General features: G+C 37.2%; 3 protein-coding genes across 8 annotated transcripts; 2 read left to right on the top strand and 1 right to left on the bottom strand.

Annotated features, from left to right (window-relative positions):
- Positions 1-15738: 15738 nt before the first annotated feature.
- On the top strand, positions 15739-17825 carry LOC129779549 (dolichyl-diphosphooligosaccharide--protein glycosyltransferase subunit 1). The gene is made up of 2 exons (XM_055787091.1): positions 15739-16463; positions 16730-17825. Exons 1-2 carry the CDS (start codon positions 15893-15895, stop codon positions 17527-17529), a joined length of 1371 nt encoding a protein of 456 aa, XP_055643066.1. The 5' UTR covers positions 15739-15892; the 3' UTR covers positions 17530-17825.
- A 27287-nt stretch (positions 17826-45112) lies between these two features.
- Positions 45113-109931, bottom strand: LOC129775032 (adenylyl cyclase-associated protein 1). 6 transcript variants are annotated; one of them, XM_055779194.1, is made up of 10 exons: positions 109434-109931; positions 100946-101668; positions 85122-85863; positions 77010-77188; positions 59458-60139; positions 59198-59393; positions 46768-47125; positions 46323-46699; positions 46105-46251; positions 45113-46042 (listed from the first exon to the last, which is right to left on the bottom strand). In XM_055779194.1, the coding sequence occupies exons 2-10, from the start codon at positions 101520-101522 to the stop codon at positions 45959-45961; spliced, it is 3342 nt and encodes a 1113-aa protein (XP_055635169.1). In that variant the 5' UTR covers positions 101523-101668; positions 109434-109931; the 3' UTR covers positions 45113-45958. The 6 variants fall into 6 exon arrangements, with proteins under 6 accessions (XP_055635169.1, XP_055635171.1, XP_055635170.1 ...); XM_055779196.1 differs by having other exon boundaries at positions 100946-101649; positions 109434-109925; XM_055779195.1 differs by having other exon boundaries at positions 109487-109925.
- LOC129775033 (protein GVQW3-like) lies at positions 53976-55735 on the top strand. The gene is made up of 2 exons (XM_055779201.1): positions 53976-54659; positions 55003-55735. The coding sequence occupies exons 1-2, from the start codon at positions 54201-54203 to the stop codon at positions 55006-55008; spliced, it is 465 nt and encodes a 154-aa protein (XP_055635176.1). The 5' UTR covers positions 53976-54200; the 3' UTR covers positions 55009-55735.
- Positions 109932-126693: the final 16762 nt, after the last annotated feature.

Below are 126693 nucleotides of genomic sequence, written 5' to 3'. Positions count from 1 at the left end.
CTGCTTCAAATACCTTCGACGAAATCAAATGTAACCATATCAACGTAAGTAATAACATAAACAAATCCAAACTTTTCGTCTTGCCATTCCTCATACGTCTTTTCTAAATAGTGTAAATTACGAGCCACCTGTTAACTCCACCATCTTGGTCCTAACCTTAACTTAACCTATTTCCCCTGAATTTTCAGATATTCCTACTAAAATGTATTATTATAATATAACGTCAATTTCAGACATAATTTTTGTATGGGATTTTCTCACCACTTGCAGAAAAAAAGTGATTTGTATTCACATAGAATACCAATTTGATTCGTAAAAGTTAATTTTCATTCATAATTTACACTTTTGAATTCGGTTTTTCTTCTCAAAAATACATCATAATACTCGTTTCACAAATACAGACTGTTCCTTTCAGTTTCAGAGATGCCAAATTATTTTAGCTTGCGAAAATATATACAAGTTATTTTATCTGCAAGCAAATGTTTTTATTCCATAAATGAGACTATGACAGTAGAACCCCGATTATTCGCGAGCGGGTGATCCGCCCTGCGGATTATTCGTGACTGCGAGTTCCATAGTAAATCAATAGGCATTTCCGGAATTTGTTAGTGAGTGGTAGGCCCATGCTCTTTTGTTGTGGTCATGGCTTTTACATTATTTAGCCACTGGTGTACACGACCTTATAGATGGATAGTTGATTGATTTCTGTATTGATAGAACATAGTTTTTATGTTGAAACATCTCTTCGTGTTTGCATTTTTTTTGTATTTTAATGGGTCATCCGCGATTTTAGCTAATCGCGATGAGTTTTGAGACTATTCCGCGGATAATCGGGATTCTACTGTAGCTTGAATCATGTGTTAGATGCTTTTTCATCTGTTATTTTCCCAGATCTTCTCATTCTCCAAATTTTATAGCGGAGTGTGAAGAAGCACACAACCCGCTCACTAGCGCAAAGAATGACCGAGTTCAACGTTAAAAAAATCCTAAAACGTTGTTAAGTTTCATCCACTCTCTCACCATCACATTCGGCCTTATTCTGCGTGGCGTGTGAGGTGAGATGACAATTGTCACTTATGTCACGCGATTCCACCAGGCGTATGCCGTGAGAAATCTCACTTGAATGAACTCTCACTTTATTCCCGCTCTCAAATATACGTGACGATTGTCACATGAACTGGGATTTCTAGGTGACAATCGTCGACATGTCTTGAGGTGTCGACAGTGCATGAAAACAAATGAAAAATTGAAGAAGAATAATAAGTGTTTTTTGGGTCGTATAGAATCGATAGTAATGGTATTATATGTATCAATAAATTCAATTTATCTTCAATTTTCACAGTACGAAAGACAAATTGCAAGTAGTTTTTTTTTTGTGAAAGCGGTAGTGAGTCTGTTATTCATCAATTGGACGAATAAGCACACCGAAATTATTTTCATTTCATGAAATCTATTTATTTTCTCTAAAATATATCTATCATATGGGTCTTGTGTTTCATCTATCTATCCGCGAGTCATCGTCACCGAACTGCATATCCATTTCAGAAGCCGTGGTATATGCCCGAGCCGGAGCCAGAGCAACAATTTAACACTGAGAGTGCAGAGAGCAGCAGCAACTACGACCAAAACAAACAAAAATGCTAAACTTTACAGGATGCAATCAACTGTTTCACCAAATCTAAATCAAATACCTGCAAATTCGGCAGAATGTCCTGATACACTAACAACAGGCCAGGTTAAATCAGATCTATAGATACGGTACTGACTGCAGCAAAACAAATATCTGACCTCTCTGAGCGAAACAAATAAAATTCTGGGATGCCAGATGTTTTTTCTTAAATATATGCGATAAAAATCTGAAATATTTGTAAATATGTGCTAATGTCTGACATACTGACCAGCTTCGTTTATCATATGGAATCAATAATGTTTTGTCACTATTTTAAATAGCCTGCAGCAGGAATAAAAGGTTATGATAAAAGTTAAATGTCTACAAATTCGTGAACACATGTGCGAATGTGGCATCTCTGATCAGATTTGGCAACCAGCAGAATGAACGCCTTGTCACTTGCTGTTCATCCTCTCACATACATCAAATGAACCTCTCACGGCATCCGAAACGACTGTAGGAATAGAGTGAGGAGAGTTGCGTGATGGTGATGTGACAATTGTCATCTCACCTCACACGCCGCGTAGAATCAGGCCGATTGTCAGTTTACTTTGAAGTTTTGATTTGTATCGTGAAAAGTATCGTATTTTGCTATTCAAAGTATCGGTTTTCCAAACCAAAAGCTTCCATTTATGATTCCTACAATTTCAGTAGTTTATAAATTTTAATTACAATCGCAAAAAAGACTAACAAAAATTAAATGTGCGCTTGCATATCTGGCAACTCAGTCTGGAAGTCCGTGAGGTAAAACGTCAACATCATGCATCCATATGAAATGTCACGATATTGATGCTCGAAAATCAGAAAATCCGGATATCTGCGTCAAGACGGGTCTATGGTACTAGGTGAGGCCGTTTCGTCACTAAGTTGGTTAGGGGAGCGGTATATGAAAACAGAACGGAAGAAAGCAGAGGGGGAATTATTTGCTTGTAGCGTGAAAGAGATCGACTGATCACGAGCGAGCTTCGGCCCTAGCGTATTGTGTTTTGTTTACAAACAAAACACAGTAGACTTCCAAGATGGCTGAAGAGTGGTTTTAGGAAGTTGGCCCACCTTAGGATATACTTCTAGGCGCCTTGATCTGCGTCGTCGGCCATGTTCAGCTCAAGGCGCCTAGAAGTATATCCTAAAGGCCCATTTATACGTTGCTAGTAGCTGACTTCACAATGAGCAGCTACTGACCCGGTGAACTCGCTTGACAAATGGTTGACTCGCCTTGTCCGTTCACACAATGTGAGCTGCTGACAAGAAACCAGATACCACGACACGGGTTTACCAGAGATGCCAGGCGATTTTTCAAATGTCCATCAAATAGTCAGAAACAGCAATCAGGTCCGAATTTGTCAGATGATTGATCCGAAATCGGCTTCTTTATTGGCAGTTTTCATCTTAGGTTTTCAGTTGAATTTATCATTACACAATTTTATAGCGAAACACACGCTGGCCGTGTTTAAAAATACTTTGTGCTGAATTTATTTTATACTGAAGGTACTATCCGAAAAAAGCAGAAAGAAAAAAGGATTCGGGCCAGGAATTGGATGCAAAGAAAAGAAGCAACAAATACAATATTGAAGTAACTCTACAATGATGATCTCCGAGAGTACAGAGCAGTGTTGAGAATAACACCTGAAAAAGTGAGAAAACTGTTGGATTTAATTGCTCCACAAATATAACGCCAAGATACACTCATGAAGGATGCTAAACCTACAAGAGTGAAACTAGAAATGATGTGCCTTTCTTCTGGAATATCGTTCAGATTATTGTCGAAATTTTTTAAAATCTCGAAAGCATCCATAGCTAAAATAATTCCGAAAGTATGTGGTGCTCCAAATGGCAGTCTAAAAGATTTTTCAAAATTTGATTTATTTCGCCTTGACAGCAGCTTCGTGTACCAATTTGTGAAATAAAAATGTTAGTAGATTTGCAGGAGCAATTAATACGCCTCAAAAACTAAAATAATGAATGAAAATCTACTTTTTCTAAATCGAATATGTATTCTGTTTCTTAGAACAATACTTTTTTGCAAGTTTTGAGTGAATTTTGAATTAAAATCGTGCCCGATAATGATTTTATATTTAGATCCCCAAGAAAACTATTTTTAAAAAACGTGCCCCGTCAGCGTGCAAAACTAAATAATAACGATTCCGTTTAGAAACTATGAGGGTTTAATTTGTTCTTCCAATAATTTTCAAGTCTATAAATATCTTCGCATATTTTCAAATATCTTAAAAATAGAGAAATGTAAAGACAATGTCAAGATTTGGCATCCCTGATTCGAGCGCTAAAATCTGTTTTTGACGTTTTGAGGGATGCGAGTGCGAGTAAATTCAAAAAACTTTGAAGTAGCTCGCACACCGAATCACACATGACACTAGCTGGCATGATGTGTTCACACGGTGTGAGTAGCTGCACTGCAGTAACTGACTAGACCGACTCGTATGTTTACTCGCACCGTCTGAACCCGGCTTAAGGTGGGCCAACTTGCTAAAACCACTCTTCAGCCATCTTGGAAGTCTACTGTGTTTTGTTTGTAAACAAAACACAATACGCTAGTGCCGAAGCTCGCTCGTGATCAGTCTGTCTCTTTCACGCTACAAGCAAATAATTCCCCCTCTGCTTTCTTCCGTTCTGTTTTCATATACCGCTCCCCTAACCAACTTAGTGACGAAACGGCCTCACCTAGTACCATAGACCCGTCTTGGTTCAGCTGTCATTATGCTCTCAAATGTCATCATATTGTCAATAAAGTTGACCGTGTAAGGTCCGCTTAAAGACAGATTATTATTGTCATTACTCGTTGAATTGCACTGACATAGATAACAACACATGAAAGAAACAAAAACTCAAAACGACCGAAGTACGACTTCGTGTTGTTTTGATTGCTTTGTTACTTCGGACGTTTCGAGCGTCGGAGGAAAGAGGCGTCTGAAGTAACAGCCGAGTGCTTAAAATCCGAATCTGTACATTGGATATTTTTTGCATCGGCGATTAAAAGATGAAGAAGATAGATACGTGAACGATTATTTTTGTAATGCATTCAATGATTGAAAACTAATAGCGTGCATCCATTAACTCGATTTGTTTACATTTGTTACATAGGACTAGAGATGGGCAAACCGTTCATGAACTGATCAAAAGAACTAGTTCATCAAAAAGAGTGAACGAACTGCCGTTCTTTTTTGCAGGGCAACAGTTCAGAACGAACTGACCGCTGACTGAACTGTGTATACAGTTCAGAACGAACTGTATATACAGTTCAGAACGAACTGTGTGCAATGACCGCCGAATGAACTGTGTATGCAGTTCAGTACGAACTGACCGCTGGTTGAACTGTGCATGCAGTTCAGAACGAACTGTGTACGGTAAGCGGTGCATAAGAGGAAAGAAAACGAACGAGTGATAGATGAATGGTGCTGCAAGGTAAATAGTTCTTAAAATAACGAATAGAAACAAACGATAGCCCCATGAAATAACAAAAATAATATGTCTGTATTTTTTTTTCCCAAAATATATTTTTTATTAAGGCACATGTGGCGTTAGCCTGACGGGGCCGGGAGTCCAATATTTTGACAATTTTTGTCTTACAACTATATTAGTAATATGTAACCGATTACTCGCGGTTGGCTCGAGGTTAGTATTACAAGTGTTCTCATAATTGGTATGTTGCAGTCTTCGATGCTCTGTACGTGTGCCGACACGGGATACTTCCTATTGGGATGCAGCTGACCATTAATCAGCAACACCCCCCTAGTCTGTACCCCATATCTAGCGTGGCGCGTCTTTCTCGACTCGAGGAATCCAGGATAGAATGGTCACTAGCCGGCGCAATTATCAGCTCGTGTAGAGTTGTCATGAGCGGTACAACCTTTGGCTCTTGTTGAATGATCAGTGGACTGCATAACCTTCGGCCCGTGCAACTGTAAAGAGTGTGTGTATGTATTGCCGCGACTAAGTAAAAGTTTATCGATCGGATAGGAGGGATATGAAACGGGGACACAACGAAGGAATCATCATTAAACGTTGACATCGGCGTTTCTGAGGAACTGGTATAGATGAAGCAGAAGATCAGGATCCCGGCTACCTAAGATATCCCGGACGGGGATATCCGATTGTCTGCCTTTTGCTCTCAGTGCTCTAGAGAGCTGAGAGCGAGCAGCATGGAACCGGATACACGACCAGACAACATGCTCGATGTCGTGGTAGCCATCGCCACAATCACAAAGATTGTTTGCTGCGAGCCCAATGCGATAGAGATGCGCGTTTAGGTTGTAGTGATTGGACATAAGCCGAGATATCACGCGAATGAAATCACGACCTACATTCAATCCCTTGAACCATGCACTCGTCGAAACCTTAGGGATAATCGTGTGTAACCAACGACCGAACTCATCTTCACTCCACATGCGCAGCCAACTAACGAGTGTGTCCTGACGAGGAATGTGAAAAAATTCATTATAAGCAATTTGCCTTTCAAAAAGTGTGCCTTCTAAAGCGCCCACCTTAGCTAGCGAGTCCGCTTTCTCATTCCCCGGAATCGAGCAATGAGAGGGAACCCATGCTAAGGTAATCTTGAATAATTTTTCGACCAAAACACTCAATAGATGTCTTATTCTTGTTAGGAAATAAGATGAGCGTTTATCAACTTTCATTGAGCGGATTGCCTCTATTGAGCTGAGACTGTCTGAAAATATAAAATAATGGTCGATGGGCAGTGTTTCAATGATCCCTAGAGCATAGTATATCGCACCCATTTCTGCGACATACACGGAACAAGGATCTTTGAGTTTGAAAGAGGCACTGGAATATTCATTGAAGATGCCGAAGCCAGTGGACCCGAATTGCACAAATTGTATTGTCGCTCTCATAAAAAACGCAAAATTTCAGGATACGATGGTTTTAAATTGGATTGTTAAATTTTAAATTATTTATCGAATAAAATTTTAATTTCATATTTTGGAGTTCACGGTAAATATTTCAGCAAGTTGATATGCAAATCTACCTCACTTAGAAAATATAGTTGAAAGCGGAAAGATTCAAACAGTCTTGTTTTATATTATATCATATAGTGCTCGATAATTTTGAGATGGACGTTCGCGGTTTGGGTACAGTTTTGCTATAGCATTTATTGCAATACATCGTAAGTAAAGCAGCACATTGCTAGTTTATGCTGAAAATAATGAATAACGACTTAAACAAAATCAAAATTTCGAAATCAAAGTTTGATTTTCTATTGTGCTAACTTTTTTTAACCAATATCGGACGAATAATAATAAAAACGGCATTTTATGAATGAACAGTCTTACATAACATCCCACACTTTTTATACTTGCATATCCCTCCACTGTACAAAAGAGTGAGTGAACTGCTCAAAAGAACTAGTTCACATAAGTGAACGGTTGGTCACTGAACGGTTAATTAAAGTGAACCGTTTTGCCCACCTCTACATAGGACCTTTTCAAAAGTTACGCGAGAAATCAGTTTTTTGACGTAGGACTACATCATTCATTTCTATACCGGGGTGTAAAATCAAAGTTTCGAAAACGAAAGTGTTACGCCGGAGACCGAGATTTTGAGCGTTAATAGCTCCTAAACAACTGAACGAAATGGTATGATAAACATTTCATTCGAAAGATAAAATGCCTACGCGTTAAATACTTGTTACTTTTTGATCCAAAAACTTGTTTCAATAGTCTTAAAATTGCTTTCAAAACAGGCTATTGAAATCATCAATCGGTATATAAGCGAGCGCCGCTCGGAAGTCCACTCAGATATAATCGAACAACGATTGGAGCATGTTGTCGCTATTGTGGTGAAACTCTTCGTTTATCATGAAAGCGCGGATGAACGGTGTCACCAAGAGCCTGTTTGTACACCTTAGGACAGAAGAGAATCCATCAGGAGGAGAGTGATGCCACAAACGGTTCCCCGGGAAGAGATCGGAGCAGCCGCCACACACACACATACACGCGCGGAATTCTTCGTTTGGATGCCATTTAGCATCGAGAAAATTCCGGAAAGATCCAATCGTTACTGAAAAATACATTCATGCGAAAGTGTTCATTTTAATGTTTTCTATCCATGTAACACTGCGACTAAATATTTTTCAATCAAGTGCTATGAACAGGTGGTTATCCAGTTAGCATTAACCACTGGTGGGCTTCGAGTATCGAGGAAAATCTGGAAAAATCTAATCGTTGCTGAAAAATAATCTACCAGTTCTCCTGGGAACTGAAAAATACATTCATGTGGAAGAGTTTATTTTAATGTTTTCTAACCATATAGAACAGCGACCAAATATTTTTCAATCGAGTGCTATTAACAGGTGGTTATCGAGTTAGCATTAACCACTGGTGGGCTTCGAGTATCGCGGAAAATCTGGAAAAATCTAATCGTTTCTGAATATTAATCTGCCAGTTCCATGGGAATTGAAAAATACATTCATGCGAAAGAGTTTATTTTAATGTTTTCTAACCATATAACACAGCGACCAAATACATTTGATTTTGTAATTTTTCAATCAAGTGTAATTAGCAGGAGAGCTTCTGAAAATTATTTTTCCCCATCAGAAGAAATTTTTCGTATCCAATATCGTATGCGCGCGCAACGGAAAATGTTTCGCATCGCGAAAATTATATAATTTTCAATCGATCATTGCTCAGTCGCCGAAAGTTTCAAACTCAGACAGAGTTATAGAACTTTTTGATTGTTTCGAACTCTGTTCCCTCAAACTAGTACGCTACAGAAGACGATTCTGTTATGAAAATTTGAAACGAAAATTTATTACGGGATATTGTTGTAAAACATTTAAATTATGTGATTTAAATAACATTTTGGAAGGAAGTTAGCGTCTCACATTATCATGCCGGGTGTTCGGGTTTGATTCCCGTTCTGGCCGGGGAATTTTTCGTCAGAGAAATTTCCATCGACTTGCACTGTGGTCACGCGTATTCTGGAGCTTGCCCTCGGAATACATTCAAGGCGTGTTATTTGGCTTAAGAAATCTCAACTAAGTATTAATAAATGACGCTAGTTAATGCATACGTTGAGACGGCAATAGTTCCACAGGGAACGTTAACGCCATTCAAGAAGAAGGAAGTGAAAAACTTCATAGTTAGTAATTTTTAATGTGTTATTATTAATTTTATCCTAACAATTCATATTGAACTTAGTTGTTTCTATCAATTAAATTAAAGCTTTCTAACCGCTCTACAATTTGTTTTTTGATAACCAATTTCTGTCTATCTTAATTTCGCTGCAATATCGATATTAACAATTCCTGGTGAAAATTCAAGAAAAATCTTCAAAAATCACGGTTTTGTCCCCACTGGACATATAAAAGCCACTTAAATTTCACCTTAACGTTGAAAGGTAATATTTTTTCGCGAAATAAGCCATATTTGTATATAATCGAGTCCAAAAGTGTATGTAATCGAATCACATATAATCGAGTCTGTATATAATCGGGTCCGACCTGCACCACGTTGGTAACTTTCTTCGGCGAAAACTCGCAAACAAGCAGCAAGTTTGTCTTCTAATGATAGTTCACCGTGCTTTTGAGCGAAACATTCATCTTTGATTTTCTGAACTACTCACATATATATATAATTAGGGTATATGTTAAACCAAAGTTGAACCAACCGCTTATAGTGGATCATACTGGCCGGTTTGACATTTGTTTATCATTGTTATTGTGTAATATGTACGAATAATTCGTAATGCAAAAATTTACTAATCATTGGTAATATTTACCAAAAAAAATCGTTATATATACCAATTTTGTGGGTCAGTGTAGCAATTCCACACGAGTAATGGATTTATTTTTTATAATGGTAAGTGTTAAATGAAAGAATAATGTTCTGCAGAGCTAATTAGGTTAAAATAAAGAAATTAGCATCGTTAGAACACCTTTTTTACTGTAGAAAATGCGGCGGTAGAAAAAAAGTCACAGGAGGGTTGTGTCCGAGACACTACCGCATAGTTGACGTAGGATTCTGTTAGGCTATCTGTTGATTTTGGATATGTTTGAAGTATTACATCGTTAAACTCTTTGATAATGATTTGGTGGCCCTGAAAAGGCCCATTTTATTTAGTTGTTGGGTATTGTTTGTTCACTCCACCAGTGTTTACCGAGTGATGATGACAGAAGGATAATAAACAGTCGTTGGATGGTGCGTATCAGATAAAAGATACCGAAGTGGAACGAGATATAATGAAAACCGCCCTCTGTGATCCTAGACGAGATACCTCCTGTGATATGTATGGATGAAATAAAAAAAAACTCATCACTGTAATATAAAATAATTACCAATACCGAACACAACTATCAATTTTTCTTATCAGTAAAAACATGTTACTTTAATATAGAGAAACCATATTCGAAATGGAAAAGGTAATTTTCTTTTATAATTTATATTTTCTGAGTGTTTATTCAACCCAATGCGAATTTTAATAATACTATATGTAGAGTATATGGGAAATCATTTTCCTAATACTTCTTCACTTTTCTAACTTTTCTCGCCGTATAAACTTTCCTTGGGTGAAAATGAACACAACAAAACAGATAGCTTAAACCAAACGACCCGTTCTCGAGCGGGTTTTTATTGATGAAAATTTAAATAAATCGTTTCATATATCAAGTCATTTTTAACACAACTACTACCATATACAATTTTACCCTTACACTTACACGCATTTTTCTAATACACGATCGGTATTTGATATGAAATTTTACGAAGCAACCAACATTAAAGTTAACAATTTAAATTTTATTTGCTAGAATTAATCGTATCACTCACCTTACTTACATTATAAAAATGCTCCCGATTTGCATCTTGGTTTTAATGCCTCAGTAAGGGAACACATTTCGGCCCGAACAACAGTTCCCCCTACTTTCATGTATTTAAAATGGCGATTTCCCCCAGGCAGCTTGGTTTTGATGTCTCTGTTAGGGACCCGCCGCATGTGTCGCCAATTTCGACCAATCATAAGTGGCTATTTCCGTTAGGATAGGGGTTTAGATTTTTCAATTGTTCGATAGCTAGTTTCATGACATATATTAATTTCTTCAATATAAAAAATTGTTATGGAGTACCGAAATCGATTGATCCATCATGAAATGACTGAGCAATATGCGTTTGAAATTGGTCAATTTTCACGATGTGCTCGATTTTCGATTTTCAATTTGTACCCCCAATATGTTTCCGAAAGACGTAATCCTACGTCAAAACACATCTTCAGATTCGAATATTTCAGACGCGATTGATTGTCAACGGCTCAATCTCCATCTAAAGCCATTGGAGATATGTATTAGGTTTCACCCGTTTTCGATTTTACAATTTACCGTTTTCGAAAGTTTACAGTATTCCTGGCCAATATGTTTTTTATTTATAAACAGGGACGACGTTACGAATCGAGCGAAAGCTAGGTTCAGCTCTATGCTCATGTTTTGACGTAGGACTACGTCTTACATTAAGTGTGCCAAATCAGTCACGTTTTTATGAAATAAAGTTGACGTGGATAACTATTTTTGCTGTGAACGGATTTTAACCCATTTCCCCATACATTTGTTCTGTCCATTTGTGTGCTTTCCTGAACAGAGCTGTCAATAACGGGTAACTTATGCAGCCGCTAGAATAGAAATAAAGAAGGGAGATAGCTAAAAGAGAATATTTGCGAAGTAAACTTCACCCTTGCATAGTATGTAAGCTGTCGCTAGCGTATGAGTATTGCATCTGCTTCTCTGATCCTCTGGGGAAAATTCTCAGAATCTTTCAGTGCCCGAAACAATGGAGGCTAACATGTGAATAGCACACCCTGGATACTTTTAGTCGCCATTCGTATCTGCTCTCGTGCGCATCGGCTCTGTTCTGATGCAACAAGCTCCTAGCTTTGTTGACGGATTTGACCGAGAGTCGAGAAAGATTTTTCATAAACGGTTATTCTCGCGATGTTTGATTTTGATCGCTGCAACTGTGAAATCGTTTCTTCTCGAAATGATTCTATAAAACCATGCAAGCCATTAAACCTTTTCAGGGTCCCCGGAACTTTTTACTGAAGAGTTATTTATGAAATTTCGACGAATTCGCAAATCATATCCGAAATAATAAGCCAACAAATTAAAAAAGAAGATGCTGCATGCATATCTTGAAGAGGGTACACCTTTTTGATTTTGTATTGTGTATCAGAGAATAAAACAATCATTTGTTAAATTCTATTCTACTACAACGTATTCGTTTGTTTCATAAACTGCAATAGAATTCATGAAAACAGTACACAGTACAGTTGAAAACCCCACGATTTGTTTACGTTCGCATCATACAACCATAAAATCCAACATGGCGACACCGTACCTTCTCCGTCCCGAACAGTTTCAAGTTCTTTCTCGGACATGCGTCTATAGAGAGCCGTCACTCGCAGGCGGAGTTTTCTCATTCCACATTCTTCGTGAGTGAGAAAAGAATAGCAACGAAGATGTTTAAAAGAAATACTACAGAAATGTCAAAATTCGAGTTAGAAGGAAAAAAACAGGATTGAGGTTAGGTTTGATGCAGTGATTTATAACCAGAAACCGTGTCACCAAGCACCTCAATTAATCACATTGTCGAGCAAAAAGTACGAGATTTTCCAAGCTTTATTCAAATAAAACCGTATTTTCTAGAGGTTCTAGAGATCCTCAAGTATTGTTTTACAGTAATGTCCGAGTGGTGCGAAACGTTATTTTGATCTGCTCGAATGGTTAATTAATGGTTTATTACGATATTTTATGAACTACATGTAGATATTGCACGAAGCTTCGAAGTAAATTTTACTTCTCAAGCCGAACTTCTTGAAATAAAACGATTTTTCAGGATCCAGTTTATTAAGGGGCAATCTTCCAGTTTTTTGAAAAATATTGTTGGCAACTGTGCTCCTGATCGTCAAACACATCAAAAAATGCTTTTACCACTGAATTATTAACGAAAAAAGAATGTTGATGAAGAGAATCGATCAATGCAGATAGATTTTTCGCAAAAGTTATTCGAATTATATTTTTTAATCGAATTGAGTGTAAAGAAAGTGGTATGAGTAGGTTTATAGTGCGTATTTGAGGCATACACAAGGTTTTAACCCCTTCCCGTATTATTTAATACGTCACACATCTGATACGAATTTATATCCGAGCTAGCATGTGCAAAAGTTATACGATTTTATGTTTTCTGGGTAGGTTCTGTTATGAACGTAACAGATAGAAACCTGCCACCAGTACCACAAATTATCAAAATTTATTCACGAATGAAGGAATTAGATTTTTCCCAGTATCGGATGAATTCTCTTCTGTTGAAACTCAACACCATATCTGTCATAATGAGTATAACACAAGAGTCGAGACGCGTGAACTTTGTCTGGTATATTGATCGAAAACAGCCTGCACTCTCATTACTGTCAATAATTCCAGGTGATTATCACGAACGTTAAGTTGATCTTTATCGCTTGCAGTGAATTTTTATTGAAAACGTGTCACCCATCGCACATACAAATGGTGTTGTATACCATTTCCGGGCAATCGTGAGTAGATTCATAAAACGTAGCAAGAGTTATCCTATACATTCCATTGCCGTAGTCGCCAAAAACAAAAATTTTGTGTGATGAATTGCTATCCTTTACCATGCATCGATTTCACTCTCAATTGGTGACGTTGAATTTTATGCTTTGATTTTCACTTACACGTACTGATCTTAATTTAGGACCTTACGAATACCATGACGATAAGGAAGATGCAAATGAAAAATGAACTTCATGGCAAGCTGATGTTCGTGTTCATTCCACTGGGGTTCCTTGATAGTGTTGTTTCATATTTAACAACTCGCTTGAGCAGTAAGTTATCAATACAAGGAAGGCAGAAATTCGCCGAATTTGAATGTCGTGAACGTGAATATTTTCAGCACTGTCTGCCACTACCCATTTTGGTGCCAGAAAATGGTATCGAAGTTAATTTTTACGACCTTTTCTCATTTGCAGAAAATTTGAGAATAATGTTCTGCCATCGAGCGGAGTTGAGAGACATGACCAGAATTTAGTATAAAAAAAATTATAGGAGGTTGTGTCCAAGATACGACCGCATTGTTGACGTAGAACTACGCTGTTATTCTATATAAGTCGCTTATTCATACCTTCGGATATTATTCTATAATGCTGTGAAATTTTAGAAACAACTGCTTAGTAGAATAATCTCTGAAATGGTTTTTTCATTGTAGAATTTGTTGACTATAATTCATTGATGATTCATTCTTGCCCTCGCAAAACAATACACTAGCTGATCGTGAGTCGCAATTTATTTCATGTCAATGCAATGAAAATTTACCTCGAACGCTTTTCTTTTTTTTTGGCCTTTTTAGCAATTGACATAGACTCGGCTAGACTCGATTATATACATGTTGCACCAGCACCATTATTCCACATCTCATAACTACATCAATATATCTTTGGCACCGCATGGAAACAACAACAATAACAACACTTGCAAGTATCAAATATCATGCTATATGTTATTTAGTATTGCCTTATAGGAATCGCACCTCTAGTCATCGTTCGTACAACGTAAACCAAGCGCCAAACAAGCGTTCGCCATAGCATGCATACAGAGCCATACATTGGTGGCTTGAAACTACTAGGAATATAAAACACTTCTCATCATTTTGCGCTATTCTCAAAAGAAACGCTTCTGTTAATATTACTGGCCTCGAAAAAAGTTGTATTTCTTTCTCATGCTCGAGAGAAGCGCAGCTATCACCCTTAGTGGAGGAAGTTTTGCTACTGGCAAGCGAAACCACAGACAAAATTCCAGAACGACATTTACTTTCTCGGTGACTAGACAAGCGAACTAAACTCTTTTTGTTAATAACAACCTCGAAAACAGTAGCAATGCTTCATAGCGCTAATGTAATCCTATCTGAAGGTAGTTTTGCAACTGGCACGCGAACCCAAATAACTTATAACATTCCAGTAAGACATTCAAGATGCTTGGTATTCCCCAAATATTTTTTTGACGCACAACCTTATGATGACGGAAAACAAACAATGTTAATTGCTTGGAAAAAGACTGAATTATGCCACATAGCTTGTACTCTGCTGTAAAACCCATCGATGCGAATTCGCTGATGAGTTTGTCAAGAGCGACCGCCTTCACCACCAGCGGGGGGAGCTTGATTTTGGTTGCTGCTGTCTACTTCGCTGTTGTTCGATGCGATGTCACGAGCGCTTTTCACTGCACCAACATCGCGTGCTTCACGAGATGACGCTTGCCTCGAAATTTGATTGCCCCTGGCAATGCGTTCGCTTTTTGCAGTGCTCGAGCCAGCCTTCCTCTTCTTCTTGCTCATCACACACTGCAGGAAGCGTCCAATTTATGACGCGGAAAGAAAAACACACGATACGAATAACGCCAAAAATGAACTGAAAAAACCACACGACGATATCCAAGTTGGATAACCACTGGTGGGGTCCAATCTTAGATCGAAGCTCAGCGAAAGCAAAGTGAACTGGATTGCTCAACAGTCCGATGCTGAATGAAAATTTGCCTCAGCGAGATCCACTGTTTATACTCTAGGCAAGTATTCCCCTTCATCCTTCTACTTTTCCTTTGTTCATGGGGACTTTGAATCCTACGATTTCCCCTCCGTTGGTCGTCGATAAGTTGCTCGTTATTGACAGGTCTGTTCGGGAAAGCACACAAATGGACAGAACAAATGTATGGGAAAATGGAAACGCCTCAAGTTTTCATGAATTTTAACCATTTACAAACCAGGGGATTCTAATGTATAGCATATTAAACAAATCTTACGGAATTTCCGATTCGTTTAGAATGTGAATCGCCAAAATCCGTTCGCGGCAAAAATAGTTATTAACGTTAACTTTATTTCATAAAAACGTGACCTGTTTTCTGATTTGGCACCCTTAATGAAAGACGTAGTTCTACGTCAAAATTACCAAAATAGATTTACAGTATACGAAATCGAGTAAATCGAGACATTCATCGATTTAATCTTGATGACTTTGCATCTGGCAATAATGATATAATACACGTCAATGTTTTGCATTTGTCAGACATCTGCTAGAGGTGTATTCTGTGTGCGTGTCTCGTAGTTGATCTCGGCGTTTGACGAGGGTCCGTTTTTCTTTAAAGTAGCTCAGGCGGCTTTTCCAGTTTGCTGTTCAAGTAAATGATATTCGGCAATTAGCTAAGCGATGAACAGAATTTTATTGTGTCTGGCCGTGTTTGGAGCAGTTTTCATCTGCACCAAGGCAGCAATCGACGTGGAAATCGAAAACAAAAATGTCGACCGCACTATCGATCTCGCATCACAGTTGGTGAAAATCTCTTACAAAATTACCCTCGAGCACAAGGCGAAGAAACCGATCAGCAGTTATTTGTTCATTGTTCCAAAAGATGAGCGTGAGAGGCTCTCGTTCATTTCCGCCAAGGATTCCTCCAAGAAGGAACTCAAACTAACGGAGACGGCTTCCCCAAAAGGGGCAGCATTTTCTATGAATTTGCCGGCCGGATCAACGAATCCGGTTGTTTACATCGAGACGGTGTTCACAAAATCACTGAAACCATTCCCAACATCCATTGCACAAACCGAACGTCAACTGGTGCAATATTTTGGTAATGTTTATGTCTACTCCCCGTTCAAAACGGTCACTCAGAAGACAACAGTCCATCTGAGCTCGCGCAATGTGGAAAGCTACACCCAATTCAAACCAGTTGTCCATTCGGACAACACCATCACCTATGGACCATACGATAATGTTGCAGGTAAATTAGTTCAATAACACATTTTAAATTTAAAACAATGCTTCTTGTATGTACAAAACAGTTGTTCCTCTGTCATTGGATCATTACGGAAACGAATGACATTCGGTCATATTCAATATGAAGAATTTGAACATTTTCGATTGTTTTGCATTTATCGTTATCAAAAATAATGCATAGGCATATCTAAATTATGCTAACTAAAATTTAAATTATCAATGTTTTTTCTAGATTATTTTTAAATAATTGGGAACTATCTTTCGTTGCAGCATTCTCCGTTGAGCCGATGACTATTCACAATGAGAATTACACACCTTTCCTGACTGTGACCAAGTTGGAACGCACTATCGAAGTTTCTCATTGGGGCAACATCGCGGTCGAAGAAACGATCGATATTGTACACTCAGGAGCAGCTTTGAAGGGTCCATTTTCACGATATGACTATCAAAAGGATTCACGCTCGAATCAGGCTTGCGTAAAATCGTACAAAACTCTACTGCCCGCATCGGCCACTGAAGTTTACTATCGCGACACCAATGGCAATATTTCCACATCCTCTATGAGGGTGGTGAAGGATTCGGTGGAACTGGATCTCCGACCACGTTTCCCGCTGTTCGGCGGATGGAAAACGCACTACACCCTTGGATATAACGTACCCAGCTTCGAGTATCTGTTCCAAAATGGAGAGAAATATCAGCTATCAATGCGAGTGCTTGATCACATATTCGATGATATGGTTGTTGATGAAGTGACGACAAAAATTATTCTACCCGAAGGTGCAACTAACATCAAACTAATCACTCCGTATTCGGTCACCCGTAATCCTGATTCATTGCACTATACGTATCTGGATACCTTCGGCCGTCCAGTTATATCTTTCTCCAAGAAAAATGTCGTTGAAGCGCACATCGCTGATTTCGTCCTCAAATACAACTTCAATCGTGTTATGATGCTGCAGGAACCTCTGTTGGTGGTCGGATTCCTTTACATTCTTTTTGTTCTAGTTATTATCTGGATGCGACTAGATTTCTCCATTATCAACGAAAAAGAACATTTGCATCGAGACTAAATGTGAGTAGTCGAGTAAACACAGACATAATTGGGCTCCCTCTGTGAAGTGGAAGCGAATTGGAGAAAGGTACACCGCACGTAGGCATATTTGCGTGTGTATAGCTGAAAGAATTAGGTATCTAATTAGAATAAAGTAGAAACGCAGCACTTTGCATAAACGGCACAGGTGAAGTAGGAGAGACGAATAAACAGTTTCCTGTAGTAACAATTATGTTGTTTTCTAGGAACGGTACTGAACATGCAATTAGATACACTTGGAAACATGCATAATAATAAAAGTTGAAAATAGATAAACAGTGTTTTTTTGTGAGCATCGTTTGTTCACTATTCTTCCTTGCTTCACTATGGGTTTCTGGAATCAGTCAATACAAACAACTTTTGAAAGTAGCTACCGATTTTCCATTAATTATGTAGCATTTTTTGACGTAGAATTACGTCTTACATTAAAGGTGCCAAATCAGAAAACAGGTCACGTTTTTATGAAATAAAGTGAACGTTGATAACTATTTTTGCTGTGAACGGATTTTCACGATTTACATACCAATCGAATCGGAAATTCTCTAAGATTTGTTTGATATGCTATACATTACTACCCATTGTCTGTATATGGTTTAAATTGATGAAAATTGGAAGCAATCTCATTTCCCCGTACAATTGTTCTGTCCATTTGTGTGTTTTCCAAAACAGAGCTGTCAATAACGAGCAACGAAGGAGAAATCGTAAAGGCTGATTTAGGCGATGCCAGTCAGCGCTCTAGTTGAAGTATCCAGTGAATAGAGAACAGACACTCTATTCAAGTTAGAGGCCAATTACTTGTTCGATACTGGTACAAGTAACTTGAACAGAGTGTCTGTTCTCTGTTCACTGGATACTTCAACTAGAGCGCTGACTGGCATCGTCTAAATCAGCCTTAAGATTTAAAGTCTCCGTGTAGTGATCCCCGATTTTTGAAATTAATCGTCATCAGTTAATCGGATAGTTTCCAGTCTCAGGTTTTCAGCAGTTTTTTATTCGATACGATTAATCGGCCCAAATAACCGATTAATCGATTATTCGCCACACTGAGAGAAATAATTAGTTAGATTAATATTTCTCATTTGCTAGACAGCCATATGGAATCAAAAAAAGTGTTCATTTCGCCTGAAAATCAATTATTATCTTTTACTCACCCCTAAAGTCGTAAACGAAGCTTAATTCACGTTGACGGCATTGAGCTTTGTTTACGAACTTAGGGGAGCATCAAAGATAATGATTTGTTTTCAGGATAAAACTGCAGCGGCCGTGCGTTTTTTTCTCTCTGAGTTTGGATTGATTAATCGAGCTAAATTATTCGTTCGCTTCGATTATTGGTTGTGCAGTATTCGTTCGATTAATAATCGATTCCTGTAGGAAGTATTCGATTAATCGATTAATCGAACGATTATCGGGGATCACTATCTCCGTGAACAAAGGAAAAAAAGAAGAACGAAGGGGAATATTTGCCTACAGTGCCTATAAACAGTGGATCTCGCTGAGGCACGTTACGTTCATTCTTCGTAAAGTAGAGATGGGCAAATCAGCTCATCATGGTGAGCGGTTCAGAGCCGTTCAGCTCATACAAGTGAGCTGCTCATTCACAGCTCTTCAGCTCAGTTGAATTTTGCAGTTGTCCACACAATATGCATATGAAACGTAATCACCATGGGACATTGCATAGTGTGCATTTTCTTAATAGACGGAAAGCAAAAAATAAACGAATTTAATTTGCAATTGTACAAAAACTAGAACTGATATGAATTCTAATAATATAATATACAACATACTGAATGCTGAAATCCAACATAGAAGATGCTTAGAATATGCTGAACTTGAACAACAGAAAAACCAACAGTAGCCAAATAAAATGCCTTCAGAAATATTGGCCGACACAACGTTTTTTGATAAAACTACCAAGTTTTTTTTCTGCATCCGAGGATATAAAAATAAATCCACTAATAGGTGCAACGTGAAATAATTATTCGCGATCACAAAGGTAACAAAAGGACCAGTATCAATCATCAACATTTATGCCGGGTGGTTTTCTGAATTGTTTTGATTCAGCACGTGGAAATAAATGTATGTGTTTCCACAGTCATGTTTAAATAACAATGTAATATATCGAATTTATTTACAAGCATATAATAATGTTTATTATTTTGTTTGGCGAAACGATTGAATATCTTCAAAACAAAAACCTTTTTCCTATCTCTGGCATCTCTGCTAATGCTAAAATACGAAGAGGGATACACGAAAACAAACTGACGTCATGCCATGAAGCGCGGGAGACGAAAAATCCTTTCGCGTCTCACAATTCACACTCTGCAACTTTTGCGCTCCACAGCTATGCAGCTCAACAGCTCAACAGCTCAACAGCTCCGCAGCTGAACAGCACAACAGCTCAATAGCTCTTCAGCTCAACAGCTCATCAGCTCACCAGCTCCAGCTCCGTAATGAGCTGATGAGCTGCGTTTTTTTTATTGCGAGCCGATCCGAATCCGCTCACTATGATGAAGCGATTCGAATGAACAGCTCATGAGCGGATGGCACATCTCTATCGTAAAGACACCGACTGGACAACACCGTTGCTGGGCGAGCTGGATGACGAGGGATCGAGTGCCATTCTTAGAGCAATTGGGATGGACGCGACCAAGGAAAGTGAAGTGTACGTAAGGTAAGGTAAAACGTAAGGTAAAACGTAATGTCAGAATTGCCGTTCGGACGTATCCCGTAAGTTTGAACTTATTTACATAGATGGTATCCAAACAACACAAAACATTGACTACAGTTTCGCCGGCACGGTTGATTGTCGTTATGAACCAGCACAAAAACAAAGCTGCAAATTATGCGCCAGTGGCGGTACCACGATCAAAGCACTCCCTGAATCACATTAGCCGAGCCAGCTGGCTGAAGCATATGCATAAAGGTTACTAGGTTACTATTTTCAACGACAACTGTTTATTTATTATACTGCTTCAAATACCTTCGACGAAATCAAATGTAACCATACCAACGTAAGTAATAACATAAACAAATCCAAACTTTTCGTCTTGCCATTCCTCATACGTCTTCTCTAAATAGTGTAAATTACGAGCCACCTGTTAACTCCACCATCTTGGACGCGACCAAGTTACTCACTCGCATTGCATTGCAATCATTGCATCAAACTGATGCCATTGCATTAATGGTTTGAGCTACACAATTGTGTGAGGAATCATCAAGTTAGGCTATCGTCGGCTCACCAAGAAAATAATTGTTCTGATATTATGCCTGTGATTTGGTTTCGCTTGGCGGTAGCAAAACTCTTTCCACCAAGGCTAACAGCTAAGCTAAAACAGCTAACAGCTAATCTAGACAGGCAATATTAATAGAAAAGGCTGTTGAGAAGAGCGCAAAACGGAGATAAGTGTGTGTATATTTGGATGCTTCAAGCCATCGATATATGGATATTTGTGTGCGTACGTGCGTGCTTCGTAACCCGTACGTAAAAATAGTACATCTTCGCTACGCTGAAACCCCATTTGTATCTGCTCCCGTGTGCATTGGTGGTGCAAATTATGCAGCCGTAATGATAAATTTAAACACGGAGGGGAGATAGTGGGAGGGAAATATTTGCGCTAGGGGAATAAGTAATGAATCCCTGCTGAGGCAAATATTCAGCAATGCTACTCTTTTCGAAGTTGTTGAGATTAACAGAAAGAGATTATTTCATTTATTTAGTCACCATGAAAGTAAATGGCGTTCTGGAATTTTGTATGTGATTTGGTTTCGCTCGCCAGTAGCAAAACTTTCTCCATTAAGGACAGCTGCGCTTATCTTGAGCATAAGAAAGTAATGCAACTTTTTTCGAGGCCTGCCAATATTAACAGAAGCGTTTTTTGAGAATAGCGCAAAATGATGAGAAGTGTTTATATTTCTAGTAGCTTTGAGCCACCAATGTATGGCTCTGTATGTATGCTATAACAAACGCTTGTTTGGCGCTTGATTTACGTTGTACGAACGATTCCTAGAGGTGCGATTCCACTGAGGCAATACTAAACAACAGGTAGCATGATATTTGATACTTACGAATATTGTTGTTGTTGTTGTTTCCATACGGTGCCAAAGATATATGGATGTAGTTATAAGATGTGGAATAATGATACTGGTGCAACAAGTATATAATCGACTGCAGCCGAGTCTATGTCAATTGCGAAAAAGGCCACCGGAATAGCGTTCGAGGTAAATTTTCAATGCATTGACATGAAACAAATTGTGACATACGATAGGACTAGTATTTTTCTGCGAGGACGATAATGAATCATCAATGAATTCTCAACAACTGATTCTACAATTTAAAATACCATTTCAGGGCGATCAAACCATTCTACTAAACAGTTATTTTTAAAATTCACAGCATTATAAAATAATATCCGAAGTTATAAACAAGCGACTTGAATAAAATAACAGCGTAGTTCTACGTCAAAAATGTGGTCGTGTCTTGTACACAACCTCTTATAATTTTTTAACCATCTTCAAAGTTTTTCTTTATTTCACAATAAAGTTTACCTTTACAATTTACAATTGTATACTCTCAAATGGGTTCCTCAACCAAATTAGATTTTTTTTTCAACACTTTATTGACCGCTAGCCTATTGATCGGCTTTTCGGTTCATAGTATGAGTATAAGTTCAAAAAAGGGCCTGGCCGGTAAGGGAGTAAAAAGTGCCCCCAAACCAAATCACTGTATGGCAAATATTGCACAGGATATTAAATGAGAAATTTTGACGGTTTGTTTGAACCTCTATGTGGTTTAACATAGGATCTATAGTGAAAATCGTCTTTTTCGTTTATTTCACGCCATCCTCAAAAGCTTCGAGATAATATTTTGAAAAAAATACTTATTGTGCATCTTACTACGGTGTATCAAAAAAAACATCATCAAATATTGAAGTACTAAAATAAATATTGAAATTTTGAAAAACAATTTTTTGGGATTTAGAAATTTAGTACTACTTTAATTCATATCTAAATGTGTTCCTACGGCTTTTCTAGATATGTGTGATTTTTTTTCAGATTTTTTCTAGTGTTGCGCGTTACAAATTTTGTTTATATATTTCCAAAGGGTCTGGGTAGGTAAGGGAGTAAAAAGTACCCCAAAACAAATCACCAGCTGTATGGAAAATATTGTATAGGATACTAAATAAAACATTTTGGCAGTAGTACCATATATTTGAGTCCTTATATGGTACATCATAGGATCTATGGTAAAAAAATACTGAAAGTACATCTTACTTAGGTGTATCGATCAATATTTTCAAACAATTTTTTCATCAGAAAATCAAATACTAAAAAAAATTAATTTTTATTTTTATTTTAAATTAAATTTTCATATTTCTTTTTATTTTGAGATTCAGTACTACTCTAGTTAGTATTCAAATTTCTTCCTACGTCTATTTTAGGTATATGTGATTTTTTTCAGAATTTTTAGTGTTTTTCACGGTACAAAAAAAATAAATATATAGGGTTGGGGAAAAAGAAATGTCGTATATTGTCAATATATGGTAACACTTCAACATATCTTGTGTTGTACTTATCGCATCGGGTCATACTATACGGCTATTCAAAGACGACAATCTGTGCTACAAGTGTCGTTTTGACAGTGTTGTGATTGTCCTTTTCAGTCTCAAGTTATAGCGCGTCAAAGATGGAGTCCACCAAGCAAAAAATTCGCCATATTTTACGTTTTTACTACCTGCGAGGTAAAACTGCAACGAAGGCGGCCGAAAAAAATCGTGTAGTTTATGGATCCCATACTGTAACGATTCGCACATCACAGCGTTGGTTTGATCGATTTCATTCTGGTGTAGTGGCTGTCGAAGATACACCCCGTACTGGTAGGCCAATCGTCGTGGAAACCGATAAAATCGTTGAAATCATCCAAGTAGACCGGCATGTGAGCACTCGCTCGATTGGCCAGGAACTGGGTATAGACCATAAAACCGTTTGGAACCATTTGCATAAGATTGGATTCCAAAAAAAAATTTAAGAGGTTGTGTACAAGACACGACCGCATTGTTGACGTAGAACTACGCTGTTATTTTATTCAAGTCGCTTGTTTATAACTTCGGATATTATTTTATAATGTTGTGAATTTTAGAAATAACTGTTCAGTAGAATGGTTTGATCGCCCTGAAATGGTATTTTAAATTGTAGAATCAGTTGTTGATAATTCATTGATGATTCATTATCGTCCTCGCAGAAAAATACTCTAGTCCTATCGTATGTCACAATTTGTTTCATGTCAATGCATTGAAAATTTACCTCGAACGCTATTCCGGTGGCCTTTTTCGCTATTGACATAGACTCAGCTGCAGTCGATTATATACTTGTTGCACCAGTACCATTATTCCACATCTTATAACTACATCCATATATCTTTGGCCCCGTATGGAAACAACAACAAGAACAATATTCGCAAGTATCAAATATCATGCAACCTGTTATTTAGTATTGCCTCAGTGGAATCGTTCGTACAACGTAAATCAAGCGCCAAACAAGCGTTTGATAAAGCATGCATACAGAGACATACATTGGTGGCTCAAAGCTACTAGAAATATAAACACTTCTCATCATTTTGCGCTATTCTCAAAAAAAGCTTCTGTTAATATTGGCTGACCTCGAAAAAAGTTGCATTACTTTCTTTTGCTCAAGATAAGCGCAGCTTCTTCTTCTTATATGGCACTAACGTTCCTAGAGGAACTCCGCCGTCTCAACGTAGTATTACTTGCGTCATTTTCATTAGTACTTAGTTGAGATTTCTATGCCAAATAACACGCCTTGAAAGCATTCTGAGTGGCAAGCTCTAGAATACGCGTGACCACAGTGCAAGTCAGAGGAAATTTCTTTGAAGAAAAATTTCCCCGATAAAACGGGAATCGAACCCGAACCCCCGGCATGTTAGGTTTGACGCTAACCACTCGGCCACGGGAGCAATAAGCGCAGCTGTCATCCTTAATAGAGAACGTTTTGCTACTGGCGAGCGAAACCAAATCACATACAAAATTACAGAACGACATTTACTTTCATGGTGACTAAATAAATGAAATAATCTCTTTCTGTTAATCTCAACAACTTGGAAAAGAGTAGCATTGCTGAATATTTGCCTCAGCAGGGATTCATTATTAATACCCTAGCGCAAATATTTCCCTCCCACTATCTCCCCTCCTTGTTTAAATTATCATTACGGCTGCATAATTTGCACCACCAACGCACATGGGAGCAGATACAAATGGGGTTTCAGCGTAGCGAAGATGTACTATTTTTACGTACGGGTTATGAAGCACGCACGTACGCACACAAATATCCATATATCGATGGCTTGAAGCATCATCAATGTAAATCGTGAAAATCCGTTCACAGCAAAAATAGTTATTAACGTTAACTTTATTTCATAAAAACGTGACCTGTTTTCTGATTTGGCACCCTTAATGTAAGACGTAGTTCTACGTCAAAACTGCATGTATGGGTGGCGCAAAAAATCTTTTAGACCGAATCAACGCCTGCGATGTACTGCTGAAACGGAACGAACTCGACCCATTTTTGAAGAAGATGGTGACTGGTGATAAAAAGTGGATCAAGTACGACAACCTAAAGCGAAAAAAGTCGAGGTCGAAGCGCGGTGAGCCGGCCCAAACCATCGCCTAGCCCGGATTGACGACCAGGACAGTTTTGCTGTGTGTTTGATGAGATTGGAAGGGAATCATCAACTATGAGCTGATCAACTATGACCAGACCCTCAACTCGGTTCTCTACTGTGAGCAGCTTGACCGTTTGAAGCAGGCGATTGACCAGAAGCGGCCAGAAATGATCAATAGGAATTGTGTTGTTTTCCACCAGGACAACGCTCGGCCTCACACATCTTTGATGACCCGTCAGAAGCTACGGGAGCTCGGATGGCATGTCCTATTGCACCCATCGTATAGTCCGGACCTGGCTTCAAGTGATTATCATCTTCCGGTCCATGCAAAACGCTCTTGGTGATACTAAGTTTGCCTCAAAAGAGACTTGCGAGAACTGGCTGTCTGAGATTTTTGCAAATGAGGAGAGGGGTTTTATAACGGGGATAATGAAGTTGCCTTCTAAATGGCAACAAGTTTGCGAACAAAACGGCGCATATTTGATTTAAATAGGATAATTTTAAGTATGTTAAATAAAGCGTCAAATTTCGATCAGAAATACGACATTTCTTTTTCCCCAACCCTATATTTTCAGGCATTTAGAAACTTTGAAAAAAAATTACTTTGAGACCCAATTTTACTCTAATTTTTATTTAAATGCGTTCGTGTGTGTTGTTTTTTTCCACGTGTAGCGTAATTTCTTCTTGAATTTTTAAGAGGATTTTTTTTGGCCTTTGGGCGTTTTTAATTTATTTTGAATTTAGAGACCCATTACTGCTCTAATATTTTTAAAATTTTGTTTTTAATGTGTCTAAATTTTGTCGGTATATTTGGAGCATTGCGCTTTCTTTACATTGGATTTAGATGGTTTACCAAATTCATAGGAGTCAGTAGCATGATAGAGCTATGTGAGAAAAAAATAAAGTCCTCGTGGAAAGATCATTCTGATTCACTTAATTTTGGTTGTGTTAACGTAAGGACATTTATCACTATTCACTCATGAGACGCGACACGGAACTAGGACACAACACTTATAATCCTTACAAACATTAAAAGGGTTAAAATTACTTTTTTCGTCGACCGGTTTCGGGCTCGATGTTGCCCATCATTCTGATTAATGAGAAGAACACTTAAAAAATCCGAATTATTTTTATTTTTTTAATTTTAATCTTACAATTGAAAACTACGATTGTATTAAAATAATCGATTTCTAGAAAATAAAAATAATAATGCAGACGATGAAGAAAATTATTGTTGTGTCTTGCAATGCTATTAAAAATTCAGGTAAAATTACGCCACATGTAGAAAAAAAGACACATACGAATGCATTTAAATAAAAATTAGAGCAGAAGTGGGTCTCAAAGTTATATTTTCATTCCAAATTTAGAAATGTCCGAAAATACATATTTTTTTCTGTACTGCGTATTCAATTTTTTTTCATTATTAGATTTTTTTGATGAAAAAATAGTTTGAAGATATTTGTCGATACACTGTAGTAAGATGTACTTTCAGTATTTTTTAATATTTTTGTCTCAAAGCTATTGAGAATGGCGTGAAAAAAACGAAAAGGTGCATTTTTCACCATAGATCCTTTGGCATACCATATAAGGACATATAAGGAAAATATATGGTACTACTGCCAAAATGTTTTATTTAGTACCCTATACAATATTTTCCATACAGCTGGTGATTTGGTTTGGAAGACTTTTCACTCCCTTTCCCAGCCAGACCCTGAAATAAAAGAAAAAGTAAGTTTTTCACTATAGATCCTATGTTAAACCACATAGGGGTTCAAATAAATCGCCAAAATTTTTTTTTAATATCCTATACAATATTTGCCACACAGTTGGTGATTTGGTTTGGGGGCACTTTTTACTCCCTTACCCGGCCAGGCCCTCTACCTCCCTATGAAACAAAAGGAATAAGCGTAACACGATGTGCATCGAAAAATTAGCCGGTACTGCGATTAAGATGCCAGTTTTGAAGATGTCTTCATTTTGAGAATATTTGACTTACTGTGAACACATTATGAAATATGTGAAGACATTTCAGTATGATAGTATATATGGATTTTTGGGAGATATTTGGCCCTAGTATATAAATCGATATAAATCGAGAAGTCGATACGATCACTATCACTATCACATCGAGCAAAATTTTGTATTTTGTGAATCGAGATAACCGTTTACCGAGCTCGAATTTCATGTATTATATTACATATATTTATGCGTTTCTGAATCGTTTCACGAAGGAAAATATCAGGCACGCAAACCAAAACAGAATAATTCTCTGAAGATATGCAACAAGCAAATCAAACAATTCGAAAAATGGCAAATGGCACCGATACCTTCCATTCGGTCGATGCGATGTCGATGTCAATAAGTAACAAACATCACTCATTCGCTTTCTAAAGTGATTGTCGTATCACTTCGTTCAACCGACAAAGAGAGATTTCCGCTCAAATCCTTGCACATAAAATTTAACGCTCTCGTTTTCGAAATTTGAAATTTACACTCCGAACTAACACACCTCGCACCCCATTACAGATGCAGAAAAGATGTTAGCATTAGCATTAGCATTTTAGCATTGAGCAAGTTGCACAATACCGTAAATGGTACGAATTCAGAACTGTTAAGTTAAAAACTAGCCTCCATCCGTTGCTGATGATTGGCAATATCTCTTAGATGAATGCATGCTTTCTCCAACAGTAAAGAATTGTCCTGGCCACGTCCTTGCAACTGCTAAGGAAAGGGAAGGAATGTTAGTTCGACATTTACTTAAGAGAGATGCAGAGAACTCTACGACCTCTCATAAATGTCACGGGAATTTAGGAATGTGTTAGTAGGGAAGGTAAGCCATAGGATACACTCAGCCGGTGTTACTGGCGTAGCTTGTTACTATTGCTATTACTATCGCTATTACTGTTACTATTACTATTACTATTGCTATTACTATTACTATTACTATTACTATTGCTATTACTATTACTATCACTATTACTATTACTATTACTATTATTATTACTATTACTATTGCTATTACTATTACTATTACTATTACTATTACTATTACTATTACTATTACTATTACTATTACTATTACTATTACTATTACTATTACTATTACTATTACTATTACTATTACTATTACTATTACTATTACTATTACTATTACTATTACTATTACTATTACTATTACTATTACTATTACTATTACTATTACTATTACTATTACTATTACTATTACTATTACTATTACTATTACTATTACTATTACTATTACTATTACTATTACTATTACTATTACTATTACTATTACTATTACTATTACTATTACTATTACTATTACTATTACTATTACTATTACTATTACTATTACTATTACTATTACTATTATTATTACTATTACTAATACTATTACTATTACTATTACTATCACTATTAATATTACATGTGGCATCTGTTGAAAGAATTGGTTAATAATATTTCATGATACTAAATTGTAGAATGTTATAAATGTTATAAGTGGAAGCAGCGGGAGTGTGACTGGAATCTAAATACAAAATATGAAACCAAAACTAAACAGAAATTCGGATCCGGAACTTTGAACAATGCCTTGAGGGAATTGGTTAGTATAATTGTAATATAATAAAATATTAAAGTTGCACTTCGGTCTTACCAACGTTACCACATTAGAAACTATATAAAAAGAATTGGTTCGTGAAATATCCCGGGATTGAGAGTTGTTTAGTTCTATCTCTCTCTATGTTGAAACCTTCTTTTTCTGTTCATATCAAAAGTTGTTCTCTCTACCTGATGTTCGAAAGATGAGTAATATTTACCACATGATTGAATGAAAATTGAAAATATAAACGACGAACGTGTTAAGAGAGATGCAGAGAACTCTACGACCTCTTATAAATATCTCGTAAATTTAAGAAATATGATAGTAGGGAAGGTAAACCATAGGATACACTCAGTCGCTGTTGTGGCACATAAATTGTATCTGCTGTGAGAATTGGTTAGTAAAATTATATATTTCGAAAATTGTAGAATGTTACGTATAATGTAACTGTATAATAATAATAAGCTGTATAATAAGAATCAGTTTGTTAAATATTGGTTTTGATGATGGAAAAATTCGCAAGGAGTGAGAGTGCTTTAGCTATCTTTTTCCCGTAAGCAGAAACCCTCTTTATACCTTCTTCTAAACAATAACATGCTCCATTTGATGTTTAAATTATAACAAAAAATTACCACAGGATTGAACAAAATGCCAAAGGTATAAAAGAATATATTAAATAGAAAACATAAGAACTGGCTGTCTGAGATTTTTGCAAATGAGGAGAGGGGTTTTATAACGGGGATAATGAAGTTGCCTTCTAAATGGCAACAAGTTTGCGAACAAAACGGCGCATATTTGATTTAAATAGGATAATTTTAAGTATGTTAAATAAAGCGTCAAATTTCGATCAGAAATACGACATTTCTTTTTCCCCAACCCTATATTTTCAGGCATTTAGAAACTTTGAAAAAAAATTACTTTGAGACCCAATTTTACTCTAATTTTTATTTAAATGCGTTCGTGTGTGTTGTTTTTTTCCACGTGTAGCGTAATTTCTTCTTGAATTTTTAAGAGGATTTTTTTTGGCCTTTGGGCATTTTTAATTTATTTTGAATTTAGAGACCCATTACTGCTCTAATATTTTTAAAATTTTGTTTTTAATGTGTCTAAATTTTGTCGGTATATTTGGAGCATTGCGCTTTCTTTACATTGGATTTAGATGGTTTACCAAATTCATAGGAGTCAGTAGCATGATAGAGCTATGTGAGAAAAAAATAAAGTCCTCGTGGAAAGATCATTCTGATTCACTTAATTTTGGTTGTGTTAACGTAAGGACATTTATCACTATTCACTCATGAGACGCGACACGGAACTAGGACACAACACTTATAATCCTTACAAACATTAAAAGGGTTAAAATTACTTTTTTCGTCGACCGGTTTCGGGCTCGATGTTGCCCATCATTCTGATTAATGAGAAGAACACTTAAAAAATCCGAATTATTTTTATTTTTTTAATTTTAATCTTACAATTGAAAACTACGATTGTATTAAAATAATCGATTTCTAGAAAATAAAAATAATAATGCAGACGATGAAGAAAATTATTGTTGTGTCTTGCAATGCTATTAAAAATTCAGGTAAAATTACGCCACATGTAGAAAAAAAGACACATACGAATGCATTTAAATAAAAATTAGAGCAGAAGTGGGTCTCAAAGTTATATTTTCATTCCAAATTTAGAAATGTCCGAAAATACATATTTTTTTCTGTACTGCGTATTCAATTTTTTTTCATTATTAGATTTTTTTGATGAAAAAATAGTTTGAAGATATTTGTCGATACACTGTAGTAAGATGTACTTTCAGTATTTTTTAATATTTTTGTCTCAAAGCTATTGAGAATGGCGTGAAAAAAACGAAAAGGTGCATTTTTCACCATAGATCCTTTGGCATACCATATAAGGACATATAAGGAAAATATATGGTACTACTGCCAAAATGTTTTATTTAGTACCCTATACAATATTTTCCATACAGCTGGTGATTTGGTTTGGAAGACTTTTCACTCCCTTTCCCAGCCAGACCCTGAAATAAAAGAAAAAGTAAGTTTTTCACTATAGATCCTATGTTAAACCACATAGGGGTTCAAATAAACCGCCAAAATTTTTTTTTAATATCCTATACAATATTTGCCACACAGTTGGTGATTTGGTTTGGGGGCACTTTTTACTCCCTTACCCGGCCAGGCCCTCTACCTCCCTATGAAACAAAAGGAATAAGCGTAACACGATGTGCATCGAAAAATTAGCCGGTACTGCGATTAAGATGCCAGTTTTGAAGATGTCTTCATTTTGAGAATATTTGACTTACTGTGAACACATTATGAAATATGTGAAGACATTTCAGTATGATAGTATATATGGATTTTTGGGAGATATTTGGCCCTAGTATATAAATCGATATAAATCGAGAAGTCGATACGATCACTATCACTATCACATCGAGCAAAATTTTGTATTTTGTGAATCGAGATAACCGTTTACCGAGCTCGAATTTCATGTATTATATTACATATATTTATGCGTTTCTGAATCGTTTCACGAAGGAAAATATCAGGCACGCAAACCAAAACAGAATAATTCTCTGAAGATATGCAACAAGCAAATCAAACAATTCGAAAAATGGCAAATGGCACCGATACCTTCCATTCGGTCGATGCGATGTCGATGTCAATAAGTAACAAACATCACTCATTCGCTTTCTAAAGTGATTGTCGTATCACTTCGTTCAACCGACAAAGAGAGATTTCCGCTCAAATCCTTGCACATAAAATTTAACGCTCTCGTTTTCGAAATTTGAAATTTACACTCCGAACTAACACACCTCGCACCCCATTACAGATGCAGAAAAGATGTTAGCATTAGCATTAGCATTTTAGCATTGAGCAAGTTGCACAATACCGTAAATGGTGCGAATTCAGAACTGTTAAGTTAAAAACTAGCCTCCATCCGTTGCTGATGATTGGCAATATCTCTTAGATGAATGCATGCTTTCTCCAACAGTAAAGAATTGTCCTGGCCACGTCCTTGCAACTGCTAAGGAAAGGGAAGGAATGTTAGTTCGACATTTACTTAAGAGAGATGCAGAGAACTCTACGACCTCTCATAAATGTCACGGGAATTTAGGAATGTGTTAGTAGGGAAGGTAAGCCATAGGATACACTCAGCCGGTGTTACTGGCGTAGCTTGTTACTATTGCTATTACTATCGCTATTACTGTTACTATTACTATTACTATTGCTATTACTATTACTATTACTATTACTATTACTATTGCTATTACTATTACTATCACTATTACTATTACTATTACTATTATTATTACTATTACTATTGCTATTACTATTACTATTACTATTACTATTACTATTACTATTACTATTACTATTACTATTACTATTACTATTACTATTACTATTACTATTACTATTACTATTACTATTACTATTACTATTACTATTACTATTACTATTACTATTACTATTACTATTACTATTACTATTACTATTACTATTACTATTACTATTACTATTACTATTACTATTACTATTACTATTACTATTACTATTACTATTACTATTACTATTACTATTACTATTACTATTACTATTACTATTATTATTACTATTACTAATACTATTACTATTACTATTACTATCACTATTAATATTACATGTGGCATCTGTTGAAAGAATTGGTTAATAATATTTCATGATACTAAATTGTAGAATGTTATAAATGTTATAAGTGGAAGCAGCGGGAGTGTGACTGGAATCTAAATACAAAATATGAAACCAAAACTAAACAGAAATTCGGATCCGGAACTTTGAACAATGCCTTGAGGGAATTGGTTAGTATAATTGTAATATAATAAAATATTAAAGTTGCACTTCGGTCTTACCAACGTTACCACATTAGAAACTATATAAAAAGAATTGGTTCGTGAAATATCCCGGGATTGAGAGTTGTTTAGTTCTATCTCTCTCTATGTTGAAACCTTCTTTTTCTGTTCATATCAAAAGTTGTTCTCTCTACCTGATGTTCGAAAGATGAGTAATATTTACCACATGATTGAATGAAAATTGAAAATATAAACGACGAACGTGTTAAGAGAGATGCAGAGAACTCTACGACCTCTTATAAATATCTCGTAAATTTAAGAAATATGATAGTAGGGAAGGTAAACCATAGGATACACTCAGTCGCTGTTGTGGCACATAAATTGTATCTGCTGTGAGAATTGGTTAGTAAAATTATATATTTCGAAAATTGTAGAATGTTACGTATAATGTAACTGTATAATAATAATAAGCTGTATAATAAGAATCAGTTTGTTAAATATTGGTTTTGATGATGGAAAAATTCGCAAGGAGTGAGAGTGCTTTAGCTATCTTTTTCCCGTAAGCAGAAACCCTCTTTATACCTTCTTCTAAACAATAACATGCTCCATTTGATGTTTAAATTATAACAAAAAATTACCACAGGATTGAACAAAATGCCAAAGGTATAAAAGAATATATTAAATAGAAAACATAAATAAAAATTGATTAGAAAAATCATGCAACATTATCAACAATCAACTAGGAATATGCTTCATACGGAGGTGGGAATGCTATCATCAAATAAAATAATGTTTCATTAAATTTTGAATAAATGTTAGTATGCATATAATGAATAAAAATATATAATAATATAGAAATATTGTTATGTAATATAATATTAACATAACAAACAAAATATTATATATAGGAATATATAAAATATAAAACTAAAACCTTCAAATTAACAAAATTATCTGATAACGACGATTTTCATCAATAGGAAGGAAACCCCGCGTGAAAGAGAATGTTTGAACTTTATCTTCTCCAGCAAATACAAACCTCTACATCTATTCATCTTAGCAAAGACAAGTGAAATTTGTTCGAAAAATTATAAACTAAAATTGATTAATTATAAGTCTGAAATATACCATTCGTTATTTTATTATTGTTACCCATCACCATAATCTTATGCCAGCGCCTGCAGCGATAATTTGCTTCTATTGACGAGGTAAATGTAATGTAGAAAGAATTCATAAGGTGTGTGTGTGTGTGTGAGTGAAAATTAGAGATAGTAAGAGAAGGATTCAAAACAGAGGATACTTAGCTTAGGCTGCTGTCCACTCAGCCCGGTGCCATCCCGGCGATTTTTAAAGGGTGGTATTTACACCGCGGCGCACACAATTCGCACTTGCAAGCCGAAAAATCTATTTGCTCGAATTGCGATTAAACGAAGCTTACACGACTTCAACATCAACATGAAACAAAGCGGACGACGACTGGCTAACACAACGAAAACGAACGAACAGTTTTCACAGACACACATGCGAAGTGGAAAAAAATGACTTCGTCCGTTTTATTGCATCACAAATGTGCGTTTCTTGTTACGATTTCTGCAGTAAAGTTTCACCAAGCCGAGTTGAACTTTCTTTTCCGTTCACATATATGGTGATATTTACACCGCAACATAAATAAGAACACATACACACACAAACGGCAATCACGCGACGAAACGAGGAACGTGTCATAACATGAAACCGACCGAGGAAAAAAAACCCTTCCGCCGAAAAAAGAACTCTTTGGTATCACAAATTTTCCCACAACTATCCAGGGAATTTAGACAAATTTCAATATACCGACACAGAAAGCACACTTTTATATTAGCTAGTGCATCTTCTTATCGAAACATCAAACTATATTAACCGAAATGCTACGACATTCGAAGAGAAAACACGGAGCGCGAACGAGCACGTCCAGTCCTCACCCATTACAGATGCAGAAAAGATGTGGTGCAAAAATACAGAAGCACTTTCCACCAGACGACATGAAAATCAACGCTGTGTTATTGTTACTAATTGTTACACATACAAAATAGTTTAAAATAAAATAACACCAATTGGACCAACCAAAAGCAATCAACTGTAACGTTTATATCATTTGTGGATTCTAGGAAATGCCAATCAGTTTGGCGAAGGGCTTCTAGTAAACCCTTCAGAATTGGTTCGCTGAAAGTCAAGTCCAGGTTCACCCGGAATATTTTCAAGTACAGTAATCGTTCGTTAACTGCTCCTAGTTTAACTGGTCTGCTTTTTAACTGGGAGAACGTTAATTGGTCCTTGGACCAGTTAGAAAGCAGAATTTCGTAAACAGTCGACGCCATATTCAAGTGGAAGATTTGTTGTGAAGGGCATTCGAATGTAATTTGAAATGTTATGAAAATTGACATTATTTTCGCATGACAAAAACATTGATTAAATTACAGAAAAATAATTTCCTCAAATTATATTTCATACCTGTTGTCGCACTCAATGCGAAACACCCATTTGAGACCTTTTGTTTATCCAATTTCATGATCAACGCGAACCAAACAATTCATTGAAGCTCCCCTCGATTTTATGTGACGTTTTACATGCCGGACCAGTTAAAACGCGAATGTCGATAACTGGTCTCCGCTCTTCGCCCAGTTAGCGAATGTTGTAAGAGACTAATCGATACATCCAAAGCAGGATGTCGAGAACTGAGAACTATAGCTATACTTGCCTGAGGTAGCAAGTTGAAGCCTCCCTTACCAGCTCCAGACTTATGGTGGGTTTACATTAGGGAGATCTATAGCTATAGATGGATTTATTTACGTGAAAATAGGTGTAAACTGGTGAGAATAAATATGATACACTTATTCGAGGTATATATAACTTGAATAAATTCAGCATATGTAAACGCTTGTGAATTTCTCACTGGTGAGAAATCACTATAGTTGGATGCAGTTCTACTTCAGGTGAATAAATTCACCGAAAATATGAATATATTCATTATAGAAGTTCACGCTAGTGTAAACGGTTGATGCGATTTCTATAAATCTCATCATATTTCTTCACATAAATATATCCCTAGTATAAACCCACCCTTAGGAACGGAATGTCTTGGATGGCAGGAACAATCAGCGGCGATACGAAGTCGGTGCTCGACTGTGCTGGACAGCTTGGGGGCTTCCATCATGCTGTATTGCGTGCATTCCGTTGGGAGTAACCATGGACGGTCGGATGGATGATGGTTATGTGGCATTGTGATTTTTGATAAACGAATGTGACTGGAAACGTTGGGAGTATCAGGTACGAATTTAAAATCTGAGAAGTTGTACTTGCCTGTTTTAATGGGCTGGACTGCTGGCCGTTGACAAAAAGGACATGACCAAAAGGAAAATGGTCTTCCAAATAGCTTAAACTGTTACGTCCAGGGCTGGAGAAATCAAATTCAGGATAGGCGTGATCGAAGGTGGTACAGTTTCTGGTAGCAGCAACTTTTGTAAGACTCTGAATGCCCGAAATAGCAACCCTTCAGGCCATGTTGAAAAATCCGGTGCTTTCATTTCTCTATCTTTTGAAAAAAAATCTAAAAATAATTGAATTGCGCCTCAATCTCATTTTAAGTTTGTTTCAATTTTCTATTCTATGGTTTGACATTGATAGAAATTTTAGTTCAGAAGCGGCTTGTTCTCAATTCTTTGATTTGTTCCCCAACATTTCCTGTGAAGTGAAGCTGAACATGTGAAATAATTTGTATAACTGTTTAGTTTCTTTCAAATTCCATTGATGTTGTTATTTCATTATATTACATTTTTTATTCTTTATTTTTGAGACTTGCAGTTATCCTCTCCTCTTCTGAGACTCATGGGCTGGCAAAAACGACCAAATGAGTTCTGATGTGCACCCATGGCCGAGTGGTTAGCATCTCACATTATCATGTCGGGTGTTCGGGTTTGATTTCCGTTCTGGCCGGGGGATTTTTCGTCAGAGAAATTTCCTTCGACTTGCACTGTGGTCACGCGTATTCTTGAGCTTGCCCCTCGGAATATATTCAAGGTGTGTTATTTGGCTTAAGAAATCTCAACTAAGTATTAATGACGCTAGTTAATGCATACGTTGGGACGGCAAAAGTTCCACAGGGAACGTTAACGCCATTCAAAAAGAAGAGTTCTGCATAGTGTGTTTGCAATGAACTTATTACAAACATTAACTGATTTTACATACAGATACGAATAAACAATTCAAAATGTTTATATCATGAGAATTTAGATACAATTAAACAACGGGTTGTTATCCTTGGTCGTTTGACGAAGATGTCCGATTGCCAAGATTCTTGGCCAAAGGTGGTGAATCCCCACCGTTCGAAGATACCGACTTTTATTTTGACATAGGACTAAGTTCTTGATTTCTATATAGGGGGGTCACTCTATGAAAAATGTAACGATTCATTAAGAGTTTTCAAACTTCTATTACTGAAAATCGCTAATGCGACATATGTTGTATTATGTACCATTAGACAGAAAATTTATGCAGCAATTTTATGCTTGGAACACGAACAGGATATATAGTAAAAAGTTGAACAATTTGACGAGTAAAATGGTTATGTTTTTCGAGGAGTTAATCTCCATTCGAACAAACAGGCATTTATAAGTTGACAAAATCAATGGAGAGATGATCTTAGAAGATGATTGATTAAACTTTGGGGATAATAGAGGTTTTACTCAATTTGAGTTCAATTCGGGTTCAATTCACGTCTTTATCGTATAGGTCTTGCTATTAATAACTTATGTAATTGTGGTCCAGGATGTCATAATATCGAGTATATTGTTTGGTAATGTAAACAATGCAATAAATGAATTTAACTGCCTTCTGATTTTAAAGTTCGAAAGGGTATACTGACGCATATCAGATTATGATAGCTTGAGTAGTCGCGATCTTAATATTATGTTCCCCATATATGTCTTCCTTAGAACACTCATGGCCATAGGATACTCATTTTATTTCAATATACATTGGAGTTGCTTTTTACGCGGGGGATGCGTGCCGCGTAAACAAAAACCGCGTAAATTCCAAAATCCGCGTTAAAAACGCGTAAATTCCATAATCCGCGTAAAAATAAACCAGGTAATTTTCAAAATCCGGGTGAAAATCTAACAAACAGTGATTTATTAGTTTAAAATGCAACCCATATTCTAACAATTGATTAACTGAAAAAACGCGTAAATTTCGAAATCCGCGTAAATTCCAAAATCCACGTAAATTCCAAAAACCACGTAAAAAAGCCGCGTAAAAAGCAACTTTAGTGTACATACCCTGGCTACCTCCTTTTGTAGGGCAACCCCCTACAAACAATGTTCCGGGCAACGTGGCAACGAATGAGAAAATGCTGTTTATATCAATGATATATTTCTGTAGTCATAGATTTATTTGACTTAGACTTATATTTATGTTGATCTTAACTATTCAGATTTGTGTTGAAAAATAAACGTTAAATGATGACTCCACGTCTTCTTCTGCATAATTGAATAAACAGAAGAAAAGGGTAGTAACGGCTTTAAGGGTATTTTTAAGTACATATTTGAACAGAATGTGGTTCCTATCACGTTATTTCATTTAACCTGTTTCAAGGATACAAGTTCATACAGGAAACGGTATTTTTCAGGGTTTCCATTTGATGCATCAAAAGAGAAAAAATACAAATTTTGAACAATGAAAAAACCCAACTCAAATGCAATTACTACACCCAATCACAGTCCTTTGTCAAGATCCCGTCCGTGCCCCTAGGCCCAGACCCATAAACTTTTTTCCCGATATCGCGAAGGGAAGGAAACAAGGATCTTTGGATTACAATTTCTTATTTGAATTTTAAAATGCAATGGCATCTTTCAGAAAGCAAAACAGTGTAGAAGTTTATGAAAGGTAATCACCAAGGATGACCACAAATTCTCCTGTTGATCTCGTAAATGTTCCGAAGGCTCTCGTATTTCAGGCAAACTTGTTATGCAGCATTTGATTCTCCGGAGGAAAAGCCTCGCATCAATGGACCATTTTCGTGGTGTTTTCGTGAGATAAATTTGACAACAGCTTGCTTCAAGCCCACTGAACTCGCTCCCGCTCAAAAGTTTTTTAGCCAATATCATTGGTAGCTGCCTAGATATTGATGATTGATGCCATATGCGCGTTCCCCATCACTACTAAAAGGTTTTCGTCCGCATAGGTGAATATGAACAGTAAGATGGAATTTTGAGGTACACTAGTTCATTCGTGGAGGCGCTTGGAACTGGTATACCCAACTTTTACCTCGAAGGTCCGGTTTGTCGCGAGCTTCTTCACAAAGTGCAAATGAATGCCGTCTGTCAATGTTTTCAGAACTAGTGGAATCGGTTTTGGGGATAGCTAATGGTGGTTCATTTCGCTTGCCCAAAGCCATTTTTTTTGGCGTAAGAGTATTCGTATCTTATCGATACAAATTTTGTTTATTACACAGTAGCCATTTATGCGTAAGAGTATTGCTAATTTATCGATACACATGTCGCCTTTTTTCGGCGTGAGAATATTCCTATAACCCAACATTGTTGTAAACGATTAAACTTTTCATCGTCCATACATTGCAGCGTTTTACGTAACCAAGGTTAACCATGATGGATATAAATATTTGTGATGAATCTGCTATTTCATGTGTCGCGTACTGAGGATTATTATTGATCAGTGTCTTGATTTGATTATCATCAGTGGCAGCACAAACTTCACGGACAACCCAATAGAAGTGTGTTGCAGAAAATATTACAGTTCAACGAAGATTGTCTTTGTTGTTAGGGACACTCCTCCAGAGATATAGTATTTGCACCCATGAAAGAATATGTTGTTCGTGTTCCATTTTCACAAAACTTGGGAGCAGTGTTGCCACACGTACAGATTTATCTGGAATGGTGCAGATTCTGTACGGTACAGAGTACAGATTTTCGTCAAAAAGTACAAATTGGTGCAGATTTTTTCCATTTGAGAAATTTCTTACATTTGAACAAAGCAACATTGTGGTACATGACGAGTTTTACGCCGCAGTATCGCTTGGAGCTGCTAATCATAAAAGCATTTTCAATGCAATGATTGATCAAATTCATAAGGTTATGTGTATTGCACTAGATTTGTTGATGTTGATCTTTTCCTCATGAATCCATGTCGTTCAGCGGCTATATAACTGGAACAATTGTGTTTAACGTAGTCTAGGACGATTAATTCGAAAAGTTTGGACACAGAACACAATGTCGATTCTTCTGTTTGCAGTTTGAAAAACTTTTTCAAAGCAGCCCGTTTGGAGGTTTTAACGATGGTTGAACCATGGAGGGTGAATTGGTAAGAGCGGGATTTCCTTTGGTACGATTGCGTAACCAACTATATTTGTAAATATATTCGAGGCAACATTCCCGTCACAGCCTCGTCCATTTTATAATCCCATTTTATGTTGTCGAGAAAAGCGATCATTCTAACGAAGTCAGCTTTCCAAGAGTCGTATGAAATGCTTTCTGTGGCGTTTCGAAAAGGAAAAGCCTGACACAATTTTAGCGATACTTGTAGAGTTGGGTGGTGAGTGCAATGATTCACTAGTGGCTCAGGTGCCTAAAAAAATTGAGCAGTTGGAAATTTGCTCCTAACTGAGAAAACATAGATCGAGCAGTCTATGATTCGCATTGAATACACTATTTAGTTGACGGATTGAGGATAGAGAAATCCGGCATCGTTTACACACCATTTGGGTGAATTCAGTGGATAGAGCTGTCGAGATTGAAAAGTTGACCGAATGGCAAGTAAAACTCCACCGCCATTACTTTTAGGGCTCGTGTCTCGTGACCGATCAGTGCAATAAACTGTGAACTAGAGATGTGCCATCCGCTCATGAGCTGTTCATTCAAATCGCTTCATCATAGTGAGCGGATTCGGATCGGCTCGCAATCAAAAAATTATAGGAGGTTGAGTCCAAGACACGACCGCATTGTTGACGTAGAACTACGCTGTTATTCTATATAAGTCGCTTATTCATACCTTCGGATATTATTCTATAATGCTGTGAAATTTTAGAAACAACTGCTTAGTAGAATAATCTCTGCAATGTTTTTTTCATTGTAGAATTTGTTGATGATAATTGATTGATGATTCATTCTTGCCCTCGCAAAACAATACACTAGCTGATCGTGAGTCGCAATTTATTTCATGTCAGTGCAATGAAAATTTACCTCGAACGCTTTTTTTTGGCCTTTTTCGCAATTGACATAGACTCGGCTAGACTCGATTATATACATGTTGCACCAGCACCATTATTCCACATCTCATAACTACATCAATATATCTTTGGCACCGCATGGAAACAACAACAATGACAACACATGCAAGTATCAAATATCATGCTACATGTTATTTAGTATTGCCTTAAAGGAATCGCACCTCTAGGCATCGTTCGTACAACGTAAACCAAGCGTCAAACAAGCGTTCGCCATAGCATGCATACAGAGCCATACATTGGTGGCTTGAAACTACTAGGAATATAAAACACTCATTTTGCGCTATTCTCCAAAGAAATGCTTCTGTTAATATTACTGGCCTCGAAAAAAGTTGTATTTCTTTCTCATGCTCGAGAGAAGCGCAGCTATCACCCTTAGTGGAGGAAATTTTGCTACTCGCAAGCGAAACCACATACAATATTCCAGAACCACATTTACTTTCTCGGTGACTAAACAAGCGAAATAAACTCTTTTTGTTAATAACAACCTCGAAAACAGTAGCAATGCTTCATAGCGCTAATGCAATCCTATCTGAAGGCAGTTTTGCAACTGGCACGCGAACCCAAATAACTTATAACATTCCAGTAAGACATTCAAGATGCTTGGTATTCCCCAAATTTTTTTTTGTCGCACAACCTTATGATGACGGAAAACAAACAATGTTAACTGCTTGGAAAAAGACTGAATTATGCCACACAGCTTGTACTCTGCTGTAACACCCATCGATGCGAATTCGCTGATGAGTTTGTCAAGAGCGACCGCCTTCACCACCAGCTGGGGGAGCTTAATTTTGGTTGCTGCCTGGGTAACGGCGTTTACATTTTCGACCGACGCGCCGAAATCGCCTACTTCGCTGTTGTGCGATGCGGTGTCACACTCGCGAAGGCTCGGTTCAGTGCAAGCGCTTTTCACTACACCAACATCGCGTGCATCATTGGATGACGCTTGCCTCGAAATATTATTGCCCCTGGCAATGCGTTCGTTTTTTGCAGGGCTCGAGCCTGCCTTCTCTTCTACACTACGCGAAGCGTTCAATTTATGACGCGGAAAGAAAAACACACGATACGAATAACGCGAAAAACGAACAGAAAAACCAAACGACGATATCCAAGTTGGATTACCACTGGTGGGATCCAATCTTAGATCGAAGCGCAGCGAAAGCAAAGTGAAGTGGATTGCTCAACAGTCCGATGCCGAATGAAAGTTTGCCTCAGCGAGATCCACTGTTTATACTCTAGGCAAGTATTCCCCTTCATTCTTCTACTTTTCCTTTGTTCATGGGGACTTTGAATCCTACGATTTCCCCTCCGTTGGTCGTCGATAAGTTGCTCGTTATTGACAGGTCTGTTCGGGAAAACACACAAATGGACAGAACAAATGTATGGGAAAATGGAAACGCCTCAAGTTTTCATGAATTTTAACCATTTACAAACCAGGGGATTCTAATGTATAGCATATTAAACAAATCTTACGGATTTTCCGATTCGTAAACATTATTATATGCTTGTAAATAAATTAGATGTATTACATTGTTATTTAAACATGACTGTGGAAACACATACATTTATTTCCGCGTGCTGAATCAAAACAATTCAGAAAACCACCCGGCATAAATGTTGATGATTGATACTGGTTCTTTTGGTACCTTTGTGATCGCGAATAATTATCTCTCGTTGCACCTATTAGTGGATTTATTTTTATATCCTCGGATGCAAAAAAAATCGCGGTAGTTTTATCAAAAAACGTTGTCTCGGCCTATATTCCTGAAGGCGTTTTATTTGGCTACTGTTGGTTTTTCTGTTGTTTAAGTTCAGCATATCCTAAGCATCTTCTATGTTGGATTTTAGCATTCAGTATTTGTTGTATATTATATTATTAGAATTCAGATCAGTTCTAGTTTTTGTACAATTGCAAATTAATTTCGTTTATTTTTTGCTTCCCGTCTATTAAGAAAATGCACACTATGCAATGTCCCATGGTGATTACGTTTCATATGCAATTGTGTGGACAACTACAAAATTCAACTGAGATGAAGAGCTGTTCCAAATGAGCAGCTCACTTGTATGAGCTGAACGGCTCTGAACCGCTCATCATGATGAGCTGATTTGTCCATCTCTACTGTGAACTCTGTGCTGAATATTTGCCTAGAGAGCGTGCTGCTTTTTAACCATGTTTCCGTGAATGTTCGTATTTACAGTGTACTTGCCAGAGGGGGCAGCACGGAAGACCCCGTTTCCAGAACTGAACACAGAGTCAGGACGACTTGGACACTGGATAGACTCAGGATTCAGCACGACTGTGTCAGACGGATAGGAGTCTTCCATTGTGCTTAATTTGATGCGTCCTGTGATGCGATGATCTAAGTTGCAGTTAGGTGACGGGTGGATGATCCGTTTTTTTGGTTAGGCTCAAACATACGTACGGTTACCCCATCAGGCCAGTACAATGAGTCACCGACAATTTCAGATATGGCTTTTGATACAATTTTGAAGGATACGAAAGAGAGATCTTCTAGACTTTCCCTCGCGGTACTAGCTTGGTGATCTTTAATAGAGATGAGTCAATGTTAACAATATCATGAATATGCTTCTTCAAGTCGTTTTAGTTCTGTTCCGGTGTGAAGGGAGTACCATAGAAAAACACCATGTCGTTGTCAGCCTGATCCTATTTTGGCATTTTCAGGAATGCGGTGTTGGGCCTTATAGTGCATCCAGCCTTAACGCGCGATGCAGAATTGATGACATCAGAGTCGATGCGAGACCGATTGCCTTCATCTTGGGTGGCAATATTATCGACAATAGTCGAGCGATTTAGAGTTTGGGTTGGAGTGGATTGGCATGAAAGGTTATAACGTGGTGGAACGGGATATATTGGTGGTTTGACTTGGTAATATCCGCACCCGCTTGTTGGGATCAATTACGAACTTTTCTGTTGGTCGTGCAATTGTGCCGTTGATTTCATCAATAACCTCAAGGAACGATGTTTCGCAACAGGATCTTGTATTATTTGTGCGTTCATCTAAAGTCTCATCGAGAGAAAGGCGATTCAGGTCAAGCAAAAACGTTGATTGATGTGTTGGTTTATTTGATTGATTTTGTTGCTGTTTGCCGTGATGTGATGCCGTGAACAATTTACAGCGCGGAAAACACACAGTGATGGTTATAAATAAAAATGTAAACAAAACACAGCAGTTCGATTTCGAGTTCCATTCTTGGACGGTATGTTCTTCCGATGATTCATAATTCAAATTGGTTGTCTTTTGAAAGCTTCCGATCCGATTAACATTTCGAACGGAGTCCGGGTTCATAATAGACATCGGTGAAGCAGTTAAACCGATAGAACTTGTCGTATATTGAAAACCTCTTATTAGATAACACCTACTAGTGCCATACCGAATAGCTGACATGAGGATCCTTCGCATTGTTAGGGAACCTGCGAGTTTTGGATGAGTCCATTCCAAAAGAACTTCTTATTGTGATGTGAAGGCTTAAAACTTTCAAGTTCAACCCCCTCTAGCCTTTTTTTTTATCTCATTTATTTATTAGGCTCATTAGCATTTAGCTGTAACAGAGCCGGGTTTAATCGTGTACATGTACATATGTTTATGTTTCTACAAATTGTGAATTACACAGTAGTTAGTAGTAGCCATTTAGGCGTTAAGTTTTCTATTCCATTACATTATGGTAAATTACACAGTAGTAGCCATTTAGGCGTAAGGGTATTCTTTCTGTTCTTCCATTGTTCAGCAGACCGGACAGCGGAGACAGTTGATATTGATCATTGTTGGGTTATTCATAGAACAGCCGCCCGATGTTTCTTGCAGAGCAGAGCAGTTGTATGGATGAATCGATCTTTGTTCCACCGTGGATCGATTTCCATCGCTGATGATGGTTGCGTGGACGTAGTTATTCTATAACAACACAAAGATGGTCAATTGAGGGCCCTGAGTTTGAACTCACGATCGATCGCTTGGTAAGCGAACGCGTAACCAAGTGGCTACGAAGACCCCCCGCCTCTAGCCTTGAAAAATACCATTTCAAAAATTGTCCAGGGTGGGATTGAATCCTCGATCGTCCGCGTGGTCACCGTCCAGTTATTCTCTTTCGTACCGTCGACAACAGAAAACTCTTGGGAGCGAATTTCGGATGAATAATTCTACATCTTGAATATCATTATAATATTTATTTTTGTTCACGGTTTTCAAATACAAACCAGTTCCAAAAAATGATTTCCTTCAAAGTGTATTCAGTTATGTAAAACACATGCTTGGTTTGCATGGTTTATTAGCTTCTAATTAATTTTGAAATTGTTTTAGTTTGTTATCTCGCTTTTTTTTGCTGAACTTTACTCGACGTTAATAAAAACAGGTTATATAGTGCGTTCCTCCGTTCAATTGTTAATAAAGCTAGATATGATACTATTTTTTTTGTTTAATCTAGCGAATGACAGATGATTATTCGTAGTCATATCCAAATACACCATACAGAACTCGCGAAGCGAAAACCGAACCCTCGGTTGGCGCCAAAATTATTGGAAGCGTTAAAAGTTAACAAATTTTGGAGACGGGGACTTTACACGCACGAAATCAATTTTGTTTTGCTATGTTAACGATTAACGTTATGTTCGTTAGTGGTAATTTTTAGACATCAAATCCTTTGATACTATTTCATGTATTATTTTATCTATGTTGATCGGGGATGTATGTTTGTGTTCAAAAATGTTAAATGCGTTATTCGATTAATGGTGGCTAATGTTTGTTAAACGAAGATGTGAAGCTCCACAAATTGAGTGTACAGACAAACGCTTTCATTCGGAAATCAAGATATGACTAGCGACAGTATTTAAGATGAAGTTATATGTACTAGGAAGTGAGTTATTTTAACTAGATCATTTGTATAAAAGTTCCCAACTGTGGCTTCTCTTAGTAATACACGGTTTTGAAATGATATTGAATTTGTTGCTTTTTTTTGTTACCTCAGATATAACTTCCCGCTGTCTGAAAAATTGCACAGTTTAGCCAAGGCTTTCTACACAAGTGGTATTCAGGCTCTGTCCTTTAATTATAGTTTTGAACTGCTCCGGAATAGGTTGCTCGGTCTGTAAAGAATCAGAATTCATTCATTATCATACAAAAAACATATTTTCATCGAGAATCTTACATAGTCTCCGCTATTTCCCTTCGGAATCATAACGTTCATTTCCGATGATTTAGAGCTAACAATCTCTACATTAAGCGAATCGGCCGACAGATACATTTGACATCCATCAGTCTTATCAATGGAAATTGTAGGAACCTTACCGAGGACCTGTGGGTTGGAAATATTTGTTGTTATGTTTGTTCATCATTGTTATTAATTTACGTTGCACTCCAACTAACCTGCATCTGTACACTTTGACAGTTAACAAATTCGGCGGATGCCACAAGAGAGTCGAATACAAGCGAGCACTTTTTACACGAATCCATCACGACACTGTTGATTTTGCCTTTGATTGAAAGAGTTGAATTTTCGCATCGGAACATGTAAACAACATTGTTCATTTCAGCATCTTCAACCACCAAATTTGAGTTGCCCTTCTGATACTCAATCAACCATTTCTTGCCATCACGAACGAAGGAAGGCGGCTTCGTAGCGCTTGGTGCTGTAACTGATTTCGTTCCGTTACTAATGCCGGCTGGAGCCTTGTACGGGGCAGGGCCTGAACGAAGCGAAGGGTTCTTGTGGGTTTGCATTTCGGAGGTTACCTTTTTGAGTCCTATTTGTAAAAAAATATGTTGAATTGAGTATAGACTTTTTCAAGAGAGTTTACAACTTTTTCCTCACCTTTAGTAATATCTGCTCCTTTGTTTATCTGGGCAAACAGCGCACTTCTATCGTCTCCTGCATCGGCAATGGATAGATCTGCCATGGGCATCATCGGTGGAGGTGGTGGGAGACCACCGGGAGGTGGAGGTGGAGGAACAGATGCACCACCGGCTGCAGGTTTGTTCTTACCAGCCCAAACCAGACCGGTTGTATGATGCTGTTTGATGTACTGCTGCAGTTCGGTCAGGGTCTGGATCCACGCACGTGCCCATTCCACATGGGTTGTGTCCTTCTCTTTCCAGTCCTTCAACACGCGGTTTGTGTAGAATTGGCCAGCATCGTTCATCTCCTTCACATATGGCCCTGGAGTTGGTGCCTGGCGAAGAGTTCGAATGAGATTCGTACAGGTTACTAATGATTTTGACCTTTAATTGCAAACGAGTGACAAGTTTAGCAAACTTTAGGTAACATACACAGGGTACATTTGCTGAGCATACAGGGAGAACCCTATGCAATTGAGGGCGGTACTCGTTTCGGACCCGTTCTACCGCAAAAAATCCAAATGGAATCGACAAAAAACCCACAAACTCATAAAGACGAAAGTTACGAATCGTTTATTCTGAGAGTCGCGTAGGATTGTGTATTTCGGATACGATTTGCGATTAAATGCTCCTCGAATTCACTCCAAACTTTGAAAAATCGGCTAGAAAAAACGGCTGAACGTATCAATATGAAACGTTCACAGATGTTTAGGGAATACACTAGGCTAAAAATTTGCCTGCGAACATTAGAACTTACTGCGATATTTGCCGATTAACAGTGGATTTTGTAAAGCACCATAAAAATACATTTTTTTTGTTTTTTTTGAAATCGATGCAAAAAAATTAAATATTTTTTCTTTCGTTAAAGTAACAAATTATCCTTGTGCAGAATTTATTGGAGTTTTCAAAACTGCCTTTAGATTTGCGGTACAATTGAATTATTGAATTATTCAACATCAAAGATGAAGGGTAATTTTTTTGACCAGTGTATTTTATTTTTTTTAATTTAAAAAAAAAATGCATATATGAATTTAAAAAAAATTAAATTGAATATTGTCTTTCAATTTAATTTTTTTTAAATTCATATATGCATTTTTTATTTTTTTTAAATTAAAAAAAATAAAATACACTGGTCAAAAAAATTACCCTTCATCTTTGATGTTGAATAATTCAATAATTCAATTGTACCGCAAATCGAAAGGCAGTTTTGAAAATTCCAATAAATTCTGCACAAGGATAATTTGTTACTTCAACGAAAGAAAAAATATTTAATTTTTTTGCATTGATATTAGAAATGTTTTTTTTTTCAAATATCAAAAATAGTTGTACTAATTTTTTTTCTCAGTGTATATTTTTTCACGTTTTAACATCAATACTCTATAACTCTTTCTAAGACAATATTTCGGTACGACTCATACCTTTGGGATATAAATTATCAATCAATCCTACTAAAATCGATACGCCCTTTTCAAAAGTTACACTTGAGTCAAAAAATTTCCAAATGCTATGGAAAACTCATATTTCCTCCAACCCAAACGGAATACAAATTTTGGTTCGAATCAAAAATACAAGTTTTAGAAATCTGCATTTTTAGTTCGATTTCATGTGTTTCGGAATAGACTATACGCCTATCTCGTTTGTTTATTTCGAAGAAACATCACTCATACAACAGCATCACACAGCTGATGAGCTTTCGTTCGCCACCGTAGAATTAAAATTGATTAATCGTAAAATATTTGTCCCCAATAAATGCAGTGTCCCTCGAAATAAGGTGTTCCTTTGTAAAATTGTGTTTTTTGTGAATTGCCATACCGTCGAATACCGTCCATCATTGAGTTTTATACTTTATCACAATAAAAACTATCCGTAATAAATATACCGGGATTCCTTCCAAAGTTTTCCTGGTTGGAAATGAGAACTGTCAGAATAGCCTAAAAAGCTCAGAATAGAATATAATTATTGGTCTTTCTTTCGTTAATTATTTATTCCGAAGCAATTCACGTTATTGAAAGTACGGTGTCGACATTTATCAAACTTTGAAGTTGATGTGAAAGAAAGATTCTCTATCAGATTGGCACGCTCGAATACAGATTCAAATTTTTATATTTTGAAAGGCAGTATATCATGAGATCGTGACGGTGACCGGAATAAATCGCCACAGTAAACAACTGCAACAGAAACAACCGCTTAGAAAAAGTGTAGTAGGCTAGAAATATTTGGCGCGGGAAAAACATCATGTGCCTCACATTTCTATTATAAATTTATTCTCTTGTTCTCGTTTTTCGAAATTTATTCTGAGGACAATGTAATGGGGACGAAGTCCCCATTTGGCGAGGATAAGGAATCGAGGCGGCCCATGCCGCCAAGATGACGCAATCCGAGTCCACCGCCGACCCGCCGTCGGAAGCGGCGGTGTCTCGCACGCAAACCTGGGATCCACTGATTGCCCGGTTAGTTTGAAACATAGGATACGATCCTTTAGCAATGTCCGACCGAGCTCTAGCGAGCGTCGGACGGTATACGTCTGCCCGGGGCGTTACGTTTGCCTGGGGCGATACGTTTGCCCGGTTAATTCTTGTTTTGAAATACAATACCGCGCCACAATATTTATAGCCTACTACACATTTTATAAGCGGTGGTTTCTGTTGCAGTCGTTTTCTGTGGCGATTTATTCCGGGAACCGATCGTGACCGAGAAAAATCGCGAAGGGAATAAGAGCAACAGAAATAACCGCAGAGAAAAAATCGTACTGCCTACTAGAAATATTTTCACGCGGAAAAAAACATCATGGGGAGAAATACCACACGAAATTCGCAATTTTACCAGGGAATCCTTGATATATAACATTGCTCAATGTTCGGATGAACTCGGACAAATTCCTTTCTTGAAGTCCTTGATAAAAAAAAGATCGGGCTTTTGTTTACAAAGAAGAATGCAACAAACCTACCACGATGCCATTTGTGCAGATTTTTAGCTATAAACCGTTAGAATAAAACGGAATAAGAATCCAGACAGAATAAGAATGAACAGACGTGGGGTTCAAAATTCAAAGTTCATTTCATCGAACAAATCACGAGTCGAGGAATCATGTTTTCTCGTCCATTTACTCATCCTGAATTTCAACGGAAAGACTAGGGAAAGAAAGGGGAAAAAACAAATTGCGTAATAAAACAACACTTTTTTGCTTTTTGCGTCTCGAACATGGCAGATTGGAATTGAATCAGATTGGTTTGCTTGCCTTGTAGCTTCAAGTGTGGCGAATTGAGATGTTCATAAATATCCGCTGGTATGCTAAAGGTTTATGCCTACTAAAGTTTGCAATCAACTTCTCTGAGTTTCGAAAATAGTTTGATCTTGTCGTTTACTTCAGAAACACACATGAATACTGTTTTGTTTTTGTATAGCTGGCGTACAGTAGTGTAGAGAGGAGGACGTCGTGATCTTAATCCATTTCATCGCACAGTCCCTTGAAAAAACGAGTTTTCCTAGCTTATATATGGTGGTCATGTCAAATTTCAAAAACCGACCATGTACATTTTGTTTATTGGCCCAAAAAACGATCTATCTTCTTGATCTTTTCATTAATTTTCTTGTCAGCCATTTCCCAATACTATCAGCGCAGTGATATGAACAGGCACTCACATGAGACCTACCCAATAAAAGCCTTCTATATGAAAATATGTCGCCAACCAAAAGAGAATTGTTTCTCTGAATCCGTCTCCGTTGCCGACTAGTAATGATCCCTCCAATATAAGTGTATGTTGCGAAATGAATGAAGTGATCGTCTATTCCAAACCAGTAGATTTTGAGTTTGATAATGAATACAGGTTATGAATACTGTGGATAATGGTGATGAAATCGATATCATATCAAGTTGGATTATATAATAGAAAATGTAAGGGCTGATACAAGAAGGATTTGCAGTATTTTTAGCGCAACACATGCTACTCATAGTTTATCTAGTTGAAAAAAAAGTTACAGTACTTATATCAAGCCATTCTACAAAATATACATACCACTTTGTAAAATGGCGATTCTCTAACCTTTTTTGCATAGAAAAAATACGTGAAACCGGGAAATTTGAAGATAAATTCTAAAATAAAATAATAATTAAAAAAATAATTCTAAATAACAAAAAAAAAACAAAACATCATCATTTTACTCGCTGCGCCATCTGGTTGTAAATCTAACGTAAATTCGTCAATAGCATCAGTTTCTGTTTTGCTTTCGCATGGGACAATCATGAAAAATTGCCACATCACGATAAAAACGAAATTAATTTTATGCAAGGTTAATAGACAAAGCAAAGTTTCAGCACCATCGGACATGATTTAGGGGTGCATCAAAGCGCTCAAAGTTTTGATTTTTTGATCCTCGAAAATCTTCCAAGGGGGTTGTAAAGGAAATTTGGAAAATCGAAAAAAATCTCGAAAAAAATCTCGAAAAAAAAATTTTTGGCCAAAAAACGACCTTTTGGGACTTAGCCTTGAGATGCAATGAAGGTATGAAAAAAAACAGGAAGTGGGTTATATCTATGGTATAACCGCTAGGGTGACGTAGGACTATCGTTGATTTAGAGATCATTTGTATGAAGTTGAATCTGAATTCATTCTGAATGAATGAATATTTGGAGAACTTCGAAAACGAGAGCGTTACGTTGGAGGCACAAGGTTTTATGCATCCAATATTGGATACGGAAATATCCTACTGATGGGGAAGAATAATCTTCAGAAGATATCCTGTTGATTGCGATTGATTGAAAAATCACAAAACCTAATGTATTTGGTCACAGTGTTACATGGATAGAAAACATTCAATTAAACTCTTTCACATGAATATATTTTGAAAATTCCCAAAGGAACTGGCAGACTATTGTCAGTAACGATTAGATATTTCCACATTTTCCTCGATACTGGAAGCCCACCAGTGGTAAATGCCAACTCGATAACCACCTGTTAATAGCACTTGATTGAAACATATTTGGTCACAGTGTTACATGGATAGAAAACATTTAATTAAACTCTTTCACATGAATATATTTTGAAAATTCCCAAAGGAACTGGCAGATTATTTTCAGTAACGATTAGATATTTCCACATTTTCCTCGATACTGGAAGCCCACCAGTGGTTAATGCCAACTCGATAACCACCTGTTAATAGCCGCGCGTGTATGTGTGTGTAGCGATGTCTTCCCAGGGAACCGTTTGTGGCATCACTCTCCTCCTGATAGATTCCCTTCTGGCCTAGGGTGCACAAACAGGCTCTTGGTGACACCGTTCATCCGCGCTTTCATGATAAATAAAGAGCTTCACCGCAACAGCGACAACATGCTCCAATCGCTGTTCAATTAGAACTGAGTGGATTTCCGAGCGCCGCTCGCTTATATACCGATTGGTGATTTCAATAGCCTGTTTTGAAAGCAATTTTAGGACTATTGAAACAAGTTTTTGGATCAAAATGTAACAAGTATATAACGCGTAGACATTTTATCTTTCGAATGAAGTGTTTATCATACCATTTCGTTCAGTTGTTTAGGAGCTATTAACGCTCAAAATCTCGGTCTCCGGCGTAACGCTTTCGTTTTCGAAACTTTGATTTTACACCCCGGTATAGAAATGAAAGACGTAGTCCTACGTCAAAAAATTATCGAATTTGAAGAACCGACCATGTACATTTTGTTTATTTTCCCAAAAAAAATGACTTGTACAAAGTTTCAGTTTGATCGGACATGATTTAGGAGTGCATCAAAGTGGTCAAAGTTTTGATTTTCGATCCTCGAAAATCTTCTTAGCCTGAGTGGCCAAAAAATCTAAACTTTGAGTGCTTTGAGGCACCCCTCATGTCCAATTGAGCTGAAATTTCGCACAGGTAATTTTTTGGACCATAAACAAAATGTACATGATCGGTTCTTTAAATTCGTTGATTATTTTTTTCCATACCTTCATTGCCTCTCAAAGCTAAGTCCCAAAAGGTCGATTTTCGGCCAAAAATTTTTTTTCAAGATGACACCAGATCTCGACGTTTCATACATTTTTAAGTCATTTGGCACCGAAAAAAAAAATTTAGATTTTCCAAATTTCCTTTACTCCATGGAATATTTTCGAGGACCGCTTTGAGGCACCCCTAAATCATGGCCGATCGAGCTGAAACTTTGCACAGATAATTTATTTGGGCTAATAAACAAAATGTACATGGTCGGTTTTTGAAATTCGATGATGAAATTTTTCCCATACATCCATTGCCACCCTAATGATGTGGTTAACTATTTTGATGATCGAATAAAGTATGTTCAACAATGGTTCTGACAGAGTTTTTTGGTCTTTTTTCAAATCCTGTTTTGTTTCCAAACTCAGAAACTGATTATCAGAGCAATTGAAGTTTTTAAATCAGTACAAAAGCGGAACGAACGGAAAATGTAATTTGGATAAGACACACGCGGTCTCAGTGGGCAAGCTTTGCGGTCTTCACGACATCAGCGGACTACCGGTTGGGAACCACTGCTGTAGATTGATATTATTGATATGAATATCCGATATCAATAACCGAATAAGATAAAAATAAAACGTGGACATGATATTATTTACGAGATAATAATGCATATCTCAGCTCGTCGAAATGCGATCACATAAAAATGAGCATTGTTTCCCATTGCTTATTAGTCTATTTCCCCTACGTTCAGTTCCAATTTCCTACCCATAAATATTCTAGACTCATCTAGAGGGTAAGAGTTTTCTTCCTACAGATTATGAAAATGCCACATTCCAGTGTTCACAAGGTTGACGGCGATGCGATGATCCAGTAAAAGTCTAATTAGGCCTATGTGAGCAGACAATTAGTTTCTCACCTCCAGCACTAATCAAGTACACAAGAAAACGAAGCAGCTCACAGCAACACAATTGCTGGTAAGCAAGGATTCAGTTCGAAAAACGCCCTGAAGAGAAGGGAAAGCGATGTAGCTTGTGATGCAATTTTCCGTTTTTCTTCGAATCGTTTTACGGATTGAACATTCTCCCCCGACAGAGAGTGTTGTGTCGAAGGCGTGATTGTTTCAAGTTTCCGACTGCTATAGCAACAGATTATCTTTCTTCGTGGACAATCGTGTTAGGTGTTAGGTCGCCTTTGACCTTGCGCTTCCGTTATTTATTCACGAGATCATCTGTTCCAGAAGTGTGTTCCAGCCCTAGAAAAGTTTGCTTCCCCTACTACACATAATTAACAACCACATCTTTACTATGCATTGCATCGGCTATCAACAATTCAATATATGACAACACTTAAACATATCTTGTGTTGTACTTATCGCATCGGGTCATACTATACGGCAATTTAAAGACGACAATCTGTGATACAATTGTCGTTTTAACAGTGTTGTGATTGTCCTTTTCAGTCTCAAGTTATAGCGCGTCGAAGATGGAGTCCACCAAGCAAGAAATTCGCCATATTTTACGTTTTTACTACCTGCGAGGTAAAACTGCAACGAAGGCGGCCGAAAAAATTCGTGTAGTTTATGGACCCGATACTGTAACGATTCGCACAGCAAAGTATTGGTTTGATCGATTTCGTTCTGGTGTAGTGGCTGTCGAAGATACACCCCGTACTGGTAGGTCAATCGTCGTGGAAACCGATAAAATCGTTCAAATCATCCAAGTAGACCGGCATGTGAGCACTCGCTCGATTGGCCAGAAACTGGGTATAGACCATAAAACCGTTTGGAACCATTTGCTGAAGATTGGATTCAAAAAAAAGCTGGATGTATGGGTGCCAGAGTGGATCACGTACGACAACCTCAAGCGAAAAAAGTCGTGGACGAAGCGCGGTGAGCCGGTCCGAACTATCGTCAAGCCCGGATTGACGGCAAGGAAGATTTTGGTGTGTTTTCAATCGATAATTTAATCAGTACTATACAAATGTTTACTAAGACGACGGTAGTCCCACGTAAACCTTGCGGTTATATCATAGATATAATCCGCCCATTTTTTATGTTCGGGGGTGCAGTGGAACTATCCAAGCAATAGTATCGATCACGTCCAGGAATGTTCGTCTTCGAAAGGGAGTAGTTACTTTCGTCGTTTGAAGCAAAAGACTTTTCGGAATAATTTTTTATCAACCAGCGAGTAATCTGATTCTCAGCGTCGAAATCTGTTTCTCAGTGTTTTTCGGGGTTTTTGTCCTCTTTCGGCTCTTTATTCTGATTCTTTTCAATGTTTTGCAGGTGTAAGGGAGGACGGAGTAAGACGGCCATCCTAAGCATGGAGTATAATGAAACACAATGTAAACAAAATTGAAGCTGTAATGTTATATGATTAATAAAAAAAGCTATACAAATGGTGATACTAAAATAATGCGGGGCCACCACTAGGAGAAAGACGGCCACATTATTCTAATCGTATAGAGGATTATTGATTTCGGCAAAATTGTACTATAGATCGAGTGTGACAAGAGTGGGATGAGTAATTTTCCCTGAATTACCTATAACGTGCTCAATGGACACCCTTTTATGGAATTATAATAATCAAAAACTATTATTTGAGGCATCTGAGAAAAAAAGAATCAAATTTATCATGAATGCACCTTGAGTTATTCAACCAATAATACGAGTCGTGTGTATATTCTAAATGAATTCGTCAATTACGTGCGTTCAAATAATATCTTTTAATGACTCAATACCTCAGTACTCCAATAATTCTATGAAAAGCCTAAAAACATACCGTTTTTATACTTATTTTTGTCATTTATCATGATGTTTCACCTATACACACGCTAAAATGGGTATACATTATTGAGGGTAATGCAATACACTGAAATAATTCATTATAGTTGCCCAATAGTTACTTGTTTCAATAATCTGGAGAGTGGTCGTCTTGCCCCGAGAATAGTTGTACCTTTTGCGGCATAACACTTATACTTTCGTGAAATTTCTTGTTTTAATGATTGCCAATATCTTAAAGAACCATGGATACGTTTTGACGTAGCATTACGTTTTCGAGAACATATAGAATGTATAAATAAAAAAAACTAGATATCGGTCTCGTAACAAAAATTGTATTATTTTGAACGCTGAGTAAAACCCAGACATTTGATTTTTGTTGGATTCATAATTTTGTCCAAATCGATTTTGACATTTCCTAACAATACATAGAGCTTCCCCATATAGGGTAGATAGGGGTAATATGACCAGGCGGGGCGAAATGGGCCACCGTTCGTTTGGGCTTTTCATTGAACCAATAACACTTATTTGCCAACAATTGTGTTAGAAATACTCTTATTAAGTATCTCCGTGAAAACCGTATTCAAATTCAATTGTTGTATAAAGATATTGAAAGAAATATCACACTGACCGACTATCACGAAAAACATAAAAAAGCAGTTAACAAGATAAGTTAACAAGATAAGCATGCTGAAATTTATGACTTTGCTCTGTATATCAATTCGTACTGGTATTATTTCTGAACATTTTCCCTGATTTATTGCGCTGCTTTGCCGTTCTATGTAAAAGATCGGTTCGGGCATACCTGCTCGGGACATAATAACCAGGTATTTTTTCAATAACCTGTAAAAACAGCTGTCAAAATTTGTAAACATAGTTGGAAATAGTTAGATGTGGAATCATGGTGCGGAATTATATCAGAACATCCGATTGTAAAAAGTGGTCACAGACCAGCTTGAACGCGGCCACCGAAGCAGCGAAAAGAAGTACGATAGTGTGACAAGCATCCTTTGTGCATTGTGTCTGGTTTTCGAAAGTGTCACCCACACTTCGGGCACAAGGAGCAACCTTCGCCGCTAGATCTAAATGATTCAATCGCGTTGCAGTGGGGAAATTCTACGATTTACTGGAGGACGAATAGCAGAAATACAACACTCCACCAGAAAATTTAACGTCGATAAAACATCAGTGATTCCAGTAACTATCTTTTTTCCATAGGAGCAGCAAAGAAACTAAAAATTATTATCATTATTCAACAGGTGCAGACCAAAAATTTCAAAATTCTAGTAATGCGGAGAAAAAGCCAGATGAGCGCTGGGTGCTGAGCAAGGAATAACCATTATGGAATATTCCACAGGACGGCTTATGTTGATACTGTGGGGCATAATTCAGTTCCTCTACGGGTGGCAATAACCAATGCTATCGATGCACAGATATTCCCTGTTCCTGATTTGAGCAACGTAAAATTGTAGTCCCATCACTTTGATCACATTGAAATCTTTTCATACAATCTACATCGATCAATAACGTTTCAAATCGTGAGGTTTTAATATGTATCATAATTTATAGATGTTCCTACATGATTCAGAACGTTTCGTTCTTAGGGGAACCATAGTGCCCCTATCTACCCTATATGTTTGTACCGCATTCGCTCTTCGTACACCCCAAAGTGAAAACATAAGTTCAGCTCTATTCAGGAAAAATTGAAACTTTCAATCCATTGAGAATATTGAATTCGTCTGCAACTAGATGGCTCTCACTGGAACTCATCGTTGAATGTAACTTAGAGTGATTTAACTACGATCAAAAGCAAATAGATTAACAAACTTTTTATTTTGGGATGAAGCTAACAATAGTAACACCCGAATTCACTCAGCCTAATTCGGAAACCAGAACACTTTATCTTACTCTCTTGAGCAATATTTTACTTCTCAGTGAAGCATTGCATTTTCACTACAGTCTGTATGCTTGCAGACTCTTCTTGGGTACAGGGTTGCCACGTATACAGAATATACTGTATTTTATAAATTTTTCGCCATATTTGAGATACAGAATCTGTATATACAGACTACCAGATTTTCAGCAAAGATACAGAATTTACAATTTTTTTTAAATTTAATTTTGAATATTAAATTTATTACAGTGCATTTTTAATCTATCTTCTTACTCATATATTTTTTCGTTGGGTCTAGAAGATATCTTGATTTATAAAAATGTTGAACCATATGTCATTTTTTTATTTGTCAGAATAAAGAGGTACAGTAAACATTCGGTAACTGGGCGAAAAGGGAAGACCAGTTATCGACATTCGCGTTTTAACTGGTCCGGCGTGTAAAACGTCAAATAAAATCGAGGGGAACTTCAATGAATTGTTTGATTCGCGTTAATCATGAAATTGGATAAACAAAAGGATTTCAATGGAAGATTCGCATTGAGTGCGACAACAGGTATGAAATATAATTTGAAGAAATGATTTTACTGTAATTTAATCAATGTTTTTGTCATGCGAAAATAATGTCAATTTTCATAACATTCCAAATTACATTCGAAGCCCCTCACAGCAAATCTTCCATTTGAAAATGGCGTCAATTGTTTACGAAATTCGGCTTTTTAACTGGTCCAAGGACCAGTTAACGTTCGCCCTGTTAAAAAGCAGACCGGTTAAACCTGGACCAGTTAGTGAGCGATTACTGTAGAACAGTGGAGGCGATCTGGCGTAGCGGTAACATCCATACCTCTCACGCTAAAGGTCACGAGTTCAATTCTCACTCCCGACATTCTTCCGAAATGGAAGGTAAAAGTGACGGACCAGCCAAATGTGTTGAAAGTCACTATAATACAGAAATAAAAAAAAAGAGGTAGAACATGAAGGCAAAGTATTGATACATCTTTAACAATTCATAAACATGAAATATAAATTCTAAATGAAAATAAACCTTCCTTTTCATTTTTTCCAATAGTTTTTTTATACAATTTTTTTTGCTAAAAATACAGATATACAATTTTTTTTCCGAAAATTTTACAGAATTTAATGTGGCGACGCTGCTTGGATACCAGCAATATTTTCGTATTAACAATAACTATGCAATCGATGGCACTAATGCTAAGATTATGCTTCCAAATTAGATTTAGAAATCTAAAACATATATCAATTAATGCGGTTAGGAACATCGCACAGCGTTCCGATCCACGAAGATAATGCGCAGCAAAATTTGAAAAATCTACTTTAGAGGCGAATGAACTGCAAAGTTTAAAGCCTCTTAAGATAAAAAAAGTGAAGAAATGAAAAATCAACGGAGCGAGAACGGATGTTTTCAAAATGGGCCAGGCTCAACACTGCTGAGTAAGAGAATCATCTCTAAGAAAACCTATCAAAATAACCAGCTCTGGTGCTAACGAAGCGAATGTATGAACTGATTATTACTGTGACCTTTGCATTTTTACGCAATCTAATACAAATATTGCATTTAATTTGAAAATCGCAATTTCTATTGAATAGAATAATAGCTCAAGGAAAATCATAATTCGTCTATATTCTGCTCAATCCACTATGTTTACGTCTGCGATTCGTGGGCACTTTTTCGGTATCTTAAACTTATCAGTTCAACCGCGAAAACAATCGATGATTTCCCCTGAGTCACCAAAGCACAGGCCAATCTTATCATTTACAGCAAGCATGAACAAAGATTACTGCACTCACCACACAGACCCATCCGAGGGCGGAAATACTCTCACTTATCGCCGACAGGTGATTGAAATATGGCGATGTCCGGTGCTTTTCGCGGTAACCCTGGATAGCGGCAATCTGATCGGAGGTTGGCTTCAGCAGGCTTTGCAGGTCGTTGGTTGACGGAGCGCTCGACTCAGCGGCCGTTCGTACAAAGGAAAGTTGCACTCTGACGGGTACATGAAAATGATCATAAACGGACATTCTTTTTGTGGTGCAACATTGATACTTACTCGAAGGCCTGCTTAACGAGGTCTGCTTGTGCGGCCACATCACCTCCAATCTTCTTCGATAGACCCAGGAAGTTGGCCAAAGGGCCACAAACGATGTCTTCGTACGCATTAACGCTCATGACTTTTGTTTGGGTTGCGTCGATTGGGCCGCAGAAATCGTTGTCCGGTAGCGGATGATGATCGGTCAATTCTAATACTGAAGTTGGCTCTTGATTGTTACTATTCTTACTACTTATTGATTTATCTAACACTACTTGCGAAATTACTGTTGGTATGGTATCTTGCGATTGTTCGACTTCAGGTTGAGGTTGATCCTTGGCAGCAACCGATGCTTCAACACTGCTCAGTTCAGGGAAAAGAGTCGCCTCAAGGCTGTCCAACTGCTGGTGCAAATAAGATGCTGATGGAGGCGGGGTCGAAGGAAGAACAGTTGGCAGATCACTGTTCGAATTGGAGTCAAGCAATTTTTCGTCCTCTTCGGTTCCTGTATTTTCCTCAGTGTTGGTTGTCGTTCCAGAGCATATAGTCTTTCCCGCGTTACAAACGTCCTTCAGAATGCGGCGGGTTTCCTCGAGCTCTCGTGCCGACACTGTCCTCTCTAGACGATCTACTATTCTCTCGAGACGATCGATGAGATGTTCCAATTCCCGAGCGGGGGAGTTTTTCAAGTCAGGATCACAATCTGTTGGGCAAAACAAAATCAATGAATACATAATCATGTTTCAATTTTCACTTGGAACGTAAGTGGATTTCTTTACTTGTAAAATCATAGCAACAAGACAAGATGAGATAATATCTGTTAGCGACATATCGTTATTGCACAGGAGACGACAATAAAATTAAACAAGCGTTGGAAACATCCATTCATTTTTTTTAATGCCGGTGGTGACAATGTTCACGGTGGGGTTCCTGCGAAGAGGAAGTCGGTGCACGAATCATAACTGGCGGAAGAACAATAACACACAGGACAACTGCATACAATTGTCGAGTAAGTGATGCTTGAAAGTTACTTTGGGAGAGGGGATTGTTCTTCTGAGGTTTATTCAGATATTTCACATAAACAAAACTGTGAATATTTCACGATGGTCACAAATGTTATGCTGAACATAAAAGGAAATATGATGTGGAGCGATTTATAAAACTACATTTCGTAATACAAGTGCCTCGATTCACATTGTTATACTTTACTTATGCTTCCATCAGTCCTATATTTCCTAGAAATAGTTCTTCAAGCATATAATTATATTGGTCACACACATGCTGATACATATGAATGTTTCGAATGGGCAATTTCGGCACCTTCTATTGACACATACTCCCCCACTCTGATCGCTGCGATTACGATTGAAATATAAACACAATTGCATCCGCGACTTGAAAACAGCTGACGATAGAGCGTTACTTATCGCGAATTACCTGGATTAGAACAGTTCTTCACATCGTTTATGACCAACGTTCGCCCAAAGCAGACACTAAGGGAGTGACCCATCGGGTGGCAACACCCGCGCGCGGTTTGGTATTTGGCAACTGCACCACCGACAAAGTATACAGACACACTCATGAAGTAGTTGAAAAAGGCCTGACTTTCGCACGTCAGCTTTTCACCGTCTTTCCGGATATTTCCCGAAATGCGTCACGCGCTGAGTGTATACACACTGGATCACATCGGAATTGGGCGACACTTTGCCTCGGCGCTGTGGCAAATCCAAATTGTTCGCTGCAAACACACAGGCCAATTTTTGTGTACAGTTAACAAAATGAGACCGCAGTCTTCTCTAGAGGCGGCGTTGTCCACTATTCTTGGGATGAGAGCTAAGTATATACACGCGTCGGCAGAAAAATGTGACTAAATGTGTGGGACCCGAGTGCTACAAGGTGACAAACAAGGGCTAATATATTCAAATGAATCATTTTTTGGAGAGATGCCCACTTTTGAGGTAAGGTTTGAATGGAATTTGCAATGTTGTGTTTACTACACAATCCAGGGGAAGATTTTTTCCAATGCATTCAAAATTTTCAGCAATCGATGCAAAGAAATACTACTCTCGAGAAGTCATCCGGGGTCATGCACAATGTTTGTTAGGTATTTTTTTTTTAAATAAACTTCACACATTTATTTCGAAAAAAAGTTGTTTAATGTTTTATGGATTGGACAGTTTTCAGGCTTATTAGATCAAATTAATCAAAACCGAATATCCGAGACGCCTAAGTAATGCCTTGCGTTTGGTAGGGTCAAGAGGGTTTCATCCACGGGGTAACGAAGTTAAACTATCATTGGTGAGTTTCACAGCATAGAACCAAAAAATACACCGAATATGCGAACAGATACACTTCCATAATATTACATCATGATTACGTTTGGGTTCATGTTGCTAAACTGTTGAGAACTGTTTAGAGAAAAATAGATGTTTATAGCATATTCTTATTCATCTACAAAATATCGCGTAAATAGTATTAAAATCGCATTGGACCATCTTGTAAGTATAGTCATGTTGAAGCGCAACCGTTTCCCTCAGAAAATCATTACGTGTCCTTTCGCTCAAATGTATAAACTTATCTAACCTAACGCAATTATTACATTACTTGAACGATGCCCACAATAATTGAAACAATTAAGCCGAGTTGTCGAAGGAACTTTGGAAAAAAATTTGGAACCTCACCCATCCACAATCACTTGTTCCGGACGATGACACATGGTTTGGTAGAGCTTCACTTCTTACAAAAAATGGGCTCATTTTTGGACGAAACCGAGAATTTTTTTTCAACACGGAATTCAAATGTCATCTGAGTGCCTATGGTGACGGTATATTGAACAAAATTCCAAAACGCAAAATACCCCAAAATACGTTATGTTTTTCGTTTTTTCCTTATACTTTTGAATGTCAGAAGCGCTAACCGTCATATCAAGTAGTGTGTGTCTGAATTTGTCACTATGTCGGCCATGTCGGCTTACGCCAGGCATATTCAACGCACTCCACTGAACTCCTACTCTCTGGTGTTTCAAATTCCATGGCCACCGATTATGTACCCTTTGTACACCGATTATGTGACATTTGATACAACAATGCATTGGCAAACGTTTTTTCAAGTCTTTCTGCACGGTTTCTCGAAATAACACTGTTATTTTTCCCAGAATGTGTGAAGGAATATGAGGAATTCCAGAATGTATGCAATGTGTATTTCGTCCAAAGCGAGAATCGGACGCAGTATTTAGTGTGAGCTGCCGAAAGCAGGACAGCCGAAACTCTCTCTCTCGCTCTTTCTCTCTCTCTTTTCTTCCTCTTTCTCTCTCTTTTTCTTTCTCATTCTCTCTCTCTCTATCTCTCTCTCTCTCCCTCTCTCTCTTTCTCTCTCTCTCTCCCTCTCTCTCTCTCCCTCTCTCTCCCTCTCTCTCTTTCTCTCTCTCTATCTCTATCTCTATCTCTATCTCTCTCTCCCTCTCTCTCTTTCTCTCTCTCTCTCTCTCTCTCTCTTTCTCTTTCTTTTTCTCCGCTTTTTCTTTCTTTTTTTCTCTCTCTCTTTTTTTTCTTTCTTCCTCTCTCTCTCTCTCTCTCTCTCTCTCTATCTCTCCCTCTCTCTCTCTTTTCTATTATAGTCCATTTTGAATGCTAATAACTTTAAATTATTGTGACATTCAACACTTGGCTGGTTCGTCACTTTAACTTCAATTTTTGGAAGAATGTAGGGAGTGAGAATTGAACCCGTGACCTTGAGCGTGAGAGATACGGATGTTACTCATCTTTATCTCTTCTTTCTTTTTTTCTCTCTCATCTCTATCTCTTCTTTCTTTTTTTTCTATCTCTTTCTCTCTCTCTCTCTCTCTCTTTTTCTTCTCTTCTCTTCTGTCATTCTCTTCTTTTCTCACTCTCTCTTCTCTTCTCTTCTTTCTTTTACCTTCCTTTCTCTCTCTATCTCTCTACTCTTTCTCTCCTCTCTTCTGTTTCTTTTTCTCTCTCTCTCTCCTCTCTGTCTCTTCTCTTTCTCTTTCTTCACTTTCACTGACTCTTTTTTTCTCTCTCTCTTCTCTGTTTCTCTCTTTTATTTTTCTTCACTTTATTTTCTTTTTCTCTTTCTCTGTGTTTACGTTTCTGCTTAAGCGCAAAAAATAAACAAGGGTTGTCACATGTCTGTCGTACCAGAACCATATGTTCGTTTAACCCAACTTGTCGGTCTTTTTCATATCAGTAAATACACTGGAAAACGGTATTTAGTGTAAGGTTTCGGAAGTGAAAAAATATAACCGAAGATTTTCTTAATTTGTTTATCTAACTCGCAGTTACCTTATCAATATATGATAATTCGATGATTTTCCACGATGCGACCAGGAGCAAAACCTTCTTTTTGAATGGCGTTAACGTTTCCTGTGGAACTCTTGCCGTCTCAACGTATGCATTAATTAGCGTCATTTATTAATACTTAGTTGAGATTTCTTAAGCCAAACAACACGCCTTGAATGTATTCCGAGGGGCAAGCTCTAGAATACGCGTGACCACAGTGCAAGTCGAAGGAAATTTCAGGAGCAAAACCATGGGTGGGTAATAAAAATAAGACATTAACAACAGGGTCGATGGTTTTTACATCGGGAACATGTTGGATGTTGAGTTCATCTTAGCCAAACTTCTAAGTCTTGTACCTTGGTGGACCGATTGGCTGCAGGGGCTTTGTCGGGATCGGCTCTGTGGCGGACAATACTGAGTATTGGCTTGTCTTCCGACATTGCAATTTTTTAACTTATATCTGTAGATGAATTCAGAAGTTTTTGCTAAACTGGTTTCACTACTAAGAAAAAATATCTTTCAGATAATTCGTCTTGCTCAAACCTCTGTAGGGGAAGGAGGCGAAACCATCATCATTACATCTTTTTTTTTGTAATTCCAAAATTGTCGAATTAATCTAAGTATGTTAGGGAAAATGTTTCCCTAAATATTGGAATCAATCTACTTTTTAACAATAATCATTTAAAGGCAAATTTGAATTTGCCATCTGCACAACACAGTCCTGGTTTCCCCGAATGACAATTTAGCGCAACGATGGACTCGAATCATACAAAAACAGTTCGCTGTAGTCAATTGTTGGATCGTGCCGGAAACCGCCGCGATATAATTTAACATTCACGGCACTTCTTTCAAATGACGATTTCCGTTTGATAGAATTATTTCAATATTATATTATTATACTACCCTTAGAAAAATCCTCGGTCGAAAACTACTAAATACATTTGGTAATGCAAAATTAGTAGAATGTACAAATTTTTTGTACATATTGTCAACAAACCCGCATCCCTACCAGAGATTAGTATATTTTACTCGATAACATTAGTAAGCTTGGATATTGTCATATCTGAAAACTGGTGAGAAAAGCGCGTATTAACCATTTTCATTGTTCCCATAAGGCAATACGGAGGTATAATAAGGATATAATTCTGATACGTGCATTTTTGGCGAGAAAATGTAGCCGATATTGGGCTTCCGAATCATGGTTCTGCTTGACATATGTGTTTATTAGTACGGTCGAAAATGACTATAGATTGGTAGTATTTACCAAAAAATTCGTTATATTTACTAATTATTTCTCTCAGTGTAGCTGACCCGGCAAACTTCGTCCCGCCCAAAATTTGATTTTTGTTATCAATACCTTCAAACATTCACGTTTTCTTACTATGAGCAAGTTCATGGGTGCAATCGCAGAACTGTTCATTGATTGATCTTCTATTCGACCTTTTACTATAAAATTCCTAGTCTTCCTAGTTTCTAACAAAACTCATCATTATAATATCAGATTATTTTCAGACATAATTCTCTTTTCCTTAATTTTCCGAATTTTCCTTTTTTCCGTTTGGTTGGAATATTTTTGGTTGAAATATGTGTAATATTTTTATGGGAGCCCCTCTTCATGCCAGATGAGGGAGGGGTGTCATACCATTATAGAAACATTTATCATACCCAAAAACCTCGAGTTATGCAGAAGTTTGTGTTCCGTTTGTCTGGCAGCCCCCTTTGAGAAGGGGGTAGGAGTGTATTCACCATAGAAACGTTTCGTGCCCCGTAAAACCTTCACATGCCAAAGTGGCTTCCTTTGCTTGATTAATTTACGAGTTATGCAGAAATTTGTGTTTTATTTGAATAACAGCCCACCCTTAGAGAGCGGAAGGAGTGTGTAACTACCATAGAAATACTTATTACATCCTAAAACCTCCACACGCCAAATTTGGTTTCGTTTGCTTAAAGAGTCCCCTTAAAGAGGGGGGTGGAGAGTCTAAGCACCATAGAAGCATTTATTGCACCCTAAAACCTCCATGTGCCTAATTTGGTTTCATTTGCTTGAATAATTCTCGAGTAATGCAGAAATTTGTGTTTCATTTGTATGACAGCCCCCTCTTAAAGAGGGGGGTGGAGAGCCTAACTACCATAGAAACATTTATTGCGCCCTAAAACCTCCATATGCTTAATTTTGTTTCATTTGCTTGAATAATTCTCGAGTCATGCAGAAATTTGTGTTTCAATTGTATGGCAGCCCCCTCTTAAAGAGTGGGGTGGAGAGTCTAACTACCATAGAAACATTTATTGCACCCTAAAACCTCCATATGCCTAATTTGGCTTCATTTGCTTGAATAATTCTCGAGTAATGCAGAAATTTGTGTTTGATTTGTATGATAGAGCCCCCCACCCCCCTTAAAGAGGGGGGTGGAGAGTCTAACAACCATAGAAGCATTTATTGCACCCTAAAACCTCCATATGCCTATAAGACTATCTGAATAACATAAGATATCGTTAAATTTCACTGTAATATTTGGGCAGCATATTTAGTCTACGCTGGTTTAACGAAATAAATAAATAAATAAAAAAAATTGATTCTGTAACTTGTTAAAATCGTCTTTTAAATTAAACGAATAAATTATCCAGCCAGCTCTCTTTAGATTTTTAGTTTTAAGTAAGTAGTTTTAAGTAGTATTAAGAATGTATCGGTCTACAATTTAGATTGACGACAATAAAAATAAATAAATAAATAAATTCCAAGGTTAATTCGACTCCAGCGTTTAGCTAATGCTTGAAAATTTCTCAATTGTTTAATTTTCAAACATTTTTTTATTTAAACAAGATAATAGAAAAAAAACAGAGCAAAATGGATTGGCTGTGCCACAGCATAGAATTTTTACGTATGTATTTCATGGAATGTCAAGAAAATTTCTAACACGAAACAATCCGATTGGGAATTGAACAATACAATTCAGAAAATATAACCATATATAACCATCAATATTCAGGTTGGGCTATCCCCAGCTCCATTCCATTTTCCACATTAAACCCTCCAAATGATGTTTATCTCGTTCGATAACCGATAATTTAGGCCATTCATAACTTATCGATGATATAAAGTGTTTTATCCAATGTGAATACTGGAAAAATACCAACCAAAATACAATCTACCCAAATTTTCGTTCACATAGTTGTCGCATAAAGGGTTTGTCACATCAAATTGCATCACGGAAAAAACGCTGTAGAAATTTAATTTTTAGGAATTATATCTTCAGCTTTCGCTTATAATCAGATAAGAGTGTATAGATCACGTTGGCCATGCTTCACTGTCAATTTTTCGTAAATTTGGAAAAATGTCGTCGAACGAAAAAGAGCGTCGTGAACTAATTCTGTGCACTCATTTCGAGAATCCGGAGTTGTCACATCGGGACATCGGTAAGATGCTGGGAATCGTCCAATCCACGGTCAGCAGAGTACTAAAACGATACTTCGAGAACCTAACCATCGACCGGAAGGTGAAGAACGGCAAAAAAGGATGCTCCGTCAGTGAAAAAGATCACAAGCGCGTAGTCAAGCAGTTTAGACGTGATCCGAGAAGTTCGGTCCGGGTTGTCGCCAATAAGCTGAATTTGTCAAGTTCATTCATCCAGCGGACCAAGCAGCGGGAGGGCCTGCGTACATACAAGGTTCAGAAGGCTCCTAACCCCGACGAAAGGCAAAACATGGTGGGGAAGACGCGAGCCCGGAAGCTGTACACCGAAATGCTGACGAAGCCGCATTGCCTGGTAATGGACGACGAAACCTACGTCGAAGCGGACTTTCGTCAGCTGCCGGGCCTGTTGTTCTTCTCCGCAGAGGACAAATTAAGCGTTCCGGAGGAGATTCGCAAGCAGAAACCATCCAATTTTGCCAAAAAGTACATGGTGTGGCAAGCGATCTGCTCTTGCGGAAAGCGGAGCGCCCCCTTCGTGATGACCGGCACGGTAAACGGGCAGGTTTACCTTAAGGAGTGCCTACAGAAGCGCTTACTACCACTATTGAAGCAGCACGAGGGCCCGACCATCTTCTGGCCGGATCTCGCTTCGTGCCACTATTCAAAGGTCGTGTAGGAGTGGTACGAAGCCAACAGGGTCACCTTCGTGCCAAAGGAAATGAACCCGCCCAACGCGCCGGAGCTTCGCCCAATAGAGAAATATTGGGCGATTATGAAGCAGGCTCTCCGGAAGAACCCAAAAGTTGTCAAATCGGAGGCGGACTTCAAGAGAAAATGGATTTCTGTTCAAAAAAACTACAATCTGACGTTGTACAGAACCTTATGGACGGGGTTAAGAGGGAGGTGCGAGCATACGGACTTGGGCTCGAAGTATGAATAAAAAGAAAATGCCAAAAGTTGTTTAATAGTTTTTATTTTACTGTCTAAAATTTTCAAAAGGATCGGTCTACTGGGCGAATTACTACAGCGTTTTTTCCGTGATGCAATTTGATGTGACACACCCTTTACGAAGGAATGCTGGAGTGAATTCTCACGCAGTAAAAAAACTATCGATTAGAACTGGCGACGGTTCGGAGTCAAATGTTGAACCCCTCAATGGATTTGTTATAACTCAATTCCCTTCAATGGGAAGAACAAGCATGGAGACAATATATGGCATCTAAACCAGCAGACGATGCAAACTCACACATAGTTTTTGTTTTTTAATGGCTGACACAGCCAGGAAAACTTGCTGTGTCCGGAACCGAATAGAGAATATTTCTAGCATCGCTTGGAGCTCGATACATATCCCGGTCCGTTGATATGTCGTCGTAAAAAAAAAGAATAAATTTGTCAGTTTTTCGCGTCGGAATGTGTATATGTGCACATAGACATTGTACCATCACCACACTGATCGTCACAAAAATTGAGTTGTCTTATTCTGATGCACTCATTCCTCGTCATCAATCGTTTCAATTCACGTGCAAACGCACATACAATCTAAAGGTATTTGGTGATTAAACTTCATATAAAACATGCAATGAAAAAGAAATTACACAAAGATCGAAACATTGACCCAATTCCCAGACAACAATGTTTGGCAAAAACGTGCTCCCGATGGGAAAATGATCAACGATGTACGAATGCCCAGTTAAGAAACAATTCATCAGCTAAATATACATTTCATCTCGCACGTCGAAAAACTTCGCGTCGTTTCATCTCGCAAAACAAAAAACATTCTCCCACAGTGATGCCTCGAGGTGGTGGTAGGCAAATGGGGAGCGAAAACATGGATGGAAATTTTATTTTTATCCATCTGGTATTATTGCTTCGGATCAAGAGTGACACTTTCTGGTTAAAAAGCTAACACATCACCTCCAGCCTTGTACTGGAGCGTCACATCGTACAGGACAGCAAAACAGTGCAGCATCTACTCATTAAGGTCGATTCTCAAATAACGCCACCGACCCAGTTAAATACCAAGCGTTTCCGGAACGGTGACATTACACGTTACATGAGGCGGGAATCGAACTTTATTCACCCACTGCTGGTGGTAATAATTTTCTCTTCGGTGAGTTAAGGGTAAGTGGTGTGATGTACTCGCATATAGTCGGGTTAATTTACAACCGGCAGGTGAGCGATAACAAACCACACGTTAATCGAATTAGTGATGATATATGTAGATAGGTGTGTACTAGCGTGGGAAATACGTTCATGATAGGTGGTGGTTCTAATTATTAAATGTATGAGTCGTGTCCTCCAGTTATCGTTAAAATATCAAGAAGAGACGGATATTCAAATGTTTTTGAGTGTTCTATTTGATTCAAGCAGTTTCTAAAATCTCGATTATATAGATTCTAGAAGATTGGACCTCATTTGGCTTTTGATCGTATAATTATATGTTTGTCCAATTTACGATTGCTGTTCGAACGAATCTATTTGTTTACTGACTCGATAACTTGATTGGAGTTGTACAATAATTTAAATAAAATTTATTTTCTAATACGTTTGAATGCATTCATTAAACCGATTTGTCTCATATGCCGAACACTTAAGCCAATAAACAGTGTCTCATTACTTAAAATGGTACTCTTTCGCGAAATTAATTTGATTTTTGGATACAATAAAGCCTTCTTTTTCATTTGACTACAAGAAAATTGATTTAAAAATACATATTCGTGATGAAAAAAAAAATGTTAATCACTTTTGTCTCAAAATCCGAACACAATTTTTGTCACTGACTAATATTCCGAACACTTTTGTCTCAAATTTCGAACAGCGAAAATGCAATTTACAAAAAAATATCATAACTTTGAAACTACTGGACCGATACATATGACCGATATATCAAATTAAAGTCAATTAGCTTTTTTTTTGAAAAATATAGCAAAAAATTGGATTGGGCTTTCGTAATTATTGATTATATTTGTTTCTTATACTTTACACGGTTTCGGGACCAAGGGTGCTATATCAGTATCGATACCTGTGAATGATGTTAAAATGAAGTCTATAACCTCAAGAATGTCAGGGGTTTGAATATTAAATTATTTATAACATCAAAGTTCAGTGAATTCACATTTAAAAATGAAGTGTTCGCACTTTGAATCATGCGTCGAAACTTGATTTATATTCCGAACACTAATTTTAATGAAAATTTCTATTTTATGCAGAAATCTTCATTCTTCATCATTTCATTTCATCTATTTATTGTAGATTCTTACCATTCCAAGCACTTAACATGAAAACAACAAACAAAATAGTTGAAAAAACTACAAAAACTGAAAAATTAACAATGCTTGTTTTTTACAGAATTTGCTAACGCCAACATTTCATCATTGGTTTGACTGTCACTTTTTTGCAAATGCTTAATATTATGAATCATAGGCTGTATCGATACCTGTAAATGATGTTAAAATGAAGCCTATACCTCAAAGAATATCTGTGTTTTCATTATTCAATTATTTAGAACATAAAAGTTTAGTAAATTTACATTTAAAAATGGAGTGTTCGGAATTCGAGACTGTTCGGAATATGAGACAAAACGGTAGCATTTGAATGTATTCATTACAGTAAAACCTGTTTTTGGGCGGTTTTTTTTTGTGCGGTGTATGAAAAGAAGCATATTTGACGAAGTTATCGTCCATTTAGTTTTTTTCGATTTTTTATATGCATTTCAGTGCGAAAAAAGCATATTTGCGTCTCAATTATTCACTTCTCTAATCATTCCTCTCCTCTCATCAAATGCTCTAAGTTTTTCTAAGTTTTTGCATGACATGATATCAAGCAGCAACACGTTTCGACATGCAACTAAAAGCACGAAACAGCCACGCGCAACCAAAAAGGCAAAGAGTCCCATCGCAAAGCAGGGAACCAAAAGGAAATTGAACGGTGAATGGCGTGGATTTGACAACTACCGCACAAAAAAAGTTTTTTCAAAATGTGTACCGAACACGATTTTTTAAAGCTGCTGGTGAAGTTTTGCACGATTTTTTTTATGCGACTTTTTTGTGTGGTCCCTATACCCCGCACAAAAAAAGGTTTGTCTGTATATCAATATAGCGAATATTCATACAGTTCTGATAACAACAAAGAGCAGGAAATCCTAATTTGGCAAGACAACATTACTGGCACAATTTGCAACAGGAGCCCAAACATGAGAACAATGAGTCGGAATTTTACAGGTACACTTATGATTCAAGGAGCTCTCTCTTCCACTTATAAACTCTCAAAGGGTGCCAATGAAAATGGTCATCTCGAATTTCAAAAAGTTACCCGATGAAAAATGTTTACCACCTCGAAAAAACACCCTATGCAAAGGTGTCAAAGTTTGAGTGTTTTGAAAATCGAAAAATCACCCAAAGGGGGAGTAAAGGAAATCGGGGTTTTAAAAAAAAATGTTGATGCCAAATGTTTTAAAATTGCATGAAACGTTGAGATCTAGTGTCATCTCGAAAAAATTGTTTTGTCAAAAATCGACATTCTGGGACTTAGTTTTTTTTGGGAGTACGAAACGAAAAGTATGGTTTTGAGTGCCAATAAACATAGTTATCACGATTTTTCATTCGGAACATGCTACGAAATGTTGATTTGCACGATAATATACCCCATGCAAAATATTAGCCCATTCGGACTTCATTTACAGGTGTCACAAACGTTAAAATTTGAGTTTTTTTGAAAAACGAAAAATCACCGAAAATCGAGGGTTTAAAAAAAATAGTTTGATGCCAAATGTCTTAAAATTGCATTAATCGTCGAGATTTACAGTTATCTCGAATTTTTTTTGTCAAAAACAATGTTTTTTTGGCACTTTGCCATTTTTCCGCCTGAAAAAACGATTTTTGACAATTTTTTTTTATATCTTTAAATCTCGACGTGTCATGCAGTTTTAAGACATTTGGCTTCATTGTTTTTTAAAACCCCGATTTCCTGTGATTTTTCGCCCAACCGAAACTCTAACGTCTGCGACACCAGTAAATGATGTCCGAATGAGCTAATATTTCGCATAGGGTATATTATCGTGCAAATCAACATTTCGTAGCAAGTTCCGAATGAAAAATCGAGATGGCACCCAAAACCACACTTTTCGTTTCGTACTCCGAAAAAGAACTAAGTCCTAGAACGTCGATTTTTGACAAAAAAAAGTTCAAGATGACACTAGATCTCGACGTGCAATTTTAAGACATTTGGCATTAAATTTTTTTTTCGAAAACCCAGATTTCCTTTACTTCCCGATTTTTTCGATTTTCAAAAAACTCAAACTTTGACTGCTTTGCGCCACTCTCCCTTAGGAGCTGATATTTTGTATAGGGTTTTTTCGAGGTGGTGAACATTTTGTATAGGGTAACTTTTTGAAACTTTAGGGTCGATTTTTTCCCATACATTAGTTGGCACCCTATTATATATGGACGAACATAGGTCGATTGTATATGATATCGCAGTGTTGGAAAGTAGATAAATCGAGAACGGAAAATACTATGGCTATGATTTTCCAGATTAATACTACATTCAATCGAAATCATTCGCAATAATGGATCGAGTATCTATTAAAATTTAGCTAAAGTTTCGTGTAATACAACGTGCGGTTCAGAATCAAGAGAAAGTTTTTCGAATGTGCTAAATTTCAGTGCCTATTGTTGAAAACACTTCTCCATTTAAATTCCCTCATAATTTCACTCATAACAGACGATTAGAAATCGAGTTATTACCCTATAAAATCGCATTCACACGTTCCGGTTCCGAACAGCTGATATGACAGTCAACCCGATCCCGAAAAGATGGAATGGAGAAGTCTTCTTTCGCATGTTCCCCCCGGTCAAAATGGTACCAAATCACAATTGTGCTGATCGATGACATGGTGGTAGCCCAGTTCAAGGTGATTGAAATCGAGAATGATGATTGAAAAAACACGTGTAAGAAGTTAGATTGAAATCGATGCGGTGCGGACAATCGTTATCGTGTCAACTTTGTTTACTTAGGATTCAGCCTAATGGGAGGGAAATACGAAAACATGGCGAGACGTGTTTTATGATCTGTTTGTCCCCCGGCACCCTGTAAGTTAAACAAAAAGGGGAACTTGCCCTCATTTTGCCCCCAAACATCGTTGATGATTAAAAAAAACAATAAAGTAACAAACGTTTATTTAATACATAGTTCAGTAAGTATGACAAAACATCAAATTTTCAACGAAAAACAAACAACAACAAATATTTAGTAGTCAATGTGACCTCTTTTGGCTTCAATTACCAATTTCAGACACTTTGGTATGCTGTCGATGATATGTATGTGCTGTGGGTCCTTATCGCCGTTCACAGAGCTGCACAATAGGCTTGTTTGTTATTGCCGATGATTGCCCACAATTTTTCAATTGGGTTCAAAACGATACTGTGGGCATTCCATGGCTTTATTGCGGGTCGAGCATATCGACATCTGATCCAACTGTAGAGTTATCCAATTTTCATAACACCATCGCTATTCAGATTTAATTTTTATTGAAATTCAATCCAGAAAACTAGGTTCCAATATTGGATTGGATAACACTACACCCAAAATTAATTTGTAGTACATCTTTTGACAACCTGATTTATAACATTAAATTAGCATAAAAATAACAAAGAAATGTGCTACCCTCCCATACTGGTACAGCATTTACTCAAGCGAGAGGTGAATTTGTGTATAATATTTGTGTATAGCCATTCTCCATGACAAACCGATGTAGTGATTCTCCGATTTTCGTTAAAATTAATAGTTTTGTTCCTTATCGCAAAATGTTAGACCCGTATTTTTTATTTTATTATTATTTTCGATTTTAGGGTGGTCCGAAAGATATTTTTTCCAATTTTTTCCTAAAATATTTTTTTTTCAAAAGTTCATAACTTTTGATCTACGAGGTCTGTTCAAAACGTATCGCAACATTCGAATTTACGCGAATTTTATAATTTTGGTGATCTTGATGCGTCATTTTGTTGTAACTTGCTAATTTCCATCTTAAATCTGCATTTATACGCATATATGCAGTCTCGATGGAATCTGCATATAATTCCATCGAGACTGCATATAATCGACTCCGCCCTGTACTAGGATTGGGCGATCATGGATCGATATTTGGTCGGAGTTCTGCCAGAACGAAGCAAGCGCCAAAAACATTATTTTGAGATATTTCAATTTGAAGTTTGGGCTCCCTCTAATTGGCCGTAGTTGATCAAATCTATTATTTTATCGCTCAAGTGTTACAAGCAGGATGTCTACAAAGCACTGAGACTATGAATGTCTGTAAAATAACGCATAATTATTGAAAAAAATTACTTTCAGTATTGGTACGCATGCACTCAGTTCACTTTGGCAGAATAAAAGTTAAAGAATATGGGTTTCGGTTCAGTGTGGTTGGATGTATTTTTAGTCTGAATTATTACTAAAATAATACTATTAAAATGGTTGAGAAAAACTTATGATTCTTCGTCGCTGATCAGGTCGTAATCAATATCAACAGTGTTTTGATAATCGGGAACCACCTTCATGAAGAATTCATGGTTTACAGGAGGTACATATTTCATTAGATGTTGGATGTCGTTGTACTTCGCACGGAAAGTACTTGGCCCATTTAGATGTAAAAGTTACATTTTGGCTTGACTAAAAAAGGTGAAGGGCTCCTAATCTCTTCCTCATGTCTAACTCAAAGAATGGATCGTCTGGGCCGTAACTATACTTAAACATATGTATTCCGGGTTTCGATTTTACCACAAAAATTACTTTCATACTTAGATAGTTCACATTGTCTTTGTTCTTATCTTTTTTTCTATTGATAAATAACTTTAGCAACGCTTCAGTGGAGAAAAAATAGTTGCTTATTATTGTAGTGACAAAAAACTTTTTCTTGTTTTGCTTACAAGATGAGGCAACTTCTCCCACTGATCTGGATAGAAAACGTTCCTCCGTTGAACTATTGAAATACGAGTTGATTTGGCAATAAATGCTGTTTGTGTTCCTCACGATGCTTTTTCGTAAAACTGTTTGAAATTTCACAGACGTTGCTCAAAAGACATTTTGTTATGAACAATTTTTGGACAATAATAGAAGTAATTGGCTTGAATCTTCTCAGCCGCAACTACCACCCCTCGTATGTTGATGTATGATTTGCCTGCATTTATATTACGCTTACGTGGTTTTTTCTTCCAAAATTGAGAATCAGCAGGATTACGTTTTTTTAGATACGGCGGCGAATCTACGTTCTCCTGATAAATATCCGAGATTTGTTCAATTGTTTGTTTTCTTGCTTGTTCTAAAGTGTTATGATCGGAGAAAATTTAAAAAAATGTACAGCCAGAGTGAACCAAGTCAAAAAGTGTCACCTAGAATATTATTGTCTCTTAAATTTCTATCCTCCATAACCAAGTCTTTCTCAATAACATCCTCCCTTCCATGCTGTGAGTCCACATCTTTGTTTATTTCGTATCCAGATTCGTTAATAAAGTGAAAAACAAAATTATGTAGCTGCTGGACACGCAAAACTTCTTTAGCTTTGCAGCCAGAGCGAACCAACTACATGCTACCTATTAATATAATATTATCACACAACACATTAGTATTTTGTAACGGCTCTTGAGTAATTTGATAAATAGTACATCTATTGACTCACTTTTGATAGAATAATATCTCAATAAATGGAAAAAAATTAAATTGAAAATGTATTATACTTGGTTCATTATGTCAAAATTTAGGAGAATCAATTTTGTAAGCTAGGTCATTACAAACAAGTGGTCATGTGGTATGGTACGGATGGATATTAGTTGTTGGATGGTAATAATGATAATGTTCAATTAATTTATTTTATTAAATAATTCCATGACGGTACAAGATGAATGCCCTGGAAAATATTTTTTTTCTGGGGTAGTTTTTGCTGACCTTCATGCTGAAAATCAAAATAAAATGCCTTTGGTGTTCGAATAGAAATGTGAAATGTTTATCCTGTGTTTAAAGAAAAGACAACACGAGTAAACAAATTGGAAAAAAGGCATTCGATTTTTCAAAGATCGATTCTTTGGTACCGATTTTATCAATGATTCGATCCCTACGCCGTTTATAAAATCGATTCGTCAAGATCGATCTTTTTCCAAAGATCACCCAATAACTAATAAATTCAAATAAAATTTAGAATAGTACTGGGTCTCAGAATAAAAATAAATCAAAATGTCTAAATACTGAAAAATAGTTTTTATTTCGTTGACGACATGTCTTGGTACACCAAAGTAAGGTGAGCTTAAATACTTTTGTTTTCACATTTTCATCTCAAAATTAAGGAAACTATTAGAAGGAAAAAGTTATAATGTGAAAAGTTTCCAATGAAGAAAAACTTCCTGGCTTTGAAGATTTTATTTTGCCCATACAATAAGCAAATCATGTCTTAGTCATCTGACTAGATTAAACGATTGTCATGCTTCGTAGGAAACTGATTTACTATTACTGAGAACAATGAACGGTGGACTATATATTCGATTTAATGATCATCCTTTTATTCGTAAATTAATATATTATCTTGATAGAAAGTAATTTTCAAATCATATCTGGAACAGGTGAGAAATAAAAGAAGTCAAACAAAAGCGTTCCCACAATCGGCTTACGCTGGCGCTAAGCCGCCTTTTCCCAATAATTTGCGTAATCGGCTATATCCTCAGCTGAAACGAATAAAAAAGAAGTAACCACATGAAGTGGAAAACTCACTCAACATGGGATGGGGAACGCTTTTGTGTGGGAATGGTATAGAACGAAAACCAAAACAATAAATTTCCCCCCTAACAAGCCAGCAAAGTTTCACTTCAACGAATTCAAACCTGCTTCGTGTGTACTGTCCTCCGTCGCCACAGTTGGTCCGAGCGGATCAAACCGCACCCGATGCTCGACTGCGGCATGGGCCGCATTCAGGAGCTCCGCAAAGAACCGATGTCGTCGCAGGGCCAACTCGTCACGACCGATTGGCGTTGTTGGTGGTTCCATGATGCCACCCTCTTCCCTGCGACGGCGAGCGTGTGCAATGGTAAAGCATAATGGAATAATGTTCATTGAGTTCGAAAGCCACTGGTAACCGCGTTTTTTTCTTCTTAACAAATTACCATCGTACGTGTTTATTGCGTAAAAATGTGATCTGTTTATAGAACCTATCGGACACGAATGAACGAATGAATGAATGGTTACGGTTAATGATGACATGAGGGAGATAGAATGATGTTACGACGCTGCTGTCTAGAACGAACAAAAGGTGAAACTCAGGGTTTCAATTACTGCTGCTGCTGCTGTTGACTGATAGAGCATGTTCACTTTCCTCGATAGCTCTTGCAGAAAGAAGCCTACGATTTAGGGTTCGTGTTCCAGAAATAATAGATCAGTAATAAAATACAGGTGGGTTAAAAACTGGATACATTACCGGAAAAAACTAGAGAATTCCATCATCTGGGGAACAGCGAGAAAAGAATCATGTTAACCTACTTAATTTGTTAATGAAAAACCCCTCTCTCGAGCAGCATTGTTCACTTTTGCCTGTTAACAAACAACATTATGTTTCCAGGCCATTTTCTGCCGCTTGAAACTTTTCGGATGGATTCCGCAAGCACTCATACTCAACCGTAAATATTTATACGACAGGAGATGAAATGTACAAGCGCGTAGGCCTTTTCTCGAACCCTCGCTGTTCTCGACTCGACATGCATTTGCGTCATCGAGAGAATGGAAACCGGGCGTTAGGGCGTGGACCGTGGACATCGACCCGAAGGCGGAAGGATGTCAGTGGTTGGTTGGTTACCGCGAGGAATACGGTTCTACACAGAGTCTATTTCTGTTTCCAAGGTTGGTGCACTTGATTCCAATTCAACTCGCAAAGGAGCAATTCCAAATTAAATCGACAAATGACAAAACATGAGTATTTTTGATTCGAATGAAAGCTTGTATTCCGTTTGGGTTGAAGGAAATATGAGTTTTCCACAGCATTTGGGAATTCTTTGACTCATGTGTAACTTTTGAAAAGGGCGTATCGATTTTAATAAGAGAAATCTTTGATAATTTATATCTTGAAACTATGAGTCGTACCGAAATAGTGTATTAGAAAGAGTTATAAAGTATTGATGTCCAAACTTGAAAGCTTAGAGGCGAATGAACTTCAAAGTTTAAAGCCTCTTAAAAACAAAGAAAGAAGAAGAACTTAAAAAATATACACTGTGAAAAAAAATTAGTACTTTCTTTTATTTACAAAAAAAACTTTAATTTGCAATATAAATAAATAAAAAAAATACAATATTTTTTAGTTTTTTTAAAAATTTGTTCATATAAAATAGAAGTCATGTAAAAAATTATAAAAAAAATGGTACAAGATGGTACACTGCCCATGATTGCATAGGAGACGTAATCGACAACACGAAGTGCTGGAAAACGCATTTTTGTTGTTTTTTGGCTTACAAGCATAACCATGCAAATTTCCGATGAAATGATCTGTCCAGTTGAAGGATATTATCGGCAAAAAGAGGGCCTAGGTGATTTTGCGGATTATAACATATTTTTTCCATTTAGAAAACGCTTGCGTCTATTTGCGGACCAGTGCCGAAAATATTCACGTTCACGGCATTCAAATGCGGCGAATTTCAGCCTGCCTTGTATTGACAACCTACTGCTCAAGCGAGAGTCGATAAATATGGAACAACACTATCAATGAACACCAGTGCAATGAACATCAACATCAGCTTGCTATAAAGTTCATTTTTCATTTGCATATTCATTTTCGCCATTATATTCGTAACGTCGAAATTGAATATCATTACGTGTTAGTGAAAATCAAAGCGTAAAATTCAACGTCAACTTATTCAGAGTGAAATCGATCAATGGTAAAGGAGCCATTTATTATACAAAATTCTTGTTTTTTGCGACAATGAAATGTATGGTATAACTCTAGCTATATTTTATGAATCTACTCCCGATTGACCAGAAATGGCGTACACCCCAATTATATGGGCAATGGGTGACAATAACAGACGAGCGAAAAACGAACATACTCTTGTTTTGATTTACGGTTTAATGATACTGGCTATAAATGACTAGCAATCATATAAAACCCCTACGATATGGGTATTGGATTGAAGGGCTTAAACAGCGGAAGTCGAATGTCGTATTCCGGTAGCTTCCGGTGCATTGAAAACCGCCCTAGGAGACCGAAAATGGAGCTAGTGAAATGGAGTTAGATAAAGAAAGTGTTAGAAACTAAGATCGCAAAATGACGATAAAAGATCATATAAATCGGAAACGGAAACGGGAACGGACCGTACCCTTCACGGTAAAGATCTCGAGTTCAATTCTCACTCCCGACATTCTTCCGAAAATGGAAGTGAAAAGCCAGCCAAAAAGTGTTGAAAGTTATTATAATACAGTATAAAAAAGAAAAAGAAACGGAAACGGAACGCTCAACGCCGTTCAATGCTAGATGTCGCTCAACCGCACAACGGTCAACGCTCAACGAAAGCTAATGTTGCCTTCTCCGGATTCCATTGTTTCTAAATATGGAAATCAAACACGTTTTCAATAGAAATTCACTGCAAGCGATGAAGATTAACTTAACGTTCGTGATAATCACCTGAAATTATTGACAGTAATGGAAGTGCCTGAATGCAGGCTTTCCGAAATTCGTTCATGCTCTATTCGTTCAATATACCAGACAAAGTTCACGCGTCTCGACTCTTGTGTTATACTCATTATGACAGATATGGCGTTGAGTTTTAACAGAAGAAAATGATTAAATGTTGAGTATGTGGAATTATTCAATGTTGAATCCGAGGAGTCATAATGCTAAGAAGCAATATTATTTTAATTTTACTACTGATCTGATTGTTTCATTATCTACTTGAAGATTCAAACAAGAAATTTTAGTAATTATAACATTAAAAAACACAATCGCTTCTCTTTGATCATCGTGTACAGAAAATAGTAATTATATGAGCAGCGTTTCAATGGTTTCTTATATTCATCTATTAGGAAACACTAAGTAATAAGACACTATCGTGACAGACATGTTTGGGCTCTACAAAGAATGTGATTCTACTGTAGATTTAGCTTATAGCACATAATGCTGACAATTGTTAATTTTCGAACGATGTATGAAAGCTGTATGAAACTACGTCTGTTATGCGGACAAACAGTGATTTTTCGGAAACGATTTTTCGAAATTGCTCGAATGTTTTCGAACAAAAAATATTTGTTTGCATGTTGAGCAAACGTATTACATTGTGTAGAATGCGAAACAGCGAAAAAGTCGATTTTGTTCATTTTGTCGTTTACGCCTCGTATACAAACATGGGCAGTACAGCTCGGACTCGATTATATACAGAATCAATTATATGTGATTCGATTATATACAATTTTGGACTCGATTATTATATACAGTTTGGAAAAACATATTTTTTTTATATTTCAAACTAGCTGACCCGGCAAACTTCGTCCCGCCCAAAATTTGTTTTTTGTTATCAATACCTTCAAATATTCACGTTTTCTTACTAAGCGCATGCCCATGAGTCCAATCGCAAAACTGTTCATTGATTGATCTTTTAATCGACCCCATTGAATTTACCTTTTACTAAAAAATTCCTAGTACTTCTACCAAACTCATCATTATACTATCAGATTATTTTTAGACACAATTCTCGTTCAAGATTTTTCAACCACATGCAAATATCATGTTTCTCCGTTACATGGAATAAATGTTTGATACAGAAAATATGATAGAACAAAGACAGACCCCTCCCCTGTTCTCCCCTTAGAGAGGGGGAAAGAGTGTCTATTCATTATTTCGTGCCCCCTAAAAATCTTCACATGCCAAATGCTCCATTTGCTTGGAGTATTTGGTGGAGTATCTAACCACCATAGAATCATTCATTGCACCCTAAAACTTTCACATGCCAAATTTCGTTTCATTTGCTTGATTAATTCTCGAGTAATGCAGAAATTTGTGTAAAATTATTGTATGGTAAAAATGTTATTGAAATCCACGAATTTAGTTGTTCCACTACAATATCCTGTACAAAATTTTCTCATCTTCAAATGAAAGCATCAGAATCGTCTTTCGTAGCGTACTTTCTAATGTAGACCCAGTTTGAGGCAACAGAGTCCGAAACAAAAAAAAAGCTCTATAACTATGTCATTGTTGAAATTGGAACATATGCGTAGGAGGATTTTTTTTCATCAAATATGATCGTCTATCACCTCCTGAGATACCTGGATAAATTTATCTTTTTCATGTGAGAAAGGTTTTTTCTGACTGAATCACGAATCAAAAATCAAATTTCTCTTTTATTTTCTAAAATCAAAAAATTTTTTTAATCGATTATGTACAGGATTCGATTTGTTTTGGAAAGTTTTGGAAAAAAGTGAAAAATGATTTTTTGGACCATCGGTTAACTTTGAAAAATCATAACTCAAAAACGAAAATAACGCCACTCTGGTTTGACACATGTTATGTGAAAAATCCTCAGTTTTTCAGAAAAAATATAAAAACTATAGCGCCTTTGGTCCCGAGACTATGAAAACAATAAAAAACGAATACAATCAATTATAACAAGAACCGAATTCGAATTTTCTGAAAGCGTGATATTTTTTCAAAGAAGACCAGATGATTGGCTTTAATTTGATATGTCGATCATCTGAATCGGTCTAGTGATTCAAAAATTAGGAATTTAAAAAAAAAGTCATTTCTGGGAAAAAAGGAAAAAGTTGATTTTTCGGACAAACCTAAAATGGAAATGGCCACCCTACTGAAATGAAAGCATCAGAATCGTCTTTCGTAGCGTACTTTCTGATGTAGAGCCAGTTTGAGGCAACAGAGTCCGAAACAAAAAAAAAAGCTCTATAACTCTGTCATTGTTGAAATTGGAACATATGCGTAGGAGGATTTTTTTCATCAAATATGATCGTCGGGTCTAATGTTTCGCGATAAAGAACAAAACTACCACTTTCCACGAAAATCTGAGAACCACTATATCGGTTTGGCATGGAATGGCTGTATATATACAAATCTCGTGGTCGAACTCGGCACGACCGATTTTTATGAAATTATACACAAAAAAAATTGACATGCATGAGAATAGGTCGTAAACTATATACGATATCGCTATAGTACAGATTACTATATATTTAATACCGATAAGGGTGACCCCTATACAGAAAAAAAACTATATATAAACTATAATATTTTTTTTGCATGTTTTCTTAAATTTGGCTTTGAAAAAAACATATAATCTCTGATTTTTATACCCCATCCTCCATTTTCCTCGCGATTTTAGTATTTTTTTTCCAAATAATTTAACCGTCACTTGTTTTACAAATAGAACGAATTTATTTACGTTGTTAAACAATAGATGGCGCTACGTCCGCTTCATCGAACTTCCATTCACGCATGCGCCTTCACACAGTAACCTCAATTCGCTTAAAGCCAGGCGCATCGCATCGGCGAACTGGAAGCCTTTTTGAATGAGCACAATGAATTATTGAAATGCTTCAAATCACACATACACGGATTGAAAAATCACAATCATGCTATCAATTCTGATAGAGCGCCAACTGGAGAGCACGAGTGCGCATGTCCTTGAAGCCTTGGCTGGGATTATTGTAGGCGACTGCGCAGTGACAAGAAATTGTGATCCGAAGATGAAACAATAATCTGGATTTCTATGCCAAGAAACACGCCTTGAATTTATTTTGAGTTACATGTTCTAGGATATGTGTAACCACAGGAGTCAGAAGAAATTTCTTTCATGAACATAATTAAATACTTTTTAATGAACATTGGTAAGAGGAGACGAAGCAATCAAACAAATTTGACGCGATAAGGACAACGTCATTATCCGATGTAGTGAGCTGTGTCAACAATTTATGGTCGACATATACGCAAAGGTAGAGAGCGAACGACTACGATTCCTACGACACAATCAGCAGCAGGGGCGTGAGAAATAATATATACTCTTAAGAGACGCTATCAAGCACAACACAGCCTTCACTATTTCCAGACCAAAACGCATGCAATGTCATGACATTACAGCACATGTGTTCAAACAAAAATAAAGTCTCAAATGAACTCCATTACCACATTAGACGTATTCGGTCCCACACGTTGCTGGATATATTCGGTTGGATAGAATTTTAGTTTGAGTAATCGACATAATACGCCTTGAGGAAATCGATAGTGTAATTTCGTTGGAACTTCCATATCCATCTACTGATCGACTGCTCTCGTGTATTCTAAAATCCCAGAATTACCCGAACGGATCGCAAAATGGCCATTCCACACAACTCAAAATTCCATGCAACTCAAGTCCAATCGGGTTGTGCAAATGAGCCATACAATTCGACACAGATTTTATTGACCTTCGTGTTTCATTTCTGTGAAGGGAAAATGGTAATTGATTTTCGGATGAAAGAAACACGATTTTAGAACAAAAATTATATATGAAAATACTCTGCCAAAAGTATGCACACCGCGCTGGTGTGATCGATGTGCAGTATCACTCTCATGCCGTCTAAAGACGATGCTCGTACACACAGCTCATCGCGCGGATGTCGTCTATAGACGACGCTCGTAGCGAACAAGTTAGGGCTGAAATGTATGTACTGTGTAATAGGGAGAAAAATCTTGAACAAAAATTGTCTCTGATACTGATTTTACATTAGAAATAGTTGAGTTAGGGTTAGGACTATGTCTCCAATGTATTTAAACAACTTTGAGTCATAATTTTCATTCAAATTCATTGCATTCGGTTCTGCTAAGTATTTTTCACCAACGTCAGTCAGTGATTGAACGGAATTAGTCTCGATTTTCTCCATTTCACTTTTCTCCCTAGTTACAAATTGTCAAAACAGTCATACACACTTACACTTATGCATTAGTTGTTGTTCATTGACCGACCAAAATATTCACTTGAAAAATAACGACCAAAATATTTTTATTATATTCAATTTATATGGCGGAACATCGTTTGCTGGGTCAGCGTTTTCTATAGAAAAGACAATAAATTAGGAATATTTTTTTCAAATATCTCGAGAATGGCTGCATGTAGAAGGAGATTGTTAAAGAGCTTTTTGTTTGATTTCATATCAGGATTCATAATTTGTGGCTAAACATGATTGTTAACATACAAAAATTCGAAGTTACGAAAATCCTAAAAAAATCGATGTTCTACAAAGTTCGTAAAACATAGTTTTACCATCTTGGACCCATTTTCTAAATTTTCTACATGACTTCTATTTTATATGAACCAATTAAAAAAAAGAATTAAAAAAAAAAAACATGTATTTTAGATGTTGCAAATTAAAGTTTTTTTTTTGTAAATAAAAAAAGCAGTACTAATTTTTTTTCTCAGTGCTTTTTTTTCACGTTTTAACATCAATATTCTATAACTCTTTCTAAGACACTATTTCGGTACGACTCATGTTTTTGAGATATAAATTATCAAAGATTTCTCTTACTGAAATCGATAGTCCTTTTCAAAAGTTACACTTGAGTCAATTAATTCCCAAATGCTGTGGAAAATTCATATTTCCTCCAACCCAAACGGAATACAAACTTTCGTTCGAACCAAAAATATAAGTTTTTAAAATCTGTATTTTTAGTTCCATTTCATTTGGAATTGCACACATAATTAACACCTCTATCTTTCATGACTCGGCCTCATTCAGCCAACAGCAGTGGCAGTCAGCAAATCAGAACGGGATTAATCATTAATGGGAATGTGTTTGATGATTGGCGGAATGATCGAAATGCACGCTACATAACACTACTCTCTATATGTTGCATTCTGCAATTGATGAGTTGGCAAACGAAACGGATGCGCTATGATTCAGGGAACGCCGAAAAAATATATAATCGCTAATTTTCATGCAAAAAATGGCCAGAATCCGAGGTAACACAACAGTATACCAACATCATTAGTCGATCCTCGGCGAACCAGTCTGGCAGCGCAACTAGACCGGGAATAGAGCCCCGTTTGGTGGCATAGGGAGCACACATGTCACCCCGCGGCAGCATGGGTGGGATCGAGTCGGAAAACACTTCGTCATCGTCATTTGCCACCGCAGGCGAGTACTCTGGCAGTGGGATAATTTCAGTGCTGTCGTTATAGGCTACCTTCTTTTTGATCGATGATTTGGAAGAAGAACGTCGTGATAAACAACTTTCCCGTAAAGCAAATTGTCTGCGATTCGGCGCGTCTTCACTTCTGTCTCCCAATCCCGCCCGACTGACGGGTTCAGGTTCAGTTCCAGCTTCATTTGTCTCGGCTCTCGTTTCTCGTACATCATCATCACTTTGTTTATCAGGAGCAGTTCTAGGCGTATTATCACTAGCACTGTACAATTCACTGTTATTGTCGTTCTTTTCACTAACATTAATCCCATTTTCTTCTTCGCGAAAAACACTTTCCTCCTTTATGGCATAACTGTGCACATCATCGATTGTTTCCTCAATCGTCGCTTGACTGTTGCTCGTATCACTCTGCAGTCGCTGGTTGGTATCCAAAGATGCAGCCTCTTCATCGCCATTATCCTTGGGTTGTTTTCCGTCGTCCTCTGATACTTCCAACGTGGGAGAAGTTTGGAGAGTTTCAATTTCTGACGCTGGGTGTAGGTTTTCTGTGGAAACGTTCGTATCCATGCAATGTGATTCAACTGAAAATATCGAATGGTTTTATTTGCTGCGTATACGACCTATCGTTCCATCAGTTTCCACTTTCTTTTGGGTACTTACAATGCTATTCATATTTTGTATGCAAATTAGCAATTATTCGTTTATAATTTGTGAGAAGAATATGAGTATGTCGGCATAACCTTTTTGTCAAAAGGATTCCTTTTCGGTGCCAACCGAAATCAAACGCACTCAACGATCCCCAAAAGCCCGGAACAATAGCAAGAGGAGAAAACAAAAAAAAATCACATAAATTACTTAACCCGGAACGCAATAACTTTTCCCAGATTTAATCTAATATTTTCTTTTCATCATGTCTGTGTTGAGGTTGGAGCGGAATGAAAGTTTTTAAGGAGTCTTTGTTAGCAAACCGCTGGCGGATGATATCAGTTGAATGTTTGTTAAAAATATGCGTTTTTCTTTTCACGCAATTACGAGGGGCGCGAGGACGAGAATAACTGTGACCTTTATATGAGCAACCTGACGCGCAATCTTTTTCACTCATCCATATAATTCTTCAAAAAATTACAGCAATGCGTAATAACGTTTCACCACAGGAGGAGCATGAGACACTTGTGTAACCGTTGTGGAACAACGTGTTTCGTTTGCCACACAAAGAGAACAACATTTTGTCTGAAAAACAAGCAATTTTTGCATTCCATTTCATAGAATAATTAACCCTTTGCGGTCGTATTAATTTTGGACAAGAGTGTCGAACTGGTCGGAATTATTTTTCCTTGAAAAACCAGTGATAAATGCAATATTTTGAAAAATAAACATTTTTACGGGTTTTTTGTGAACGTATACAGGGTGGTGCATGAGTCACCCAACCGATTTGCACAAAAAAAAATTCGTATAAAAAACAGGAAGTGGGTTATATCTATGGTATAATCACAAGGGTGACGTAGGACTATCGTTGATTTAGAGATCATTTGTTTGAAGTTGAATCTAAATCCATTCTGAATGAATGAATAAATGAATATTTGGGGGACTTCGAAAACGAGAGCGTTACGTTGGAGGCACAAGGTTTTATGCATCCAATATAGGATACGAAAAACCTTCTTCTGAAGAATAGTCTTCAAAAGCTTTCCTGCTAACTGCACTTGATTGACAAATCACAAAACCAAAGGTATTATATGGATATTTTGTGGATAGAAAACATTAAAATAAACTCTTTCGCTTGAATGTAATTTTCAATTCCAAGGGGAACTGGCAGATTATTTTCCAGCAACGATTAGATATTTCCACATTTTCCTCGATACTGGAAGCCCACCAGTAGTTAATACTAACTCGATAACCACCTGTTAATAGCACTTGATTGAAAAATATTTGGTCACAGTGTTACATGGATAGAAAACATTAAAATAAACTCTTTCACATGAATGTATTTTTAAATTCCCAAAGGAACTGGCAGATTATTTTCCAGCAATGATTAGATCTTTCCGGAACTTTCTCGATGCTGAATGGCATCCAAACGGAAAGAATTCCGCGCGTGTATGTGTCGATCCTTCGCCGTCCACCTCGTCCAGCACGTTAGGCAACGATGTTGTCTTATCGATGTCCTCACGAAAAATGAATGCGTCTCACCACCAGAATATCGCTTAAGTATGTTTTGTGTGTGTGATTGAAACGAGAGAAGGTGTGGTTTACGATGGCAATTTGGAAGGCAAACTACAGGGGAATAAACTCTCTGAGCTCGAAACTTTCGGCGACTGAGCAATAATCGATTGCGTGCGCATACAATATTGGATACGGAAATATAGAATAATCTTCAGAAGCTTTCCTGCTAATTACACTTGGTTGAAAAATTACAAAATCAAATGTATTTTGTAGCTGTGTTATTTGGTTAGAAAACATTAAAATAAACTCTTTCACATGAATGTATTTTTAAATTCCCAGAGGAACTGGCAGATTATATTCCAGAAATGATTAGATCTTTCCGGAACTTTCTCGATGCTGAATGGCATCCAAACGGAAACAATTCCGCGCGTGTATGTGTGTGTGTAGCGATGTCTTCCCGGGGAACCGTTTGTGGCAACAACAACAACAGCGACAACATGCTCCAATCGCTGTTCAATTAGAACTGAGTGGATTTTCCGAGCGGCGCTCGCTTATATACCGATTGGTGATTTCAATAGCCTGTTTTGAGAACAATTTTAAGGCTATTGAAACAAGTTTTTGGATCAAAAAGTAACAAGTATATAACGCGTAGACATTATATCTTTCGAATGAAGTGTTTATCATACCATTATCGTTCAGTTGTTTAGGAGCTATTAACGCTCAAAATCTCGGTCTCCGGCGTAACGCTTTCAGTTTCGAAACTTTGATTTTACACCCCGGTATAGAAATGAGAGACGTAGTCCTACGTCAAAAAAAAAGTCTCACGATACAGAATCTTTATCCTCGAATAAAAAACGATACAAAGTCGACAACTGAACCGCTCAGGAACACGCTCGATAGTTACAGCGCGATCGTTATTTTTTTCCTTCAGAGAGCGTTGCGTGACTTATGCGCCACCCTGTATATGTATCAACATAACAAAGTATTTTAATGTAATGTTTTTATATGAAAAAGAATTTGTCGCTTGAGACACTTTTGCGATTATTCAAATAACATGAGACGTTTATGCAACCAGTAGTTCTGATACTTATGAACAGTCTTTTCCATCACACCAAAGTGTTACAATAGCTAAATTCAGCTGTTATGATTTTTGTACCACATTCCTATGCGTTCAACGCACTGTGCGTTGTCCTGTGCGGGTGACTACTTTGTTTGACACTGAGTACCGTTATCTATTACTGATAGGAGCACCGTATTGATTCGTGAACAGGTTTACTAGACATCAAGCTTCGTTTAGGAAAAGTGTAAACTGATACTTGGTTGAGTAAAATATAAGATTAGCATGGTTTCTTGCTGTGGTGGCTCAGAGCAGACAAACGACCACGAAGAGTTAATAGAATAATTCAGAATTCCATACGTTATTTATTCGATTTATTCTAGAACCTCTAGAAGATACGGTTTTATTTGGGCAAAACTTGAAAAATCTAGTATTTATTGCTTTATGTCCATAAAATCACTGATAAAAGATCGTCACAAAACTGCTCGATAATGTGAATCATTGAGGTACATTCAATCGAAAAATTGATTATACACATGCTACTTGACGATACTCTCCATTTATGTGGTTCAACATATTTTGAATAGATTACTTCTTTTGATGCATATTAATAACACACATATTTAAATAACCATGCGCACAAGAAAATTTCACGAAAAGTTTTTTGTTAATTATTTATTACAACAAATTGAAAGCAATCTCTATTGTAAGCCTCGCAAAATTGAGTGTACACCTGAAATTTCTCCAAACAAGATCTTTGCGAATTGGCGTACATTTTTATCGTTAGTGTGTGACGTCAACACCAAATCACTGCTTAGGCAATGTTGGTTTTTGTTTTTTGTAGATGTCATAGTCAACTGAGAATAGTCAGCTGACTATCTGACTGACTATATCCGTATTCAGTTAGTAATGACTTTTGCCTTCTTCACGCAGTTTCTCCGCCAAAACGACTAAAAAATCAGGCGGGCGTTTAGTATCTCCCTCTACGGACTCGACTAAATCATTTCATTCTTCCCAGTCAAATTGTCCTCATTTTATTTTGGAGTGACTTCCCCCAAAAAGTATTCGTTCCTCTCTTTCTCTCTCCCATGTACGAGTGTATGCATCGATGTTTGAGTTCAACGTGGTTTAACATACACCACAGGTGAGCTAGATTGTTTTGTATCTTACACGTATAAAATAGCGTGCAGTGTGTGTGCGCTATTTTGCACGTTATTTACTAATACTAACGCGAGGACCTTTATAGCATACTTGAACAGCATCTGAGAGGTCGTGTTGGCCGTAAAAAGTGTTTCATCTCAAAGGTGAATATGAAAAAACGACTACAGTTTGCTAAGGCATATGACAGGAGTTCAGGAACAAAGTCTTTTATACGGATGAACCGGAAACCAATCTCTTTGAATCGGATGGAAGACAGAGTATCTATGGTGGGAAATCAAGAACCATACATCCATCATAATCCATGGAACGAAGCGGAACTCAAAATGACTATTACGGAGATCTGAGAGGCACTTCCGTCTACAGTGACTAGAAATCTTGCCTCGGTGCTTGCAGGAAGTGCTGGACGCCAAAGAGGGACCATACCAAATATTAGGGGATTGATTTTTGTTATTTTTTATTTCTGAACTGATTTCAATTTGAACAAACTTGAATTGTACACTCAATTTTGCTACGTCTTAATTGGAATTTGTTTTGTTTGTATTTCAAACATGAAGTAGAAATGTGACCATTTTAATGTTTTTCTTATCACTACATGAGAGTAAAATGGATCGATTTTACGATGAATATATGTCGCATTTAATTTTTTACTTTTTAACCCCAAAAAACTTCAAAATAACAAACCAGTACTCAATTTTGCGATTGACTGTACATAAGAACACGTTTTATGGCTATAGATCACTGCATCGAACCTATCCTCAATCTTCTGTCCTTTTTCTTTCAACGCGATTTTTGACATTTCTTTAGTATTTGTTTTTACCATCTTCGTTTATATAGTTTTCGCACTCACGAAGAATGTTTTCGGCATAGTTTCGCATAGACAAAGACAGTTCGGCATAGTTTCGGCTTAGCAATTGGTGGAATTAGCCCATGATCGAGCAGAATGGAGGTAAGTAGTGGATACAGCGGAATACGCGGTAATACCATTGCAAACGCATGAGCATGCCATGGATAAACGGAAGGTAGAATGTGGAAGAGGAAGTACAAGATTTTGATATCCGAGAATAGGCTAACATATACTTCGACCTCGCCAGAGATATCCAGTGGTGCTACCGAGACAGGTAGCTTGGCACTTTGAACATTACAGAGAAACACGACACTGAGAGATGATTGCAACAGAAGGGAGGATCACATATTTCTCTTTCGACTGTGTACAGGACGCACATGAATTAGGCAGCAGCGGATTATACAATGTGACTCTAAACGTAGAACATATAGTTATCAATTGCTGCATAATCTCGGAGAACAAATAGACCTTCCAAAATCCATCAGAGACGCATGAGGTGATGATCTGGCAAATGAAGAAAAAAGGTTATGCTTATGGAAAAATGCTCTACAGCGAAAATTAGAATAAAAATTTAATAGGGGGTATTTTTCGCCCAGCTCTGGCTTTAAATTTTCTCAGTGCATTTGTCAATTTGAAAAACTTAAATAAACTCTCGTCTTTGAGAAAGGACTTTTGGAAAGTCTCGCTGTCGCTGCCGTCTGGTCATTAGCTGGATGACTGATAAATTATGAATGACTTAATGTTGACTTTTTTTCCGATCGATCATTAAATTTTCGAGAATACGAGCATTGTTTCCAGATTAAAAGTGGCGTCAAAGTGTAGCGCATTTCAAGCTGGATGTGAAAAAGGTATTTTCTAGCGGTGAGAACTGTGTTCTCCGGTGAAAAACAGAAAATTAGTTTCGCATCGGTTGCTATCGCACTTTTCTTCTGAATACAATGGACCATAAAAATGAATCTGGTAGCTCTGATCATTCCTTGAACCCTTCGGCAGAAGGAGGTTTCAAAGATGATAGCTCAGGAAGCGGAAAACTTTGGTCTTCAAAAAGACCGTTTGGATATGGCTCGCGCTGAAAAATTGAAATACTTGGAAAGACTTCTAAACACTAACTGGATTTATTCGCAACGTCACCTTTTCAAAGGTTGGAATCGGTCGCATATTTTCTGTTGAAAATTTGGGTAGAGGTAGTTTAGAGTGTATTGTTTGCACTTTACACTGTGTATTGTTTACACTGTACTTTTATCGGTGTCAGTTTTTCGATAATTGGAAAAATATGTACTTTCGTACACAATGACATGAAAATGACATAGGAGAGCCCACATCCGACGACACGGTCTCAGTCCCCGAACTGCAGGAAATTGGGGATTTTTCGAGAGAGGGAAGCTGAAAAACAACCGAGCTGTTGGCATGAACCAGTTGCCAGGCGAGTTTTTCAAATATGAAAGATAGAAACTGACGATTGCGCATCAATGGGATATCTCGAAGATTTCGGATAAGAAGAGGGTGCCACAAGATTGAATGGAAGGTATTGTGTGGCCGATCTATAAAAAGAGCGATAAGTTAGACTGCAGCAACTACCACGGAATTCCCCTCAGATCCTCTCTCGCCGTCTACTACCTTTGGTGCTATCATGGACCAGATATTTACGTTTCGACAAACTCTACAAAAATTACGGGAGTATGTTTTATCCACGCATATCCATCGACTTCTAGGCAGCGTACGATACAGTGGATCGAGAGAACAGCTATGGTAATAAATGCACGAGTATGGTTTCCCTAATGAATTAGTTCGATCATGAGAAAAGTGGTGTTTTGTGCGAGTTTCAGGGATAGTTGCAGGTACATTCAAATCGCGCAGAGAATTACGCCAAGGTGATGTTGGGTGGTTCTTGTAGAACGAAACCTGAAATTGCGGAAAAGACAGGAGCTGGGCAATCTTATTTCCAGAAAGCATAGATGAGGGCTTGTTTGAAAAGTTGTACCGGGCCGTTACACGAAGTTAAACATATAAACAAAGGAACTTCCTCCTTACCGGCTGAACCAAGTGGTATGAGAATAGCTTCATTCGAAAGATGGAAAATTTACGAGTGATGTTGGTTAAATATTGATCCAAAAAATAGCATTGAGAGCAAATTATTGAAATCATAAAAATCTATAAATGTGGGTAACTGTTTGAAAATCCATCTCAATCGTAATTGGTCAACTGTTGATGTCATCGACTGACAGAAAAAGCACTTTAAATATTGTACTCGCTCTTTCCAATCGCAGGTTCTATTTTGCTACAGTGTTGAAGGGACGTGCATTTTTTTCGACTTAGAATGCCTTTTCAGAATATGCACGAAGCAAGCATAGTGCAGAGCTTGCTCTGAAGCGCAGAAGCAAAGCAGAAGAGAAATATTAAATAGGACGAACCGCCACTATTTTCATACCGTTGGTGTATGATTAAGCATTATTGATTTTATACGTTATCAAAGGTAAATAAAAATGGTGGTGGAACAAATATAAATTCGCTCGTGCCTGCAGTGGGTGTCTAGTTGCTGAAAATTCACTTGGATATTCAATAAGTGCAGTGTTTCAGTTTCTAGACAGCGAACCACCAACAGTACAAAATCTGCTTTGCGAACCATTCTCGTCCCTCACTCACTCATTCATCGGTCCTTTTCAGTGCTACAAAGTTTTTGATAATACTGAACAGTTCATTCCTAAATTTCTATAATGTTTGTTCTCGCTGGCTATAATTTCGTAGACCTACGTTCACAATACAATAATGCCTCGGACTCTAGTATTTTTCCAACTTCTGATATCATGAACCAAGAAAGTTATCAAAATGCCTTCAGAAGAGGTTGCTGCCTTTCTGGAGCAGTATGAGCTGATTGCCTTTTCTGATCCGACTTGACAAACTGTTACTGTTCAAATTCGAATTCGAATTCGACAAAAACAGTGGTGTACGGACCATGACGTCACCGTTGCTTCTAAGGAATATCATTAGACCTATAACCCGGAGCGGTGAGGTATCGGTTGAGGGACACTGGTAGATTGTGAAGGACAAATTGAATTGTGGAGCTGCATATGACGAAAATTGCCGTATTCGGGAAAAAGCAATGGAGAGATGAAGTTCGGTGAAAAATCCGATACATTGCATAAAATGTATAGATTTACTCAAAGGGCTTTCAATGTATTTTTCTTTCAAGAAAGACAATATACTTAATTTTGGAATTTCGGAAATGGACTTAAAGTTGGCAATATACGTTGTAGCTAAGTATATTGTCATTGATACCGTACATAGATTACGTAATGCTAAAAATACGAACTTCGACCCCCTTTCTTAACGTAAGGGATACTCTTAATTCATAACAACCGACACTCACTCCTCTTTCACGCGTTACGTAATTTTTGCGCGGACCCTTCCTGCAGAAATAATTTGCCATTTCTAAAGCGACCTTTTTAAAATCAAATAATAGTGTTTGAAATATATATTTTTCAGCTAACACTTAAATATTTTTTTCAGTTTTATAAGGGAACACATTTTTGTAGTAGTTGCCCTTTCCAGAACACAGTCTAAACTATTTTGGGAAATATTGAAAGTGGTAAATGGTATAATTGCATCTATGAGAAAAAAAATTAAACCACTGCTTTTGTAAGGGTAAATTTTAAAGTGGAATCAATTGCAATATTCCTCGGAACAGAAAAATAATATAACGTTGCCAGAATCTGACCGTGAGTCTGAAAGGACGATGTATACTAGATACAGTGCAATTTGTTTTCGTGATTAATCAATTTTAGAAATTTCCATTGCATTAGCAAATGATTGAGAATTCATCTCTGTCAGTTTATGATCATCACATAAAAAAACTCAAAAACTCATCAAGGCCTGAATAATAAATTTTCATTGGAAAAGCGGAATTCGTAATATGTAATATACCCGGCAAAACTAAAGACTATCAAATATCCTTGTAATAGATCTCGTGTTGTTTCCAATGAAGACAAAAATTTCAAAAAGATTGTTTTTGTTTCTGTTACCCACATGCTCATCACAGCTGATCGAAAATACATCATCTCAACAGAATGCTCTCAACTTGAAAAAAAAAGAGCGTTTACTATTTTTTTTTGCAACGCTTTAGAAGTTCGCCTTCGTAGAATCGTTATGAAAACATCTCACGGAAGGTGGGTCCTCACTCTTACGATGCGAAAATTTATGTGCTGTAAGTAACACACCGTTTACTCACGCTTTTATAGAAAACCAATAAAGAGAAAAAATAACGATACAATTTTCTGCACAATTTACTTGTTTATCATCGTACACATATTGAAAACTCAAAGTGTAGAGCTTCAAATATGCGGTAGAATACGTTGTGATCGCTATGATACATATTTGATTGAATTCAACTAGAAAGTGTCTTGTACATAACTCGATCAACAATTTGTCATGTAGAGAAAAATCAATCACTTTTATCGTGAGACATCCTTCAAAGAGGTAATTCTTCAGATTCAAATTTGTGCAAAGTATCAGATTCGCGACAGACAGCAAACAAAGACAGAGGAATCCATTCCATATCTAATCTTCATTCGTAAGAAGAAAAAAAACCAGTGTACATCATGGCAACTCAGTTCTGCGAAGAAACTGCTGAATTTAGCATAGAAACGAACTTTTAATCACCGGAGTTCTGAAGAATTCGTAGATGAATCATCAACATATGACATTTACAATTCGAAATTACAGCGTAAACGCACACTTAGCGAGACAAAAATCATCAACAGTCCCTGGGGAGCGCGGAATAGGAAAATTAGTTCTTTAGTTGATACTTATATTGATATTATTGGTAATTATTTTCGGGTGAGGAAAGATGGAATTGAAAGGAACTAAAAGCTGTATTAGAAAAACAATGAACACACTCAACTGATTGAAACAAAAAGGGTGGAGTCCAAGACACCTGTACTTTAGTACAAACATTTGGTAGCACTCCCAAGGACCGGTGAATAAATGCTTTCACTGAGTGGGGGCGTGAACGTTTCACGAAACAATGAAACACCAATTTGAGCAGATTTCAAATTAACTCTCAGAACTAACTTGTACTGTTAGTCGCTCGCTGTCCAGAGCGACACTGAAACACTGAACTCACTGAAAATCAAATTAGTTTTTCAGCATTTCTCAGCAAAATTACCGAACCGAATAGACACCAATCGCTGTGGAATAAAATGTCTCCTTTAGTTTTCCACCGAAGAATGTAGCTGAAAAATACCCTCTTCAAACCCGGCTCGAAATTTGTACTTTGACTCCACTTTTAACCCGGAAACTATGCTCGAATTCACAAATATTAATTGATCGTTCGTAAAAAGTCACGATTTATCACTCACGTGTAACTAGCGACTAGCGACCAGATGGCAGCGGCAGCGAGGCTTTTCGAATAGTCTTTTTCAAGACCGAGTGACCAGTTTCGTTTTCTCAATTGGTCTTTTTTGAGACTAGAGACAAATTAACTAAGAAAGTCTAAGAGTCAATAAGTCATTAAGAAACAAACATCACTTATACACTTTTGATCTTTCGAAAGTGATTGTTATACCATTTCGTTCGGCCGGCATAGGGGAACTAAAGCTCATGCTATTTGTCTTATTGATTATAGAGTTGTAGTGTTCGATGAATGTTAGTTTACATTCCAGGACGACGCCTAGATCTCTAACTATTTTACATTTTTCTACATTTTGTTTTCCAAGACGTATTACAATATTTGGTACAAGGTTTTTCTCTGCTAAATGTTATGGAATTGAATTTTTTTACATTCAGTTTTAGTAGATTTTTATTACACCAAGTATGAAACACATGTATTTCGTTTTGGAATGCTTCGATGTCGTTTTCATTTACAATTTCCGCAAAAAACTTCATGTCGTCGACACACACAAATACATTGATACCCTTGAGAACGAAGGGGATGTCATTAACGTACAGAATGAAAAGAAGAGGACCAAAATAAGAGCCTTGTGGGACTCCCGAAGTGACTTTTACTGGATTTGGGTTTGAGAGAGAATTTTGAAAATGAACAATTTGTTCATGATTTGTTAGATAAGAGTTGAGCAAGTTTAAGAGTCCCTGTTCCATTCTAATTTTCTGCTCTTTGAAGAGCAGTAATGGAATGTCGATGCGGTCAAATGTTTTACTGAAGTCAGTGTAAAGAGCTTCTACGTGTTTGCCATTTTCCTTTGCATTCAAAATAAAAGTCACAAATGCCAACAGATTAGTTGCAATTGAGCGGCCTTTGGAGAAGCCATTTTGCATACACATTATCCCATTCTTTACTTGTTGGAAGACTTCGAATAGTTTAGGAATGCAAGAGATAATGGCAATTCCACGATAATTACGAACGTCAGATTTAGTGTCTGATTTAATGATAGGTACCAAAAAAGATTGTTTCCATTCCAATATTCCAGTTTGTAGTGACATATTCAAAATGCACTGTAAAGAAAGGGCGAGTTCTTCAGCAAGATTCTTCAGGAATGCAGGTGCTATTTCGTCAGGTCCTGGTCCTTTCGTTCCTTCTAATTTCTTAATGCATGACATATTTCTTGTTGTGAAAGATAGTTAACCGATATCATTTGGATATTCCGGTAAAAATGAAAAGTAGTCCGATCGTGATTTTCATCGGAAAATGTGGTATATACTTCCTGAAATAAGTTGCTAAGAGATTACAAATTTCTTTCGAAGAATTACCCACATCTTCATCGAGATGCATCTGCGATGGAAAGTTATTGTATTTGGGCTTATACTTTACGTAATCAAAAAATTTCTTCGGACACGATTTGACTTTAGCTTCGACCTTTCTATTATACTCTTCGTGTGCTTTTTTAATGGCAAAATTTAGTTCTTGGGAAATATTCTGATATTCCAGCAAATTTTGATGACTTTTGACTATTTTTTATTTTTTGTGTGTTTAATGTTTTTATCCTTTAAATTTCTTATTTGAGCGTTAAATCGTATATTGGGTTGGGGAAAAAGAAATGTCGTATATTGTCAATATATGGCAACACTTAAACATATCTTGTGTTGTACTTATCGCATCGGGTCATACTATACGGCAATTTAAAGACGACAAGCATCGTTTTGACAGTGTTGTGATTGTCCTTTTCAGTCTCAAGTTATAGCGCGTCAAAGATGGAGTCCACCAAGCAAGAAATTCGCCATATTTTACGTTTTTACTACCTGCGAGGTAAAACTGCAACGAAGGCGGCCGAAAAAAATCGTGTAGTTTATGGACCCGATACTCTAACGATTCGCACAGCACAGCTTTGGTTTGATCGATGTCGTTCTGGTGTAGTGGCTGTCGAAGATACACCCCGTACTGGTAGGCCAATCGTCGTGGAAACCGATAAAATCGTTGAAATCATTCAAGTAGACCGGCATGTGAGCACTCGCTGGGTTGGCCAGAAACTGGGTATAGACCATGAAACCGTTTGGAACCATTTGCAGAAGATTGGATTCCAAAAACAGCTGAATGTATGGGTACCACACGAGTTGACGCAAAAAAATCTTTTAGACCGAATCAACGCCTGCGATGCACTGCTGAAACGGAACGAACTCGACCCATTTTTGAAGAAGATGGTGACTGGTGATGAAAAGTGGATCACGTACGACAACCTAAAGCGAAAAAAGTCGTGGTCGAAGCGCGGTGAGCCGGCCCAAACCATCGCCAAGCCCGGATTGACGGCTAGGAAGGTTTTGCTGTGTGTTTGGTGGGATTGGAAGGGAATCATGCACTATGAGCTGCTCAACTATGGCCAGACCCCCAACTCGGTTCTCTACTGTGAGCAGCTTGACCGTTTGAAGCAGGCGATTGACCAGAAGCGGCCAGAAATGATCAATAGGAATGGTGTTATTTTCTACCAGGACAACGCTCGGCTTCACACATCTTCGATGACCCGCCAGAAGCTACGGGAGCTCGAATGGGATGTCCTATTGCATCCACCGTATAGTCTGGACCTGGCTCCAAGTGATTATCATCTCTTCCGGTCCATGCAAAATGCTCTTGGTAATACTAAATTGGCCTCAAAAGAAGCTTGCGAAAACAGGCTGTCTGACTTTTTTGCAAATAAGGAGGGGGAGGGGGACATAATGAAGTTGCCTTCTGAATGGCAACAAGTTTGCGAACAAAACGGCGCATATTTGACTTAAATTGGATAATTTTAAGTATGTTAAATGAAGCGTCAAATTTCGATCAGCAATACGACATTTCTTTTTCCCCAACCCTATATAAAATTTGCTGGTCGAATTTCTTCGGCACAAATTCTGATATTCGAATTCCTTGAAGAATATGTACAAATAAGTTGACATCTCGTTCGCTGTTTAGAAAATTTTGCCATTCTATGGCTTGAAGGCTACATTTGATTGCTTCAAAGTTCGTCTTATTGTATTGGGCTGTTATGGGTATTGCATTGGCTGTACTGTCTGTTATGTATAAGGATTGAGTATTCAATTGCTTTGTGAATTTTTTCATTTTTCCGAAGGGGAATCATGTACTCATTCACACGAAAGTCGTCGGTGATGTTAGTGAGTAATAGGTTTAAATAATAATTTTGGGAATTTTTTACGTGATTTATTTTATTAAGACCGAGATGTAGAGTTTCATCAAACATATAATGGACGGTTTCATTTTCCCCGACGGCTGGAAGTAGAATGCATTCATTGCCGTTATCGGGAATGAAGTCTACTTTTTTTTATTGAAGTCGCCATAGATATGTAATTTCACTTCTGGTTCTAATTTTTCTGCAACTCAAACTCCCGTCTAAAAAAAATAACTCATACTTTTTTTTTTTGCATGTTCGGGTGGGAAATACACCGAAGCAAATATGTGTACTTCGTCAGCTATATGTAATTTTGCCCAAACATGTTAAATTTCTTCATGTTTTTCGGTTATAGGTTCTTCAGAAGTGAAATTTGTGTTAACGGTAATGAGGACCCCTCCTCTAGACTTTCGTCTGAGATAACGATAAGTTGCGATCGTGCCGGAAAACGTTAAAATTATTTCCAAAAGTTTCTTGGTTTCTTGCGCTTTCGTTCCAGCTAGTTTCAGTTGCAAGAATTACATTGAAAGAAGCAGGTAAAAGATTTTGATGAATGTCCTTCATTTTTGCTTGTCAAAATTTCAATCTTTCATGCGATTCAATATATCAATATATCAAATATATCAATATATCAAAATTTCAGTCGTATTCTGTTGAGAAGACAGTTTGCTTATTTTATTGTTTTGAGTTTTTCGACTACTAATTCCCTCTAAAGGGCATCGTTGAAAAATTTGCGGACTGTAGAATTTTGCTGCTCCTTCCCTAGCATGCTGTAGCCAGTACAGATACAGAAATGATGTGGTGCAAAAATGCAGAATCACTCTCCATCAGACGGCATGAGAATCGACGCCGGTACTTCCACCGAACAAAATCGCATCACGGTGTGCGATATTAATCTTCCATTGTTCCTTCGTATCGAGAAAAGCAACAGCAATGAGAAAGCCTGCTGGAGACTGTGATATGAATACTGATGATCATGGTTTGAATTATGAGGGTTTGAAATTTCTTAGTACATCCGCCGCTAGCCTTGAAAAAGACCAATTCAGACAACTAAACTCTCGGTCTTGAGAAGTACCATTTGGACAATCTGGCTGTCGTTTGGTCGCTAACTGGATGACTTATGAATTGTGAATTCTGTGAAATCACGAAAGCTTGTTTATGCTCAATGACCTGAAAACAGGTGGAGCTTAAATTGCAATATTTTCTTCCGCCACACTATCCGTAAAATGAATTTGCTATTTCTATTTCATGAAAACCTACGTCAAGAAATAGGTAACGATTATCTTGCTTTTCGTTATTGTTACACATACAAAATAGTTTAAAATAAAATAATACCAGATGGGCTAACCAGAAGAGCCCGCCGGGCCACACGCGATCCGCGGACCGCGCCTTTATATAGCTGTTAATGGCTGAATTTTCTCATTTTCCGAAAAATTCCGAAATCAACAAAAAAAAATTGAGAAACAATCTGAAACATCGATTGTTTATATGATTTTTGAAAGACTGTAACTTTGTGATGAATGAACATCTTTATTATACCCCATTTAGAATTTTTTCTAGTTACATATTTTTGCTATGATGTGTGTATGTGTAATAGACGAACATATCGCAGAGAAAAAGTTTTTTCGACTCCCTGAACTAACTTTAAATTAAAGTATAGAAGCACTTTATCAGTCAACTTTAAGACAAAGATTAAACGATAAAGAATATAACACATAAGAATTGGAAACATTACAAGACGATTTGAATTCATACATTGACTGTTATTAATTACACCACAAAGTTTCTCGACAAACACACGTTGCTTCTTCTGCCTGCCCGGAGTGTTATGAATAGCATTGCATACACATGGAAAGCAGTTACTGCTGTGGAGCGCATCACAACATTACCCTTACCATTCCTGTCAGCATCAAGATTTTCCTCTTTTTTTGACACACTTTCCTCCAGATTATTTCTACATTCTACCTTACTGGGATTTTCCTCGATGGCAGTGGTGGTGGTTTTTTCCGTCTCTATTACCTCGGCTATTGTAGTGGGTATTTTCTCCGATGAATTTTTTATACTCTTGGGAGACGCATTTTCATCCTCCATTCCGAAGCATTGCGTTGCTGCTTCTGTCACTGATTGCTGGCATCGTTCACTACTTGACGCTGTACTCTTTGTTGGCGAAGTCTTGTGGCTGTCCTCAACTTGCTGACTCTGGAGCGTCGTTTCGTCCTCCGAGGCTGCTTTCGTTGAGGAGGACGAATCATCTCCAGCTGCCGCCACTTTCTCTTTCCCATCCGAGCCTTTGACTGTTGCTTCAGATTCCGTCCGGCGCTCATCGGTTTCAATTATTTCCACTTTGATCTCCTCCTCGCCCGATGAGTTATCATCGTGGCAGCCATCCTTCGAGCCAGAGCAATCGCCAACTTCCACTTTTTTCTTGTATTTCGGTGATTTGGGATTCACGCAACGGCAGCAGGAAAACATGATTGTGCACTTCTACTAGGTGTATAACTTGTAACAAGCAATTTAACAATTTTCTTTCATCAACAATACACTCAGTTCAACAGACTTTTCTAAGATTTATGTTTGTAACGGATATTCGTTGTTTTTCCTATTATATCACATATAAACTACCGTAAACACGTGAATATTTGTACTGAAGATTATTTATTTACCACTTAAAAGTACTTTCACAAATGCGCTCGATTTTACAGAGAAAAAAATCCGAAGATAAATTCTCCCCTCCAGTCGGATGTTCCTTATGGAAAAGGTTTTTTTCCAAAAGAACAATCGCAATTTAGTCTCTCTAGGAGGGCGAATTCGCAGCATGCTTCGAGTCTCAATATTTGGATCTCACATTCCGTTTATTTGCCTCGCGTCCTTTGCGCCACATTTAAGCCTACAAAAGGAGGGCACAATGGTGGAAATTTATGAAATACTTTGTTAATTTCCCGCATCTGCCACGCGCTTCGAGTTTGTTTTCCCTTTTCCCAGCAGCAAGGCATACCATCCGCAATGAGAACGGCAGATGATTTTTTCCATGTTTAAAAAGCCCTGGTATGATGTTTGTTTAAAAATCATAAATGGAAGCATCTGGGTAAGGCCTCTAAATCCCCAAACAAGTTCAGTCGAGTTCGATCTACAATGGATCTTTTTTTTTGTCAAATAAAATATAGCACATCTCCTTTTCAGTGTTCGTACATGTCACAGGAAAAAAAATGTACCACTGGCGCCACAATCCGACAATCGGGGTGCGGGGTGGATAATCCAGCTTCTGCCATTAGCGAAAAAAAGATGTATAATAATCCCATAGTCAGGGAATATTTACATCGTCTGGGCCTGTCGACTGCAGTCACTTCAGTTATAAGCGATGCGGTGGAAGTAAATGGATGAAAATATGGGTCATTTAACTTTGCCAAACGGAAGAAAGGAAGAGTGCACTTCCTGGTTGGAATTTTGTTTTATCGAATTCATTTGAATTTGAATGGTTTTACCAGCAAATTACGAATCACGTTTCAATGATTCGTAATTTCCCAAAATTATTTTTCGATCTATCGCTATTCATCACAGTTATGTTATTCATTCATGACGTTGATATTCATTCAAAACATTTCAGAAAGTTTCGCTAAATTATTGAATTTGAAAAATGAACTCATTGGGACCAGGAAAGTTTGTATTTGTTGTCTCAAGGTAAGAAATTGCTTTGTTGGGCAGATAGTTAAACGAGTCCAATCATGGGGCTCTGAACAATTTCTCGTTATCTTTCAACATTTGATTTACAAAAAATAATCGTGTTAGTGGTTTAAGATAGGAATATACTATGAGCAAGTTTACGATTTAGTGTATATCGTCAAACGTGTTGAGCTTTGCATGTGTCTTAACTGGCTTAACTGTGTCTTAACTAACACATCTGATACTTCTCTCTTAGTTTCGATATTTCTGATAACATGTAATCAGCATACACAATTATTTGCGTAAATAACCAATTTTTAAGTAGTATCACATATTTTAAGTATACATTGGGAGGATAAATTGATAAACTAAAAATCGATCGGGTCACGAAGAGTGTCCAATTTTGAATCTATTGCAAAAAAATTGGCAGTAAATTAGTAAAAAAAAAGCTCATTTCAGTGTCGTTTTAACAATTTAATTATTGAATTTCCGTAACGGTTGCGTGTCCGCTTATAAAGCGAACAATCGTGGGGTCCATCCCTGGACTCTTCATTGATTGTTATTTTTGAAGACCTTTTTCAAGGCTAGAGGCGAATTAACTTTGTAATTTAAAGCTACGTACTATAAAAAAGTGGATGGATCTGTGCCTAGAAGTACGGGCGGAAATTTGACTTAGTACATTTGCTTTTGATTTTGAATAGAGTTTTTGAAACTGTTAAGAAATCTGTAAATTGAACTTATTCAATACTTCAAATGGGGACTCCAAAATATCTGTTATATGAATTCTAATTTTAACTATTAAGTTGAGCATACATGACCAAAATAAGTCACGTGTTACATGCATTTTGCTTGTGAATGATAAAATCGGTTTGCCCATCTACCACCTCTACCATGGAGGCTCAAACCCGAACATGCTGTTTGTTGTACTTCCCCCACAGCGCAAGCAGCGAGTAAAATCTAAAAAACATACCTTCTTAATTCGTTAAATAGTTTTACTATCTTCACTGTTTGTTTTATCTATACACCCATACCTGGCTTTACGGCCTAGATAGGTTCCACGAAAGTTGGCCGCAAAGCGAAAAACCCCATAAGGAATCAATTATTATACTAAAAATTCATACATATTCAATCTTATCGTTTCCAAATTTGCGAGATATGGGTGTATATATAAAAATGGATTTTTGTCTGTCTTTCTGATTCTTATGGACTCGGAAACTACTGAGCCGATCGAAATGAAAATTGGTATGTAGCGGTTTTTGGGGTCGGGGAAGGTTCTTATGTTAGTTCGAGACCCCTCTCTCCTCTCCAAGGGGGATCTACCATACAAATGAAACACAAATTTCTGCATTGCTCGAAAATTAATCAAGCAAACGAAACCAAATTTGGCATGTGGAGGTTTTAGGGTGCATTAAATGTTTCTATGGTGGTTAGACATTTCTCCCCTCTCTCTAACGGGGGGGCTGCCATACAAATGAAACACAAATTTCTGCATAACTCGAAAACTAATCAAGTAAATGGAGCCAAATTTGGTATGTGAAGGTTTTAGGGGGCACGAAATGTTCTTATAGTGAATTGACATTCCTCCCCGTCTAAAGAGAGGCTGCCATACAAATGAAACTCAAGTTTCTTCGAGAATTAATCGAGCAAACTCAACCAAAGTTGGCATGTGGAGGTTTTATGGAGCAATAAATATTTCTATGGTGGTTAGACACTCCTGCCTCCTCTCTAATGGGGGCTGCCATACAAATGAAACATAAACGTCTGCGTAATTCGAAAACAACTCAAGCAAATGGAACCAAATTTGGCATGTGAAGGTTTTAGGGGACAATTCTAACGATTTTGCGTAATGTGCATTTGAAATCCCTTAATTTCTCGTTACATTTTTCGTAGAGTAACCCCCCTATATAGAAATCAAAGACGTAATCCGTAATGTCAAAATCAAAGCTGCAGGCGTCCTTGTACTCGTGCGAGAGAATACATCTGAAGGAGCTCGTCAATCCGAGAAAATACGGACCCGTTGACAAAATTTACGGAATGCTTCTTCTACACAATTCGCACATATAATGTTTAGAAGCATTTATCCAGTTTCTATTTTTTTTTAATAAAATAATCTTTGGAATTCTGACTTCCATAAGTTTTGAAATATATACTAAGAGATTTAAACTGAACTGATCAGTGTAAACCTGCAATTGAATATCTTCTAGAAACTTCCGGTTCTATGTGTTGACGTGTAAAATATGAATAGATTCCATTTAATTTTCCTAATATTTTAATGAAGTTTCAATTGATTTTGACGAAATTTGAACAAAGTTTCATCGATCATAAATGAATTTCAACCATATTAGAACCTTGATTAGAATCATAGTTTAGCCAATTGAAATGGATGCAGTAAAAATTAAGTCAGGTAATGAAAAAAAAAAATAATCGAAATCAACAAGGAATCAGTGAGCCGAATAAATCGCGGTTTATCTCAATAAAAGTTTGGTATTTTTTCAATAAGAAAATCAAATTTCAAATCATAGCTCTGTTTTGAAAGTTTACATGGGTTACATTGCTCTGTTTCCATAGTTTAACAGTGGAAAATAAATTCATGAAAGTTCAACAAAATGAGTGTGAAATTACAATCGTTTTTGACGAAACAAATAAAAATAAATGACAATAGAATTGGACGATAATTTCAACCAAATTTTGTTTAGATTCGTATCAAATTTTAATTTAACCGGTTAGAGTTCAACAAGTTTAATTATTTTTAATCATCGCTATAGAAACATTTACCCTAAGGGCGTGATTTCCATAGCTTGCCAGAGACGCAACCAATTCTAATTATTGTGTCTCTAAATAAGTGTCAAACGAAGAGCCTTGTATACCGAAATATTTTCTGTTATTAATAACTAATAATCGTATTCAACGACATTTTACACAAAAAAATTTGTTTTAAGATGTTTGTAAATGTATTTTTATTCAATTTATCACAAAAAAATGGGTGGATTATATCTATGAATAACCGCAAGATTGACGTGTGACTACCGTTGGCTTAGTAATCATTTGTTTGTATTGATTAAAATTATTTATTGAATGAAACAATTTTCGAATTCAATTGAGTTCAACATACTTGCTGTTTAAGTAAAGAATTTGAACAAACGCCATGTAATGTAAGGCACCTTGGTTTAGATGGCTATGTTAGGGAACACATGTCAGTGGGAACAAACGTTCCTCAACTTGCATGTATTTGCAATGCCAATTTCCCCAGGACAGAGGCGAATGCCACATTAGGCAAAGTCTCTTTAAAAATAAATAAAAAAAAAAAATTTCCCCAGGAACATTGGTTTTGATGGCTGTGTTGAGGAAACCGTAAAACGGGCCAATAAAAACGGGGCAGTTGAGGCGATGAGATAGCGCTTGATATTTTACAGTTATTCAATATCTTATCTCAGGAAAAATAACATTTTATTAATTGTGATAGATGCGCAGAAATATTTCTTATCAATTGATGCAAACATCTTTCCGATTTATTAAGAAATGTTCGAGTTATCAGCATTCGAATTTTTTCAATTTTTCCTGCATGTTCTGTGTTAAGGTTTTCATTTTACCCCCATATATTCCGTATATGAAATAAAAATGTATATGAAATTTGGAAATTCGAAATTTTTTTTCGATACCAAATGAGTTAAAAATGCATAAAACTCTTTTTAGATTTAGTCTTATCCCCACAAAAAAAATTTGGAAGAATTTCCACTTTCTGCTGTGCTTGCAATGAGCGGCGCAAACGATTTGCACAACGGAAAAGCTACAAGAAGCCAGTTAAAAATGTTCAAATCAACTCTCAATCTTAACATGTGCTGTTGACTGCTGGGAATAAAAATCAATCACCAAATGTGTTGCTAAGCGCAAAACTTGAGAACGGATTGTCCGATTTGAGCTGTCGTTTTTTAATGTGTTCGTCTCTGTCCATAGATCAATGTCACGGCGAACAAAATCGAAAAATTAAATTTCCATATTTTGTGTAGTGATATCGTAGAAAATGTTGCTAGTCCAATTGACGGAATAGAACTTTGTTTCCCGTTGCTGTGAAGCGTAAATGGTAATGAATTTTCATCTGGAATGACTCACTTTGAAAATAAAAATTTGGATGAAAATTAAGTTTTTCCTGTCAAATCTATATCGTGTAATGGAGTAACTTGTTTTCTTGCAAGTGATTATCATGTTGAGTGCCACGGTTTTATTGGAATTCTATGGATACTTTTGAAAGTATTAGGGATACGGATCGTGGAAAGTATTTCTGTTCGAAGGGGAATGCTTCTAAGCTTATATGCTTATATTAGTTACCTTTATTATCGTATGTTATACTGTCAGTAGCCGGTGACTGACGCGGCCCGAACGAAAAATCGGTGTCAGTCACCGGTGACTGATTTGACTGCCACATCAGTCACCGTGTTAAAGAATCTCGAACGAAAATTGTGTCTGATAATATTTTTTCGATAAAATTATTATAAAATTTATAGAAAAATGATTAAGTAAGGGTCAGGGCTACGGGCTTTACATTCAAGGTAATCATGTAATAATTTCCATTTCATTTTCAACAATTCGAAACTGCTCTCGGGCTCGCTAATCTGACAGAGCCAATTGCTTCACATCACCGTTGATTACGACACTGTATTATTTGTCATTGTGCATTTATTGATCTATATATTTCTATTATTGAAATAGAAATCTCGAATAAGTACTACCAATAAAAATGACGCAAGTAATAGCTACGCTGAGAAGGCAAAAGAAGGAAACGTTAGTGCCACCAAAGAAATAAGAAAAAGTGACACGGGGCAATATCTGGAGTGTTGGATGAACAATGAACATCAACCAAAATATGACGAACGGTCTAGTGAGAGATATTTAATTCACGGGTTAGCTCTCTCAAACTCAAATGACGATTTCTGTGCACCATTCCTTTTGTTTTGACGATTTTTTCAGCAGTAGAAGAGATGGATGTTCAATTCAATTCGATTCTTTGTTTTTAAGAGGCTTTCAACTATGCAGTTCATTCGCCTTTAACAGTGGATGGTCGTCCTTGACGCGGAAAATCTTTCATCTCCTCTCGGACGTATTTGAATGCCTTATATGATTTATACATCTGTGTTTTCGACATAGTTCAGTCATCAAATAGGTTCTGCAATATTTTCAACGTTCCGGCACAAGAAAATTTCACACAATATCTTTGACTACTAGAATTATCGATATAAAAATCGTCGAGCAAGAAAAGCTAACTTGTTCTTAATGACGCTCAAAACAAACTAAATGACAGATTGCACTCAAAATTGACATTAAGACCACTGACAGTAGACTAACTTAAAAAAAAATTAAAATGTTCAGCGGGAAGATTTGAACTACAAAGTCCCGGTATATATTTGACAGAATGCACGAACCACGTGAACTCATCGGACCTTTTCAGGGCCACCAACAAGTTCTATAGAATTGAATTTTATATATTTTCTCTGCAAAAGTTTCATACTCGTAAGAGTTTTATATTTATACTTATCTGCTCACACCTACAAGAACTTTCAGCAATCTGAGAAAAAAATTTTGTGAGGATTTTTTTCAGGGGACAACATGAGTTTGGATGAATGTATTTTTCTTTGCCCAATTGATCCCATTCCCAATCCCAATTGATTTTTCGAAACTCTCTCGATCTCGAACGCATTTAAAGTTCAATACAACATTTTTTCACCGAATGGGTTTATTTTAGAGAATCAGAAATCAAATCACGTTAATCATGAAAATTTATTTCGATCTTAGTAATTAATATTATATATGCAGCCACTGTCGCGCGTAACCGTTTACCGATAGTGGCAATCGATTTTGGTACGTGAAATCAACACATTATTGTTTAATTTGGTCTAAACTGGTGAATGAGAGACCCCCTGGAATGTGTTGAAAATAAAGAAACCCCTCTGGCACTTCGGTAACTTTGCATTACGGACGTAGCATTACTTGTGTTTTATTATAAACCCGAGATGCTGATGCTGATTTGGCTTGACCGGGAGTTGAATACAAAGTAGCCTTATCACAATAAATTCTAACAGCACTGATGCCTCCATCCAAACCCTCAGCCACGGGGGATCATATTCCTGAATCAACCATATGTTTCAAATGTTACCAATAAGCGCTTTCAATGTTTCAACAGCAATGGTTCCACTCAACTGGAAGTGCAACAATCAATTGCCCAGAACCGTAAACATTCTAATAGCAAATTCAGTATTTCGTTGTAGGTACCCCTTCCATAGAAGGTGCAAATTTCTTAGGGTACCATGTGATGCTCCGAAGAGCATTCCAATGTTACGAAGTGGAGCATATTAGATTACACTTTTGGTAAGTGGAAATTATCACACATTGTTCACCCGCTGTTTTATTGATTGTGTGCCGCACTCGGCCGCTCCCCATCCATTTCCTGGGTAAAACTTCGAATTGGATAACAAAGCACGTGGAAAAAGTTTGTGTATACTGAACTATGTTCTCATGCTACAAACGGGTTGTGAAGCCGGGATATCTCGTTTCATGGATGTACGAATTTGACCCATCCCCGTTATATGCTGCAACTTGATCAAAGCGGACAAGCCTTTGAAGAAAATTTCACCGAGCGCATTTGTGATGTGTGGGAGTCTTATAATATGCTAAAATTTGAGAATAGTACTCAATGCCGACCACAGCAATTCATCGTCCGATAAGTGGTACCTAATTGAAAACAAGTCACGTATCACGATTATTCATTCCAACAGAAATATTACACTTGATTTCACACGTTCCACCCAACAAACACTGGCTTTTCACTACAATTCAACAAGATTAACAGGTGCGCTCCTTCGTATGTGCTGCTGCTGCTCTTTCGCTGCTCCACCCCACACACACGATGGGAAAAATATTTCTCACAAGCTCATCCCTCTAAAAGCACTCCGACCAGAAATCCGTTTAATATTTGATTATCACAAATTCCTGCTCGGTTTCAGTATTAGTCTAATGTTAGTTTTCCCTCTTGTACAGCAGTTTTTTTCGCCGTTGTTTCTATCCAACGTCCAGGCGGGAGGGAAAACCCCGTTCACACATCCAATCAAGGCTGGAAAACTGAAATCGGTGGGTGGCGCACAGGAATCAAACGAAACTAGAACAAACTCACACACGGGCACGCAAAACAGGGAGCTTTAAATGAAAGCTTCCGACGGGAACGAATAGCCAAACTCAACTGGATTCTGCGAGTGGCGTCGCCGACCGAGGGAGATGTACCTACATCTCCATGACCGAAGAGCAGTGTTATCTGTTCGGGTCGACGGGGAAATTTTCATTCTTCCTTCGTGGTTGGAACGGTTTTTGTTCTCATTCATGATCGGGCAGCTGTTTTCCCCCCGATAGCATTCGGTACAGAGCAGGAATGAATGGCGCAAAAATACTTGAGCATAGGAGAAGTTGCTCGGATACCGCTCCGTGTGCGGCTAGCACGAAGTATGTGTCTCGAACGCACGGCTGCCAGTTTACATCACTGAATTGCAGGGTGCGTTCCGATCTGAACAGGATCTCTAAAAGGATCACATGTTCTTCGTGACGGCCAAAATTGAAAAGTACGTCTTACTCTGATGTTCTGTCAAAATTTGATGAATGACTTATCGAATACACAACCCATTCGTGCCATTCGTTAACTCAGTTGTTACTAGAATGTGAATTCAGGAAGCTATTTGTTTGTTGTTTCGTCTTCATTTTTTGATACCGTAAAGACTACGTCTTTGAAGTTATCTATGTTCATCCTAAAATCATGCATTTCGCTGACATTATCGAAGGCCCTCGGGTATGCACTGAACGGATTGTAATGCCTGTAACAAGTTTGGTGTTCCGACAACTGGATCAGAATAAGATTCCGATTTGTCTAAGAAGTTCAGTATGACATCGCCATCTGGTAGATCAAACACAAACATCAATTACAATCTGGTGGGTCGAATGTCTGAACCTAAAGTGTCTAGTGTAATATGGTAGAATCGCCGGGTCGTTCCACGATAGATGTCTCAGCTGCATCCGTTCCATCTTGATGGCAGGAATCATTTGGTATGGAGTCCAAACTTGAACTCCATATTCTACCGAACTAAAGAGCAGAAAAATGCTTCCAGAACATAGATGTCATGGAAGCTGGATATTATTCGCCGGATGAACCGAAAGACAGAAAATGGCTTTGCTGTCTAAGCTGGTAGTTTGAAGGTTGGAGTTTATGGTCACTCGAGGTAGTATGGTCCAGGTTTGGTTCTTCGTCAAATGCTCTCGAAAGTAAATAGAATCAATTGGATTCATATGCTCAACATCTCTAAATAAGACAATCGTTTCATACACTGCGTTTCACAACTTTAGAACCACTCATTTTTTCTGAGTTTCCAGAGATATGTAGGAAAGTCGGTTGAATTGAAGTATATAGTGTAGGATATAACAACTATCTTCATTTAAAAAACTGGCCATTTGAACTTGAAACTTCCACTCCTTTACAAAATTAACGTCAAACGAGTAATTTGGCATCAATTCATGCAATCCGGAAGGTCATGGCATGGTTTCATGAATAAGGGCTTCAGATTCTGGGCTGGTCAGCTTGTTTAACAGATCAAAGACCTATCAAGAAATTATTAGGAGTGATCGTACGAATTGAAGATGCAGTTTACAAGCAATGTGAGTGAATAGATCGAGATACACACTACAACATGGCGCAACTTGGTCAAAACCACCCCGAATGAGCTATTTGATCTGATTGAGATCTCAAGATGAATAACGAATTAGAAACTTATTGTAATTCATGTTAAATTGACGTTAATTTTGTGAAGGAGTCACAGTTTTTCCGTCTGGTTCTATAGTTATGAAACACTGGTATTTTACTTTTTGAATGTTTCGCGCCTGAACACAACAATAAAGTTAAAATGATCAGTCTTTTAAATGAAGATAGTTATTATATCCTACACCATATGCTTCAATTCGACCGACTGCTTACATATCTCTGGAAACTCAGAAAAAATGAGTGGTTCTATAGTTGTGAAACGCAGTGTACAAAAAAAATTTATGTCGTATAATATTTACGGTAGATCTATGGACCCGTGTTGAACATCGGCAATTAAAAGACCTTACTCAGCGAAAAAATCGATACTCTTCGCAGTGAATATGGATAACGACTGGGATTAAAGTGAACTGTTTTCAACACTAGGTTTACGGGACGCGTCATTTCGACGCATGTCGAATTTTATAAATAAAACTAGCTGACCCGGCAAACGTTGTTCTACTATATAAAGTATTACTAGTGAATATGTAGGGTGTTAAATGAAACATTTATATTGTATTGTAAGCGTGTTCGAATGTTTTAATGATCTAAAAAATTAATCGAATGTGACAGAACAAATGAAAAGATTTGAACGAAAGTGTGCATAATGTTCCTCGATTCAATGTATTTCAGTAACGTAACTGACATGTTTGATCTTTTAAAAGTTAAATGTAAAGTGAAAAAGTAATATAATATTGTAGTAAAGTAGAAACATGGAATGAAGAAATATCAATCAATATCAATCTCGTTCAATTGTTGTCTCGTTGTAGGAAAATGCGCGCTTGCCGTTTTAAAGATGGACGGCTAGATTTATGACTGTTCATGAAATGGGTCAACGATACGTCACCTCAATGGAGCTGATGTACCAGTCTATTTGGTAGCCTATTTGGTAGCCCATTATTTCACCGTTTTCATTCAATAGAGTATTCACATCGGTATTTTGAATTTAGTATACAACCATACTGCTTCCTCAATTCACGGACTTGCAAATGTATTTATTGTTTTACATAGAATTGCAGAACTCAATATTTATTAATGTGGGATAGTCGAGAGACCCCTCGATGAGGTGTGGAGAAAAAAACTCAGTTTCGGATTACATATCATTAGAACGCATCGCATTTTCGTGGTTGAATAAATAAGTGTTCAATAAAAGTGGTTTTTCTATATTTTATTGGCAATTCACCCATTCCGTCTTACATTCATTTCATTTCATTTATTCATTACCATCGACAGGCCTGAACATGAGTGCCCTAATGATACTTAATATAACAATAGCTGAGCAGAACATTATTGTGAACATTGACTGTTTTGCTCAGCTGAGACGAATATGGTACTGCCCAACGATTGTCAGTCAATGCCTGCGTTGTTTATATCTGTGAATGATTATCCGCCATTGTCAGTATTTCTTCCTTGATATATTGGACATCCGCGTACGCTTGTGATCGTGTCGTTGGTGCAATCTTTAGGAAAGCACCTTGTACATATTACATCCGTCATGCAAGGCGATAAAAGTTTCAGATCCATGCATGAACCATATTTGTGGTAACAATATCGAACAATCACCCATATCCCAAAACTTTTAAACTCGACTTCACAATTCGATCGACATCGTCTTTTGCATTCTTAAATCCGTTCGTCTCAAAATCAATCGTTCTATGCAAATGTGGCAACCTTGCCTTGTCCCAAAACAAACGTCAAAATAGTTCATCCGTATTCGTGGAACAGTTTACTCTCTATCGGATTGGCAGACACGGAAACAAATTCAAAGTGTTGAAGTTTAAAGGAAAATGATCACTCGATGTCGTTTAAATGCATAGAGGACACAGCCCTGACCCTAACTTAACTTTTATTCTTTGAATTTTCTTAGCATTTTCACCAAAACTTGATCTATAATATAAAGTCATCACCAGGAACTTTTTTACATAGAACACATTTGAGTCGAATGGATTACAAAATGCAAAATTGCAATCCGTTCGGGTATTTTTGACTCGATTGGATTTCAGAATACAGGTAGAATATTGTTTATACAAAAATACTAAAATCACTATTGAAAATAGGGTATGAGAGTTTAAATTTGTGGTTATATGAATTGTTTGAAGTCAAATTTAAGAAGAAAATATTCAGATTTTTTTCTGCATAGGGCAACCCTATTAGGTTATAAATATATGGTAATCGGTATCCTAGCGGTATCCTATATTGTTTACAACCTATTTTCATGGTTGCCAAGTTTTTTGTGCATAATTTCATCAAAATCGGTCGAGCCGTTTTGGAGGAGTTCAAACACACAAGGAGTAACAAACACCTTGACACGAAATTTTTGTATAGTATATATAGAAGAAGATTACAAAAACCGTCTACATTTTTATTTCATCTCTTGTAATGACTTTTATGCATTGATCGAAGTTAATTTATATTGATGACTATTTTCTTTAAAAGTGTTAAAATATTGAAATTCAATATGTGGTACACCTATCTCTATGAATATGCGTTAATTCGACGCGATCGTAACGTAGACAACATTTCGAGGCAACATCACATCAACAATAAATAGGAATGTACCGACAATACTTCGATCCGTTATCGTTATCTGAAATGAAACAAGCGATAAACAAATGTTGCCGAAAAGTAGCAATAGAAAGAACGATACACAGAATATCTATTGATGTCAGAGTGCGGAGAGATTTTAGAAGTTACAGTTGCTTAGTTCAAATATTGAAAGATAAAGAACTAGAATATTTTTTGAAGTCGTATCAATTATTATGTTATTGTGAACCTCAATTAGACACATTTTCATTTTTACGTATATAATTTTCATTTTTTAGTATATTTTTAGTGTATTCGTTCACGCGTCAATTTGTAAAACATATGGTTTAGGGTGCCAATGAAAATGGCCATCCAAATTTTTCATACGGGACTTCCTGATTTACGCGATAAAATATTAGCTCAATCGGACTTAATTTTCTTGTGTTGCAGACGTCTAAATCTGAGTTTTTGAAAACTGAAAAATCACCCAAGGGAGTACATGAAATCGGGATTTTCGAAAAAAGTTTTTTGATGTCGAGATTTACTGTTATCCAAAAAAAAATTTTTTTGAAAACATTTGGCATTTTTTTGAAAACCCCGATTTCATGTACTACTAATCCCCCCACACTTGGGAGATATTCGAGGGTCAAAAAATTAAGCGATTTGAGGCACCCCTAATTCATGTCCTATTGAGCTGAAATTTTGTATAGGTCATTTTTTTTGGCCAATAAACAAAATGTTGATGAAATTTGACATGACCATTCTCGCGGCCACCCTAATATTTATATACGATCACATTTATATAAAACCAAAAATTGTTGGCAGGTGTGACGTTATCATTCCTTTTCCACCACATACGCCTTAGTGAAATTCAATTATCCAATTTACTTAACCTTCGTAAAACCGCAAATCATAAAGTATTAGTCACTCGCACGGCACTTGCGTCAACATTTGTTCTTACGCAAGTGCCCGATGTTTTTATTTATGACCCTATTCATTTGCGTTGGCCCTGGAGAGCGCAAAACAATAATAATTATACTTCCTCGTCCGCAAGCTATCTCTCTTTTTGTTAGTCTTTTGGTGCGATGCTCCTGCCAGTAATGTAATAAACATAAGATATTTTGTGTAGAGTTAAGGAAAAATATGTAAACTAGTGTTAAGCCGAATGTTTGTCCGCATAAGGGCTCTTGAGAATACGCGTGAAACAGCGAACACACGCGCGTATTCATTCAAACCGAAAGTCCAATAGAACTCTTCCCACATGGCGACCGTGACAGGACTCCAAAAAACCCTGTTCAAAAGTGATTTGAACATGCTTCAAGACATCCCCAAACAAAACAGAATTGTGTGAATAATCGAATTAGAAGAAGTTATTGGAACTATGACTATTGAGCGAGTGAAGTGGTGACAATGAGCTGAGAGGCGTAAAAATTGAAGATACTTTTGAATGTGCTGGACGCACTACGGAACATACAAGAACTCCTACTTGTGAATTGTGGATTGAGTCAATATCCAAGGATGCCTGGAAGTGTTCACAGCGAGGAGAATTCTGTGTGAAAGGACGCCTTTGACAAATACACGTATGGCAAATGTAGAATGTGGTTTAGTTGCAAGCATGCAAGCAGTGGAGTGATTCAAGCGCAAAATCCTTGAAGCAGTGAATGTGTGGCCGAGAATTGTACCTTGATCAAGGGAACGACACTGACCCTCGGAGTGCCTGGATAAACCATTATACAGCAATTGCCTTCAACCGGCGTTTGAGAATGCATTACAACTCTCTGAGCACACAGGGTTTCCAAATATACAGAATATTCTGTATTTCACAGATTTTTCGCCAAATTTTAGATACAGGATCTGTATATACTGTATAAAGTTTGTAATTTTAAGCAAATATAGAGAATTTACAGATTTTATTCAAATTCAATCTTAAATATTCAATGTATTACAGTGCATACATAGACACCATGATTTATAAAAATGTTAAAAGCAACGCAATAAGATGGCCTTCATTGTACGCAGTTGTTAAGTGAAATCTTGAGCGATTTGAAGAGCTTAAACTATTCTTTTCGTTCCAAGTTAAGTATGACCATAATATCCGCCAATCGCATATTGATTCATTTAAACGATCCTATAACTGAACCGACTCTGCTGTTCCTATACTTTGTTCTACCGCTCATTAATAACGTTAATTGCACATTTCAATCAGAACGTTCTCAATTTTGCGAACTTTATAATGAGACAAGAATGTTATTGTTGATCATGTTGGGTATCTTATGTTTGGAGCGTCTGAGGATATATACGTTGGTATCGATGGTAAGATGCTGATGTAGCTAGGAAGCTGGTCTTCAAATCGATTTATCGTGACTTCTATATTGAATTCGTGAAACAGATTTCAAAGCGATTTGATTTCAGCGAGCCGGTTATCAAAATTGCGGTCTCGATAAACCCCTCAAAATTTCGTCAAGCTACCAAACTTTAATGACTTGACTTGCGCCAATTTCCTCAATTCGTTAAAGCAGGTAATAGACAAGGCTTGAATAACGAATTCAGGTTACTCAAGACGGATCTTATGGAGCAATAATTGTTACGAGAAATTTTTGTATCCATTGCTAAGGTCGTTTGTAAAACACTTCGGTTACCTTTCATCAGTGTGTGTTGAGCGAATATTTTCGATTTACAATGCCAACAAAACAAAGTTCGGAAATTGATTGACACCTACAATTATAGGCTCTATTTTGAAAGCGAAGTACTATATATGTGTTCAAGGAAAAGCTTTAAGGAAGAAATTGACGAAAAAATTTAAGGCAAATTCAACAAAACCATGTATAAACATCATACAATTCAAAGGATTATTAGAAAACCTTTTTATGATTTAACTTGTTGTATTGATACAACTTTAACGACTAAAATAAATTCAAAATTAAAATAAACCTTTACTTTATTTTTTTCCTAATTTTTTCGATACAGGGAATTTATAATCGAGAATGCATCCCAGGAATGCCTGACATACTGCTTCTGTTACATCGACATGTTGTCCAGACGAAGCGAGGTTTCCAAAAATTGTGGATCAACTTGTTTGGATTCACCATTTGATCTCTTTCCCAATGTTACAAGTAACGAATTCAGAGTTAAATGGTTTCGAAGATATAGGTGGATAAGACGCAGATAGTTGGGATGAGTTTCGGGGGAAAATTATCTATTTACGGAATCCCTTCCAGAGGGTTAAACAGTCAACAAAGAACTTGGAGTTATGAGGCGTTTAAGAGAGAAAAATCGTCACAAACGGTCAGACTTGTGGAAAGATAAAACTTGGATTTTGCACCAGCTCATCAATCGATCGTTGTGAACCAATTATTAACCAAAAATGGCACGCATGTGATTGAACATGCACCGTACTTTCCGGATATGGTCCCATGTGACTTGTGAATACAGTCTGATCTTCCGGTTAGAGACATCGTAGCTAATCGTGACTTCAACTTTATGGTCCCCCTTTATCCGTTCCTCAAAAGAACTTATATCACTGTTTGATTCTTGATTCTAATCTTTATCTAATCAAACAACCCCTCGAGACGAAACTTGAAAAATAAACTGAACGAATACACGAGGGCCGTCCGATGAGTACTTAGACTACAGAAAAACAAGAAGTGGGTTATATCTGTGATATAACCGCAAGGTAGACGTAGGACTACCGTTGGCTCGACAATCATTTATTTGAAATTGCTTCTGAATCAATTCTAAATGAATGAATGGATGAATATTTTGAAAGATTGCTGAAAGTTTTTCTTGTTAGTGTGTGGTTGGATGAGTATCAGTATGGAATTGTTATTAACATACAATTCAACTCTTTCGAACTTGTTGGTGATCCCGAAAAGAACCGATGGGATTTGAGTGGCCTTGTAAAAACAACTGAAGATGTTTGATACATGATTCATTTTTGCTATCGTGAGAATAACATGAGATTTTTCATGATCACTCCATGCGCAGAATAGAAACTGAGGGCGCCACTTCACGGTGAAAACGAAATAAAGTTTATATAACCTTGCGTAAAATTCATTTCTTTTTTATCGTGATGTGGCAATTTTTCATGAATGCAAGCAGAACAAAAACTGATGGCGCAGCGATTAAAATGATGATGTTTCGTTTTTTTGGTCGTTAAATTTTTTTAGAAAAATCAGAATTTATCTTCAAATTTCCCGGTTTTATGTATTCTTTCTACGCTAAAAAAAGGTTAGAAAATCGCCATTTTACAATGTGGTATGTATATTTTGAAGAATGGCTTGGCATAAGTGTTGTAACTTTAATTTTTTTCAACTAGATAAACGATGAGTAGCATGTGTTGCGCTAAAAATACTGCAAAACCTTCTTGTATCGGCCCTTACATTATCAATTATATAATCCAACTTAATATGATATCGATTTTATCACCATCATCCACAGTATTCATAACCTGTATGCATCATAAAACTCAAAATTTCCGAAGATTATCTATGAGTTTGGTCCAATCGCGTGTTGAAATCATCGTAAATATACAAAGCCCTAACTTTCTTACCATATACTGAAGACATTTAATAATTGAAATAAATCTAAATAAATAAATAATGAAATAATAAAATGAATAATCACGATCGAATCTTGCTTTTCAGTGCGTAGAACAAACAAACATCATCACTTTTGTGGTTCTGAACTCTAATGTAGGTGTCGCATGAACTGATTCAGCTTTGCGTAAATTCGTCAATTGGATTTCATCACGGGAACACCAAGTCGAATGCGTAAATGCGAATACTCGTTCGCTTGGAACAATTTTTCATGACTGTTCCATGCGAAAGCAGAACAGAAACTGGTGCGAGTAAAAGTACTGTGTCCGCTGTGGTTTCCCAAACACTAATGCAAGCGAGCAAAAGAAGTCGCAGCTTGCATGAATTCGCTATGATGGTTTCTCCAGGTGCCTAGATTTTGCGTCCGTGTTCGGGAACACATTGTGATCACCAATCTTCAACAATGAGCAATGATGATTTCAAATGCTTGCTTTCAAAGCAATTTTTAAGCTATTGAAACGATTTTTTGGACCAATAAGTGACAATCATATAACTCGTTGACATTATATCTTTCGGATGAAGTGATTGTTATACAGCTACATTCAGCCGGTAAAGAGATATTAACGTGCAAAACCTTGCACTCCAGCGTCACTCTTTCATTTTCGAAACATTGAACTTACACCCCGGTACAGAAATGAAAGTGGCGACGGCGGAATTTCCATTTTTCCCATTTTACTAAAATCCGCGGACACGCCCGCTTCCACACACGGTCAAAACAAAACTTCGAGTCCAATTCGACTGAAATTTTGACAGTAGCCGTTCACGAGAATATACTGCACGATAAGTAATCTCTCTTGCGATACCGACACCGTCGGGCGATGAGGCTAAGTACTTATCGGACCGCCCTCGTAATTCAGTTAATAAGCGAGAAGCAAGTATGGAAAAGTTCATTCGCTCATTTTTCCACACCTGATTACAAATCACTCTTGTATCTGCTTGGAATAATCATGGCGAAACGAATACAGCAAAGAATCGTGAGATTGCGCGATTAATCATTTTTCACTCCCCGACCATCTTCAATCGGGACTGAGAGTGAACATAACAAAACAAAGAGTGGAAACCAACATTCAATGAATGAATACTCCTTTAGAAGGATCGCACGAAACAAAATAAGGAGCGAGTCAAATTAGACTGAATCTGCTTGTATGTGTGATTTTATTTTCCCTTGTACTATTTTCTTGGTCAGCATTCAAGTGCACATGAATCCACCTCCCCGCTCACCAATAACTTGCGTTAATATGGTCTTTTGCGTTGACTTTCATATTAGAAACAAAAAATGTCATTGCAATATTGCACAGGAAACAACTCGATTTCAACTATCTGCCTATATTTTACTGCCGCGATCGAGGCTCAATGATTGCTATTTGAGTGAAAAACGTATGATTTTACAGAGACACTCGCTGGCTCAAGCAAAAGTTTCCAATTTGATTCTATCACCATCTAACGTCATTCCGAGAGGCAAATGAGGGAATGCAAAATTCTCTGGGAATAGATGAGCGGAATCGAGACAGTATTTTTCCGTTTGACTCTAGAATGGACTTTTCGAAGATAATAGGTTAATGTATTCTGTCTCAAATAAAGTGAGGCATAACCGGAGAATAGAAGGGTGAGTTTCATCTGTGGATGAGTGTTGCTGAACGAATTTCGATGCAATTTTGCCCATACCTGGCGAGAAGGCGAAGATCGCCTGTCTTTGGTAGACACGAGACATAAACTATATTAGCATTTATTACATCACTTGTATGATCAGAATCATTGACATGATATATGTGCTGAAAGAATAGGAAAATACAAACTATAAAATCTGTTGAGTATAATCTTTTACAACTTTCTATATCAAATAAACCGTTCTCACATTTGTTCGACATGGAAACTTCAGTGTAAACCATCATTCAAAGCGTCGTTCAAGATCAACCCTCGCGTTGTAGATTTTTTTTCCGGAAACTGTTGATCCGCGAATGGCCACAACTAAAAAAAATTATCAATAATTTGCACACGTGTCTACTGAAAGTGATGCATAAAAACTATATACTCTAACACGTTCATGTGCTCATAAAGTTCTGCTCAATGCGATCGTGCCGAACACAGTAAGCATAATTAGTTCACGCAGAGCATCAACTAGCGTGCCGCTCATGCATTTAAGCAAAAGTGGGCGAAAATAGCCAGAGCATGAACCACGCACTTCACGAAGAGGTGCAGTGTTCTGGAAGCAAAAACCAAGTTTTGAAAAACCAGCTCTCAATTTCTAAAACTTAAAAAAAAACAATTTCATTACACCAATAATAAAAAGCACATTCTTATTGGAAAAGCTTATGATGACCGAACAAAGAATTGCCTGGAAAATTGGCAACACAATCCATACTACGACCACCAGATGGGGGGGGGGGGGGGGGGGGGGTGAATTTTCCCCACTGAAACACTGTCACAAAGGCCATAAGACGACTCCGAACGATTGGTATTGGCGGCGCGGATGCTGCTGCTGGTGAGCACGTGCACCACATCGGCGGCAGGGTGAAATCGATAAGGGCGTGAAGCCGATGTAAATAAAAATACGAAATTTCGTATTCTGTGCATTGTTTTTTTTTATTTCTCTTTCGCAATCATTTCTAAAAATAACACAAATCAAGACGGTTTCGCCGTCTGCATCGTTCTGCCGAAGACTGATCTTTAATGAGCGCAAGAATAGACCACAGAACACTTACTATGTCTGACTTACACGTTGTTGCGGGCGGTCTTTCGTGATCATGGAAAAGCGCCGTCGCAGTTGAGTGGAGGGGAGGGAAGCAGGATGGGAGTGAAATGCTGAATGATTTAGCGGAGAGGCACTACCGAATCACCAACCGTGACAAAGCAAGAGTACAAATCATTTTTTTTTTTTATGAAACGAATATACTCTCCACCGACGAAACATTAGTGTAAATGAAACATTTTGTTAAATAATGATGATGTAACGGTTGTTGGGCTATCAGCCACTGTCGGGAAATAGCTATTACGTGTTGGAGGAAATTTTGAATTGTGCTCTCTTTTCGCGAGTTATCCAACCAATCTGCGTGAATTCATCTGTGCGTCGATGAATTGACTCGGACGATGACACTGAAGGCTCGAAAATATCGAAGAAGCGAAGTGCATGTGATTCTTTCAATAACCTTCTGGGGTTTAGAAGAATAGTTTGTATGTACTATCTTCACTATAAAACGTTAATTCTAATATTGAATTTCATTTGCTATCTGAGGAGTTTCATGCCAACTCGACTGGTTGTTGGCAGCACCATCTCAGATAACGGTGAAACGTTGTGGGTGTAAAGACATGGGTCATTCAAGAACTTTGCATACTTGAAATATTCGAAAAAAAATTAGACTAGTTTTTGTAAAAAGGCAATTTTTTTTCTTAATTTTTTACAAAAATTTATAACTTAAAAACTATCATACCTAAAAATGTATTTTCAAAGGATGAAAAATGTAGGAAATTATTTAAATTTTCACAAAAAAAAATACCAAAAATTTTTTGGAAAAAAATTTCGCTGACAAAAAAGTTATTTTAAAAATTAAAATTGTTTTTTCTAAAAATGTATTTTTTTTTAAATTCCCAAAAATATATATATGAATAGCCCTTACAATTTCCAACAAGTCGTCCATACATCGGAAGATGGGTACTTTTACAAGGAAATAGTTTTTCGAACAATATTTTCATGTTTTCTTTGAAAAAAAATACAGCTTATCCTAATTTTGTTTGAAGTCAAGATAGCGATTACTGTATCCGACAAAGTTTTAGATCTTGTTAAAATACAGGGTTTTCCATTTCGGGCTTCCGAAAGTATACAGCCCTGCGCTGACAACCGTTTGACATAGCTGTCAACCAAAGCGTCATATCGTTAGTTGAATGTCTGCCATTTTACAAAATGCATCGTTTTAGCATCGCACAACGTGTTAATTTTATTAAATTATACTATAAAAATGATGAAAAACCGGCAAATTTTTTTCGAGCATTACGGACGGATTTTGGTCGTCATGGACGGCCTACAGAGCACACAATCGCTAATGTAGTGCGTAAATCCGAACAAACTGGATCCGTAGCGGATATTGTGAAACCTGTGCATCATCGTAATGTGCGTTCGGTCGAAAATATTGCTGCTGTTGCTGCCAGTGTGGAGGATGACCCGAATGTTTCGATTCCACGTCGTGCTCAGCAACTGGGCTTGTCAAACACATCATTGTGGCGAATTTTGCATTTGGACTTGCACCTACATCCATATAAAGTCCAACTGGTACAAAAATTAGAGCGTGGTGACCATGGAATGCGTCGGGCATACGTCGATTGGGTGAACGAACAACAGCAGCAAAATGCTGAATTTTCGCATCAAATTTTCTTCAGCGATGAGGTTGAGAGACCATTGCATCCGCCAAAAGTCTCTGTTTGGTGCGCATTATGGTCTGGTGGAGTCATCGGGCCGTATTTCTTTGAAAATGAGGACGGCGAAACGGTAACTGTGAATGGTGAGCGCTATGGCCGCATGTTAACCGATTTTTTTTTGCCACAAATTGAAGATATGGATACGGATGACATGTGGTTTCAGCAGGACGGCGCCACGTGTCACACAACACGACCGAATATGGCCATATTGCGAACGAAATTTGAGGGACGCATAATTTCGCGTTATGGTGATACCAATTGGCCGTCCAGATCATGCGATTTGAACCCGCTAGACTTTTTTTTTGTGGGGTTATGCGAAAGACCGTGTCTATGCCAACCCTCCGCAAACTCTTGAACATTTGAAAGACAACATTCGTGAAGTTATGACCGAGATACAGCCCCATATGTGCCGAAAAGTCATCGAAAATTACCTGTTCCGGATCAAGGTGTGCGAGGAAGCCCTAGGTGGACATTTGAATGATGTTGTATTTCACACATAATGGCATAAACCAAACTTTAATTTGAAATAAAAGTTTCATCGAAATTCGAATTCTAAGTGTGTTTTATTTCAATTTACTTTCGGAATTTAAAGTTGGAAAACCCTGTATAAACTTTTGTCGAAGACATCAACTTTCTATCTTTCATAGTTTTTGAAATATAAGTCATTTTTGTATGAAGACTCCTGAAAAAAATAATGTTTTGCTCGTAACATTTTTGTTTGTAAATTATCGCGTTTGACATGTTTCTAAATAGAGAAAAGTTAGCAGAGCATTTATACATAAAAATGTTACAAATTAAACCTTAATACTATTTTTTCAAAGATAAAAAATGAAAAAGTTGTTGTTCGAACAACGCTTTCCATGTAAATGTGCCCATCGTCCGATGTATGGAAAACTTGTTGGAAATTTTAAAGGCTGTTTATATCTATTTTTTTCAGATATTTGAAAGCATATATTTTCGAGAAAAATGAATTTTAATTTCCAAAATATTTTTTTTCAATATTTTTTTTTCCAAAAAATTCTTTGATAATTTTTAATTATTATGTTTATGTTTAATTCGTAACATTTTTATGTATAAATTATCGCAATTTACATGCTCTGGGTGTAAGCGACTTGATCGATTTCTCTTCATCAACTTCATTTTTAGTTAACACTCAACCTACCACGAGGGGTCAAATGACCCATTTTAAACTTTTTGTCAAAATTTTCTTGCAAATTACATTCTCACAACATAATATGCCTACATTATTTCATTTCATTTCATTTATTCATTTATTCATTGCTATACTTGTAGAGTAAGATTTTTTATATTATTTAAATTTCTACAATCGGTGTCTATGTTGCTCTAACCACATTATGTCAAATAAAAAAAAACTCTTAACTGATTACAATTAAATATACATATAAACAATTAAACAACTAAATATATAATAGATGCCCGTTCCATTCTGCCTATCCATTCCATACATTCACGATAGAATTTTGAGGCTGATTGTATAGTTTTAATATTAGTTGGAAGCAGAGGAGTTATGTTGCGGTACGATGTAGTGTCTTACTCGAGACCTTCTGAATGGTTGCTACTTTTCAGAGAGGTAGTTTGGACCTTGTTGGATAATTTTGAATAAGGTAACACAACTTCTAACTCTAATGAAATCAAAAAATGAACAGCCCAGAAGTTGCTGTTGTAAGTTACTTACACTGTCATATATTGATAAGCTAAAAACCCAACGCACGCAATGATTCAAGGCAACTCTCAAGCGATTTAGAGCACTAGCAGAGGCATTCAAAATTAACTCTAGTCCGTAAAAAAGTGACTTCAAAAGTGAGTTGAAAAGCTTCACTTTTATTGAAATGGATAACATACAAGCCGTAAGCCTCAAATGTCTCAGTGCGGCATAGATTTTCGCGCATTGGGAATTAACATGGGAATCCCACTCTAAATCACGTTGAAAAATTATACCGAGATTAGAAACTTTATTTACATATTCAATAATATCATTATTAATTACTAGGCTTAATGACCATAGCGAAACATTTCTCAAATCATTGTTGAGTGAACAAATCATTTCGTCGACAGATGCATCAATTGAGCAATGATATAATTGAATATCATCTGCAAACATGTGAATCCTGCAGGTTTGTAGCACTGAGGGAAGGTCATTGATGAATAGAGAAAATAAAATTGGACCCAACACTGATCCTTGAGGTACACCTGATAATATTCTGATGGGTGCAGAGAGTTTACCATCTATATCAACCACCTGAGAACGAGCACTTAAATAAGAATTAATCAAATGTACAGCCTTACGAGAGAATCCGAACTGGTGGGATAATTTTTTCAGTAGTTTGACGTGAGAAACCCTGTCAAACGCTTTGGCAAAGTCAATAATTAGTAAGAAAGTTACTCCCCTTCTATCAATAAATTTGTGTATATCATCGGGAACTTTTAGCAATGAAGAAGTTGTACTGTGCCCTGATCGGAAACCTGATTGGTAGGGACTGAGCAGGTCAAATCGATTTATATACTCTTGAACCTGGTTTTTAAGAATCTTTTCGAAAGCCTTAGACAAAGAGCAAAGGATGCCAATGGGACGAAGGTTATTCAAATTTGTGCCTGTTGCTTTTTCCTAATTGGAATTACTTTTGAAATCTTCCACGCCCGAGGAAGTTTACCACTTGATATAATCAAATTAAACAGATAGGAAATTGGGGCTATAACGAAGGGCAGGATTTGCTTAATAAATTTTAAGGGAATTCCATCTAAGCCAATTGCATTGGGAGTTATGGTTAAGATAGCCGACAAAATTTCCGAGTTACAAAAAGGAGAATCAGTCAGCTCGCGCAGTCCGAAGCCGCCGGACGCAAAGTTGTTCGTGTCCGTTATTGTGTTGGAACAATACCGTTATCGGTTTCGCTGAAGTGATTGTGTCGCTCTAACGGTGTTTTCTTTATTGCGAGAGTGAAGTGATAAGTAATCACAACCAGCGGGAGGGAGAAGTCCTCCACTGCGGGCGCTGTGAGCGTGTGCCGTTCCTCGTCATCGTATTGTGGTGCGATACACCATTGCTGTTGTGCCAAGCGATCATCACGTGGTTCGATTGGAGCACCGTTACAAATCATCCGCACCGTGCGCTTCAAGTATTTTAGTTTATATATATATTAGGTTAAGGATTTAAAAAAAAAAAAAGAAAAAGTATAATTGTATATCTGCCATAATGGCAGAGTGCGATCCTCTTGATATGGACATTGAATCTGATGTTTCCTCCTCTCTAACTACTGGGAAGTCGCTTAAACGCGTTCCCCCCTCAGACGATGTCTTTTCAGAGGAAGAGTTAATCAACCTCAACAAGCCCCCTTCAAGAAAATTGGCAAACTTTTCCACTTCGCCCCCTCAATCTCCCGCTCCCGCTTCCGATTATCTCCCGAACTTGCCTCCCAGCCCAACTGTTCCCGCTCCCGCTCAACAATCGACCTCCTCCTCCCCCGCAGTTGTCCCCTCTCCGCGTGTCAAGGTCTATCCAGAAGATGCATCTGGATCTGGCCCATGGGTTGTTTTCTTCCGGCCAAAACCCAACGGGAAATCGCTCAACGTCATTCAGATCATGAAAGATCTGACAAAAAATTATTCCTCC

The sequence above is a fragment of the Toxorhynchites rutilus genome, chromosome 3 (assembly GCF_029784135.1).
Source record: "Toxorhynchites rutilus septentrionalis strain SRP chromosome 3, ASM2978413v1, whole genome shotgun sequence".
Lineage (NCBI taxonomy): Eukaryota > Metazoa > Arthropoda > Insecta > Diptera > Culicidae > Toxorhynchites > Toxorhynchites rutilus.
The sequence above is the reverse complement of the archived record's forward strand: the minus strand, read 5'-3'. Positions and strand labels throughout refer to the sequence as shown.

Coding starts and splice junctions, on each gene's coding strand:
- LOC129779549 (XM_055787091.1), top strand. CDS start 15,893: ATGAACAGAATTTTATTGTGTCTGGCCGTGTTTGGAGCAGTTTTCATC. Junction 16,464..16,729: donor ACCATACGATAATGTTGCAG/GTAAATTAGTTC, acceptor CTTTCGTTGCAG/CATTCTCCGTTGAGCCGATG.
- LOC129775033 (XM_055779201.1), top strand. CDS start 54,201: ATGGAGTCCACCAAGCAAGAAATTCGCCATATTTTACGTTTTTACTAC.
- LOC129775032 (XM_055779194.1), bottom strand. CDS start 101,522: ATGTTTTCCTGCTGCCGTTGCGTGAATCCCAAATCACCGAAATACAAG. Junction 77,189..85,121: donor GCCGAGGATCGACTAATGAT/GTTGGTATACTG, acceptor TCGCCGTCGCAG/GGAAGAGGGTGGCATCATGG. Junction 46,700..46,767: donor AGGAGCAGATATTACTAAAG/GTGAGGAAAAAG, acceptor TTTTACAAATAG/GACTCAAAAAGGTAACCTCC.